This window comes from Notothenia rossii (genome assembly GCF_949606895.1).
Source record: "Notothenia rossii genome assembly, chromosome: 1".
In the NCBI taxonomy this organism is placed as follows: domain Eukaryota; kingdom Metazoa; phylum Chordata; class Actinopteri; order Perciformes; family Nototheniidae; genus Notothenia; species Notothenia rossii.
In genome coordinates this window covers 57,957,342-58,101,520 of record NC_136912.1, presented here as the reverse complement: position 1 = coordinate 58,101,520, position 144,179 = coordinate 57,957,342, and the positions used below count along the sequence as shown (strand labels likewise).

At 42.5% G+C, this 144,179-nt stretch overlaps 4 protein-coding genes and 2 long non-coding RNA genes across 8 annotated transcripts; 2 read left to right on the top strand and 4 right to left on the bottom strand.

The window, feature by feature from the left end:
* Positions 1 to 26,390: 26,390 nt before the first annotated feature.
* LOC307019269 (uncharacterized protein) lies at positions 26,391 to 42,326 on the bottom strand (the record flags this gene model as incomplete). Its single annotated transcript, XM_079650024.1, has 2 exons — positions 42,311 to 42,326; positions 26,391 to 26,902 (listed from the first exon to the last, which is right to left on the bottom strand). Exons 1-2 carry the CDS (start codon positions 42,312 to 42,314, stop codon positions 26,391 to 26,393), a joined length of 516 nt encoding a protein of 171 aa, XP_079506150.1. The 5' UTR covers positions 42,315 to 42,326.
* Positions 42,327 to 57,922: 15,596 nt separating this feature from the next.
* On the top strand, positions 57,923 to 59,109 carry LOC307031445. Its single transcript, XR_013805967.1, has 3 exons — positions 57,923 to 58,624; positions 58,707 to 58,767; positions 58,856 to 59,109. It is a non-coding gene; the product is annotated as an uncharacterized lncRNA (long non-coding RNA).
* A 151-nt stretch (positions 59,110 to 59,260) lies between these two features.
* Positions 59,261 to 85,693, bottom strand: lrrc8db (leucine rich repeat containing 8 VRAC subunit Db). 2 transcript variants are annotated; one of them, XM_079668536.1, is made up of 2 exons: positions 85,557 to 85,693; positions 59,261 to 65,111 (listed from the first exon to the last, which is right to left on the bottom strand). In XM_079668536.1, exons 1-2 carry the CDS (start codon positions 85,567 to 85,569, stop codon positions 62,554 to 62,556), a joined length of 2,571 nt encoding a protein of 856 aa, XP_079524662.1. In that variant the 5' UTR covers positions 85,570 to 85,693; the 3' UTR covers positions 59,261 to 62,553. The 2 variants fall into 2 exon arrangements, with proteins under 2 accessions (XP_079524662.1, XP_079524663.1); XM_079668537.1 differs by lacking the exon at positions 85,557 to 85,693 and adding an exon at positions 72,198 to 72,583.
* On the bottom strand, positions 80,570 to 85,694 carry lrrc8c (leucine rich repeat containing 8 VRAC subunit C; the record flags this gene model as incomplete). Its single annotated transcript, XM_079668555.1, has 2 exons — positions 80,570 to 83,951; positions 85,557 to 85,694. 2 exons carry the CDS (start codon positions 85,692 to 85,694, stop codon positions 81,705 to 81,707), a joined length of 2,385 nt encoding a protein of 794 aa, XP_079524681.1. The 3' UTR covers positions 80,570 to 81,704.
* Positions 85,695 to 111,728: 26,034 nt separating this feature from the next.
* Positions 111,729 to 115,998, top strand: LOC307015870 (zinc finger MYM-type protein 1-like). Of its 2 annotated transcripts, XM_079644801.1 has the most exons (4): positions 111,729 to 112,546; positions 112,645 to 112,746; positions 112,872 to 112,958; positions 113,321 to 115,998. In XM_079644801.1, exons 2-4 carry the CDS (start codon positions 112,698 to 112,700, stop codon positions 115,531 to 115,533), a joined length of 2,349 nt encoding a protein of 782 aa, XP_079500927.1. In that variant the 5' UTR covers positions 111,729 to 112,546; positions 112,645 to 112,697; the 3' UTR covers positions 115,534 to 115,998. The 2 variants fall into 2 exon arrangements, with proteins under 2 accessions (XP_079500927.1, XP_079500926.1); XM_079644800.1 differs by having other exon boundaries at positions 112,645 to 112,958.
* A 19,085-nt stretch (positions 115,999 to 135,083) lies between these two features.
* LOC307015412 lies at positions 135,084 to 137,915 on the bottom strand. Its single transcript, XR_013801516.1, has 2 exons — positions 136,849 to 137,915; positions 135,084 to 136,072 (listed from the first exon to the last, which is right to left on the bottom strand). It is a non-coding gene; the product is annotated as an uncharacterized lncRNA (long non-coding RNA).
* Between the last annotated feature and the right edge of the window lie 6,264 nt (positions 137,916 to 144,179).

Genomic DNA, 144,179 nt, shown 5'->3' with positions numbered 1-144,179 from the left:
AACAGAAATAAAATCTGAGCTGTTTCATAAACACAGTTCAGCTCACACACACTATTTTATGCTGAAGTAAAAACAGAACAAAAGAACCAAAGAAAGTGAAAACCATAAATCAGATTCAGGCAGTAGGCGTATAGATTCACACTTATATTATCCTCCAGAACAGAACAGCTTACAGAGAAGAGATAACATCTGGTCCTTTACAACAAACACTGTATGATCTTTTTATAGACCCTCCAGAAAAACGCGTGCAAAAATCCTTGATTATGCGGGCTAAAATCCTTGATTATGCGATTAAACATGCGGGGGTTTTATGTGATTTTATGCAGTGAAATTGCGGGAAGTTGCAAAATATGCGGAAAGTTGCGAAAAAGAATAGATTTTTTTTTAAATATTGGGCTGTCTTATTTATTCTCTCTCACACACAACCTGCCACTAGCGTTAAACCCCTTTACTATTCAATTAAACACATTCAATGTTTATTTATTGTAAAAGCAATTGGGCTATTTTAATCATACTCTCTCTCTCTCAAAGACACACACACTTCTCCGCCTCATTCTGTTTTCATTTACTCGTTCGTTATCTGACCAGCTTCAATCTTGTAGGCTACTCACTTAGTTTCTTGTAGCCCTCGAAAGGGTTTTAGAGGTTGAAGCCTCGGTGAACGTGAGTTGTTTGGCTTTCTTGTCCGCAGCAGCAGAAAGCATTTTCCAATGTTTGAATGAATCAAAGTGGGTCGTCACCGTCGACTTTCTCTTATGCTCCAACACACAGTTGCACTGGGTGCAGAATAGTTTCCCCCTACTTTCGTGAAAGACATCGGGGTACTGCTTTGCCCGGTCTTTAGCAGAAATGTTCGTCGGTAAATGAGATGGATCAGATTTTTTCATCTTGGTGTTTTCTCTCTCGTGTGAGTTCCACACGTTCACTCTACGGTGTTGTTTACCTTCTGTGATGCGCGAGTTGATGACGTCACGTCATCATCATCACTACTTCACGTCAAGACGAGTTAACTTTTTTTTTTCTCAAGTTTGTGTGGAAAAATGCGGGGATTATGCGGCCTTTTGATAAATATGCGGCCTTTTAAAAATCTGTGCCATTTTGTTGATTATGCGGTAAATTCTGCGATCGCAGAATCGTGTTTTCTGGAGGGTTTATTTTTAGGTTTTACTAACATCGTAATCCTGATAGTAATCTCCAATTTTGAGAAATATTACAATAATTACGTATTTTTTTGTATGTATATGTAAGGGAATACAGTTAGGCTACCTTGTTTTGTATCCTTATAGAGAACCGCAGTGACGCGTCCTAAAACCCGGAAGTAAACTTCTTCCGGTTCCTAGGCTATATATATAGCATATTGTCCGGCTGAACAAAACGTGATCCATCTCTTAAATGTGTGTCAACCACAGACCTTATTTCGAGCTATTTTCCAAAATCCTATGGAGAAATTGCTTTGGTTTTTTGTCTAAGGAACCGGAAGGAGTTTACTTCCGGGTTTTAGGACGCGTCACTGCGGTTATCTATTACATAATCACATAACATGTAATCTATTACTACCCAAGCCTACTTATCTTTAAATGAGCAACAATTGGAAACAATGAAAGGAAGAACCTCACATCAATGTGTTATTACTTTAATAAAGCTCGGGAGTTTTATTTATTTTTCTAACACTAAAAATGTTCAGACTAAAAAGTGTTTTCACAGCTACTGTTTTGAAAATTTGCTTTTCATAAAACAAATCTCCTGGTTTCTAATTTACACGTACTTTAGAGGAAGTCAAATCACATTCCCGCCTGGTGCGTCTGATGACCCCACACTACTGAGATTTGCACTCGCGCCTCGCACGCGGTATGTTTACATTTATCTAAAAGCGGTGTAAATTGAATTCTGCTGTATGCTCCTGACAGTGACTACAAGTGTAAAGTGCCGTGTACAGAGTTGTACATACCACTCCTCTGGGGCCCAACCCTCCCTCATTGTTCCATCAAGGCTCCGGATGATGGCTCTGAGAGCGGGAGAAAAATAATCAATAACTCACATGGCACGCCGCATCCAGGAGCCTGTGCTGTAAATTAACTTGACAATGGGGATGAAAAAGGAGGGAAAGCTCCTCTGGATATCTGTTTGTCTGCTCCCTGCCTCTGATGTGGCGGGGAAAGAAGTACCAAACGGGGAGCAATTGAATGCAAAGTGCTCGTTTTCTCGCCGACTTTTCTGCAAGCGCAGCCTCCCCCCCGACCCCTTGAGGCGAGACCAGCAGAAACCCGCATCACATCAGAAGGTGACATATCAAAAACCGTGTCACAAAAAAAAGGCAGTAATGGTTGCCAAAGATGTGGCAGCAGTTCTAGTTTTCTACTGGGCTGGTTCTATCGCTCCCTGTCTGTAGGGTGTGTGCTATCAGAGGGAAACGCTCACTCAGGCCTGCCATGTACGAGCGGGATTTGATCTTGATGGCTCTGTGACAGTTTGGGCGAGGGATAGCGGTTAGTGCTGAACAAGAGACTCGTAGCTGATCAATGGGACTCCTCAGACAGGCCTATGTGCAGAGAAGTTATGGGATGGTACCTCTGCTGCTCGAAAGCTCCCCTTTCCACTTTCTCACTTGTTAATAACCACTCATCTCTTTTTCCTTTGTCTCCGAAAACACAAGATACAGCAACACACTCATGCAGCTGTGAGATGACCTGATGCAGTTGTTTTGTTCAGAAAGTGATTCAGTATATAGAAAAAAGACATGTAACTGCTCTGGTGGGGGGGGGGGGGGGTAATAATACGGCTGAATGATTTATCTTTTAAATTAAAATTGTATCGGATACTAATTTATTATTATTATTATTACAATATCCAAACAAACTGTTCAGTAAAAGACACTTGTCACCAGACAAATTCAGCTAGCTTATAGTTAATAATTTTGTGATCTAGTTACACTACAAAATCAAGTTCTTCAGTGCTGCCTGGTTATTGGTGTCTACACTCCGTCCTTGAAAAGAAGCATCACAATGTAATAGTTGAAAAGACTGTTTTTATAATAAATACATATTTTACAAGATCAACCTTTTATTTACGAAACCACGTCATGTTATTTTCAGACAGTCAGCTAGCAACTAGCCCTAGGTACTGTAGTTGTGAGGTGTAATGACTGTCTTGCTTTAGTTGACATCTTCCAGCTATAATATGTATCATATCATATTTTCTCCTTTTTTCGAGTTAGAATCCTCAAAGTTCCGTACCATCAGGGCCTTAAGCTACAATTGTAATACAATAATAATAATAATAATAATAATAATAATAATAATAATAATAATACACACAGAAAAATGAATAAATACATATTTTTTATTTATCAATAAATAAGAAAAATAATACATTTTGAAATAAATGTACTTTAATAAGTCATTTGATTCTTTCTATCATATATACCTGTAATATAAATGAGCTTACTGCACTAAAAACATGCTGCGTAATTTGAAGTTGTATCTCTAGATTTAAGAAATGTGTTGTCATTATGCTTCTCCAACATATTTGTATTCATACGAGTACAGATCTGGAATGGCATCTATAAATAATATAATTGCAATATTGTTCAAACAAATTAAAACTGCTATATATAGATATTATTTTGAAAAAGATTTATCTCAGGTGACACATCCAGCACCAAGTGACATTTCTACAGTGAGAGAAAAGGCTCTTTGAGTTATAGTGAGGTTAGTTTCACACATTAGGGTCACAGGCCAGGCCTAAGTCCTAAGACATGAGGTCATCCCAAAGGTTCCCCCAATCTGTTCAAAGGGAGAAATCAGAGGCTGCAAAAGGGCTGCAGATGCATGAAGACACAAGACCACAACTACTGTGCCATGATGGCAGGTCCCAGGTCACCAAAAGAGGAAACACGTTAAGGATCAAATGCCAGCAACCACGTGATATCAAAGGCAAAGACATACAGCGAGGAACCTTTTACCATTTAGAGGCAGCTGTAGAGGAAGTGCAGCTTTCCTTATTGATGTAATGGAGAGTCGGCCAAGGTCAGAAAGCAATCATCGTGCTGACACCTCGCCCAGCAGGCGGCGGCGGCGGCGCCACAGAGCTGTCTTACACATAACAACAAAAGGTGATAAAGGCCAAAGGCAAAGTCACAGGCCACCCCTCCATTGATAACAGTGCAAAGGACCTGTAAGAGAGCTTTCTCATAGCGGAAAATAGGGCCTGTCAGCGTGCAAAATTCTAGGGCTTCATGTCAGAGAGCGCAGTCCAGCAAGCAATCTTGGGTGTGGACATGTGTTGACTTGAAATGTGTCTAAACTGGCTGGAGAAGCACTGAGTCAAGAATAACTGCCTCTTTAGAGCCAATCTCCCACCGGGAAAAAAATTCTCTTACACCATAATGTCTGAAATTTGTCTTCAGTAGGAATAGAACAATCTGCGTACATTCCAGGGACAAATGACTCGGCATTATTCATAAGTATTTATCAGATTGGCAGTGATAGAAACTTGGCACCTGGGTTGGACACACTTATTTTCACTCCTTTTTAAATCAAGGGAAAAGGGATTAAGACACCTATTGTCATTTTTTCATGTACAAAACATACAACTAATATGTTCTCGCGAAGTCGCCAAATAATCGTCATAACCCTAAACCTAACCCTCACTTGGCTGATAATACACCTTGTTTCATCTTGAAACTACAAGATAAAACTATAGTGGCGGCTGACAATGATTTGATATTTCTTTTTTTTCTGGTCACTTTCTGGTTTTTGAAAAGAAAATACTTTGAAATAGAAAACAAGTTTTGTTGCAACAATTACCAACTCTGGTTTATAAGTTGGATAGACAGAATAAGAGTATATTAAGTATTGTAAGAGATACAAAAAACACCAAAGCGTTTTCAATGTTTTCTCAGCCTGCGTCTGATATACAATTAGGTGAATGAATATGCTTCATTAAATAAAATAATTTCTGATCCTAAATATCTTGGCTTCTTTTTTTCTAAGGTCACATTGTCTGTTGTCTAAAATAATACACTTGAGTAAAAAACGTCTCAGTGATATTTATTTTCTCTTTTACTTATTTGCATTGCATTTTAAAGTGAGTATCCAAAAGTAACTGAAAGTAATCAGGTTATATTACTTTTGGATACTAAGATAAGATTACTGTTCGAACATGTTTAGAGTTAACTTGTAATTGTAAAGCAATACATTCTTAAAGTGACGGGACACACCAGAGAAAACCCAGATACAGTGTAGAGAGTACAGTATACTTGGTATGCAGGGAAAGAGAGAAAGAGAAAACCCAAGCTCAGTATAGGGCCCATGGAGGCTCAGAGTAAAGACAGCAGGCAGAAGAACACGAGGTGTGAGCTGCCATCCCCGTAGAGGAGCCCGGTAATTAACAAGGCTAATGAAGAACCGGGCTGAGACAAATGTCCCCGCCGACCTCTGAGGCCTCTTGGAAGGGTGAGAGGGTGGGTTTCAACAGAGCAGAACATGATACCATGCTACAGCCATTAACCCTGACCCAGCACGCCCCTCAGGCTCACATCTGGTGCAGCACTGGACCGGTACCAAGTCTCAGTGGGCAGCAAGACTGAATACCAGGGTAATGAATTGTCTGATAGGCCCTATTATCTCTCTTCTACTCTGTAGATCCAACCTTTAGGAGACAGTTTGTTATTTCCAGGGTTGTGCTTCTCATACCGCCGCCATTGACTTAAAAATGCGGTTCAAAAGTACATCTGAGGCGTCCTCGAGATTCCTCGTTTTAAGTGTGCACACTGTAGATATTCCATCATTATAGAAAGCGTTGTTGTCTGTTTTGCACAGCATGGTTCCTCACACTGTGATTACATAGCGGAGGGAGACACCTGTCACATGGAGCTGTTACTAGCTGTCAGGGCTTCCGACAGATTGGTTGCTGCTGATATGAATGCGTATAAAAAAATGTCAAACCCAATCTTCATGTGTATAATTTTGTCGTTTGTGTATGTCCAAATCCCATTTTCAGAAACAAAATGTTACATCCTAAAGAGACAAAAGAATGAGTCTCTGGCGATGATGCAGAATTGGTATGAGGAGCCACATGGTGAATACTTTGTATTCCAAGTTTAAAGATTGTGAAGCTGTTTTGTCGCTTTGGCTGCTGCAGATGAGAGAAGGAGTCTAACATAGCCAATGAAAGGATTGTCCTGCAGTATATTTCAGCATTAAATTACTTGTGATGACACATTTGAACGTTAACAGAGCAACATGACTGTCACCAGTCAGCATTATAAACAGCAGCCCCACTGATGTGTGTCAAGCTTTACATGTGAAAAAGGAAAAATACACATCAAACAATGCAAAATAATGGACATCCCAGAAGAAAGTAGCATAGTGCACTGATGGTCATTATCACAATTTATCTAACGGTCTGTCAAAAAATGTTTAGATCATAAATAACTACAGTAATGTTTCAATCACCTCATGAAAGGACTCCTTTATCTTGATAGAAGCAGCACTGGTTCGTCAGAGGGTCAGCTGGTCACTTCACAGCTTCTAGACTGAAATAACTCAACAACAGCAGTTTTAACATTAGCAAGAACTGCTGTGAAATTTTTAAGACTTAATGGTCCCTATACAATTATCAAACGTTTTATTTGTCTAATACTTTGGGGGATGAATAACTGCCTAACTCAACAACAACCATGCCCCCCCCCCTACCTCACAGACCTGCTGCACCACCACACCCCTTCCCACTGCCTCCGCTCATCAGAAGCCAACCTCCTATCCATCCCCACCCGCACCAATCACCGGACCTGGGGGGACAGAGCCTTCTCCATCGCTGCCCACTCCCTCTGGAACTCACTCCCACAACCCATCAGAGACTGCACCGACCTCACCACCTTCAAAAAACTCACAAAAACTCACCTCTTCAATCTGGCTTTTCACGTGTGATTGTTTTTGTATTATTTGACTTTAACTTTAACTATATATTTATTTGTTGTTCCTTTCTTCTCTTTTCTTTTTTCTTCACTATTATCTGTAAAGCTTCTTTGAGCACCTGTAAAAGCGCTAACAAATTAAATCTATTATTATTATTATTATTATTACTATTAACTGAGGCCTGATGTTTTGTTTGCATAGAACCATCTGAGAAGCCGACATTGTAAAACAGTTTGGAAAAGGAAAGACACTTTCAGAAAATACTCAACAGCTGATTGGATGAGCCATATGTCAATCAAACTATTTAGCAAATGAAAGCATATTAACAGGCTAAAGTCAGATGGTGAACATGGCAAACTATTATTAATGTATACCTACAGTTTGTTACCATTGTCATTCTGAAAGTTTTAACATGCTGACATTTAGAGATAGTCAGCATTAAACAAGTGAACAACTTTGGATTTTTTGCGTTCAACATCTTGTTTTGTTTTTTAGCCAAGCTGACCTTATTTGGACTAGAGGGTGGAGCTTGTGAGGAGTGATACAGCTTGAAGTTTACTAGCTAACACTAACGCTAGCCAGCTAGCTTGGTAAGCAAGTAATCTGTAAGCATCTGTTATTCAAGTTAACTGTCATATACATTGGGATACTAATTTGACTAGCTAAATGATGTTCTTGCTATAAAGAACAGCCAACTCATTACCATTGCTTTTAGTTCTATTCACTAAAAAGCTCTTTGACAGTGAAGCTTTGAGAGCTTCAGTAACTTAGTCAGCGATGCCGTGGCAGCAACCTTCGAAGAACAAGGTAGCCACGCCCTAAGGCATTTCCTGCCTGCTTTTTTTTCTTTTTTACTTCAAATGGGACCATAGTTTAAAAAAATGGACACCATCACTCGAGAAGGGGATATTATCGAAGTTCTGATGATTATTATTATTTTATTTATTTGTGTTATATCGGGACAATAGACTTATAAGGTCTCCCTTGAAAAAGAGATCTATGATCTCAATGGGACCAATCTGGTTAAATAAAGGTTTGAAATGAAAAATGAAATGAAATGTAAGGTTCGATAGATTATTATAGAACTAAATCATAGCCAAGATAAATGTGATTAAAAATATCTCTTTTTAGTGACGTTTTGTGATCTTGATAAAATAGCTGAAGCTGTATTACAGTATATACATTCTTTATATCACCTCTACACTACAGGGTCTTCCAGACTGAGGCATTGTGCGAAAGAGAAAATACTGGCAGGATAACCAAATTAAAACAGAAATAAACACAGTGTGGGGGGGGAGTAATATAAAACACACTATTTTGTTTCTGTCTCTGTTTGATTAGACCAAGTTGAGGGAAAGGACAGATAAATATTGTATAAATGAATGTATTGTGTAATGTGAGCAATCAAATTAATTAAGGGGTCCACAGCTGGTGGAGGCGAATAACGCCATGAATCTTTCAGTGCTACCACTTCTCCCTAAGATTTTACAATAAATATTTCTGGAGGTCTTGGATGAATTTTTCATGGCTGAGTGGGGGAGATGAAAGGCGGATGAGGGATCCAGGGGACGGGAGCTCTCTGCTGCTGACACACCACAGAGAGGTGCATCAGCTCCAATCTTTATCAATGAGACCCAACCGGCACTATTGCTTTAATTACCCTGCTTTCTCAAGCATTCCTCTATCAATAAAGGAAGACTGAACCGTGTGGTCAGCTTAAAGAAGGGGGAGGAGGAGCTCCACTTGTTTTCATGCCTTCCCACTGTAAGAGAGGAAATGATGTAACCATGATCGAACGGAGAACCAGTCTAGACCACCTAGCCATGCCACTGCAATGGAACCGCAACCTGTGTTTTGTATCAGACTGGTCATGTAAATCCCAGCAGTGTGATGGTGTCAGATGCAGCACCACCTTTAATCCAAGGTTGCATCATTTATTTATCCATGATAATCTTGTAGGAGACAAATCAAAGAAGCATCAAGCTGCTATATGTACTGTATACTGTAAACTGTAAAATGGGGTTATATACCATTGAATTTATATGCTATTGTCCGAGCATGAGGCGTATACTGGATGAATACATCTGAATTGTGTGTTTCCCCTGATTTGATATTCAGGGAGGATCCGGAGGTAACTAATTCAGGAGAGACATCTGTTGGATGGGCAATGCATCAGTAATATCCCACCTGGAATAGCATCCATAAACAGCATCCTTTCTTTTCACCCAGTGCTAAAGCTTATGGAGCGGACAGAGGTGGTGGAGGTAGCATGCATTTTTGTAAAGGACGTGATTTAGCACCACTTATTTCAGGTTCTAAATAACAACTAAGATCTTGAACATCTGTATATGAAAGCAATGGGAAGTCTTGTTATAGGCGAGGAGAGCAATAAGGCACGACATGCATATGTTATCAAATAAATATGTTTCTTTCTTTAAATCTGGGCTTTTTTCATGGACTATGCTTAACCTCTTGGTCCAATCTAATGAAAATCTTGAACCTGCACAAATAGATTTTCTGTCAACTGGGGTCAGCAGAAACAAGCCAAATTCACAACATAAACATGGTATCAGCTTATAAAGTTGAAATGTGTTAGCAAACAGTTGCCTATCTTCACATCTAACAGACATGGAGCAACACTGGCATTGATTTGGAGATCCCAGGCCAATATTCACTCTGCTTTTAGCTCTGTTTTAGTCTCCACCCACTCCTAAAAGACATACAGTACATGCTATTTGACTGCTTAGTGCTCCAGTATGTTATCCAGCTAATGATAACTTGTCTAGAGTACAGTATGGGGTAACGTTTGGAGAAGCCATGACCAAATATACAAAAAATTGTTTGATTTAAGGGGAACAAAAGTAAATGAAAATGTAGTTTTTTCCCCTTAAAAATTACTTTTGTCGTGAACAATTCTACAACCCACAATTTGCAGCATTTGATTCAGATTATTGTTGACCTTTTTTAACCAAAATATTCCAATAACTATAACCAACCAAACTACAAAATGATGTTCCCATACAAACTAAACTGCATATTTGGTCTTCCAGATTATGGTCGAATTTTCAAACATGTGTTTAATTTTCCATATTAAAACAAGGCCAAACCCAAACACATTTAACCTGTTAAGCCCGGTTCCCCCGCTGTGTCTCAGGGCTTCTTAACATTTAACAACCTATTAATGTGTCATACCCACTTAACGGGAAGAAACTCAGCTATCAGACAATATAATCAGGTAATACCAAGCCTCTGAATTAGCACTAAGCTAAAAAATGCTAACGCACTTAGCACAGAACTCACGGTAGCGATCTTTTATACTTCATCGGATCTGCACAAACTAGATATCATATGAAAGCTGAGATTCCACAGATTCCAATGGTATAAGCAGGGCTGCACATAACTGGTGCGCAGGTGCGCATGCGCACCCCTCGCCAAAAAAAGAGCACCGGATCATTTGAAAAAAGGCGCATTTGCGCACCAACATTGAGAGAGAGAGAGAGAGAGAGAGAGAGAGGTATAGAGAGAGAGATGAGAGAAGAGAGAGAGATAAAAGAGAGATGAGAGAAGATAGAGAGAGATAGAAAAGAGAGAGAGAGATTATTTGCGAGTTCCATAAGAACTGGTAAGATAGCAGGGTTTCCCACACATAGACTTTAGTGGGGCGGCCCTCCCAGGTATATTAACGGCCGCCAAAGTATAAAATCAAGAGCCATTTAGGTTCAATTTTTTTAATCCGTCCGCGAGCATGACGGCATCTGCGATCCCTCGCTCTACCCCTCGCTATCGCGTGAAGGGTCTGCTTTATGCGCTCCGCACAACGAGGCTCAGGCGAACAGTTCGTGAGCGTGCTCACTGGCGCAGCCCCCCCCCCCACGTTCATAAAGTCAAGTACCCCTCAAAAGGTCCGGTTTATTTCACTTTAAGGATGCGCACCAAGCAACATGGTTTTGCCCAGGTGCTCCTTTGAGGACCAGGGCAAAAAAGTTATGTGCACCCCTGGGTATAAGTATCATCACTCTACGACCAAAACTCGCGCGAAGGCAAGCAAATATAACACACAACTTCACTTTGCGGGGCCAAAACGGCAAATATGTCTTACCTTTTGCTGTTTTCTGATCAAAAGTTGTGTTCAATGGCATTAAAACGCATAACAACGCTGCTGTAGGTTAATCCAATGTCTCTGTGTCACTTTGAAATTATCCCTGATAATCCATCATAACATTTATGGTATTAAACCTAGTTTTCATATGGAGTGTATGAGAGCTGTAACCCAGCTTCCGGTTTTGGGCATGCTGGCTGCGCATCACTCTCATTCACCAATGGTAATGTTAAGATGGATTTAGGAACCCCCCTCTCGATTATTTTGGCTCTACGGTTCAAAAGAGGTGTCAATCATCAAAATCGACCGATGGGTTCCAGAAATATGGTAAATCCACCCAAATGACCCCAGAGGTGGGTTTTTTTTTCTAAACCTCTCTAAAAAGTTCACATTTAAATTGTTTTGCATCAATCTTGATACAGGGTACTTATTACATGTTGTAGTTTGGATTCCTAAAGCTTTTGGTCTACTATCCCATCATTCAAGGGTGGTTTTCACTATAAGTAATGGTTTTGGACGGAAACTATAATTTACATTTTTTTACTAAGTTCAATCTGAATTAACTTTGAAATAAAAAGATCTATATTGATTTTGACTCTTCTACATCCAACTCAGAGGTGTATCATTGCTTTGAGAAAAAAGATTATTAATTTACCCCTTTTAGAACTGAAGATATAGTCATTTGTTCTGGGAATGTCATTTTCGAGCCTTTGACCTGAAAAACAGGCTCAGGGCTTAACAGGTTAATATACCATTTTTTGTAGGCAACCAACCTCAATGTTAATTTAGTTAAAAACATAAATCTAAATACATGTTGACCTGGGTAAAGCAGTCCACAGCCTCCGATTGGAAATGTATATTTGATACATCAATATAAACTGAATCCAATTGAAAAATAATTCCCCTTGAAACGATTTTGACAATGCTGTTGTTTTGTTGAATGGGAATGTAATTGCTTTGAAAGATTAGGCTGAACCAAGTGTTTTAATTCCAAACATTGACCGTGTAGCAAATCCACGGTTCTGGAATAACATGGGTGTGATGTTGGTGGTCTGAATGCTTCCAGCCTCTCAGTGTGTATTACAATACAATGTCAGCATGGTGATCTGTGTTCTACCAGCCATGTTGTTTCACAGTCTATTAATAGAAAGCAAAGCAGGCTTACTATATCTGAGCGCTCCACTCAGCACTTAGAAGGACCGATTGTTTAATTCTGTTATATTCTCACCAATCAATGCCTTCACTTCAAAGCGATGGGAACTGCTTGCATCCAATTGATCACTTCTAATACAAGTCATTAACATACAAGTTGTTAACAAGTGAGGCCTCTGTACTGTATCTCAGAATCAAGAGAGTCATCGATAAAGCCAATTCCAGACTTTTAGCGTCTTAAAACCTTGAGTACACACTCCTCCACTCCGTTATGGGATCAACCACCGCTAAACTGTTTCTTTCCTTCCCTGTGTTTTCCCGTCTATCTCTCTCCATCCCCTGTTCACTCACTCAACCTCAGCCACTTAGCTTGGAACCTGTTCTACAGCATGAGACCACTAGAGTACTTTACTGATGATACATTTATAAGCCAAACGGAGGGGAAAGTATTAGACAACCTTGTGAATAGCCGGGGTTCGCTTTAACTGAGGCGGCGTATCCTTTTCATCAACAAAAATAACTCTTCAAAGGCAGTAAAAGCATGCTTAGAAAGTAAAAGGCCATTTTAGCAGACGAGGCCGATGTTGGGAGGGGAGAAAACAGAAACAATCCAACCTCTGATAGCCCCCCCTCTCCCTCCCTCCCTGCTATCCCTAACCTCTGGCCACAACACTACCAACACAGCACATATCCCGCTCCTTAAAAGAGCTAAATCAAGGCTTTGAAAAACATACAGTGTCTTTAATAATTCAAGCATCGGTGGGTTTGAATCGCCTCTTTAGCGTAGGAATATACAGTCTCCTGATATAAGATCAGTCCCTCAGGGGCTCCCTCAACATCTTACTGCAGTGTGGCCTTTCCTAACTGCTGCTTAAGATGCAACTACCTGTCTGATTATATTAAACAGAAAAATTGAACCTATACAGGGTTGTACAAGCAGTTTCAAATATATGTATATTTATATTTTCAACAGCACAGTGAACTTGTAAAACACCCTGTGAATCCATGAATCAAGTGCAAAGTTTTGCAGTAAAGCAATTATTGCAGTTGACTAGCATCTTTACTGGGGTTGTGGACTAACACAGGATTGTAAATATTTAACTATCTTTGCACCCAATGCACATTCATATTTCATCAGGTTTTTCGCAGTTTATTCTCAAAGCAAAGTGTTGGGTCGCATAATTATTTCAGTTTAGCATTTTTTCGTCCAACCTATTACTTTCATAAATACAGGAATTTGAGTTATAGCTCCTCAGAGGGCTAATTTAAGAAAAGCAAGCATTAATTAATATAACCTAGATGGAGAGGAAGAAATCCCTAAGTAAGTAAGCTGTTGGCAGATATCAAGGATGATTTTCGCCTTCAAAGGAAATGGGGATGGATTTGAGAGGATGCGGCGGTTAAATCAATACTGTTGACTCTTGAGGTTGCCAGGTGTGGTTGGTGCTGAAGCATTTCCATAATTCAGGAGGGAAACCTCAGCGCGGCCAAACTGGAGACCGATTCCCAATTTCCAAGTCCCTCAGTTGTCGAAGTGTTAATCGTACTGTAGTTAATTTCCGATTTTACTATAGAAAGTATATTAAATATTCATCGGGGCATTTCTTTGTCTTTACTTCCAACACTCAGTCCAGCACAGCAGAGTGTGTGACTTCAAACATTTTGTTGTAAGCTTCCATTTGTGTGGATGTCCATTCTCACATCCGACATGTGGAATAATGAAATAAATATTGAACTCTTAAATATTTTAGTGCATTCTAGGAGTAAAGTGGAAGTGTTTTTCTGACAGACCTTGCCTCCCCCTCCACCCCTCTCTCTGTCTCTCTTTCACAAATGCATTGTGTGCACTGGCCGGCCCAATCCATCACTGGGCGTCTGGCGGGAGAAAAAGCACTTTCCCAGGATGGGTGTTTTTCAGTTCTGCCAGCGCTGCTGTTTCTGTGGTCACCCGTGAGACCTCGCTGATGGACACTCTGGTCATCTATGGCATTGAGCTTTGGGACCGTCTTCAACCTCCCACCCCCCCATCTCCACCTCACCTCGTGTTTTCACCATCACCTTCCTTTGTCCCAGCAGTGTTGTGCACTCCTTTCTGACAATGATGACTCCTGTACCTGCTCTCTCTCTCTGCAAAGTGGCTCGGCCCTCAGAGACCCTCTCCGGTCCAGGGAAAACAGAAACGTTGACACTAATTAAATGTATTGTGTCAACAGATTCCATATAACTGTATTAGGTTAGTTGAAAGCAATAATATTACATTTGAATACAAATATTTGGTTCAATTTATTATTTTTGCTTTCAACCAATTCGTTGGCATAATACCTTTTAATTAGCGTCAATGTTTCAGTTTTTTCAGTGCATACGATAAAAGTATGAAGCTCATTTGATTTCTGATTATAATTTAGCTAGTTTTGATTACTTAGTAGAGGATTGCGTAGGCCATTATGAAATCATTCTCAATGGTGCATCCCTCTCCTAAACGGTCATATTGTCCTCCTGATGTTGCAAATTGAGTTGCTATGATGCAATAAAAAAGAAAGACTTGATCTCAAAATAAAGGGCTGGAAGTATGGTAAAAAATAATGTCCCATACAACGAAACTGCATTGTCAACAACGTTTTGAGAGAGACATATTTTCTCCCGAAATTGCGCTTGTTTCTGACATATCGTGAATTTGTTTTTAATCCAAGCCTGGGAATTGAAAAATTCTGAGGTAAAATAGGTGGCTCAATCAAACTAACTTCCACCAAGGGGATTGGTATTTGTGTGACGTAAAGTAAACATTGACTTTTGCCATGAGCTTTGACCAAGTAGTTTTTTTGCGTTTTTGCTTTGTTGTGTTTCAATTAACCAATTTATTAAAACTGCAGCTGTATTAAAGATGAATGTATATTTACCTCAGAATATAATTAAGAATACAGTTAAGTTGTATATGAACACAGACAGGGTTCTGGAGGACACACACAGTGTTACAGCATTATTTTCCACAGCAGCTCCCATCCAGCCCCCTTTATTTGTATCACAGCCAGGCAAAGCGCAGAAGAAGAGGCTCTTGCGCATGTATGTGCTCGCAACAATTATGTAGCAATAAATCTATTCAAATTGAAGTCTGCTCCAGTTTTACTCCGACTAACTGAGATTTGATTTCCAAAATGCTCGCTCGTCTCTTCTACACAAAGAAGCCAGCGGGGAGAGGGTGCAACCGCTGGAGAGAAGTGGGCTGGAAGGCAAATCTAGGTGATGCGTATGTTCTTAGAGCGCCCCTGGGTCTTCCATGGGTAGGTAGGATCTGACAAAAGAGATCTGTACAACAAAAAAATCCTCCACTCTGCTTGAGCATGGGATATTAAGCCCAGATAAAGATTGTCTCTTAAACATACTCCCTTCTCTCTTTTCATCGCCCTTTCTTTTCCTCCCTCTGCAGTGGCAGAAGAAATTACCCATTGTAGCATTAGATAAACCCAAACAGCCCTCTCCGTAAGACCTCCGGTTCCTCATGCAGTCCCAGCTTGGCGTCCCTCGGGTGTTTGTTCAAAAGGAAAACTCTGCGCTGCCTCCGGGGGATGTTTAACTCATTGCAATGGCAAGTATTTAGAGAAAACTCAACAAGTTTGAGGCTGTCAAAGCTAGAATCCAACTGTCAGGCAGAATTATGTCTCAGAGGCGTCTGATGTGAGGTAATGACCAATTGCATCATTTTGACAAACCCACCATCGATGAGAACTAGGGCAGACGGCGATTGCTTTTGCACAAGTGTTTCATTTGAATTTGAAACACTGCTGCTAAGTGCATTAAATGATGCTGATTAACTAAGATTATGGCTGCAGCAGGGATGTGATTTCTGTTTTGATCCGGAGCATAAATTGAGGCAGAGCAAACAGTTTTTTTTGAGTGGCTGATGAATAATTGAACGTCAGCAGAGGGTACATCAATAAAGTGGTAATGAAGCATATTTGTGTGAAATGTCTAATTCTCATACTCTGTCGCTCGTCTCGCAGTCTGCAACATCTGGTGTTGTGAAGAAGCTTACTGTATGTTAATTTGATTCATATTCAACGGAACCTTTTCAAATGTGTGCACAAATAATAATTAGAAATAGGTTTGCTGGAATTAGAATTACAGCATCAATAATTGTATTGCAACAGCTGTTACAGACACATGAGTAATTATGAATATTGTTTTTTTATTAACTGCATTTAATTTGTATTATTAATAAGCATTTTCATTATCCACAATAAAAGGGAAAAAAACATTATTATTGTTCTTTTTATTTAGCTTTTCTTTCTGAGAGCAGCATGTAAACATGGCATTGCACATGAGCTAAACATAAATAAAAATATTAACAGTGCACATATACGCATATTGTAAAAAAATGTATGTGATCTGTTAGAGCTAGTTCATCCAAAAAATAAATATGTTTAACCCCAACACTAATCCTCTGTGGTTCAGGGTTAGAATAAAACAACAAAATAAAAACAACAGTAAATTCACAAAGCATCTTTGTGCTGATCTTTATTTAGACTGCAGTCGCTTCAAAACTGAGGCTCTGGTGCCCTCTATCTTTGAGTCCAGGCGGCAAAACAACAATATTGATTAAATGTAAACTGATCAACTTTCTTGGTAATATCATGCATCTGGAGTCTTTTTATGACACATAAATCCATAAATCCATGACGGACATGAGAGGAGAGAAGAGATTATTCTGACAGCATAGATTTGTGTCTAACCTGACGCTCATATTGTAAGAGTTGCTGAATAATTCAGTGTGCACTGCATCAGTTCGACTTTTTATTTCCAACAGTGTCTACAGGTCACTTTCTTTGGAGAAAAACTGTTCCTTTGTTCTGCCTTTTTCTAACAGAGTTGTGGCATGTTGTGTCCACCTGGAGTTCTGTTGACCTTCTGCGAGGCAGCTACCTGGTTAAAGAAGTCCATTTTCAAGGCTGTTCTTGCTCAAATCAAAACTCCATTATAGATTTTACCTCCAGGGGAACCCAGGGCTCACAAGGTCCTTGGCAATTTTACCTGAGGAAGAAGCTAAAAGGATTCGAATCTCCGAGGACGGCTGAGGAGAGGGAGGGTGTGAGGACCGGAGTGAGGGTGGGAGACGCACCCCAGGACCCCAGCCCCTAATCTTTCTCTGCCAAGCAGGGAGCAAAGCAGAGCAAACATGGAGAATCAGAGATGGTTCAGTGGCACTGAACCCCGAACATCAGGGCCTGCAGAAGAGGAGCAGGAGGAAACCTTGAAACAAGAGAGGAGCTGTGCAGGGATTACCAGCTGAGACAGCTCCAGCTCCAGAAACAACAGCTTCCAATACATTTAACATATACGAAGAACAACAGCTCTCACACCACCCTAACTACACCAGAAATATGGGTGCAGACACGTCCAGTTCTGTCCCCCAAGGTACAAGTTACACTAATGTTCTCCGTCGGGACAAGTATCGGACCTCAATGCGCACCGTTTTGAGGACGAATATTTGTTCCAAAGCAGAAAAAGGGCACACATACAGTATCCATTTCTCCTTAACAGAAGGTTTAGGAGGAGCGTATGTAATACATTTTGATCAAATTAATGACTTTAGAAAGATTGTGCTTTAAATGAAACATTTTCAAATTAAATGCACTCAGCCCATAGACAGTAAGACACGTGTTCCTCAAAATGAAAAAGTATATATCAATGTGAAAAAAAGAAAAAGTGTCTGGAAAAAAAAGTTAACAAATTATATTTTGTTTTCAAAATATAAAGTAAACTAAATTGTTATGAAAGGATTAAATACATTCTTAAAATTATAATGATTTGTTTTTCTTTTGTGTAAAATTATAAATAAATCATATACCCTATATGGGCAAATTCTGTACCCCTATAAATTGTAGGGTTAGGGTTAGACCAAGGGTACACAGCTGAACCTCTGAGACCCCAGTGACCCGCCATCGTACCCCTAAAGGTACAAACCCCAATTTCCAAGAAGTTGGGATGTTGTGTAAATTGTAAATAAAAACAGAATTCAATGATTTGCAAATTCTTTTTGACCTATATTCAATTGAATACCTTCCATTGGTGAACAGGTCAATTGGAAACAGGTGATTGTATGATTGGGTATAAAAGGAGCATCGCCAAAAGCCTCAGTCTTTCACAAGCATGAATGGGGCAGGCTTCACCACTTTGTGAACAACTGTGAAACAGTTCAAGAACAACGTTTAATCAACATACAATTGCAAAGACTTCAGGGATTTCATCATCTACAGCCCATAATGTCATCAAAAGATTCAGAGAATCCGGAGAAATCTCTGCACTTAAAGAGCCTGTGACACGAGTTTCCCCCATCATCCAAACCCATCAATTTGAGTAAATATTGTCCCCTTGAAAACCATTACTGAACTGATTTTGGATATTTGTACTTTGATAAGCATTCATCTGCCCTTCAATGTTGACCATTTCCTGGATCTTCTCGGGGATTCTTCAAGTCCCGCCAAATTATGTGTGACGTCATTGCGGGCACAGCGCTCCAGCTGCACCGTTCAGGATCCCAGCATCTGCATGTAAACGCACGATGGCGCACACAGCAGTAAGCTCAGACAGTGATGACAGTTTAATTTTGAACGTGTCTGAGAGCTCATATGAGGCTGAAGGATCGGTTTATGTTGTGTCTGTTAGAAGTTTAGGAATTAGGTGCGTCAATATGGGCGATCATACGGTCATATAGCCAGTGGTGGACTCGTACTAAAAATCATCCCGGGACTCTCGACCGTCCCACTTCAGTACCGCTAGTAAATTGTCAACGGGGGGAGTGGGGGATGTGCTAGTGACTTATCCGACCGGCCCACTTCGGTACCGGCGCATCCGGATTCGTCCCGATGGCCAGTCCGCCACTGCACCCTGCCCAGCCCACGTAAACTGTCAACGGGGGGAGCCTCGCTGCGGGGAAACGGTGGACCTAGTGTCCTGATCGGAGTGGGAATAATAATAATAATAATAATAATAATAATAATAATAATAATAATAATAATAATAATAATAATAATAATAATAATAATCCGTTTAACACACGTTTAATCCATGTTGGTGTACTACAACTACAAAAAGCATCGGTTTGTTTTCTCATCAGGAAATGCAGACCGGCTCAAACAAACAATTTTTAAATCATCATCCTCACGATCATTTAATGTATCATATGTTCGCCGAATTGACATGAAAGCACTAATAAATGTAGTTTCATCCGCTTGAGTTTACAACTACAAAAATAATCAATTTGTTTTTATATCACATTCGACGGGAAGAAATTCAGCAGCTCTCACTACCCATTTTTAATCCTAATTTAATCATCATCGTCACCACGATCATTTATGTTTATGTTTGCCGAATTGATATGAAAGCACTGAAAAATATGAATATACTGTAGTCAACTTCATTCAAACGTTATTAACGTGCCTAAACACAGTAATTCACAATTCACCATTTCTACACTTTGTCCGTGTTTGGCTCTCTCGCCGCACAGTGAAGCATTCCTGCATTGACGTCACTTCCGGCTTCCCCCAAAACTTCAAAATGAGTCGAAGGAATTTCCCCGCGATGTTCGAAATTATTGATATTTATCGGAACGGTATCGCACCTTCTTTTTTAAACTGACGGTTCGAGATAATTAGTAGCCCAAGAATTGAGACACGGCCATTGTGTTCACCTGCTGCCCTTGTGTTTCTGCCTCCCCTGCCCAGCTGTGTCTTGTCCTGTGATTACCCTTCTGTGTAATTAGTCTTGTCTTCCCCTGTGCTCCATGACGGTTCGTTGTCTTTCCTGTCACCCTCTATGTTTTGTCTATCGGGTTTTGTCTGGATGCTACCTCGTGCTACCTGTTTATAGATTCATGGTTTTTGTTTTGTTTTTCATTGTCAACAGCTTTTTGTAATTAAAGCTCACCTTTTGTTACACTCTGAATCCCGCTTCTCCTCAAACTGCATTTGGGTCCTACCTTACCTCAAAACCCTGACATAGAGACGTGCCCAAGAACACTAGTTCAAGTCCAGTTTTGGATAGTCTGCCGTGGTTTCATTCCATTTCAAAGAGCTGTTTGACGCTCTGCGTAATCTTGGCACACTGCCACTCCAACATCCAATCACAGAGCTTGAGGACTAACCACTGGGTATGTCAAGCAAAGCGGATGTTGTAGTCCCAAACGATAGCTGAGGATTATGGGTAGTGTAGTGTCTTCGGCCATCCTAAACTCCGAAAAAACTATTTGTTTCTCCGAATCGAAGGTTAAAAACACAAAAGCGTTGTACACAATTTAAACCAATCGATGTTGTGTAATTAACAAGGAGAAACTGATGTTTTTTAGTGGATGAGTACTGCAGATATCACTGTAAAATCATTTGACAGTGAGGGGAATACTTCCGGTTTTATCAAGGCAACTTCGAGACCGGAAATACTGTTTTCACCCCGTGAGGGTTGACGCCAACTTTACATGGACAACTGTGTGTGTGTGTGTGTGTGTGTGTGTGTGTGTGTGTGTGTGTGTGTGTGTGTGTGTGTGTGTGTGTGTGTGTGTGTGTGTGTGTGTGTGTGTGTGTGTGTGTGTGTGTGTGTGTGTGTGTGTGTGTGTGTGTGTGTCAGTCTGTTTGGTGCGGTGTGGTGATGAGGTTAAAATGCCACAGCATGCTAGTTGAAACAGTGAACGATCGCTATTGTGTACTTGTACGCTTAGGGTGTAATGCTGGTATTATACAAAAATATTGTAGGAGCACAGAAACAGTGTTCACATTCTGCTTTTACAAACTTATTTTGGTTGGGCTTACCTTGCAAAGTAATGTAATAAGTGTCAAAGGAATGTTTTAATGTAAATATTAATGATAATATTGTAGTGTGTCCAAGTTAATAGTTATTTCAATTATCAGATGATGTGCACAGTGCATTTGTAAAGTTATTTAGAAAATGTTGTTGGTGGGAGTTAGGGAGAGACCGCCCCTTCCAGGTGTGTGTGTGCGTTTTCCGATGTGTGTGGAGGGAGTACGACACGGTAGGAGTTGTCTTCGAGTGAGGGGAAAAGTCATAATGAGTGTTATACTATATATTGGTTCTTTAAGGCGTGGCTGTGGCCGTCAATACCAGAAAATAAAGAGAACGTTTTCGACATTGAAGGCTCGTGATCTGTGATTTTGAATAGCGGTGAACGCTACAATATGAACAGGCTCGTGCTTGGCCTACTGGTATTGTTTGTTTATTTATTTTGAAAATTAACTAGCAACGCTGTGCTATCATATAGCAACTGCTAAACTACTGCAGCAAAAAAATCCTGGCGCCGCCCATGATCGCTACATATACAAGTGCGAGTTAAAACTCTACCAAAGCCAAAGCCATACACATCAACAACACCCAGAAACTCCGCCGGCTCCTCCGGGCCGAGCTCATCTGAGATGGACTGACGCAGAGTGGAAAAGTGTGCTGTGGTCTGATGAGTCCATGTTTCAAATTGTTTTTGGAAATCATGGACGTCATGTCCTCCGGGCCAAAGAGGAAAAGGACCATCCAGATTGTTATCAGCGCAAAGTTTAAAAGCCAGCACAAGTGATGGTATGGGGGGATGTTAGTGCCCATAGTATACTGGGCAACTTGCACATCTGTGAAGGCACCAGTAATGCTGAAAGGTACAGACAGGTTTTGGAGCAACATATGCTGCCATCGAAGCAATGTATCTTTCAGGGAAGTCCCTGCTTATTTCAGCAAGAGAATGCCAAGCCACATTCTGCACGTGTTTCAACAGCGTGGCTTCGGAGTAAAAGAGTGAGGGTACTAGACCGTCCTGCCTACAGTCCAGAGCTGTCTCCATTGAAGATGTGGGGCGCAATATGAAGCGCAAAATACGACAACTGACAACTGAAATCCTACATCAAACAAGAAAGGGAAAGAATTCCACCTACAAAGCTGCAACAATTTGTGTCCTCAGTTCCCAAACACTTATTGAGTGTGGTTAAAAGGAAAGGTGATGTAACACAGTGATGACATGCCCCTGTATAGGAACGTGTTGCAGGCATTACATTCAAAATTAGTGAATATTTGCACAAACAAACTAAATGTTATCAGTTTGAACATATATCTTGTCTTTGCAGTGTATTCAATTAAATAAGGATCGAAGAGGATTTTCAAATAATTTTATTTATATTTACGTTTTGGACACTTTATTGGAATTGGGGTTTGAACAAACCTTTATTTTCCGAGAGAAGGGATTACCAGGGGAGCCAGCTCCAGCTCTAGAAACAACAGCTTCCAATACATTTAACATATACGAAAGAACAACAGCACTCACACCATCCCTAACTATTTGTACTAACAAGACAGATGGAGGCCAAAGATGCAGACAGATCACATCAGGACATCTGTCACTTCATGGCAACAGCCTCCTTAATAAGTGACAAGGCTTCCTCACCCGTGGGCACAGGATGGGGGGAGGGTGGCTGTGCGAAGCAGCCGTCAAAGCGAACATGCAAACCGTGCCCTTGATTATCATCCTGGGCAGAGGACATCAAAGCGTTCCTGACACTAGGCTGTGCGGTAATTAGTGGACTTCACGAGGAGGGTTTCATCACCAAATGTTTTCAAAATACCCAACGTCTTAATTTGCAAGAGGGGGGTTGGTGGTTCATGTCGGGAGAGAATGATGCCCTACAGAAATAATTAAAACATAATTACAGCTCATCAGCTGTGCAAGTGCTCACAAAGTGCTGTCGCTGAAGATCCGCCGCGTCCTCCGGGCATCCAAAACTCTCTCACACCAAATAAATGCTCATGTCTTGTTAGCAGGGATACAGTCGAGGAGAAAAACACCCCTTTCAAATCAAGAAGAAGTCGGACAGGTGCACTGAAAAAACAGTCAAGTTGACTTTAATGAAATGTATTACGTCAACAGATTTCACACAACTGTATTAGGTTAGTTGGAAGCATTAATAATATGTTTAAATAAAAGATAGGTTCAACTTCATATTTTTGTTTTCAACTAACCCAATACAGTTGAAACCAATTTTAAGTTAACGTTTCAGTTTTTTCATTTTGATTCAAAAGTTGCTCAACACCTTTGACATCTGATACTAATACACTGGTAGCTATTTTATTCTACTAAAATACCAACAGTCAAAATTCAAGTTAGTTTTTCTGGCTGTTAAATGCACTGAGAAAAAACTGAAACATTGAGTTTAAATAAATGTATTACATCAACACATTTCACATAAATATATTAGGTTACTTGAAAGCAATAATATTAAGTTGAACTTAATATGTTTTACTTAATAATATTGATTTTAACTTACCTAATACAGTTATGTCGACTCTTTTCAGAGTTTGGTCAGTGTGGTGGGCTTATTATGCTCCATAAACACCTGCATTTGTTAAAAATATGTTGTGTGCCAAGGACTGCCCATCATGCCCAGCGGGTCGTTAGAACAATGAGTCGTCTCCCGGCTGATGTGTCAGACTCTGTGACACGCAGCCAGTCAACCTCTGAAATTTACTTCCTGTTAGCCGTGTCCCCAGGTCGCTGCTTCCATGATGACCACTTCATGCAAACATGGCTGGCAGTGCTGTCCTGTGAGGGGGGGGGGGGGGGGGGGGGCTGCACGCTGAGTGTTTGTGACGAGTGCTAAGGCCATCGTTTGATTCCATGGGAGTAATGAAGGCCGGACGGTAGGCGCCGTGTTTGCTCGCTCAACCTGATGGCCCGGTGTCAGGCCGCATACAGTCACTCCTCTCTGTGTTTACTCCCCCCAGCACAGAGCCCAGGGGTTGGGATTCAGAAAACATGTGTGTATGCCAGGCAGAACACAGGCTAACAGCATGCTAGGCTAACATTGGATGCCCACTAGTGGAGGTATAAGTGGAGTATGTAAGGTTAGACAGTTTGCGTTGGTTCCATCCATGGATATAAAATACATTAATAACATACACAACAATATATATTATAAAGTGAGTTTTGATTCAATATAGTTATATATATATATATATATATATATATATATATATATATATATATGTATATTACTGTATATTATTATATATATATTACTGCAATGGTTTCAGACACTTCTCATTAACAAATATGTAAACCTTGTTTTAGTTGAATTCTACTCAAACCGTTACTTTAACGCTTTCAATTGTAGCCGTTCCAAACTGTTCCCAGAGCGCTTGAAGTTAGTTTATAAGTAAATTAAACATATTTTAAACTCTGTCTCATACAGCAAAGCTAAATGTGGTGGGGAAAGACACAACCAAACACAAATGTCATCAGCCACCATTTGTCCATGTTAATCCCGTCATGTCACCCTATGCACTGAGCTCTTTTTTTTTTTGTCTCATCTGTCATTTCCCACTTCACTATTTCAGCGGTCTCTCCTCAAGCTTTCTTAATGTGCCCAGAGGTGTTCCTCAAGGTTCGGTCTTGTGCTAGCACTGTTGCCCTTGCATTTGAACGTCTGCAGTCTGCTTCTGACACTTTTCAGTCACATCTGTTCCACCTTAGGTTGGTGTTAAATTCAGTTAAGACAAAAGTCATGTTGTTTTCCAATAAGAAAAAGTGACTGTTCTTCCCTGCATCATGTCTGAACAGCATAACCCCATTGAAACTGTTAACACCTACAGATACTTAGGCATCACTATAGATGAAAATCTCTGCTTCAGAGCACATAATGAAAATCTCTTAAGGAAATTGAAATTAAAACTGGGATTCTTTTTTAGAAATAAGGCCTGCTGCTCCACAAGTGCGAGGAAACGGCTTGTAGCTTCCACATTTTTGCTGCTCTTGGACTACGGGGATGTTGTGTACATGAACGCCTCATCTCACTCCCTTCATCTGATACCCCCATGGTAGACGCTGTCTACCATGGGGCTCTGAGGTTCATAACCAACTGTAAACCCCTCACACACCATTGCACGCTGTACTCTTTAGTCAACTGGACATCATTATCAATGTGTAGATCACTGCACTGGTACAAACTCATATATACCGCTATGCTTGGACTGCTGCCCCTCTACATTTCCACTTACATATCACACAATACTCATACTCTGCCCTCCCCACCTGGAACATACTTCAGCAGGAACTTAAGCTGACCAGTTTGATACTCATCACGGATTTTAAACACATTTTAAAAAAGCTGCAGAAATCATCTGTGGGTGTTTGCATCTGCTATATCTAACTAATGTATATGGATTTCAATTACTACTTTTTTTACGATGTTGTATTTTAGTGTTGCCTCTGTGTTTAGTGTCCTGTCTGTCTGTAACTGTTACGGTGGGTGAAAAAAGCAGGACCCAAATTCAGATTACACTGATATTGCCTTTATTTCAAGGATAAAATAATAACTTGAACAAAACAGAACACTCACCGGTGAACTCAGTCACAAACAAAAGACGAACCCACACTGAACACAGGAAGAGACAAGACTAAATACAGGGAGGGGTAATCACAAGACGAGAAACAGCCGGGCAGGGGTGGAGAAACACAAGGGCGACAGGTGAACACAATCAGACAATTAGACACACCAGGGAAATTAATGACAGGGGAAAAACACAGGAAGAAGGACCAGACAATATACAAGAGGAAAACATGACAGGGAGAACAGCAAAACAAGACATACAAAACGTAATATAACACAATAATCGTAACAGAACCCCCCCCTCAAGGGACGGATTCCAGACGTCCCTAAAACCCCCCCCACAAAAGTCCAACCTCAAGCAGGGTTGGTGGAGGGGGTCCGGAAGACGGGATTTTTGGCTGACAGCCCAGGAGCACAGCGGAAGACCCGGAAGGGATCTCGGGCGGACAGCCCGGGGGCAAGGCAGAAGCCGAGAAGGGGGACTCGGGTGGACGGCCCGGGAGCAAAGCAGAGTCCAAGGTGGGGGGCTCAGGCGGACGGCCCGGGGGCAAGGCAGAGTCCATGGTGGGGCGAAGGCCACAGCGGGCGAATTCAGGGGGCCGAGCATGAGGGCGAAGGCAGCGGCAGGAAGAGTCAGGGGGCCGGGCCCGAGGGCGAGGACCGCGGCAGCAAGAGTCAGGGGGCTGGGCCCGAGGGCAAAGACCGCGGCACTCAGGGGGCCGGGCTCAAGGGCGAAGACCGCGGCTCTCAGGGGGCCGGGCTCGAGGGCGAGGACCGTGGCAGGAAGAGTTAGGGGGCCGGGCCCGAGGGCGAAGACCGCGGCACTCAGGGGGCCGGGCTCAAGGGCAAACACCGTGGCTCTCAGGGGGCCGGGCTCGAGGGCGAAGACCAGACAGCTCCAGAGGCCGGGCAGGACCCGGTGTTGGCCGAACAGGAACCGGAGCCGGTGGGACAGGCTTCGGCAGGATCCCCCACGGAAGAGGACCAGGAGTTGGCAGGACCCCCGGCGAGACAGGTGATGGCGGGGCCTCCAACGGAACAGGACAAGGGGTTGGCAGGACCCCCGGCAGAAGAGTTGTCGGCGGGACCCACAGAGGGACAGGACATAGGATTGGCAGGACCCCCAGCAGAACCTCCAAAAGCACAGGACATAGGGTTGGCAGGACCCCTGGCAGAGGAGTAGTCGGCGGGACCCCCAACGGGACAGGAAATAGGGTTGGCAGGACCCCCGGCAGGAGAGTAGTCGGCGGGACCTCCAATGGCACAGGACATAGAGTTGGCAGGACCCCCTGCAGAAGAGTAGTCAGCGAGACCGCCAACGGGACAGGACATAGGATTGGTAGGACCCCCGGCAGGAGAGTAGTCGGCGGGACCTGTAGTGGCAATTTCTTATGTTACTTTATATGGTAAAACCAAATGATTATATTATGCTTAGAAATTGTATTGGAGCAACTCGATCTGTTGTACCACAACGTAGCATCCCGCCAAGGTCGTACCTGGAGGATGCGGCCCTCCCTATGAGAGCATTGTAAGATAACAGTTTTCTAAAGAAAGTCTTATCTTTATTACTTCCTGCACAGCAACAGTCCTCTATAAAACACACACACACATTATACCCTGTGTGCACTCCTGCAGACTACTCTATACTCTGTGAGACATGTACCTTTGAAGCGCTTCAAATAAAGAACCAACGAAAGACAACGCTGCCTGCTTTCACCAGTTTATTATTGATTACTCTCATTTGTACATCTTTACAGTATTGACGATTTAAAATATCCACAACAAATTGGTGTCAGAAGTGGGATCTCTGAAAGCTCCATCGGGGACACCCAGGGACGCTGGTGGTTGGCCGCCGGGATCCTCGGATTCTCCTCTACCTCGACAGAAAGTGTTACGGGACGAGAGGACCAGCGCCTGAGTGAAACTGATTGACTTCACGAGATCCAACGAACTAAATTCCTCTAAAATATCTGGTGAGATGTACAAATTCTAATTGTTTAAAAGTAAAAGTTAAATAACCTCCATGACATTTATTAAGCGGGTTGCTCAAAAGTAGGATATTTGGTATATCCGTAGGATATTTGGTATATCCGTCGTAAAAGGTTTTACGATCAGTTTTTACGATCAGTTTTTGTGTGATTTGTACTGAGGAACAAATATCACATCACCGACGGTTGAAAAATAGTGTTTTGGTAACACGGGGTGTTTTGGTAACACTTAAAGACTTTCTCCATGGAGACAAAGCAAAGTAAGGGGGCAGAGCCTCCTGAGGGCCCAATTGTAGATGTCATGCGAGCAAAATATGGTGAAAGCAGTCGGTCTAAATGAAATATATGGACGGAAATGTTCGGATTTCCAAAGGGAGGATCTTTGAGTAAATTAAGAATCAAAGACCTAAAGGACAAATTACAAGAGTGTGAAGATGGAATGAGAAAGAAGAGTACAATTAAAGTAAAAGAGTTGGAAAAGATAGAAAGTCACAGAAAGTGGTTAAAATACTGGGAGGGTGAAGCAGAATGCCGTGAAAGGAGGCAGTTGGCCTCGGCAATAAAGAAAATAAAGGTGGATGATGAAAGTGAAGGAAAAAGGGAAAATAAATGTTGTCCGAAATCAGACAATCCATTCCACCAGACATCAACTTCTCTGTATCCGTCTCTTACAGGTACGAGGGACCCTCTCCTCGACCACGGATTTCCGTTCCACCCTCAGGTCCATCCACCTCCCCTGGCGTATCGAGACCCAAACCATCTGGACGCCGGTGCCATGGGTGGGGATCCAGCAGAGGCAGAAAAACGACAAACGCCGCGACCGAAAAGACAAGGCCCAACTGACCATGGTCCAAGCCGTTACAACCGCCTGGTCACACCAACCCCAAGGAGACGGCCGTGGCAGGGGGGGCCAAAGAGGCAGGGGAGGTGTCCGAGGCCGTGGAGGTTTCAGAGGAAAAGGCAGAGGAAGAGGAGGCAACTACACTGGCAATAATGGTGCTTGTTTCCACTGCGGTGAAATGGATCACTTTATCGCTGAATGTCCGAAGAACACCCAAAAGAAAGAAACCCAATCTGCTCAAAACAATGACAATTCTTCAAACTTACATCGTCCGCGGGAGGAGGTGGAGGAAGAGGAGGGAATTCGGTCGAGTGAGACGGGACCTCTGCCTGCAGCATCAAAACAGGGAAGTGCCACACACTAGGGGTTTCACCAACTAATCGACTAGTCGACTAGTCGACTACCTTTACCACTAGTCGGCGCTGTAGGCCCTAGTCAACTAGTCGTGAAAAAAATTGAGGTAAACGAGGTGCTGCAAAATGCTCCAAAACACGTCCGACATTCTTATGTATGGCAGTACTTCAACGAAGATGTAACCAACTCCACAGTGAAGTGTCAGTTGTGTACAGCTGTAATGAAGTACAATACAAATGCATCTGCTATGCGCAACCATCTGAAGATGAGACACCCGCTGCCGACAGCTAGCACTAGCAGTAATGCTAGCACCAGTGAGCAACGGACCGGCGTCAGCACTGAACAGAGGCAAACGAACAGCAAGAAAACACGGGTCAACAGTGATGCGGATGATGAGCTACGGGATTACTGCCAGCGGACACCGCATATCCCCACAATGGATAATCCACTGGAGTGGTGGGCAGAAAACTTGCACCGCTTCCCCCGCTTTCGAGGAGCTACCTGGCTATTCCAGCCACAAGCACCCCGAGTGAGAGGGTTTTTTCCCTGGCAGGCAACACTGTCACCCGAAAGCGGTCAAGCCTCCTTCCCTCACATGTCGATGCGTTGGTGTTCAAACCAAACCAAAAATATGGAAAGGTGGACGTTATCGTGGAGGACAGCGAATAAAGTGTTGCGCACTGGATTTACGTGGCATTTATGTAAACAAGAGTTTTTTGCTGTCGATTTTGGTGAGTCCAGTTACTGTTTGTTATTTACTCAGCCATGTAACACAAATTAAAAGGCAGTGTTTAATGTTACTGTATGAGTTCCAATATAAAATACAGTTGTACACCTCTCTTTGTGTGTCTTTATTATGACGTAACAACTAGTCGACTAGTCGACTACTATTTTGAAAAATGTGTCGACTAGTAAATATTGGTAGTTGTGAAACCCCTACCACACACACACACACATCGTGCAAGCTATTGATACATTAGAAAAATTAGAAAACAGGCCTGTGGTTAAAGAGGGTAGATATTTGAAATATGACACTGAAACAGCATTTAAGAAATTTCCCACACTAACTCTGGCTATCATGGGTGTTGATGTTACATTTTTGGTTGATTCTGGGGCTACACATTCTGTAGTAAAACTGGCAGATTTGCCAAATTGTAAATTTAGTGGTAGATTTATCCACTCAATAGGAGCTGCTGGTGTGACTGTAAAGGAGAAGTTTTCTGTACGAATTCAGTGTAGAGATAACGGTGATGCCAGCCATCCATTTCCCACATCAGTAAAACACAGTTTTCTTCTGTCATCTGTCTGCCCTATACATTTATTGGGCAGAGATCTGATCCTCCGGTTTGGCCTTGATCTCATTTCTACAAATGAGGGTCTAAAAGTCAGACGACCATCTCCTATGATGGTCCAAAAGCTCTCATTTGACGAAGAATTATTGTATGTGTATCAATGGCTGGCAACATTTCCTGATTCTCAGAAACTGTTGCGTTTGGCCCGTCAGCGTGTCTCCTCACTGGCTGTGTTTATGGAAGCTCCTCATTTGAATTGCACTGCTAGTGTTTCTGATGATAAATGCAAATACTATGATGAACAGTTTCTGTTGGAATGTGTGAATGATGAAATCATGCTTAAAACGATGTATTGGAGCTCGCTGCGCAGCGCTATTTCTGTCACACTCACACCCGCACAACACCAGCTGTATCAAATCCCAGGGGAGGTCCCACACATTTCACTAGCAAGGGGGCCCACTGATAAATGGAGGGATTTGGGTCCATTCGTTAAAGATTGGGAATCTATTACTGATTGGACAGCCACACACACACCTCAGATCATGTACTCTATGTCACATGATGTGTTTAAGTACGATGTCAACTGTAATGTACACGCGCTGCGTACTCTGGCTCTGATTGGGGATGATTCTGTTAACCCTGTGCCAGGCCCAGGGGAGCCTGTGTTTTCAGGATACTCTCATATTTCTGAGCTTCCTGCCGCGCTAAAAGATGTGCCTCCGACACTCTGGGCAGCTCACAAATATGATGTTGGTCTAATCCGGGCAGCTCACAAATATGATGTTGGTCTAATCCGTTCTGCCGAACCTATTGTTATCTACCTACCGCCCAAACCAACCCCAGTACCCATTAAAGCGTGAAGCTGTTGATGGCATCCGGCCAGTTTTTACCTCTCTGCTTAAACAAGGGGTCATTGTTCCATGTAATGATTCTCCGGTACGCACTCCAGTGTTTCCTGTTAAAAGGATCCGGGACAAACCTCCTGACGAATGGAGATTTGTGCAGGATTTACGAGCTGTAAATGAAGCCGTACATGCACGTGCACCGCTCTTTCCAAATCCTTATCTCATTCTCTCTCAGGTTCCAGCCTCTGCAGCATTTTTCACTGTTGTAGACCTCTCAAATGCATCTTTCAGTGTCCCTGTACACAAAGACAGTCAATATTGGTTCGCATTTGAATATGAGGGTAAGCCATACACATTCACACATTTGTGTCAAGGCTACTGCGAATCTCCCACTGTGTACAACCAAGCATTGTGTACAAGTTTGGCCTCCCTACAAGTTTCCAAAAGCACCGCTCTCATACAATATGTTGATGACCTCATGATTTGCGCACCCACAGCAGAACAGTGTGAAGCTGATACCATTTCCTTGTTACAACACCTCGCAGCTGAGGGCCACAAGGCCAGTTTGTATAAACTTCAGTATGTGCAAAAGTTACATTTCTGGGTCACATCATTTCAGGAGAGGGAAAAACACTTTCAGATAAGCGTATTGCATCATTGGCTGCTCTGCCAAAACCTGTCACTAAGCGACAGATGATGTCATTTTTGGGTATGTGTTCATACTGCAGGTCATTCATTCCTAACTATTCTCCGCTCGAACAGCCACTCCGTACAATCACGCATGTCACCGGTTTGAAACCTGCGGATCGCCTTATATGGACGCCAGAAGCCGACGAAGCCTTCATTAACATGAAGCTGGCTCTCCAATCCCCTCCAACGCTAGGTCTGCCTGATCCTACCAAGCCTTTTACACAGGCAGTAGATGAACGCGATGGGTGTATGACCTCAGTTCCCCTTCAAGATCATGGGGGAAAACAGAGGCCTGTTGCCTATTTTTCCTCCAAGCTACACCCTGTAGCTGCTGGCCTGCCTAAATGTCTCCGTGCAGTTGCTACAGCTGAAAAAGCTCTCAACTCCTCACGTGACATTGTAGGTTATGCACCTTTAACACTGTTGGTTCCACATGCTGTTTCTCTCATTCTCTGTGAACAGAGAACATCACACCTCTCTGCTGCACGTTATCTTAGGTTTCACACATGCCTGTTAGACATGCCTAATGTTGAAGTCAAACGCTGTACCACTCTGAACCCAGCATCTCTTATGCCTCTCCCAGAAGACGGTGACGAACACGACTGTGCTGCCGAGCTTCTTATTGTATGTACTCCCAGACCTGACTTAAAAGATGTACCCCTGACCAACCCTGAGCTCTTTTTGTATGTTGATGGGTCCGCCTCACGCGACCCTGTGGGCACTAATCGGGTGGGTTTCTCTGTTGTTTCAGATTCTGCTGTCCTCTGTTCCGGACCACTCCCATGCCACCTCTCAGCACAAGCAGCAGAGCTCGTAGCACTCACTGAGGCCTGCACTTTTGCAAAAGGCAAATTTGTAAATATCTACACTGACTCACGTTATGCCTTCGGGGTAGTACACGATTTTGGGGCTATCTGGAAGTGTAGACAATTCCTGAAATCTGACGGTAAGCCAGTGCTTAACCATGTCCTAGTTGCAGGCTTATTGGACGCCATTCTGCTCCCGTCTGAGGTCGCAGTATGTAAATGTGCTGCACACACCAGCAACACCGACCCCGTTTCATTAGGAAATGCTGCTGCTGACTCAGCTGCAAAGGCAGCCGCCCTGATTCCTCTCACACCACACGCACACTCGTTTGTTAACATCCCTGTTTCCTCCATCACTGACAATATGTCGTCACTAACTGCCATGCAGCAGTTAGCTCCTCCAACAGAAAAAGCACAGTGAAAAACTGCTGGTGCTACCTTTGACCCCACCTCCAGCATCTGGGTTGGTCCAAATTCCAATCCATGTCTCCCGAGGCATTTTTTCTCACATTTTGCTAAATTGACACATGGGTTGGATCATGTGTCAAAAGGGGGGATGTTAGAGGCTATCAATCAACATTGGTTCACAAGGGGATTCACAGTAACAGCTCAAAAGCATTGTGAAGCATGCTTAATTTGCATTACGCAAAATTCTGGTAGACCGGTAAAGGTTACAGGAACAGGTGCACACCCACCCCCAACTAGACCATTTGAGCACCTAATGCTGGATTTCATCGAACTTAGTCCATCCGAGGGTAAGAAACACTGTCTTGTAATGGTTGACATGTGGTCCAAATGGGTTGAAGCATTTCCGGTAAACGCACAGACAGCAAATGCTGTGGCTAAACCTTTACTAAGGGAAATTATTCCTAGATGGGGGATACCAAGCAAGATCTCTAGCGACAATGGTTCACATTTTGCTAATGAGGCCATTGCACAGATAGGAGAATACCTTGGCATGGACATCAGAAAGCATTGTGCTTACCATCCACAGAGTGGTGGTGCGGTGGAAAGAGAGAACGGTACAATCAAAAACAAGCTAGCAAAATGCTGCGCAGACACAGGTTTATCCTGGACACAAGCCCTGCCCATTGTGCTGATGTACATGAGGATGCGGAAATGAACACGGAGTCAACTCAGCCCGTTTGAGATCCTTTTTGCAGCTCCTCCACATATTGGGATCAAGGCGCCAGGATGTTCTCTCCACTCCACAACTTTGTGTGAGGATGCTATGTTGTCATATTGTGTTAACCTGTCATCCAATTTAGCAGATATCAGACGCCAGGTAGCGGCAGCTCTACCTACCCCTGCTACTGGTCCACTCCACCGTATCCAACCAGGCGACTTTGTGCTGGTCAATGACTTCCGGAGAAAGAGCTGAACAGCCGTTGGCAAGGTCCCTACCAGGTGCTTCCCGTCACCCAGACAGCGGTCAAGGTCGCCGAGAGAGCCACGTGGGTCCACGCCAGCCACTGCAAAGCTGTCATCTCCGCCCCAGTCTAGCCGGTCCAGTAGAAACAGACGACGACAAGTGACGTGCCAAGTCACCACCAGCACCACACACGCAGCACATACACCCTAGTACCACACACAAGACTCATGGGCGACGGCCAGCTGTGCTTTTTCATATGCCTCTGGTTCCTCGTCTGTGCCGTCATGGTGTGGGGTTTAATTGACATGGTCATGAAGGCACGGGCTCAGTCAGACTAGACACATCCACGAAGCAGACGACGACACCAACATAAACTTTGTGCCTGATCGCTGGCGAGTGATTGAAGATGGAACCCCTTGTACAAGAATTGGCTAACGCCCACCTGGAAAGACGACAACGCAACCGTGAGCAATGCAGAAACTGTTGGAGGGTCTGGACACTAGTAGAGTGGATCCTTTGCATATTCCTTATGGGTTTGGTGTTTGCCATAATCCTATACTTCATGTATCCATGGTTAGTACACAACCCTCTAATCAAAGTCAAAGTAGCAAAAAGGTACGTTGGGGAATCCGGGAGAACCGTATGGTCAAAGGGGCTTATCAAAGCAGGGATTGGTAACATTACTCTGGGAGAAGGGGAAGATAGCACAGTGCAGTTAGACCCATGTAACTACTTCCCTTTCCCCGACCCTATGAAGCTGGGGCGGGCAGACGTTTACATCTGCTATGTAATAGATGGCACTTACACTAGTACCCACTGTTCCGGAGGATGGGCTTTGGTTTTATGGACCACCTCACGCAAGGACTGGGGTTATACCTTATGGGCCGACAAAACAAAAATCAAAAGGAGACTATCTATCTCTAAAGTCAACTCATCAAGTCCCGCCGTCCTACTACAACTACAGAAGGCCAAAATATCAGACAGGGGCTATTACGTTGTTTGCGCGTATGTATCTGGCAAAGACCCATGCGGCGCGTTTTATATAGACATCACCCCCAAAAACGACACCCCTAAAGCCAAACCTCTAACACAAGTTCTAACATCAATAGGCACATCAACCGTTCTGAAACATGACCCTTCCGTAGGTAACAGCATTGACGACTTAAAAGACAACGTTTGGAAAACTAGTAATAGACTAGACGGTTTACGTATGGTGGCACACTCTAAGGTCATTTCTGCAGGCTGCAGGGCAAAACGGTTCGTGTTATACATGCACCCTTTTCCCCCAGGACTCATCAATGGCATTACCTGTTCGCCCAGGACCCCTAAACAACACAGAACAGCTGTGTGCCTTTATGGCCCTGACCGGGTCCACCAGAGGGTTGAATAAATGGTATTTTGCAAACGCCTCTCTTCCAGCACCATGTGAGCACATGGCGAACGCCACACTGCGCGCAATAAACTCCACCGAGATGATGACTAACTCCTTCGAATTGTACGACCCGGTGGCACGCGTTCACCCCAGCCATCTAGAAAACCTTACCCATAGTCTCTGCATTAGTAGAAGGAAAAACCGCATAGGCTTACACCTTGGCACAACCACGGGTTGCACTCGTATCATAAAAAACACATGCGGCGCTGAAAAATTCAATCTCACAGACTGTCTAGTAAAAGGATTTTCCCGATAGAATCAATTCGTCCCAAGCATTCCCTAATGTCACGCATACCTCTCTTTTCCTAGCATGGCCTACCGATGCTGGGGCAGGGGCTCCGCAAGACTATGTGTGGCTGTGCGGAAACAAATTGTATCAAGTCTTAGCACCCTTTTGGACGGGCACGTGCACCTTAGTGGATTTGACTCCAGCAATCACCGTTCTCGACTCATTGATGCATACCACACACCACTATCCAGAATTCAGACATCCCGACCACCATAGGGCTAAGAGGGCCACAATGACATCTCAGGGCGAGAAGGGTTTCAGCGGGGCGTTCCCCTGGTGGGGCTCCGTGAATAACGCTCATAATATAGACAAAATACACACACGATTGGAAAACCTCACTTTCGAAGTGACTCAAGGTTTTCAGGCGCTGAATCCGTTTATGGTAGCAACTAGAAATATGCTAATGCAACATCAATTTAATCTAGATATCCTGTTTGCCTCAAGGGGGGGCCTATGTCACGTTATTGGAGACTCTTGTTGCACATACATTCCAGACATATCAGAGAACATGACTCGCACCATAAAACACCTTAACGCACTTCTGGCAGACATGAAGGCTGACGATGTGGACTACGACCCTGTAGGCTGGGACTGGTGGTCCTGGCTCACATCGGGAGGGTGGGAAGGTTGGCTGGCCAGAATAGTCACGCCATTCCTCACCATCATAGCCTTGCTCCTCTGTTGTACATGCTGTGTAGTTCCCCTCATGAAGAAATGTTTTTCTAGTATGATCTCCTCTGCATTCATACAATACACTGCTCTACCTCAAACCATTGACAATGTTACGACCAACCCAGATTCAGCCCCATCTGATTCCAACACTGAAGAGTCAGACACTGAACTGTAAAATTGTGTGTAAAATTGCAATTCCCTCTTTTCAGTATTCTTTTGCTTTCTACATACGGAGTCTGTCCTCCACAAAAACAGCCACTTTCCATGATATGTTTATGATGTGTTTACTTAAACCAGCGATGGAATGTATTCATTGATGTGTTATATCAGTCTATCCTGTCATTTGTTTTATTTTCTTGATTGATCAAATATGATCAAAAGGGGGGGAATGTAGTGGCAATTTCTTATGTTACTTTATATGGTAAAACCAAATGATTATATTATGCTTAGAAATTGTATTGGAGCAACTCGACCTGTTGTACCACAACGTAGCATCCCGCCAAGGTCGTACCTGGAGGATGCGGCCCTCCCTATGAGAGCATTGTAAGATAACAGTTTTCTAAAGAAAGTCTTATCTTTATTACTTCCTGCACAGCAACAGTCCTCTATAAAACACACACACACATTATACCCTGTGTGCACTCCTGCAGACTACTCTATACTCTGTGAGACATGTACCTTTGAAGCACTTCAAATAAAGAACCAACGAAAGACAACGCTGCCTGCTTTCACCAGTTTATTATTGATTACTCTCATTTGTACATCTTTACAGTATTGACGAGTTTAAAATATCCACAACAGACCTCCAACGGGACTGGACATTGAGCTGGCAGGACCCCCAGCGGAACCTCCAACGGAACAGGACATAGGATTGGCAGGACCCCCGGCAGAAGAGTAGTCGGCGGGACCCCCAACGGGACAGGACATGGAGTTGGCTGGACCCCCGACAGGAGAGTAGTCGGCAGGACCCCCAACGGGACAGGACATAGGGTTGGTAGGGACTAGAGAAGGGACTAGAGAAGGGACTAGAGAAGGGACTTGAGATGGGACTAGAGTTGGTACTTGAGTTAATGATTCAAACATGTACACACTACACACACTTTATATTAATAAACAGTATATCATGTATATCCTGCATGGGCGTTGCAGCCATTATGGTGGGACAAGTCCCCCCCACCTTTTAAAATGATTAGTTTAGACACCCCCACTTTTACTATGCGGAAAGTCCGTGAATCGGTCTATCGGCTCGCCTCTCTCTGTAAAGTGCTATGTCAGTGCTTCATTATCAAATCCATTCCACTTGCTTATTGTGAGAATGCCCAAATCAAGGAAATTCCGTACCATGTTTTCACTGCTACTTTGTACCAAGGCAGATTCTCAAAGCCTTACACATGAGCCGTACACATGCTGCGTGTTTTGCGTAGCTGTGTCTATAGTTGTAAAATGGTGCGCGCCACAGTTTCCCCGCTGCGAGGCTCCGGTGCTAACGGCCCGTCTACACTACAGGCATCAAAAAATCTTGAAGCTGGGCGTGTCTGAAGCTTGGCGATTTTTTGCGAGCAACGCGACCAACAACCAATCACATGAATCTCCCCGACATACAAAGCAATAGCAATGTTAAAACGAAGTAAACTGGATATAAACTCTCCAAACAGGCGAAAAACCTACCAGTTTCACCCACTGTCTCTGTCACCTCCCTCCATGCCTGGTTCCTCCGGTTTGTATCCCAGTAAATAGTTCAGGTCGTAAAGAACCGGGTGATTTGCTACCGTAATATCTCGTTTGGAATATGAGGAAATTAACTGCGGTCTGGCTCTCCCAGCTTGCACGCGGTTTGATTGGCTGCGCTTGCACTGGCGGGATTTGCATAAACGGGATTTGATTGGCTGATGCCAAGCATCGAGCCTCAAAAGTTGAACATTGTTCAACTCAAAAGTTGAACATTGTTCAACTTTTGATGCCGATAGATGCTCGTGATGCTTGCAAAGCCATGCCATGCTCCCCACAATGCAGTTCGGCGAAGATTAAAAATCTTCTACGTCACCCTATTCAAGTGAATGGGCGAAGTGTTGAAAGCATTTTTCAATGCCTGTAGTGTAGACGGGCCGTAACAGTTCACGAGCGTGCTCCACTAGCATATAAGGCGCTGTTATTAAAGAGGTGGAGGGAGAGTCCTCTCCTGTCAGACTGAGAGGCTGATAACTACAGCTCAGTGAGGTAAAGGACTCTCTGAGTGTTTGAGAGGGGTCTGCCTGCAGGCCTGCACTCTCAGGACAGTTCCGGTGTAGGCTGCACTATCAGGACACCTGCACTGTCAGTACAGGAAGTGACGAACACGTTTTTTCCCCGCCCCCCGAAAGACTCGTTTGATGGAAGTTTTCAAATCACAATGGAGACTCATCACGGATGTGGTGAGTCCGCCCACCATGCACTTTGGGTCGGCCTTGGTCAAGCCCTTTTGACCCCCCCCAGCCTGGTTCTCGTAAAAGTTGACTTAGCCATTTTTCGCTCAAATGACACCATGGAGGAATTAACGGGAGTTGACAGGGGAATCTGCCCGCCTCACGAGTGCCTATTTTCGGACACTTTTTTTCACTTTTCCCCCTATTTTCCCCGGTTTTATTATTTATTTATTTTTTGGCTATTTCACCCGGTTTCTACTGGGGACACTGCCCGGTCTCGGGTGTCCCCCCACGGCCTGTGTCCATTTTTATATATAGGCTATATCTATATATACAGTACATATGTATATAATAAGTGTCAGTACGATTTTATTTTGTATTTGCGTGCATTTCCTGTTCGGAAAGTGGAGCTGCGGTATGGGCTCAGAACATTCTCATAATACACACATGCAAACAGAAGGATTCACACTTGTATTTCATGATCCGCAAAAGGATTCACACTTGTATTTCCGGATCCACACTTGTGTTTTTCAATGCACACACAAATGTGTTCCGTTTCATATACATGTAAATAAAATCCAAACACAGAAAAAAGTTTTACATGTGTATTTTTGATCCACACATATTTGTTTTCCGTTTAAATCCTCTGAGCCTGCAAACACAAACCGCTTTCTGTGCATGGATCGCTGTGCATTCGTGTGTGGGTTTTTTGAGACTCCCCTGACGCTCACCCGATTCGTACTTGTAATTTCTCTCATCTATAGCCAATCAGATGTCTCCTCCAGTCTAATCCAATCACATGAGCGCGCCCCCATGAGGGTAGGATTTATTGCGTTCATGACGTATCGCTTCATATACGCATTTTGCGCAGTCCGGTCAGCTCGCTAAACAGAGGGCGGAGCTTCAGGTGATCATGCAGAGCTGCTTCTCTCCGTCATACTCAGCAGCTGATCTGGGGGGTATACTACGAAGCAGGATTTTCGCTTAGCCGGCTAACTTCAGGGAAAACTCTGGATTTCCGGTCCTACGAAGCTGGTTCTTTTTTTAGCAGGCTAGATCTCCATGGTAACTTATGCTTCGCGGCTAACCTGCCCCGGAGCAGTTTAGGTTGCAGGCTAAGAGCTCAACTCAGTGAAAGCACTGCCTGCTGATCAATCAGAGCTCAGTGTACAGAGTTTAAAGCGATCAAGTCATATTACAGGAAAAAAGGAAATACAGAGAAGCTGCCGTTGCAGGAAAGATAGCCGGCAAAAATCACCGACTGTGTGAACGTGAACATTAATAGAATATCACCTCCCATCTTCAGAGCAATCTGACTATTATAACATTAGCGTTAAGAAAGCTTACTTACATATCTGCCACAACATAAGTAACCGGATCAGAGTAACATTAAGTACAGTACAGTCCGCGGCATATCACATCATCATAATGTATCATATATTTCCTTATCTGAGCAGCTGAGCCGTATCTGGCCGTGCAACACTTACAGTGTCACATACTGTATGCAGAAGTATTATTTTAAGCAACACATTAAGTTGACGAAACACTCGAGTCAAATGTAATTAAAGTCAGATCGTGTCTTAGATGGGGCAGTGATATCATAAACCTGTTAATGTACGTATTCAAACACGTTTTCTTTTACCAGCTGTATTCACCTTGTAGACCTGTGCAGCTATGTGGCTTTTATCCTGGATAAAGTGTTTAAGTCATGGATGTTTAAAGTTTAACTTCTTCATATTTTACTAATATTAAAGTTCACTTTTCATTCAGGAAGTATGACGCTGCACTGTCAGTACGCTTCTCCATGTTTGTGATTGGTCGAATGCTCCAAATACCACCCCTTTCATGTGAACGCGCACCTACTAGACAGGGCACGGCTGGCTTGAGCGATCCACTTGATAACCTGCGTCGTAGTACCGTTTAGCGAGAGCGCGTATGTTTTGGATTAGGCCAACCGGCTAACTCAAATATACCCAGGTTAGGTTGAACCAGCTTCGTAGTACAGGCCTCTGATCTCTCTCTCGCGTCCGGTTATACTTCACTCGCGTTTATGTCCATATCGATCAGATCCAGCTCTCCTGATCGGCCATAGAGAGTACCGATCAAAGTATTTAGGGAATATCGGCCAATAATGACCGGCGGGGCTCCCCCCCGTTGACAGTTCACTGTCTAGCACTGGCTTCGTAGTGCACTGATCGATACAAGCTAACCTGTAGCTGCTCCCTCCACACTCACAACAACTTCATACAGACATAAATAAAGCACCTGTATTCCAACCCAGTCTCATGGCATTTCTGGTAATGTGTTTCGTGCCTGCAGCACGTCTTTTTCTCCGGTCGGGTCGTGGAAGACCGGAAGCTGTATGGTTCATAAAAACATGTTCTTACTCAATATCAAGCCACAATTATTGCTTTTATTTTAAATCGTATAATTTCTGACTTTTGTTTCCTTTTCTCTGAGGAAAATAAATGGGGCTCAGAGCCTCAGAACACTGAAATCTGTATTTTTTAAATCTTTTTTTCCTTCTAATTTGTTATTCTTTTCAAAATAACACACTGTTATTTACTCACCAATAACACACAATTATCCTTGCTTTTATTTATTGGTTTAATTCCATAATCTCGGGCTTTGTTGGCGTCCTTCAGGAACTGAATTTCAAAATAAAAATAATCGGAAACAGACGTAGGCATTTCGAGCGCTTACCCAAGATCCTCAGCTGTGGTTTAAGCTCGCTGATTGGATGTTTTAGCCGCAATGCATGCTGGGATTTGGTGTTTATATGATATGAAATCCGGAAAACATTTTAAAAGAATAAAATAATACTTAATTCCGAGTGTTCTTGCTTTTCTCTTTGAAAGTCATCACATAACGGCATTGTAATATACGTTCCGGCTGCATTACATATTACAGATCTGCCGTAGTTCTGTATTTATAGAGCCCTGATGAGAAGACCTTTGGAAAAACTGGAAGAAATGCCGCCGAAACTGAATACTTAACGTGGATCATAAATATATCAACAATTAAACAACATCTTCAATTTCTCTTCACACAATACGTCTCCTTGCAGTATCAACCTTAATTCGGCTCACTTTTATATTTGATCTAATTCGTAGATAGGTTATATTTACACCATAACGGTGCACAGCTGATATAAAAGGACTTTGATTTTCTTTGAATATAAGAATGTAAATACTGAGTCTGAAATAGTATAGCAATATGCTATAACATTATGTGAAAACATGTATAAAACTACACATCTTCAGATGTTGTACATACATAAGTGTCCTACACTGGTAATACAAAGTTATTATAGCTGTGTGTACCTTGTGTGCACCGCCTAGTGGTTAAAGCACGTTATTGAATTATTGTTTTTATGTGTTATATTTGATTTAAAAAATATTAAGAGTACATACTTTCATAGGGGGAAAGTAGAAGGTCTGTGATTGAAATATAGAATATAAAAAATCAAGAAGATATTGTAAGTGATCTCTACAATAAAACAGTTTAGTGCCAGATGTACAAAGATATTAATAGGAGGATGTGCAAAACATTAAACATTTAAACATTAAATAATACTTTAGATTAAGGTCCTCTTTTAAATAAGAATTTTTTTTTGGGTGTATCTACAGATAAATATTAAACCTGACAAAGTACTTAACGTCTAATATATTGCTTTCCTGCAATGTTAACTATGTTGAAGCACTTATTTTAACTGATATTATACATATGAATTATACTCTTATGTATGTAGATAGTATAATGTGCAGAATATGACAGTTTAATGGTGGAGGTACAAACCCATGTTGATAGATGTCTTGTCTTTTGTTCCATTTCAAACAGCTGTTTGACGCTCGGCGTAACCTTGGCGCACTGCCACTCCAACATCCAATCCCAGCGCTTGAAGATTAATCACGGGGACTGTAGTCCTAAACGATAGCTGGGGATTATGGGTAGTGTAGTGTCTTCGGCCATCCTAAACTCCTAGAGGCCTACGTCTGTTTCCGGTTATTTTTATTTTGAAATTCAGTTCCTGAAGGACACCAAAAAAGCCAGAGATTATGGAATTAAACCAATAAATAAGAGCAAGGATAATTGTGTGTTATTGGTGAGTAAATAACAGTGTGTTATTTTGAAAAGAATAACAAATTAGAAGGAAAAAAAGATTTAAAAATACAGATTTCAGTATTCTGAGGCTCTGAGCCCCATTTATTTTCCTCACAGACGGAAACAAAAGTCAGAAATTATAAGATTTAAAATAAAAGCAATAATTGTGGCTTGATATTGAGTAAGAACATGTTTTTATGAACCACACAGCTTCCGGTCTTCCAGGACCCGACCGGAGAAAAAGACGTGCTGCAGGTACGAAACACATTACCAGTAGAAATACATTGCTTTTAAAATCGTGCTGTGCAACACGAAAAAAAGGAGAAAATCGTGTTGGTGAACACGAATCAATAGATTAAAAATCGTGTTGGTGAACACGAAATGCCATGAGACTGGGTTGTGTATTCGCCATACAGGAAACACACATTTAAAACGGTTTTGCCTGCCGTTTTTGTCTACACAAATATATTATATTTATATTCATCAATGGTTTGGAAAGTGGCGCTGCACCTTAATAATATAAAGGCTTGTATTTGCATGCATTTCCTGTTCGGAAAGTGGCAATGTACTGAGTGGAGGGTTGCGTTCGGATAGTTTAAAAATCAGCTCCTAAGTTCTAACCCTATCTCCTATTCCTTGACCTCTGAGTGAAACGTTGTTTAAAATGCTTAATAAGCACCGTAACTTTCATGATATAATTTCTCCATCATAATCGTTTGTGTCCGTGAACGACCGACTGTTGTGTGACGTCAAATGCTGCGGCTGCAAGGCATTGTGGGGCAGCATTTTCTCCTCTCCTTTCGGTAAGGGAGGTCCAGTGGTTCCTAAGCTAAAGGAGGTTATAAAGGAAGTTTGAAACCTCCTTTCCTACCATTCTAGACTCTAGAGAATTCGAACGGCACTTATCATGGCTGCCACTGAGGGACTTCCGGGTCATTTCACTCGGTTAGGAAGGTTCCTAAACTAAATGGACTATTCGAACGCAACCAAGGTGTCCTGAGATTAGCGCCTGCAGGCAGGCTCCATGGGCCTGTCAGCTCTGGACAGTGCAAAATGCGTACATGAAGAAATACCCTTGTGGGGGCGCGCTCATGTGATTGGCTTAGAATTGAGGAGACATCTGATATGCTATAGATAGGAAAAATTACAAGTACGAATCGGGTGAGCGTCAGGGGAGTCTCAAAAAACCCACACACGAATGCACAGCGATCCGTGCACAGAAAGCGGTTTGTGTTTGCAGGTTCAGGGGATTTAAATGGAAAACAAATATGTTAGGATCAAAAATACATATGTAAAACCTTTTTCAGTATTTTTTGTTCCGTTTCATGTATATGAAACGGAACACATTTGTGTGGGCATTGAAAAACACAAGTGTGGATCCGGAAATACAAGTGTGAATCCTTTTGCAGATCATGAAATACAAGTGTGAATCCTTCTGTGTGCGTGTGTGTATTATGAGACTGTTCTGAGCCCATACTGCGGCTGTACTGATAGTAACTACAAAACAAGGTGTCCGTATATATCTATATATATATATCTATATATATATATCTATATATATATATATATATATATATATATATATATATATATATATATACATACATACATATGTATATAATAAGTGTCACAATACGATTTTATTTTGTATTTGCGTCCTTTCCTGTTTGGAAAGTGGCGCTGTACTGATAGTGGCGATTTTATTTTGGAATTCTTAGCATGCACTTCCTGTCCTGAGAGTGGAGGTGTCCTCAGAGTGCAGGTGTCCTGAGACTGCTGCCTGCAGGCAGGCTCCCATGGAGTGTTTAGATAGTTAACTTCAGTCTAAGTAGTAGGTCTCAAAAGGTTTGGTAATCATTTATGTATTTCCAAGGCACACCGATCATTATAGTTATAAAAAAATAAGAAAATAACAGGTATGAAATAATTCCAACTCATACTATAGGACAGTAACACGAAATTCAGTTTAAAAGGGGAGTGATTTGTCAAATATCCATAAAGAAAAAGTAGATCTGTTCTGTTTCATATGGGTGTTGAGAGATTTATCCATAATGTAGATCTTCTAATGTTGCTCTCAAAGTGCAGCAGATTGATGCTTTTAACTTCAATATTTAAAAAAAATCTTCCCGGGGGAGCATGCCCCTGGACCCCTCTAGAGGAGGTGGGGTGGCGGGCCATGGAATGGGCCATCGTAACATCTGCCAGCCGCAGAAAGCTGGGTCGCCGTGGTGCGACGTGGGGAAGGGCATGCATATCCCGGTGGTCCCCAGCAGGGAGGAGCGCTGCCCGGCCGCAGGCGAGGGCACAGCGACGGCGGGCAGGAAGTCCTCGGGAGGAAGGAGCGGTATCCCCGGAAGCCAGGAGCGGTCTCCCCGGGAGGAAGGAGCCGTGGACAGAGGAGAGGCCAGGCAGGGTCCAGAAGTGCGCCACCCACGGGCCGATGAAGGCGTGGGCAATGTCCGAAGCTGTTGCCGAGGCGAGGGAAGAGGCCAGACAGGGTCCCGAAGCGCACCACCCATGGGCCGATGAAAGCATGGGCGACGTCCGAAACTGTTGAGGCGAGACGGGGTCCAGAAGTGAGCCACCCAGGCGCCGATGAAAGCATGGGCGATGTCCGAAACCGCCGTCGAGGTGGTGAAAACGCGAGTGTCCACACAAGGTCGACCGTCTGATCGAACCTCCTCTCAGGCACCGGAAAAAGCTCAAAAGGGTCGTCCTGTCCACGATCAAAAACAGGTGGGCAAAATTGTGAGAGGATCCACACGAGGTTAACCAGGCTTGGTCGAATCTCCTCTCCGGCACCACCAAAAAGGGTTAACAGTCAGATGTTAGCATATGGAAGCAGTCAGCCGTTAGCCGTTGGCCGTTAGCTTTTAGTCGTCGGTAGTTGCTAGCCGTTAGCTGTTGTTAGCTGTTAGCCGTTGTTAGCCATCGTTGTTAGCCGTCGTTGTTAGCCGTTAGCTGTTAGCCGTTGTTAGCCAGTAGCTGTCGTTGTTAGCCGATAGTCGCAGTTGTTAGCCGTTAGCTGTTAGCCGTTGATAGCCGTTAGTCAATGTCATCAGCCCCGGAGCCTCTGCTAGGCGGCGTGCCTCTACTAGGGAAGGTGCCGCTGCGTGTAGGGGCCAGCACCTCAGGGGTAAATCGCTGGGCGGCCAGGAAGAACCGGTCAGCTTCTTCGGCTAAAGCGCGGGGCTCCACACTAGCCGTGTTAGCGAGTGAAGTCCGGACGCAGATGACAATACATGGTAGTGTATACATACAGCCGCATGTCCCGAAGAAACAGTTCCATGAAAAAGAAATCAGGCTCTTCCGTACCTAGCAGGTCGTGTATCGTCTCCATGTGGTCGGAAGGCTTGCTGTCTCCCAGTGCCGAAATGATGTGGGAATGGCGAGCGACGTCCTCGGCCATTCCGTGGAGGGCGCACCGAGCCTCAGTCCGTGTGCACGGCCAGTCACGGAAACTTCTGCGAGACTTATGTCAGGGTCATCAGTGTAGTGCCGAGAGAAAGGAGTCAGAGGTGGTGCATCGAAGGTGCAAAGTTGGCTTCATTAACCTGTTAGGCCCCAAGCCTGTTTTTCAGGTTTCAGGCTCGAAAATGACATTCCCAGAAATCACTGATGTTAAAAAAAAAAGGTGGCATTTCTCTGCGCATGCTAGCTTGCAGCAGAAGGGAGAAATATCCTGCAAGCAATATCAAGCAACGGAAAAGCAGTTTTATTGCTTATGGATTATCAGAACATTTCAAAGGGGACACAGACAAATTGGATTAACCTATGGATTAATTACAGCATCGTTTTTATCGTTTTAATGCCATTGAAGACCGGTTTAGACCAGACAAAGACCAAGGTAAGCCATGTTAGCGTTGTGGGTTAGCTAGTGCCACTTGTTTTGATGTACGTTTTTGTTGATAACATCGCAAGTTTGTATCTTTCAGTGTTGAGGTGGGCACCGTTAGATTCTGTGTCTCCTTGCGATCATAAACGATGTGTTGGATGTGCACCTAGGATAAGTAATAAGGGAGATAGGAGTGATTATTGGTGCAGTAATAGGTTAGCATTTTTCGCTCAGGGGTCATTTAGATGCTTCTTATGAGATTTGTGTTTTGTTTTGGTAAAAATGGTTTGTATCGCTAGCTAGTTAGCTGATATTATTCCCGTTAATCTGGTATAACACATTAATAGGTTCTTGAATATTAAGATCCCCTGAGACACAGTGTCGTGAATAAAAAAAAAAAAGTACCCGCCGGCGCAGACCTTGGGGCTTAACAGGTTAAGCAAAGGAAAAAAAGGAAAAGCACATGTTGCCGGCTTGAGGCCCGTTAACGCGTTAATAACGTAAAACATTTTGGACGCCACTCATTATTTTGGTGTATTTTTCGAGTTTAAAATACTAATATATGTTTTCAGTGAAAACAGAGGAGCGACATTTCGACAAAAACTGTTCCGAGCACTTGACTTTATGCAGGTAGCCAGACAGTGGGACATTGTACGAAAAGTCAGCACACTCAGCACGGATAGTGTGCGCAACATGATTGCAGCGTCCAGGCAGCTCCCGTTCGAGCATATGCCTTGAGTTGCACATAGCTCCAATGATCCATCACAGTCTCTCCACACACACACACACACACACACACACACACACACACACACACACACACACACACACACACACACACACACACACACACACACACACACACACACACACACACACACACACACACACACACACACACACACACACACACACACACACACACACACACACAGTTACATTCCCTATTGGGCTAGGGGTACCAAAGGGAACAACACGACCAGAGTGGAATTTGTAATAATTATAAGTGGCTGTATTACAGCAGGAGAGAACTTCAAAAGGAAGTTTACAAGGAAACAAACCCTCCCGTTACACGGGGTACAAAATATGAATGAGGAAAGCTGTTGGTCTACAGGTGCTAATCACCTGGGTCTAAGCTAACACGTTTTGCACAGATAACAGCTGATCAACAGGTGCTAATCACCTGGGTCTAAGCTAACACGTTTTGCACAGATAACAGCTGATCAACAGGTGCTAATCACCTGAGTCTAAGCTAACACGTTTTGCACAGATAACAACGTTACACAATAAGAGAGGCACAACACACTACTTGCATTCTGCTAAGTATCTACGGATTACTTGGGAGCTAACAGTATAAACACACACAGTAGAGTATCACGAGGCTAGAGGCGTCTGTCTCCCAACACAGAGCCTCCAGAATGATCTCCGTTCCCAGCCTTTGTACTCCTTCCCCGGGAGATGTGCCGGAAGGGGCGGGGATTGGATGACGTCTCATCCAATCACCTCTTCGGATGCAGCGAGGGCGGGACGTCGGGGGAACTGCGCCACTCACGTGTACACCCACACACACACACAAACAGGTTTAACAGCCTTAACAGCCCCAGGAAGGCAGCGGCTGTAACACACACACACACACACACACACATCCTTGTGCAACTGAATTGTGGGGCCCGAACTGATTTTACCCAATTGTGGGGTCCACCCTTTCCAGAAAGTCAGGGGGCCGGGTTCGAGGGCAAAGACCACGGCACTCAGGGGGCCAGGCTCGAGGACGAAGACCGCGGCTGGAGAATTCAGGGGGCCGGGCACAAGGACGGGCAGGAGCAGGTGGAACCCCTGGCAGGTAAGACGTAGATGAGACCCTGGGCGGAACCTGGGCTGGTGCCAGTGGGACCCACGACGGAGCAAGGGCTGGTGTCGATGGGACCCGAAACAGGACAGGACACGGTGTTGGCAGGAAACCCGGCGGAGCAGGCGTTAAAGGAACCCCCAACGGGACAGGACATGGAGTTGGCAGGACCCCCAACAGAAGAGCAGTCGGCAGGACCCCAAACGGGACAGGACATAGGGTTGGCAGGACCCCCGGCAGAAGAGTAGTCGGCGGGGCCCCCAATGGGACAGGACATGGAGTTGGCAGGACACCCGGCAGAAGAGTCGTCGGCGGAACCCCCAACGGCACAGGACACGGAGTTGGCAGGACCCCCGGCAGAAGAGTAGTCGGCGGGGCCTCCAACGGCACAGGACACAGGGTTGGCAGGACCCCGGGCAGAAGAGCAGTCGGCGGGACCCCCAACAGGACAGGACATAGGGTTGGCAGGACCCCCGGCAGAAGAGTAGTCGGCGGGACCCCCAATGGGACAGGACACAGGGTTGGCAGGACCCCCGGCAGAAGAGTAGTCGGCGGGACCCCCAACGGGCCAGGACATGGAGTTGGCAGGACCCTCAGTGGAACCTCCAACGGCACTTGAGTAGGGACTTGAGTAGGGACTAGAGAAGGGACTTGAGTAGGGACTGGAGAGGGGAAATGAGATGGAACTCGAGAGGTGACTTGAAAGGGGACTCAAGAGGGAACTTGAAAGGGGACTCGAGAGGGAACTCGAGAGGGAACTCGAGAGGGAACTCGAGAGGTGACTCCAGGGCTCGAGCTTAAGGACGTCCCGTCGTCCCGGGGCCGAAAAAAATAGTGTCGGGGAGGATAAAAAATAATTTTGGGACGAATTTGGGACGAGAGTTAAAATAAAAATACCCTGCTAACTCTACTACAAACGGCGATGAAAATGAAACCGACTGCACGTTTTGTGTAGCATACAGTTATTAAACCTCCTTGTCAACATAAACACACACGCACAAAACATTTAGCAACCTGACACACACACACACACACACACACACACACACACACACACGCACACACGCACACACGCACGGCTGTCAGCCAGCCGCACAGCTGGCTGTGCCCGCGAATACCTGGCACGCAAATTCGCGGGTCTAGCTACAGTAGGCTATGTACTGAGTGTGTGTATTTCGCGGGTTGAGTGATGTAAAATGACAACGGTATCCCGTGGAGGAATTCTGAAATGTTTTACCGTTACATCACAAAAACGCACAGCAGAACCAGACCCTGGAGCGCCGGCCTCTTTATTTACTTACTCCTCTTCATCCCCTATGGGTAATAAGGCTGAGATGAGAACCCCCATCATATTTAGTCCTTAGCAATATGCTGCGCTTCTCCCCATGTATGGATGGGTATCGAGCCCCGGTCCTAAACGGGCTCCGCCCGGGCCGGAATTATTAAAGACAGTGGTAACGTTAAGCTCCGACGTTATCTGACTTTTTATCGGTACTGGAGACATTTAAAAAAATATATGTCATATATGTCATATTGCTACATAAACCTTATATCGCAGTTTTAGTTTATCCAACTCCGTTTCTAATATGCAATAAGACTACAACATGCGTCTATGATGTATTTTCGAGCTTTCCAATCCAGACGAGATCTCTCTCTCCCGTCTGTGTGCGAGGGGGCGAGGCAGTTTGTAAAGGTCTCCTGAGTGTTGGATTTTTTTGTTAATTGGATGGGACTTGATTTGATTCAATATTAAAGTAATTTTCTCGTTTGTGTGTTTGTTTAAATATATTTGGCCTTTGTTCATGTGATTGACTGATTTACTCAAATAAAAAGGTTGATGAATTATCATCTAATGATTTTTATGATGTTTTATTTATGTTAAAGGTCACTTTGAATGATTTTAACTAATGATAATGTAGAAAAACTCATATTTTAAATTCGGGACGTTCCACATTAATTTCGGGACGGCTTAGATTGTATTTCGGGACGGTTCCGGGAGGATGGTGAAAAAAGTTAGTCGAGAGCCCTGGGTGACTCGAGAGGGAATTCGAGAGGTGACCTGAGAGGGGACTCGAGAGGGAACTTGAGCGGGGACTCGAGAGGGAACTTGAGAGGTGGCTTGAGAGGGGACTCGAGAAGAGACTCGAGAGGAGACCTGAGAGGGAACACGAGAGGAGACTTGGGAGGTGACTGGAGAGGGGACTCGAGAAGAGACTCGAGAGGGGACTTGAGAAGGAACTTGAGAGGAGACTTGAGACGGTCGGTTCGCCGACAGAACACGGGGGGCTGGAGTCGGCCGGAATGCCGATAGGACACGGGGAGCTGGCGTCGGCCGATACGCCGACAGGACACAGGGAGCTGGCGTCGGCCGGAGAGCCAGTATTGGAGCCGAAACCATGGCTGCTGGGCACGGAACAGAAGCCTGGACCCTGGCTGTGTGAGCCAGATAATGGAGCATGGAAGCATGGCTGTGTGGGCATGTACTGGTGCACAGATCCATGGCTTTGTGGGCCGGTTCTGAAGCCGGAACCATGGCTGCTGGGGCCGGAACTAGGGCTGGAACCATGGCTGCTGGGGCCAGGACTAAGGCTGGAACCATGGCTGCTGGGGCCAGAACTGGGGCTGGAACCATGGCTGCTGGGGCCGGTTCTGGAGCCGGAACCATGGCTGTGTGGGCCGGTACTGGAGCAGGAACCATGGCTGCGGGGCACGGAACCGGAACACGGAACCATGGCTGTGTGGGATGGTACTGGAGCACGGTACCATGGCTGTGTGGGCAGGCACTGGAGCATGGAACCATGGCTGCTGGGGCCTGTACCGGAGCCCAAAGCATGGCTTCTGGGACTCGGGCTGCTAGCCTGGACTTGCGTCTCCTTCTCTTAGGAGCCTTTTGGAGGCTCAGTGGACCTCCAAAAGCCAGACGAGTACCCGAGAACGACTCCTGGAGCAGGAAATGGGGAAGAAGCAGGGGTTGACTCCAGACGGAACACACCGAGACGTATGGTGTCATGCTGGGAATTGGGAGGCAGGGGGCTAGCATGCCTTTGTAGTCTCTCAACCTCTAGGTTCAAATCTATCTTGAAGTAAAAAGGGAGCAGCCTCTGGAGATGACACGTGTTGCTGTGCTTTAGCCGGACAGCTCTAAGGGGTCCGACTAGAATGCTTACATTAGTTTTGTTTATTGCACCAGAACTTTAAGTTATAACCAATCAATCCTAATATTATAAACTTTTTTTTAGGAAGGGGGCCACAGGGGGGGTCCTAGGTCAGCATTACGGAGGCACTGGCCCCTGTTTGCCCCCCCTAGAACCGCCCCTGCAAATAATTCATATAATTAATCTCATTTATTATTAAACAGTAGGAATTCAATTAAATCAAAGGATTCATTAATTATGAGCTTCCACAAAATGACTGTCTGTTTAGCAGCTTGAAACTATCATTTAGCCCTCATCCCAGGCAATACATTTCATTCAGTGCTGTTTGATATGATTAAAAGTAACATCAGACATGATGCTGTTATACAATGTAGTAGCTATGTACTACCAGCAGAAGGCAGCACTGTTTCAGAGATGTGATCATATTCACATGAAGCCCTCTGCCACATCCACAGGTTTTATATTGAGTGGTGTAGTGACGCGTCCTAAAACAGGAATCCATATTGATATGGCTGTGTGTCAGTGGGAACACTTTAGTGTCATGACATACAATATAGTTTGGATCTTGTTTATAGATTATGGAGGGGCACTAAATATTGGTAAATTAGAGGTGAGCTCTGTAACATGCATTCCCTTTCATAAAACCCGTTTGGAATACACTAATTATATTGTAGGGTTGATAAATACAATGTTTCAGTGATATTAAACAAATCTAATACAGATCAGGAATTACCATTTTTTATATATTTATTCCAGTGAAATGTTGTTAACTGCCTGGCATGATCAGTAAAAAAGGGAATTTAATACATGTTTGTGATATATAACATAGTTCATTTTGCGTAGTCTTCCTACACCTATGTTCTATAAAAGATAGGTCATTATGGTACTTATGAACGAGCTGGCCTTGAGATGATATTTAGTACACACTGAAAGAAACGACTTGTAGGATTTACTTGATTAAATCCTAAGTATTTGCACTTACATTTTTTAAGTATATTTTACTCCTGTAATATCAAGTAGAACTTACTTTCCAGTATCAAGTAAAATGTACTTATTGTAAAAAAAACAACAACAATATAATTATAAGACATTTTAAGTATGACGAAAATATTTTAGCAATGGTAATAAAAAAGTATTTTTTTGACATGAGAATACCAGCAGTGGCCCCAAGCCATTTTGTGTTGCATCAATAATGTTGCAGCTAGTAAACGTAGACATTATTTTTGACTCCTTTATATACTGCAGGGTAGCTTAATCCATAATAATTAGGGCCGGGACTTTAACGCGTTAATTAAGATTAATTAATTACACAAAAATTAACGCGTTAAAAAAATTAACGCATTTTAATCGCACTTATTTTTGCACCGCGGAACGTTTCTCACTGGATGAGTTTCAGGGGTACCGATTATACTGGAGCACCAACTAACGTTCATGACCTCAAACAACAACAAACCGCAGTGAACAATAGTCAAACGTGAACGAAGAAGCTGATGAGACCGCTTTGGTTGGCCCCGTGGATGGGACATTTTGTTTTAAAAAACGGACGGATGGAAGCATCGATAAGAGCACGGTTGTTTGCAAATTATGCAAAAAGGAATTTGCATATCACCGCAGCACATCAAGCCTCAAGTATCACCTCAATGCAAAACATATAGCAGCTAGCGTGGAAGCTAGCGTGGACGTTAGCCCGACTCGGAGTACAAGGACCCACACCCAATTCGCGTTGATCAAACAGTGGCCTATTCAACAGAGAGATTTTATTTTTCATCAGGATATTGGAAGAATAGGAGGGATTGAGGTCAATCACTGGCACTTTTTTATTTGATTTTAAATGGTACACTTTATGTTGAACTATTTATTACGTTGTTGGTGCAACTGGCACTTTATGTTGAACTGTTTATTGTTTTGGCCAAGGTTATTGAGAGAGTTGGACTGAAATTGATTAGATTTTTTAAATCAACTGTTGGTAAATCAACAAAGTCTGTTATGGCCTCTGAAGCAACAGAGAGATGTTTTCTAATAGTCAGGGTTTCCAATGTTCTGAATGTACTTGAAAGTATTGTGTTTTACTTAAAAAACTAAGTGTTATAGTTTACAGAAGGTCTACCTACCTATAGGCTACCTGAATCTCTGAAATGTACTATATTCCTAAATATGCTATTGCTACACTTTATGGCAAAAATTGAACTTTTCTGTTGGTCTTTAAGTACCACCTTGAAAAAAATAAACAATGTTTTGTTGCTTAAGCTTATGTATTCAGTCATTATTCAATGGTATACTAAAATCCATGTGAAAAAAATTGCTTCTCACTCTTCTCAGGTCAAATATTTATATGTGATTAAAAATGCGATTAATTAATTACAAAGCCTGTAATTAATTAGATTAATTTTTTTAATCGAGTCCCGGCCCTAATAATAATACATCATCATTTAGAATTGGATTTTGTATTTTTGAACTAATCTCATGGTTCAAAGTAACTAATGCTGTCAAATAAATGTAGTGGAGTAAAAAGTACAACAATGTCTTCCAAAGTGTAGCGGAGTAGAAGTATAAGAAGCATAACATGGAAATACTCAAGTAAAGTAGCCTACAAGTATCTCAAAATTATACTTGAGTACAGTAATTGAGTAAATGCACTTAGTTACATTCCAGCTTTATACTGTGACTGGTTGAGCTCCAGGTCGCATTTTCAGGTTACGAAGTTGACTTTATATTGGCTAATTGGGGGGGAACACATCCTACATTTTCTAAATTACTGACAGACATACGTTATTCAGTTATTGGAGGAAAAAAAAGCTTACTACTAACCAACATGATAGACCATCACTGTTCAAACTCTGAGAGCTGTTCAAACAAAAATAACACTGCCATCTTTTAATCTTCACTTGTGGCCTCGGTTTAATTTATGTTAGTCGTGTGTGTGTGTGTGTGTGTGTGTGTGTGTGTGTGTGTGTGTGTGTGTGTGTGTGTGTGTGTGTGTGTGTGTGTGTGTGTGTGTGTGTGTGTGTGTGTGTGTGTGTGTGTGTGTGTTTACTGTGAATTAGCTTCATTTTGGATTGCATGGTCCATTTATTGATGGCAGAAACGAGAAAACAGCGGTAGTGCTGGGTCTAACCTGTGTAACGGCAGCAACATGTGTGTGCTGGTCCGGACGGTACACCTTTTTTGTACAGCAATGGCGGATCGTGGAGCCTCTCAATAGTTCCCCGGAAGTTAGCTTGCTGCTAACTTCCTTTATAGTTATAGTTCAAGTTAAATTATAGTTAACGTTACACAATAATAAGGAAGAGAGCTATGTTTATGATACATCGCTATTGATATGGATTTAGAGTGCATATGTGAGACTTCCAAACAGTAAACAAAAACGTAATACCCCTTTCAAACCAACGCGTTTTCAGCTCCGGCTCGGAGCTGGAGCCTGAAAAGTACAGTTTTTTCCTGTTCACACCGCAGCGGCGCCGCCTCTTATGCTGCATTCAGATCGGACGCGATGCGATGTTTGGGGGCAGCGCGATTACATGTAAAGTCAATGCAGAGACGCGATCAGACGCGAATTCGCTCTGACGGCGCGCATGAAGCGGTGGACGCGGTGCGAATCATGCGATTGAAGGGGGCCGCGTCAAACGCGAGAGTTCAATTTTTTCAACTCGGGCGTCAAATTCACATGACGCGTTCTCGCGGAAGCCAATCAGCGTTGGGATTCCCTCTGACGTGCCTCTGACGTCCTGCTTTTGATCCTTACTTACCGGAGACATATTGACAGGCGCTCCGCAGCTGAGAGGGAACGCCTGTAGTTTGTGTCCATCCGGGAAATCCTGACACCAACCCGAGCTAGAAGATCATCAAACTGGACACAGGTCCTCCTAAAATACCGCTGGAAATGGCAGTCATCCAGGCACAGTTCCTTGATTAAACAATGATATTCACCAAACTGTGTGCGACGCTTGATTACATTGTGAACCCCGACAGAGCGGCGTTTTTTTCTACGTTTGTAGGACTTCCACAGAAGGTACAAAGCAGCAGTTATATCCAACGACAGAAATAACCAAAACGATCTTGCATGGAAGTGTAAACAACCTCAACTGTCCGTCAACGGTGCGGTGCGGCGCGTCAACGGTATGTCTGTTTTGAATGACGCGATAAAACAAACTGCAGGCCGCGGTGAAACTTGAGCGATTAGAGCGAAGCGAATATTCGCATCGCGTCCGGTGTGAACGTAGCATTAGCTCTGGAATCCGGTTCACTTCCAGCTCCAAAAAATTGTCGGTCTAGAGCAGGGGTGGCCAACCCGCGGCTCTCGAGCCACATGCGGCTCTTCAGTTCATATCGAATTGTATATGTGAGTTTGGGGGAGAGACACTGACTCCTGACTAGTGTTGCACGGTGTACCGATACTTGAAAGGTATACCGCGATACCCTGCCGTTAAAAACGTTACGATTCCTCCATTTCATTAGTATCGGTACTTTAAGAATGACGGGGGAAAGTACTCTGGTGAGAAAGCGCAGTTTTAATAAGAGCCGTGTGTGTTCAGCGCTCTGCTTCCAATCCCTGCACTGCAGCCGTGCCTGCAGTCCCGCCCCTCTCAAGCACGCTCAAGTGCCTCCCCTCTCTCGTGCACGCGCTAGCTGCCAGAGCATGTGAGAAAACGAGAAGCATGGCTGCAAGTGGGAGTGCAACTGCCGCTGCGCCTCGGCTTGTTGACAAAAAAGACGCCAGAAGCGAAATGTTGATGTATTTTAGCTATATCTCTGACAGTGAGGGCAAGCCTACGGACACCACAAGGCCTGTCTGTAAGAAATGTATTAATTTTATTTAATACAAATTATTGTCATTTATTTTATTTATTGTTCTCATTGTTTAAAAGTTTGTGTTATGGTTATGGTTCTGGTGTGAAATAAAGCACAATAATTACATTTAAGACTGTTTCCCTTTTTTAAAGAAAAGTATCGAAAAATAATTGGAATCGCAATTCTTGACTTGGTATCGAAACCAAAATGTTGGTATCGTGACAACACTACTCCTGACAGTTAAACCTGATATTTAGTAAGTCTGTTAAGTATTGAATGCTGATCATTCTGACGTCATTTGGCCGGTCAAAGTTGTTTGGGCTCGGATAAAATCGCTCCGTTAATTTCGTCCCGTGTTACTTTCATCCCAGCTCTCCCTACGTGTGTACAGTATGTCAGGTGTCAGTATGAGAGGATGACAGCGCATCTAATTTTGATGTGGCCCAAGAGCCAATCACAATAATACATGCGATGCAGTGAATCAACCACCTTTGAGGGGGGGGGAACCTATCGTTGATTAAACACTATCCAGTGTTTCCCCTACCATTGTCTTGGAGGGGCGCTGCGCCCCGCCAACGGAGCCCCGCCAACGGAGCCCCGCCACGCCAACGGAGCCCCGCGCCTCCCCTGAAATTCAAGGTGTTTAAAAAATATATATACATTTTTTTTTAAATATATATATTTTGCACCAAATTGCAAATAATCTATAACTACTGTCACTTTTCACATTGAACATGTGCTCTTTTATTAAATAAACTAAACGCTTTCATTTTAAATGGACTGTACTTATATAGCGCTTTATCCAGTCTTTAAGACCCCTCAAAGCGCTTTACATACTACATGTCATTCACCCATTCACACCCATTCATACAGAGCAGTGTACCTTACTCTAGGACCTAACATTCACACACATTCACACACCGTTGGCCATGCCATCGGGAGCAACTCAGGGTTAAGTATCTTGCCCAAGGATACATCGACATGCTGACTGCATGGGCTGGGATCGAACCCACAACCTTCTGGTTGAAAGACGACCACACTCCCTCACAGCCACAGTCGCCCTTTTAAGTTGTGAGTTTAGTGTTTTTGACCCGAAGAAACACTGATGCATTAATCAATAACAATAATCCAGAGCTCCTCTCTCTGTTCCAGAGGATTTAAAAAATATATGTCCCAATGCCACAAAAATGCATAAGTGACGTGGTTGAAATCTTGTCTCCAGAAAACAAAAAACTGAAACAAGCGGTATCAGTGACTGTGTGTTTGATGTGGCTCTTTGCAGTAACATAGAAAAAGTGTGGCTCTTAACCTCTGACTGGTTGGCCACCCCTGAGGCAAGAGCTTCGGAGCTAAGAGGCGGCGTCGCTTACGTCGAGGCGTGCAGGAAACTAAACCCACCTCCCCTGAACATGGGTCGACTAAAGAGTCTCGTCATGCCTGCCTACAAGCAGTAGTTCTGAGCAAAGTGACTAGAAGGCAACCACACATTTATAAAAAGAAACACACTTTATAAAGTCAGGCAACACTAACCAGGCTTCGTGTGATTCTGTTTATTTGCACCTTACTTTGACCATCCGTTTACTGCTATTGATCATTGTGGGGAGCAGGCAGACGTTTTGTTTTGTATTATAGCAGCTATCGGATGGAATCAATACATGGGCTGCACAGGTTGTCGTGTCCGACTATCACAAGTAGAATCATAATAAAAAATACGCCGGTAAAATGTGCCTGTAGAAAACGGCTTATGCCACAATAGGATAGCAATAGCAAGTACCGTAGTCAGTTTACCTTCGGTTGCTATGCTAACATCACCCATTTTATACCAGATACACTTTAATAACAGCGTTGTGATGCCAAACAGCGTCAATTCAGACTGACACACATTCACTTAAGGGGAATTGGGGATATGTATCAGCTGCTTGTGTGACAGTCAGACAGTGAATACTTTAGAGAGGCCGCTCTAAAGTATTAGCTAACCCGGAACAAACGGGAGAATAAACTGCAGTGGAAGAGCAGCCAGCACTGCAGCGGTCGGTATGCCGCTGAAACACATTGAACCACGGCCCTCTGGAGAAAAGTATAAGCTTGGAGAAGCCGTTATTTTTATTTAATCTGACTTCGTATGATTAAAAGCAACACGATCATCGACCCGACGCAGTCCCCCGTTGTTGTTGTTGTTGTTGTTGTTGTTGTTGTGAACGCCGTTGGGGAGTAAATCAGCTATGTAAACGGTGACGTCATGACCCAGCAGCGGCTGCACCAGTCGGGCTCTGGGCGGTGTGAACAGAGCGGGAGCAGAAAAGGGAAACCGGAGCTGAACCAGTAAAGCTTTAGCTCGGAGCTAGAAAGGGAAAAGCGCTGGTGTGAAAGCCGCATTATAGGTGAGTGTTTTTAGCAGTCATATATATTAGGCCTATGTCCTTGCGATTCTGTTGATTATTAACTGTCTGTATTATGTTGCAGCTCAGCTGATTTTGGATTGATGGCAAAGGGAGAGGGACTTAAGGGAGAGTGAAAACACAAGGTAAGTTTAAAATAGGTCAGCAATTTCCCATCCTATAGGTTGCTAGATGTATCTAACCCTTTCTCCTGTCTTTGTCTCCCTCTTTCAGCACAAAAACCCCAGGGGGATTCAATGGAGCCTGAAGACCTGCACTGAGACCCTCACCCTGCACCTGAGTCTCAACTCCCAGAGTTTTGCAAGCCTCTCCCTGTTCCTTATTTTTATTAAACCAGCTTCCCAATGGTGTGGTCTTCGTTTTGTGAAAAATATGAAAACCTCACTTATTTTGTTGCTGTTGTCTTTTGCGATAGTTAAATTGCGCCTCCTTCTGACTTGAGCCAGCCATTCTTTCCTCCTCTCTGTGTCAGTGGGGACACTTTACATTTGTACTCCTTTCTCTGAGCGATTGGAACATCCCCCAGCAGCACAGCAAACCGTGGGGAAGACTATAGGACAACACCATAGACTGTATATATAAAGGACAACACGGAGGAAAAGGCACAGACAAACTGCATGACATGCTATTCAATGTTTATTGAATTCCATTTATTTACAATGGATGTTCCTATAACAACACATTTAACCTCATCATGCTGCAGCTGCTAGTCCTTTGACTCATTGTGCTGTCAGTTGACAATCATTGATAGGCACCTGTCGGTCTCCTGTCCTTTCTGAAAGTCATAAAGATTACATTAGTCATTTAGATTACTTATGTCCTCAATTACCATGGGATCACTGAAACCACCATGAATTAAAGAAATGGTAGAAATTAATCTAATCAGAATTCTGAAACCTTCCTTCCCATCCCCTCCCTCTAAATATATCAATAAACATTAGGAAGTGATGCTCCTGACTACCATACAAGTTTAAGAAGATAATATTTGTTTTAAAGAATTCAAAGCAATAAACAACAGCAACAGGCTCTTTAACCAAGGCATCGTTAGCCTAACATGTACTGTATATTTTAACAAGGCAGGTAAGATAGCTATTCATACTATCTATGTATATTTTTGTAATGCTATTTTATTTCTATTTAAGATGTTTACATTTTTGATTGTTTAATTCTAGTCTTTTAACTCTCTAATGTACAATGCCTTGTCTTTTGCTGCTGCAGCGTAAACATTATCCCAATTGGTATCAATAAAGTAGGCTACTTCTTATTTTAGCGTTAATCCTCAAATATTAGCGAATTTTAAGAGGCATGTTGAGTTGTTATAGCAGATAACAGACGGGGTAAAGAGGAAAAGGTCGGTAACATCCCAATGTTGTATCCTCAACTTTAAAAATGGAAATACAAATCAGTTTTTAGATGGTTAATTATTTGCTAATTACAATTTTGATGAGAAATTGAGATAAATACATATGGCCATACCTCCAACATTATCACTGTCACAAAAACCCTTTAGTACAGTATTGTCAGAATGTTGAGCGTTGCAGGGCAGATTTCACTTCATTTCTAGCTTTGAATAATAGTAAAGATAAGTGTAATAAGTCATGTAATATTGTTTTTATTCATGTAGCACATTTGAAAACCAGAGGCCTGTACTACGAAACCGGATTTTCGCTTAGTGAGCTAACTTCAGGGAAAACTCTGGGTTTCCGGTCCTACGACGCTGGTTCACTTCTTAGCAGGCTAGATCTCCTGAGATCAACTCAGTGAAAGCACTGCCTGCTGACCAATCAGAGCTCAGTGTGAGGAGTTTAAAGCTATCAAGTCATATTACAGGTGAAAAGAAATACAGAAAAACTGCCGTTGCAGGAAAGACAGCCGGCAAAAATCAACTGACTGTGAACGTGAAAATTAATAGAATATCACCTCCCATCTTCAGAGCAATCTGACTATTATAACATTAGCGTTAAGAAAGCTTACTTAAATATCTGCCACAACATAAGTAACCGGATCAAAGTAACATTACGTACAGTCCGCGGCACTAGTGCAGACGTCGATGTGTGTCCCATTATCATTCATATTACATCATAATGTATCATATATTTCCTTATCTGAGTCAGATTCTTGAGCCGTATCTGGCCGTGCAACACTAAACTGTATGCAGAAGTATTATTTTAAGCAACACATTAAGTTGACGAAACACTCGAGTCAAATGTAATTAAAGTCAGATCCACTCGGGTCGGGCGGTGATATCATAAACCTGTTAATGTACGCATTCAAACACTTTTTTTTTTTACCAGCTGTATTCACCTTGCAGGTTGAAGTCATGGATGTTTAAAGTCTTAATATTTGTCTAATATTATAGTTCACTTTTCATACAGGAAGTATGACGCTGCGCTATCAGTACGCCTCTCCATGTTTGTGATTGTTCAAATGTTGCTAAACCCGCCACTTTTATGTGAACGCGCACATAACTAGATAGGGCAAAGCTGGCTTGAGTTACCGAGTTGATAACCAGCGTCGTAGGACCGTTTAGCGAGAGCGCGTTTGTTTTGGATTAGGTAAACTGGGTAACTCAAACATATCCAGGTCATGTTGAACCGGCTTCGTAGTACAGGCCTCTGGTTTACAAATTGGCCTTAAAATGGAACAGATAAATGACAATGAGATAATAAATACATACAAAAAACTCAAAAAATGCATGGTACACACAGTTTACGAAAAATAAATCAAACATGTGAGCAAAAGTACAGCTAATAAAAACATCAGTGTGGGTTGGCTGTACGGTAACGGAAATACAATGCCTACTCCTTTGGAGGAACAATAATCCAGTGTATCAAAAATAACCACTTCTTACTGATCAACCATCAATCATTTGGTGTGCAACATGTAAATATATTCAAACTGGAATGCATAGGTTTCATAATAATACAAGGTTATTCCTGCACAGTTCTTTCACGTGAGAGGTAAAGTAAAATAACTCCTTGGAAGCAATAGTAGCAGTAATAGTATTTACACTAGCTCCACTGATTATCTTTTTCTGGAGCTTTTTAACACTTTGTGAGACTTCCTCATGGGAGGGAGTTTGTCCAGTTGTAATTCACCGATACAAACACATGAGCAATGCTGTAAATTGGACCTTACGTTTTTCTTCCAACCATAAAACATAAAAGAGTATTCCCTAAATTAGTATTGTCTATAAATTAAGATGGTTTTAGTTTTATTAGCTCAGGTTTCGAAATATCTATACCTGAGATTTTTGATTCCATCTCAATACCATTGAGCGGAATATCATTTTGTCAATGCTGCTGGCAGCTTCTCCCGGAAGAAATGTCTGGATAATCATCACACTTTCTGTAAACAGGTCGTATCCAGGGAAGCTTGTTCTGGAAAGAAATGTAGCTGTTTTACTTTTTTAAATGTCATATTTTATTGATGTAAAGACGAGTCCCTCTGACCAATTTCTATTCTATTTGCATCCATTTCAATCGAGTGGAGGCAGAAAGTTGAAAACTACCTGAAAACTTGAGGGTGAGTTATTTTATTTTGAGTGAACTGCCCCTTAAAGATGAGACCAATCAAGAGTATCTAGTTAGGTACGTGATGAAATAAAATCGCAACAATAAAAAGCTGTATTGTTTCAAAATTAACAAATGTCCATAGATCTAATAGTTTTGCATACAAAAGGTACAAAGTGGGAGTGTTTTGATGCTATGCACATATATTAACCAAAAATAAGGACATTTATAGACACTAAACAAGATAGTTTCTAGATGTCAACAAACATTTGTTTCCTACTTTAGTTTCTCAAACATCATGAAGATTACAATAACGTTTCTAAAGGCATACTTTGAAAAAGAAACCCTGTCATACACCTACGATGAAATGCTGGACATTTGATGCCACGTAGGATGTTACTAACGGCCATCACTTAGACACTTACAGCCATTTGGAAAAGAAATACTAGCTTCCTGATTAACGCTCTCTTTGACCTCGATGGGGAGCAGGTCAAACAGATGATCCTCCACTATCAGGCAGCTCTTGCGCAGCTGGCCGCACTGACCGAGCTGGACCGGAAGACGGTCCAGACAGTTCCCCTTCAGCTCCAGGTGGGTCAGCTGCGAGAGTTGGCCAATCTTCTCTGGAATGGTGGAGATACAGTTGTGGCCGAGACATAAGGTTCTCAGTTTGCTGCACTTGAAGAGTTGCTTGGGAACTACTTCCAATTTGTTGCCAGTAATGGCAAAATGTTGGAGGTTCTGCAGAAAGCCAACCTCCAGTGGTATTGTCACTACGGAGTTGTGGCTAACATCGAGGTACCTCAACTTGAGGAGCGTGAATAACGATGAGGGGAGAGACTCTAGCTTGTTATGTGACAGATAAAGGGATTCAAGGTTTTTTACATGGCTAATTGACAATGGAATGGTGATGATCTTATTGTGCCAAAGTTTGAGGCAGGTCAGTCTCTTGAGGTGCTGAAAGCTGATGATCTCCTCGATGGTCCGGATGTTGTTGGACTTTAGATCCAGTTCCTGAAGGTTGTTCAAACTAAAAATAGCGTGAGGTATTCTCTCCAGCTCACAGTTGAGAAGCTCCAGCTCGGCAAGATTCATTATTTTCTTCAAACTATTAAGAACTAAGAGCTTCGTACCATCATTATGAATGACCAACTTTATCAGATGCGGGGACAGATCCGTTATGTTGGTCGGGATCTTTGTGAGGTTGCTTTTGAGATGCAGAATCTTTAAGTGCCTGAGGTCTCGCAGAGACTCCAGTCCGATCATTTTGTTGTTTTCAGAGTTCAGATTACCAACAAGGTAGAGTTCCCTTAAAGTTTTCAACAAGTATACCCAGCTAGGAATCTCAGCGACATCTGTGAATTTGACATGAAGGCACCGGAGGTGATCACGGAGAAAAATGAAAGCAGTCTGCTCAACTTTGGCCGGACAGTGATAGAAGTGCAGCTCCTGGAGGTTTGTCATTTGTGAGATCTTAGCTGTTATCTTGGCCTCTGGGATTAATTCTAGTTTGAGAATTTCCAAATCTGTGAGATCAAACACAGCATCTGGCACTCCAGAGAGCATAAAAAGATGGAGTTCCAACTTTTCTTGAGGGTTGCGTATCACATGCTGCCGCAACTTCTCAAAGGTCCACTCGTGGTTCAGGCTGATCTCCCGAAGTTTGTTCTCACTCACCTCAGAGAGAAAAACACCAAAGCGCTTTGAGTACAGCTGGTCGTACTGATCGACCATGTGGAGGAGGAACGCAAAATCATTCTTCACATCTGGAATGTCACTGAAGCTGCTCTCCTCTCTGACTTTCTCAAAGGAATACTCCTTAAGTGGTCGCCGAAAAAGCCAGAACAGTGTGTAGATACAGATTATGCCATAGGCGCATATGAGAGCAATGTAACTAACAAGGAGTTTCTTTAACATGAAGGCCATGTTGTGTGTACAATGGAACCTTTTGTATCCAGTCAAATGCTTAATGTCAGGCTCACACACATGGTTGAAATCTATAGAGGCAACAAAAGTCATGGTGTAGCACAGGATCAAAATGAACTTGACTGTTTTGATGACGGTCTGAATAGCATACAGCCTGTAAATCAGGTCACTGTCTTCCACATGGGCACGGAATTTGCGAACTTTTTCAAACAGGGCTTTGGCTTGCTCTCCGTCTTTTTTGTCCAGTATGGTCATGGCAGGAACTTCACTCACAAGCTTTTCAGCAGAAAATGTGACCCCAGATTTGGTCAGCATTGGGGCAGACTGGTTGGGACTCCCCTCCTCGCTGCTGGTGGACAGATGCTTCAGGAGGGTGGAGGCTCCTGCCAGTCTCTGTTTGTTCTCCTCCGAGTCCTCGCAGGCTGTCTCGGACAGCGCTTTGGTCGTCCAAGGCGATTCAAAACATTTTCCAAGTATGGAAACAAAATGTTCTATTTTGGAACTTGTCTTTGGGTACTTGAACCAGAAGTTGCTACTGACCATTAATACGATAGTGTGGATCAGAGCGAGGTAGGGGAAATATTTGGAATACCAAGGAAGGGCAACATGGTAGCACATCTGATTGACAAAGACATACTGCTGAAAATCCAGTTTGGTCCTGACACCTGTAGGTAGAGGCTGTCCCAAAGAACCCGACTGTGTGAAGGGAACTGTGGGGGGGATTTTATCAGGAGGCCTTTTAGCCATTAGAGGAGCAGCTTGCTCACCAATGGCACTTTCTTTGTTCCATAAGCTATCAGCTGTCTCCGGGGGTTGGGGTTGTATGAAGCCCCCAGACCCCTCTGGAGATGGTTCCAGAATGGGAAGACAAACCACTTGGTCCCTTGTTAACTGCATCGTTCCAGAAAATATGGCCAACATCAACATGACGATCCCCAGATAATCCATGAAGACATCCCACCATGGTTTCAGTATGCGATACGTTGGCTGGATGTCATTTAGGGAGGCTACTTCTGTGAGGGTGAACATTCCTGCAACAGAGAATATTAATGAACATTATTATCATTATTTCTCTCATTACAAAAACAACACAATATTAAATTATTCATGTTATTTTGGGATCCCTAATAACATCAGGTAAATGAAATGCTAACGTAAACTAGCCCTTAAGCTAACTTTGGCACATGCACATCTTTTTGAAAGTAGATTGATGTACATTGTCACTTCTCCAAAAAACATTTCATGAAATAAAATAACATAAAATACTTATACCATCTTTTTTTGCAACCATTTTTTTTTATATCACTTACTGAATGTACTGTGATACTATACATAACCTTACATAATGAGCTTAATGAATCCAGGGAAATCAGGTTTGTGTGTAATGGAATCCTTGCTGTCACACTTTTCCTCTTACAGTAAAGTATGTACTTTTCAACTGAATTTCCAGATGTATGCACCACCTGACATCCGTAGATTAAAGGTCCCATGCCATTTCTACTGATCATAATTCCATTGTTGTGGTATACTAGAATAGATTTATATTGTGCAATGTTCCAAACTCACATTGGTTTCTCATACAGCATCTCTGTATAGTATGTGTATTCACTCTCTGTCCTACACGGCTTGTTGGAGCTCCTGCCCCCCCCTCCCTGTGAGCCCACTGTGCTCTGATTGGTCAGCTCGCCAGCTCTGTTCTGATGAGTCCACCACCGTTACAGCGGAACATCAGTGATTATGTGTTACTATGGCGTTAGCAACCAGAAAATGACACCAGTAAGGACAAACAGATGAGAATGCTGCGTGGGGTCTGGGTGCCGTGTTGGCGGGACGTTGCACGGCTCGCTGCTGCGAGGAGCGGACAGTGTGAGCTGGGTTCATTTCCTGCTTGCTGCGTGGGGTCTGAGAGACGGCGACACAGCGCGAATGGACGCGGGAAAGGGAGGGTGATGAGGGGGCTGCAGCACCCCCATTTGCGAGGCTCCACTAGCCACTTTGAGGGTTTGTGAATCTGCAGACCGTTTACATGCATAAAAACCTTCATAACACACAAGGGGACAGGTAATAACCGGAAATGCATGACATGGGACCTTTAAAGCTTAATATAACCGCTACCTCCGTCTTAGCAATTATATATTCAACAAAGTTTTTAGCTGTGACCAGCAAGGTATAAAATACATTTTAAAGAACATGTAATTCATTTAAAATAATACTGTGTGATTGCAGGACAAATGTTTACTTTACAAATAGTATTAGATAGTTGTACAGGTAGTACTTCCCTCATAGAAGGTAAACCTAATGAGGTGTTGTGGAAGTCCTACCCTATTTTAATCTAAAAACTCAATGAATAACACCTGACATTGGCCCTCGGAGGGTGATAAAAATCGCGAAACATTATAACTCTTTGGTAAGTCCCATAATACCCAAGTTGACAAACCTGTCATTGTACCAATTTTTAAATACATATCTAAAATAACCTAGTTGTCTGTCATAGTACTGTATTTTTAAATAATTTTGACAGGCAATGTAATGCTAAAAATATCATGGATGCTAACAAAACAAAGAATATGAGTGGCCATAGTCCTGTTTAAATGACTTACTTTTGTAATTAATGACTAGAATGAATTAATTCAGAAAGATAAATACACATGGCCCTGTAATCCTTAGAGGTGGGAGAAGTAATCAGAAATTGTACTTAAGTGAAAGCAGAAATACAAAAGTGCAAGAATACTCTGTTACAAGTAAAAGTCCTGCATTCAAAATGTTACTCGAGTATTAACATCAAAATATACTTTGAAAATCAAAAGTAAAAGTATTCATTGTCCAGATTGGTCAATTTCAGAAAAAATATAATATTTTTTATAATGATTGATCATTAAAGTGTTCTCAAAACTGGTAAAGGTGCAGCTAGTTTGAATGACTTTGTATACTGCAGGGTAGCTTCTGAATTTACTCCAGGTGGAACTAAAGTCTGATTTAAAGGTCCCATGTCATGCTTTTCCAGTTATTACCCGTCCCCTTGTGTCTTATGAAGGTTTTTGCTGTATGCATGTAAACGGTCTGCATAGTCACAAACACTGAAAGTACACCCTGTAGGCAGTGGCGGCTGGTGGAAAATATTTTTGGTGGGGCTGTTGATATAGTGAGTAAAAGCTTTTTTTTTGGGAGAAATGACCCCTTAAATTGGGACTTCTGGTGATGTAATGGCCCCATAAAATCGTAGTTCTAGGGCCAGGAACAACCAGGCTGAGTCGGGCTGAGTATGCTAAACTAACTGCAGTCAAGCCAGCCTCCGCTCGGGAAAACCTAGTCAAGCCAGCCCTCACATGATATTGCGGTGCGCGAATATCCTATGCATTACGGTAGAGTAAAAAAAAATCATCCCTCTGTGTTTAGATGAGAATAAAACTAAAACTGTCCAGTATCAGAGACTCATTTCACTTCAGGGTGATAGCAGGACATCCCATCTAGTCACTCAGAAAAAATCAGGACATTCTGATGTAGAGTTTCAAAATAAAAGACCTTTGAAATCTCTATTGTATGAGCCATAGGATATTCGCGCACCGCAATATGACGTGAGGGCTGGCTTGACTAGGTTTTTCCGAGTGGAGGCTGGCTTGACCGCAGTCTAAACTAGAGAGAGAATCGCTGTCAAGGGGGCTACAACTACAACAAGATGAACATATTTGCCCGTGATTTAATTGTAATACACGTTTCAAAATGTTGCCGAAGTAACAACATACTGATACCGGATAGTAAAAACCATGAATTAAGGCATTGACAAGTCTGCAGACAGACGGCAGGCGAAAAACCTTTTAAAATGCGTGTTTTCTAATGGAGATTTGGCTAAGCTAACGTTGTAAATGCTCCGACCTTCCACACTCACAACAACGGCCTATACACAGGGGTGCACACAACTTTCTCAGTGAGGTACTCAGATGAGTACCTGGAGTCAGTGTTTGGTACTCCAACTTCCGGCTCCCCTCAAAGTTCCCATGAAGCCCTCTGTATCGCGAATGTCAGCGGGTGGGGGTGCTAGTGGAGTATGATGAAGTGCAGAGCTTCGTGACCACAGAGCGTGTGAACGTTGTGATCAGCTGTTTTAGCGCAGTGCTGCTGTACAGGCCGACGTTAACAGCAGCCCTGTCTGTGCACACGGAGACCAACTCCGTCGTCCGATGATCTAACCGCCTTCTGGAAAAGCTTCACATATACATCGGTACGCAAATGCGCTTTGTGACACAAGTGACGGTACGCATTTCAGATTGTTGCCGCGCATGCGTACCTGCGTACCACTTATGTGCACCCCTGCCTATACAGACATAAATAAACCAGCGACTGTATTCGCCATGACACAGACAGTATGTGGTTTGTACTTGTTTAACTTTTGTCTAGTTTCTGAACAGATATGAAGAGCTGTGAGCTCTGAGTGCTAAGAGCTAACAGCTGTGTTGTTTTTCTGGGGAGCTCATTGAAGATGACGTCACGGCTCCCCCTAAACTGCGTTACTATAGATACTACCCCAGTTCCTCGGTTATGGCTAGAAAGGATCCGTCTAATGTAAATATGACGTCACGTTCTCGTTCTAACTCTCGTTGTAATCGGAGCGGCTCGGCTGTAATCGGAAAGGGTCGGGGTGGGCGGGACGCGGGAAGATCGCGGGAACATCGAGAAGAGACGTCGTTCTAACTCTCGTTGTAATCAGAGCAGTGGTAACCACTCAAAGTCCTCAAGAGATAGGAAACGACAGCAGTGTGGGACCTTATTGCAGGAAATTACTGAGCACACATACCACCTACAGGATGAGACGTTCATGTGTACAGTGATATCAAGACTAAATGATCTTTTGGAGGACGTAAAGCAACACACCCCACATGACAGTAGTCTTCCTCTCACCTTCACGCCCCCCCAAACACAAAAGGCAGAAGAGGACCATAACACCTCTCAGTACCAGCCATCGTAGACACCCTTTTTCAGGCCGGGTGGGTCATAAAGCTGAGGTCATGAGATCCAACTACAGAGTGGACAGCTTGAACAAGATTTTAAAAGCTAAGTCCCCAGAGTCTAATGCGGGAGGAGCAGGCAGGGGTACGAAGAGGAGGATAGATGCTTTAGGTAAGAACAAAGTATATTTACTTTTGCCATCTCCTCTATATTCACAAAACACAGCCAATCATCCATTCCAATCCTATGTGACATGGCACAGTTCATTTCACTCCAATAGAAATTGGTATAAAAGAGACCATTAGTCTTCTCATTGTGCTTATTGCTGTGGATAGGTGTTAACTAGTGTTGTTGTATTGTATCATATCAAAAGTTGTTTTCATCCAAGGCACCACCGCCAGGTGAATGTTGGAAGCTTGGAGATGAATGGAGCTGTAAAGAGGTGCTAAGTAAAACAACGTTTTTAATCCATTGCATGTGATTGATGTAGTTATAAAAAGTATATCATAAGCTGTCATTACAGTCTAAATATCTAACAGCAAAAGGAGGAGAGGAGATGAGGAGAACAGAGGAGAGGAGACAGCAAAAGGAGGAGAGTATAAGGAGAGGAGAGGATACAGCAAAACGAGGATAGTCTGAGGAGAAGATGAGGAGAGGAGAACAGAGGAAACAGGGAAAGCAGAGTAAAGAGCAGAGTTGAAAGAGAAGTTGAAAGCAGAGCAAACAGTAGCAGGAGAAGTAGAGCAAATGTAAAAGTAACTTTGAAAAGTATCGGCAAGAAGATCAGAGTTGCATAATGTTATTTTGTTTTATTCGTTACTGTTATATTAATGTTGTATGTTCATTTTTGTACATAGGATAATAAAGATGATCTTAACCTTGAACTCGATTCATGACCTCATTTCATTATTAAAATCTTAATATCAAATTACAGACTGGATTCAAATTAGGATCTCCAAATGTGTTGATGTAATGTTTGTGATAAACTGAAGGATAAAGTGTTCCTTTATGTGTTGAGAAAATTCCCCTCCCTCTTAAGCCAAGTAAGGTGTTTAAAAAGCCTCTTGGATCAGCTGGAAAATACATCATCACAAAGCTGAAAACAGCTGTTTTACTTTACTTTTGAAAGATACGACAGAGACAAAGCTACACATATATGAATATATGTATATATAACAGAATATGGTGCATTGCTGCAGATTAAACTACCCAACGGGATATAAAAGAGGTAAACACATCTACAGCAGTAACATGCAACATACATTTTATTGCACCAGGAGCTATCTTGGGACTTTTACTGCAACAACGTTGACTTGCCTGTGAATACAAAATAAACCATAGTGTTGCTGATCTACAGTGTTGTCATTCTTCTTTCAACAGCAAGACCGCTAACAAGTATTTACATACTTAATATAGTTTAGTTTCTCGCCATCCCAAACGTAAACATTCAGCCACGTGACTGCGCTTCCGAGCCGCTCCGATTACAACCGAGCCGCTCCGATTACAACGAGAGTTAGAACGAGAACGTGACGTCATATTTACATTAGACGGATCCTTTCTAGCCATAACCCAGTTCCTCACCAGTCTAAAAAACAACTCACGTCAACGCACGTAAGCAACGTGGGCGCCGAGTGAGCGCCCTCGTGACCAAAATATTTTACGGCGCTGATTGGCTGAAATTGTGTTTCGGCGGCACAGTTTACTATTGAGACTTTTGCTACGTGCTGGTTGCTGCTGTTTGGCTCGGGGGCAGCGCCCCGTAATGATAAACTAATGCCAAGGGCAAGGCCAGGCAGGAAACATGTGACTTATCAGTAACTTTAGACATCGTAACACAATTTTAAACAAGATTTTATTGTAGATTATACATTTTACTGATACCAATTGTATGATATTTACCTTGTTCATTAAAAATAAAAAATATATATATTTTAGAAATATACTTTTTTGAAATATTTTTTTTTTATTTAATATTTTTTTAATATATTTTTTTGTATGTGGGAAGAGGTGGGGCGGCGCCCCTAGCGCACACACACACACAGCGGCGAAACTGTGACGTAACTGTTAACGTCTGTAAAATAACTAAAGATATTAAATAAATGTAGGGGAGTAAATGTACAATATGTACCTCTAAATTGTAGTGTGGTAGAAGTACAACGTTGGAAATACTCAAGTGAAGTACATGTCTCTCATAATTGTACTCAAATACAGTAGTTGAGTACACCTACGTAGTTACTTTACACCACTTCTAATCTTATACAATCTAATAAAACAGTGTTGACTACTTAAAGCAAGATGTTGTAGTATTCTATTGTATTGCATTTTGAACATTGTTTCTGATTTTTCGTTACTGAACATGTAGGATATTATTATTTCCTCTACTAGTTAACAATGTGACCAATAGATACTCAGCATAGATATTAGGACACTGAGTTCTGGTAGGATTCACTGTCCTCCAATTTAGACAAGGCCTCGTTCTGAAGAGGCTCAGACTGATCAGCCTTGTCATGTTGATTTATTATGGATTTATTTATAGAGGACACTGCCCTTGAACTAGGGCACACACACCAAGGCCGTAACCATGATGAGTCAACATTGGCGGGGACCACAAATAAAAAAGTCATAGAATAGCAATTTTAATTGTTTATATCAGTTAGGCTATTGGGGGGGAGGGACATTTTTGAGCGTATCTAAATATGCCCCCCCCCCCAATGTAGGCTATATGGTAAATTCGGCCTTGATACACACCATTGTCTGCAGATAGTGCAACACAAGCTCTGCAAAACCAACCTCACATATCCATCAGATTGCGTAGCATTGATAACTGTACATTAACATAGCGTTTTTTTGGTATGGTTCATACAAATAAATTAAATAATAAAAATATCAGTGACACCACTGTGTCTCAATTCTTTTGTGTATGTTGAAAACACGAAGGCGACTATTTTAACGAGGCTTTGGAGCAGGTTGTGACCGCGGCTCCAGCAGCTAGACGCAGCACTGATGGCTGCTCTCCGTTAGAAAATCACTACGCGTTCAGATTACATCAATGCGCTAAATGCACTGCTGGTTACTGTTGTTAGCCAAACATGCTAACACATTTGGGCCACAGCATAGCGGTTCTATTTAACACATTGAACAACATAAACGAGCACCATCATACAGATACACACCTTCAGGAGGTTATGTCTTTGGTGGCACTGCCGAACAACGCCTCTGTTTACACGCCACGTTCCGCTGCAGTAATGAAGCCGTCCATTCTTCGTATCAGTTGAACCGTGGGTCTGCTGGCCGGGTGTAAGCAGCTTAGCTCAGTCTCTCTCCCCCCACTCCGCGTCAGATGGTCGGGTCCTCTCCGCCTGTGACAGCCGTGCGCCAGCAGCTGCTGGAGGTGTCCCCGGGTTGAGGCTATTCTCAATATTGTTCTCAATATATGGTTTTAGCATGACCATCAAATGGTAACATTCTACAAAAATGGTAGAAGTAGCCTACTGTCACTTACTTTTGCAGACACCAAATACATGACGTTGACCTAATACTCACATTCATTATGTTGAATAAATAGAGATTGTCTTTGCAATGGTACTAAATAAATACATTTAAAAAATGGTTTTATTAATAAAATTGCAATTTATTTAAAATCCCAAATTCAAGGACCTGCCTTGTCACTTTGATCATACATGGAAGTGGAGGAGCCTATAGTTTTCATTTAAAAATATTTCTTTTTCAATAAATAAATCTCAGTCACATTTACATAACATTACATACATCAAATATAACACTAAAATGGTCAAACATTTTTTAATTATTATTAATAATATCAAATAAATGAATAAAAGTCACCCAAAATGACATCATTGGTGTTACTGCTACACAAAACGCTTTTATGTTTGAAATAATGTAGTGTCTCCGAAGAGCTTCCTGTAAGAGATCCTTTGAGGCAGTGCCTTGGAAAAAGACATAGGGTAAGTCAGATACTTCTTACTTTGTTTGTTAAAGATGTCATTTTATCTTCGAATTTTACGTGCAGCTTTTAAGTCTGTCATTAGTGTTACTAATTTCATAGCCCTAGGGGTGAACATTTGAACGGAAAAATGTATTGCATTGAAGAGTAAAACAATTTTGATATTGACTGAAGTCATATGTGGTGGCAGCCATTTTGTTAAAATGGTAGTGTTTTCTCCAAATTGTCACTGGTTTTACTGTCACTGGTGTTACTCTTCTTCCTGGAAACAGGTAACACCAGTGACGTTCCTATATAAATAAGCTTTGTATAATGTATACAAATAATAAAAAATATATAAATACTATAAGCTCTACTTGTTGTGGATTCATCAAGTTAAGAGTTGGTTATTGCTATTTAACAGATTTGTAGATGTGTAAGAAGGAATATATTTCAGCAGATTTGTATCTCCCAGATTCCACCTTTTCTGTAGAATGACCTAACAGCTCTGTTGTAATGTTCAGGATAAATCTCTCCTGAGGCCTGTAGGCCTACTACGAAGCTGGTTCAACCTAACCTGGATATGTTTGAGTTAGCTGGTTGGTCTAATCCAAAACATAGGCGCTCTCGCTAAACTGTACTACGACGCGGGTTATCAAGTGGATCTGTAGTTACCTACTGTAACTCCAGCTTCTATGAGTAAATGGCGTAGCCCTCTAAGGTTATCGCTATTGGGTAATCCCCCTGCGCCCCCTCGCAGCACTGAAACACTTGTAGTCCAAGCCAACCCGCAAGGTGGGCCCCACCCTCGGGCTTCCTTCCGGTATAAATAGGAAGGAGGCCCGACAATCTGCTCCCATACAAAATAACTTTTCTTCAGCTATTCGTGGAGCCAGTGGGGCCCAGCACTTAGAGGGCTTCGCCAATACTCATAGAAGCTGGAGTTACAGTAGGTAACTTCAGTTCAATTTTGTATATGGCTTCGCCCTCTAAGGCTATCGCTATTGGGTTAAGGGCGAAGCATGATGTAGTCTGTGCCCCACTGGGTCCGCCCGGCACTGGAAGCACAGACAAACCTGCTCAATAACACCCCATGCCTGTTGTGCCATGCGTAATGGCGCATCACCGTCCCTGGAATATAGCATAACATGAATATTTTCCATGAGGGGACGAAGGCTGGGAACAATACATACCTGCCGCTGTGAAAAGTAGAGACGAAGGTCATACTTTGCCCAGTGACAAAAAGAGGGGGAACAGCAGCTCTCTGCGTGCAGACAGGCAGGAGAGCGCACGGCTGGATCCCTGACGTCACTCACTCTGACACTCCGTACAGGGTGTGTCAGAGAGGAATGGGAGACATCCCTCAAATACAATTGAAAAATGAACAGGGGGAAGACCAAGATGCAGCACTGCAAATGTCTTTTACTGACATTCCTCCGTGCAAAGCCGTCGAGGAGGACATTCCTCTGGTGGAGTGCGCATTGATGTTCTCCGGGGGATCCACCCCATGAGGAGACATATGCCTGTGACACAGCTTCACACAGCCAGTGTGACAGCCGTTGTGCAGACAGAGGCTGCCCGATCGAGCGCTCTCTATAATGCACAAACAGGCGCTGAGAATGGCGCAAGGCAGCCGTGCGCGCCACTAGCAGGACAGCGCGCGCACAGGAAAGAGGAGATGACACGCGGCTTCTTCCTCCGACCTGTGAGGAGGGGGAAAGAAGCCATCCAAGGTGATCACTCTCGACTCTAAAAGAGCTTGTGATGATACACACGGTCTGGCATAAAAGCTGGGTTAGGGCATAAAACAGCTGAACAGCATCTCCTTGGATCCGGAGGCATGACGGAGCAACAGAGAGAGCAGACAAATCACTCACCCTTTTCGCTGATAGAGCCAAAAGTAATACTACTTTGGCTGACAACAGTTTAAGGGGAACCTGGTCTAAAGGTTCAAATGGGGCTTTGCTTAGTGCGCGTAACACCAAAGCCAAATCCCACTGAGCGCCAGTGCGCGTGACACAGGTCTGAGTCTCCGTACTCCTCGCATAACACGGCTGCTGCGCTCTGCGAGCCCCTCTGTTCAATTCGCCGGGAATATACATTGCTCTGATGAGAGCAACGTGTGTGCGCGCCCAGAACAGCAGCCGCCTGGCTGCGTTCAGAAGCTGCGCAGATCGTACTCCTCCCTGGCGATTGAGGCTTCTTCCATAGCCGTGGCCTGTTGTCTGTGCGAATCAACACATTGATTGGACAGCAACGGGGCGACTCCCCCGGTTTTTTTTCAGAGATTTAGAAAAATAGCAGAGTAAAAACCGCACAAGGCACTGTTCCTGGGATGACAGGAGTGTTTCTTGTATCCCATGGAACTGCTGGGGGGGAGAGGCTTCTCTGTGATGTGCCGTAATGGTCGTCATGGTGAAGAGCCACGCCATCACCGCCGCTGCCCGTGAGGCAAAAGGGCTGCGAGGGAGTTTCCACACGCTGCATTTCACTCCGTCTCTCATCATGAGGCACGTACACGCCCAGGGGATGAGAGGTGTGTGCATGCTGTCCACACGAGGCGTTATAACGGTGCTCGTGGGTTATTATGACCGTGTGTAGGAGGCATATCTGGGACAGAGGAATTCCGCGAGCTCTGCATTTTATAAACCAATAGGTTAAAAACAGCAGGCTTCTGCAGCGAATGAATCACCTCTGGAGTCCCCCTGTTGGAAGAGACCCAGGGGTATCATCACGTGACCAGCTGACGCCAACGCAGAGCAGCTGCGTCACGGAGAGGGTTGTGTGGGTTGTGACACGCCGGAGGGGAGCTGTCAGTTACTCCACTCGCTGCCGCGAGAGCTGCGCTCTCATGCTGGCTGAGTTTAATTCCACTCCCAGATAAACGATTGTCTGAGAGGGAAGAGGACAGCTCTTCTTCCAATTTATTATGAAACCCAGGCTTTGACAGATACGATGCGAGATGTACCTTCTGTAAAGCGACTTCCTCTCTGGAGCGAGCCAGCAAATAGCAGGTCGTCCCGAGAAAACCACACTCTCATCCCTCCTCTGTGTAGTGGCTCCAGCCTTCTCTACACAAAAATGCGAGGAGCCAGGAAATATCCGAACGGCAGACTATTGTCTGGTCTGATATTCCCTGAAATGAGAAAACGCAGGAATTGCCTGTGTTTCGGGATGATGGGTACGTGGAATTATGCATCCTTCAGGTGGAAGTGAACCAGTCGTCCTGGTGAAAACATTCCAGCACCTGTTTGATCGTCAGCATGTGGAATACTGACAGATCAAGGATGTCTCATTCCCCCAGTCTTTTTCGGGATTAGAAAAATAACGGGAGTGAAAACCCCTAATTTTCCTCCCTTTGAGGAACCCTGGGAAAAATCCTCTTTCAACATGAGTTCCAGCAGCTCGGATTGGAGAGCAAGACATAGATTCTGGGATAACAGGAGTGTTTCCTGCATCCCATTGAACTGTGGGGGGGGGGGGGGAGAGGCGAACTGCAGGACGTATCCTCTGCTGATCAGCCTGCTCATCCATCTGTCCATCAGACACACGCGCTGCCACTCTGAGAAAAACTCTGAGAGCGGGCGCACGTGCTCGAGATGTGTTTTTGGTCGTCATGGTGACGAGCCACGCCGCAGCCCCTGCCGCCGCTGCCCGTGAGGCAACCCAAGGTGTGCTTGGACCAAAAGGGCTGCGCGGGGGCCTCCACACGCTGCTTCTCACTCCGACTCTCATCATGAGGCGCGTACACGCTCAGGGGATGGATGGAGGTGTGTGCAGTGCTGCCCACATGAGGCATTAAAGGCGCTCATGGGTTTATTAAGGCCGTGTGTACGAGGCGTATCTCGGACAGAGGAATGCCGCAAGCTCTAAAAATAGCCTGCATGTGTTCTACAACATACCGTGCAATGACGTTATCAACTTTTCCCTGGCTAGCAGTCCCTCGGTTAAAATCCAGCCGCTGTTGCTTAGGTGGAGGTGGAGTGGCGTCGGATGAGTCTGGGTCTGTGGTCTTAGCTAGACTACTAGCTTCGTCCCAGCATGTTGTTTCTGCAGATGTTTCAACAGATTTGAATTGCTGTTTTGGGCAGTAGATCGGATCTTTGACCCGCCAAGACACAACTTACATTCAACTAAAACTTTCTTTTCTTTGTGCTCGACAAAAGTGAAATAGTGAGTATATAAGACTATGGACTACGACATTTAGGTTGACCGTTTATTGAACACGTTGTTGCATACACTCCCATGACAACACCACAACAACACAACTGTATCCGGTTCACACATCCCAAAACTCCCGGTGCCATCTTAAAGGCACAGTCACACCTGATGTGACACATACAGTACATAACAATCTCCAGGCGGAGAAACTCGACTTGAGCTTCGCTGCCGCCAAGATAGTCTTGTGAGTAAACACAAACACGGCCACAGCGCGTCTCCGCATGTGACACAGGAAGTATCTAAGTACATTTACTCAAGTACTGTACTTAAGTACAGTTCTCATCTCTGTTCGCTGCGCTGTTGGCGCCGCTCACCAACGTCTGGGAGCCGTGACTATATACAAAAAATAACGGAGTAACACACCATGTAGTAACGGTAACTGAGTTACTGAATCTAAAAAATAACGCGTTAGAGTACTAGTTACTGCCAAAAATAACGGTGTTACAGTAACGTTACTTTGTAACGCGTTAGTCCCAACACTGGTGACGAGCCACGCCATTGCCCTCGCCGCCCTTGCCCGTGAGGCGGAAGGGCTGCGAGGAAGCCTCCACACACTGCGTTTCACTCTGGCTGTCATCATGAGGCGTGTAGACGCTCAGGGGATGAGTGGAGGTGTGTGCAGTGCTGTCCACATGAGGCGTTATAACGGCGCTCATGGGTTATTATGACCGTGTGTAGGAGGCGTATCTCGGACGGAGGAATGCCGCGAGCTCTGTTATTAACCGATAGGTTAAAACCAGCAGGCTTTCGCAGGGAGCCCTGCTGTCTACTTAATCAACAGATTAGTGGCAGCCGGCTTAATTACCGGCTCTGCTTTCTCGGAGGCTCTCGCGGAGCAGACCAGGAGCGGGGGAGACTCACTCCCCTTTGACTCGCCGCCGGAAGACCCTGTCTCTGGGATGGCGGGGGAGCGGAGACGTGGGACGGAGCCCCTGCAGCCGCCGAAGGGCGAGTCTGACGCTGAGGCGGTTGCTGTGGGCGTCTCTCCGATTGCGGCCTCCTTTGGCCGGCGTGGACGCCGCGGCTGCTGCGGGCGTTGGTGCCGCGGTGGGCGCTCAGCAGGCTGGAGCCAGCTGAGATGCTGGTGAATGCCGTCCGCCTGTTCCGCGGCCGTCTTCATGGACTCCACCATGGCATGGAACTGGCCTGTACGGGCTGATTGGAGCGTCCAGTCGCACTTTTCTGGCCGTCCCCGTAACAGACGCCTGCTGCAGCCAGAGGTGGCGCTGGATCTGAAATCCACGCGGAAATCCTCGCCTGGGAGACAGCGACGGACGCGCACGGACTGAGCGCTGTGCTGGCCGCCTTGCTGATTTCTTCTGCCTCGGTGGTGGACCGCTCTACCAGTGTCACCACCGAGTTGGAGAGCAGCGCGATGATATTCGCCGCCGCCTGAAAGGCACACTGGTGCACCCGGTCGGCCTGGCGGGCGACATACTCTCTGGGGGAGCTCAACGTAGGGCGCCGTCCTGTGGCGACGGAGAAGGGGACCGCATGCTCGGCCGCCAAACCAGCCCCCTGCTCCGACTCTGTCTCCCCCGTCCGGGGGAGAGGAGGGAGGGGAGAACCGCACGGTGAACCATGGAGGGAGACGGGGTAGGAATCGTCCGACTCTTGCCCGGCACTCGGCTCCAGGGACATGCTGCCGTCCACGTGCTCCGGGACGGGCCAATCGTCCTTGTCGGCCGCAGCAGCTAGAGCGTCTGCTCTTCGCTTCCTGTCGGCTGATGGGAGACGGGCACAATGTGAGCAAGCGACCTGCTGGCTGAGAGCTGCGTCCGCGTGCTCTGGCCCCAGGCAGGATTCGCAGATTGCCTGCTGGTCATAGCTCATGATCCTGAGCCATATGAGGGACAATTTCGGACGCAGTTGTTGCTCATGATGTTTAATGGTTCTGTGCTTCAGTAACTGCCGTGGTTTGCTGAAGAAAAGAGGGAGCAGATTGTCGGGCCTCCTTCCTATTTATACCGGAAGGAAGCCCGAGGGTGGGGCCCACCTTGCAGGTGGGCGTGGACTACAAGTGTTTCAGTGCTGCGCGGCGGCGCAGGGGGATTACCCAATAGCGATAGCCTTAGAGGGCGAAGCCATATACGAAATAGAACGCTAAAGCCAGCCGTGCCGTATCTAGTTAGGAGCGCGTTCACATGAAAGGGGTGGTATTTGGAGCATTCGACCAATCACAAACATGGAGAAGCATACTGACAGCGCAGCGTCATACTTCCTGAATGAAAAGTGAACTTTAATATTAGTCAAATATGAAGAAGTTAAACTTTAAAAATCCATGACTTAAACACTTTATCCAGGATAAAAGCCACATAGTTGCACCTGCAAGGTGAATACAGCTGTTAAAAGAAAAAGTGTTTGAATGTGTACATTAACAGGTTTATGATATGCCCCGTCTAAGACACGAGTGGATCTGACTTTAATTACATTTGACTCGAGTGTTTCGTCAACTTAATGTGTTGCTTAAAATAATACTTCTGCATACAGTATGTGACACTGTGAGTGTTGCACGGCCAGATACGGCTCAGCTGACTCAGATAAGGAAATATATGATACATTATGATGTGATATGCCGCGGACTGTACTTGATGTTACTCTGATCCGGTTAATTATGTTGTGGCAGATATTTAAGTAAGCTTTCTTAACGCTAATGTTATAATAGTCAGATTGCCCTGAAGATGGGAGGTGATATTCTATTAATGTTCACGTTCACACAGTCGGTGATTTTTGCCGGCCGTCTTTCCTGCAACGGCAGCTTTTCTGTATTTCCTTTCTCCTGTAATAAGACTTGATCGCTTAAACTCCGCACACTGAGCTCTGATTGGTCTGATTTTCCCTGAAGTTAGCCGGCTAAGCGAAAATCCTGCTTCGTAGTATACCCCCCTGGTGTGGAACAGGTGTTGTTTCACATCAGAACCTGATATGATGTACAGCATAGCGCTCTTAGCAAACCTTGCACTGGTTGACACTGTTAAAGAGGAGATAACCCACTGAAATTAGGGACCGTCGTGAAAGTGCAAAGGGGTGCAATTTCAGTTCACTTGATGATACATTCAAGAGACTCTCATAATAGATTCCTATTTTTATATTTCTTCTTTAATTGAAAGCTACTTTTTTGAGGGAAAAGGCTATTTTTGTTATGTGTGCATCTTCTCTGTGCATCGTCTCTGGAAAAAATAAATAAATACAAATGTACAAAAATCAACATATACACTTTTGCAATTCTATAAAATAATATTCACCAAATTTCACCTTCCTTTTGTTTAAATTTTTTGAAAATAATATTAACATCTTATTGGTTCTGCCAAAGAACATTGTCCAAATTAAATAGTGGATTTGTGTTCTGTTAAGACCAAGAAAACAATCCATCCTAGCATATGATGTTTCCAAATGATTGTTTATTTTTAATGGTCAACAACATAAAAAACTGTTTAAGAAAATACATTTTTGAAATAGGTTGCATATTTCTTGTGCACATTTCAAGAGTGGAAAAAAAACACCGGTATTACAATCCTTTAAATTTAAATGAACTTTAAATACGTATTCTTATATGATACAGAATTGTTTAGCCAAGGCATTATATGTTCTTATATTCCTTGTTTTTTGCATCTTGCCTGCTGTGATCCTCTTCAACAAACAGTCTCTTGAATAATAAAAAAGGACTTATAAGGGCAAAACACATATACAATACAGAATACCCAAGTGTACTGGCCTTAACCTAAGTGATATTTTTGGTAATCAAATTATTTCATGTAGCACTGACAGGAAATGTACATTAAAAATAGTTTGTAAAAAAAAGAAGACTTAATTAGCTTTCTTGCCAAGAGTTAGATAATAAGATGGATATATACAGTATCTCGTGCCTGGTTGCTAAATCTGAAACTCATGCCAGAACACAGTTACCTTAGCATTAAGACTGTAATGGGGGGAGGTATGAACCTAGCATGGTTCTGTCCAATGATTTAAACAAATCTGCCGACCATCACCTCTAAAGCTTTCTAATTAGGAGACTCCAAAACTAAACCAGGCCCTAAAATAGTCTAGCATGTAATCCCCAATTCACACTACTTCAGTTTTAATGCAGCTACAAGCAAGCAATATAACATGTATTAAGTTAGCTTTGTGCTGGTAGGTATGTTTTCACTGTTGGACAGAAGCAGACTGTGGTAAGCAAAGCGAATAGCCTGCTAACTGTGCCTTCATGTTTAATTTGCAAATAATGAGATTGATGTTCATCTTCTCATCTGACTCTTAGCAAGAACTCCTAGTTGAGGAATGATTTGTGGTTTGATAGTATGTGAAAGATGAATAACAGCAGAACAATCAACCCTGTTGCAGCCACACTCCATGTGACAACATGAGTAAGTGCAATCAAATTTTTCAAAGAAACTTGAAAAAATAACTTTTTTAACAGCTGTGTAATACTTAACTTTGGTAATGAGTTCATACAAAACAAATGCTCTGATCTGGTAGACAGAACACGCAGCAGGCACTGTGGCTACTATAAGGCATCTCACTCAGCCTTCATTTGGTCCCTGACATCGGAAGGCAGAGTTTCAAACAGTGTCTCTTCCACTATAAGGCCGCTGCGCTTCAAAGCATGACAGCAACCGAGCTCTTGTGGCAGAACCTCAAAGTGGTTGCACTTTAGGTCCAAGTATGTCAGTAGAGCCAGGTAGGAAACCTTTGGCGAGAGTATGGACAGTGAGTTTTTGCCAAGCTTTAGTATTTTGAGCTTTTTGCAAAAGAAGAGCTCATCTGGTAGATTTTCGATTTTGTTACAGACCACAGAGAAATACTGTAGACTCTGAAGGACTCCAATTTCTGGAGGGATGAATCGGATGTCATTGTTGGACAGGTCCAGGTAGCGCAGCTTGTTGCACAAAAACAGGTGCGAAGGCAATACCTCGATCTTGTTGTGGCAGAAGTAGAGGCGCTCTAGGCTACCAAGCTTCTTGATATGCTCTGGGATATACATGATACTGTTGTACCACAGTTTGAGGCAAGTGAGCTTTCGAAGATGTTGGAAGCTGATTATCTCTTCTATTGATCGCAGGTTATTCTCTTTCAGGTCGAGCTCTTGTAGGTTCGTTAGGCTGAAGATTGCATGTGGGATGCGTTCCAGATCACAACGTACTAGCTCCAGCTCAATCAGGTTGGTCATCTTTTTCAAGTTGTTGAGCATTACTAGCTTAGTGCCATCATTGTGAAAGTATAGCCGAAGCAGATGGCTGGAAACATCAACTATAGACTGGGGTATCTTGGTCAAATTACTCTTGAGGGAGAGCGTTTTCAAACACTTCATGTCCCGCAGCGACTCAAGAACTATGTTTTTGGAGGCGTCAGGGCTCAGAGACCCGGTGAGATAGAGCTCCTCTAAGTTACGCAGACCGTACATCCAGTTTGGAAGTTCCCTGTTATCATCGAATTTAACACGAAGCACTTTCAGGTTCTCTTTGAGGAAGGAGGTAGCTGTTGTGTGCAACTTTAAAGAGCATTGGTAAAGAGACAGCTCCTGAAGGTTCTCCAGCTGAGAGATTGAGGCAAGGATGGTGACATTGTTGATAATCTCTAGCTTGAGTGACTGCAGCTCTGTCAACTCAAAGACAGTGTCAGGTAACCCCGGGAGCATGAACAGCTGGAGTTCAAGTCTGTTGTTGCTGTTAGTCTGCAGTCTCTGACGCAGTTTCTCCGCGGTCCACTCATGATTGAGGTTGAGCTGTTTTAGTTTGTTCTCACTGACCTCGGATAGAAAAACTGCAAATCGCTTAGAATACAGAGGGTCATATTGATCAATCATGTGTAGCATGAAGGCAAAGTCGTTCTTGACGTCTGGGATGTCATTGATGCCCGTTTCCTGACGCACATACTCAAAAGAGTATTCTTTCAGTGAGCGGTAAAACAGCCAGTAAGACGTGTAAAGGCTTGTTAATCCATAGACAGCCACTAAACACAGGTAACAGTAGGAAAGCTTAGAAAACAGATGAGCCATTGTGTGATTACATTCAAAGTTTTTGTAGCCTGTCATGTCCTGGATCTCAACTACACAATGCACTCTATTTCGCACTTTATTCACTAGAGAACTATTGTAGGCAATGATCAGGAGGAATTTGAATACCTTGAACACTGTCTGCCGTACGTACATAAGATAAAGGATATCTCCTTCCTCGACATGCAAACGGAACTTCTTCACCTTTTCAAAAAGAGCTTTTGCTTGTTCACCCTCTTTTTTATCAAGAGCACTCGCTGATGGCTTGTCAACCACAATCTTTTCGGGGATCGACCTGAGGGACTGTGTCTTCTCCAAGCTTCCTTCACCAGGAGACACGGCGATGTTGGACCTAAGAGTAATGCTCTTTTTATCCTTTTCTTCAGGATTTTCTCCGGACACCTCCGACAAAGCTCTCGTGGTCCAGGGAGAATCAAAGCACTTGCCAAGCATGGAGATAAAATGCTCTATTTTAGAGCTGGAGCCAGGGAATTTGAACCAGAAGTTGCTACACACCATGAAAATGAGTGTGTGTATGAGAACCAGATAAGGAAAGTACTTGGCATACCAATGCAGAGCCTTTTCGTAACACATCTGATTGATGAAACTGTACTGTTGAAGATCCAGATCGGTCTTCAGGCCGGTCATTTCTCTTGGTGCGGCAGAAATATTGGATTGCAGGTGTAACAGTGACTTTACTTCCACTTCACTTGTGTTCTCTGGAGGCGGCAAAACTCTGTGAGGAAGGCATATGATTTTATCTTGCATTACCTGAAACAAAATGTAGGAAAAAGTTCAAGATTAGGGTGAAGGTATCATAACGTTAGAATGATCAATCAATTATGATGCTGAGCAGGTGCAAATTTCTTTTTTATCTTCCTTTCATATTTGCCAAAGCAGTTTCATCTGAGACAGCTGATGAAAGAAATAGTAAATACTTGCCTAATCTGACACAGAGACCACTGTAATAGAAACCTTATGTGTAAACTGAACCTGGCATTAGACACATGATTTTTGAAGCTGGATTTCCCCTTGAGAATGGCAATTTCTTAACCATGTATAACGCAAGCAAAGAAGTCTGACAACACTCCACAGCTGGCTCAGTAGAAGCGTGTTCCCATCTACAATCATGCACTGACTCACTGCCAAGGAATAGCTCTGTAACTGTGCTAACGGTAAACAGAGTAATAGAAACTGTTGAATAAATAAAAGAATTTGAAGTGACCAGGCTTCGGGGCAGATCAAATGTTACTGGTTTCCTCTCTAACCTGATTTAGATAAATAGCATTTTTACTGAGTGCAAGTTATCATACTAAATATTGGCCAAAAGCTTGCAACAGTAAACAACATGAAAAACAGATGCTTTACTCTGCAATGTAATAACAGGAAATGGGCACTTTGATTCAATAGTGGCAGGGCTGTAGGGGAGGCATATTGTGCACTCTTTACATTACAGCGGCAAATAATCTGAAACTATTATGTTTCGGCAAGCAAACTACTCTGGACATTATTACTATGGTAAGGCTATGCTGTTGTGCTGCAGGACATCACAGACTGAAATGAAAAGTCTGCCGTGGTCTGTGTACAGAGGATTATACAGGCTCAGTCTCTTTCTGTTTTTCTCCTTCTCACGTTTAACGCAGGGAATATCGTGTGAGCAAATGAAGTAATAACACAAAATGGCATGTTGATAAAGTTCTGACTTGGGAAGTAAGCTTGGCTACATAAATAATTATCCGCTCCATTTACAAACTATTAGATTATGTCCAAACAGTGTTATAGTGAGACTGGGAAACAATAGCTGCTCCCAGCCTGATGAATATCCTGTTAACAGTTGTTTTGAAGAATGTTTTGGTATACTTTCCAGTATTTGCACAACATAGTATTGCAGCAGCCAAACAAAATTCTCCTATTTTCCCCACTGAGAGAGAAGTTAAGTGCCAGGCCACAAGAGTTTGGAATCTCATGTTTACTAAAAGGGGCTGGGTGGGAAAATGTTTCCACTGGTAAACTCCTGTTGGGCTGAATGATTCCTTTGCTGCACACAGGCCAGGTTGTAAAATAAGATAATTAGTGTCTTTGAGCTGGTGCCAGTGCATGAGGCACAGCAGTAATGTTCTATAATGGTCTTTTAGAGTGCCTAAACATGAATACAATAACTGTTGATGTAATGAAAATTAGAACAATTCAGTTTTTCTCATACACATGTTGCAGTTTGAACTAGATAAGCGTGCATTAGCTTCATTTCTCCCACGCTTTTAAAGAGATGATTACTGTTGAAAAGAGTAAACACAAGCAGCACAAGTCATTACAAAACAGCATGCTTACAGTGTGTTCTCTTAAGAAGAGACATCATGGTGAGGCAGTGTTACTGACCTGAAGAGTGCATCCAAACACGCCAATCATGAGCATGACTACGGACAGGTAGTCAGTGAACACATCCCACCACGGCTTCAGGACTCTGAACGCTGGCTGCTGTTCAGAGAACTGCCGGAATTCCATCACAGGAATCATGATGCCTGTTAATAAAAGAGGGGAACGTTAGAGCCACCTCACAAATAGTTTTGGCGATAGGGAGGTGAAACATTACAATATTTAGTAGGCACTAGAAACTATTTTTATTCAGTTCCAGTCACAACAATATACGTATCTATCTTAAATTCATGTCTCTCTTAAGATGAATTGTAAATAATTTGTTCAAACCTAAACTGTCAATATATCGCTACTTTTATTTTGGCTCAAATCGTTTGTTTGTCTTTAGTGCTAATTAGCTAACCTTAGCATGATAGCAAGATAAACTTTGACCCTGGTAAACATTACACCGTCTAAGCATTAGCATTTTAGCACTGTCATTGTGAGCATTTTAGCATACTATTAGCATTTGGATAAAGCTTTTTTATAAAAGTCACCCATATAAATTATATTAATACATAAATGTATGCATCAATAAGTGTGTGGCAACTTTAAATGACGATTGCTAGCTATTTCTTCCCCTTTTTGGATAAAGATTAGATTATTTATTGTCCTTTCACATAGTAAAACCAAATGAGGTTAGGTGGAGTCCCAACTGCCAAAGCCAGCCTTTAGATTGGCTCTTCAGAAAGCCACAGGGGACATTACGGAGACCAACAGTAGTCCTATGGGAAATATTATCCTTAACCTGCAATGAAAGGAGCCATTGCATAGACATAGCATAGTGGGTGAAGCAGGGGCCTTTCTCAGCTTCAATGTGAACACTGTTTCAAATTGTTAGCACAACAACATAATTGACCTTTCGCAAAGCCACGCCCCTAAATGCCCGTTGTCCAATCATATTCGATCACGTGCGCGGCTCCCTGTGGAAGTCCGACAAGCTTAGCGTTCAAATTCATTGCGAAAATGGTGAAGCATTGTGCTTATGGTCTTTGCAAATCGGATAGCAGATATCCCATAAGCTTAGAGGGGGGGGTGATATTTTACCCGTTTCCTAAACCCAAAACCCGAGAGGAGAGATGCCGCCAGTGGATAAAGAAATGCGGAAGGCCCCATGCCCAGCTGAATATGGCGAATATCAACAAACACAAATACGTTTGCTCCAAGGTAAATACGTGCTAACGTAGCAAGCTAGCTAGCAAAGATTACATTCAAAAATTAACTAATTTAATTAACTAATTTCACTAACTAACGTTAGCTAAAGTCACACGATTACAGCTGTAAGCTGTGTGTTTCTAGGTCGTTTTGACCATGTACATCACTTGATGCATAATAATGTCTGAACAGCTGAGCTCCGTTATTAGTCTACCTGTTTTCAAAGTACAAACAAGAAAGCCAACAGGCAATCATTCATTTATATTTTTGCTTTAATCTTTGTAGCATTTTGTTAATGGAAAGCCTACTGCCGACTTCCCTAATCCTGCTGCACAAGTGGGCACCCCGACCCCCACAAAGGAACAACAAGGTGGATGCAGAAAGCCACCAAGGAAACGGTAGTTAACTTTAGACAAACTACAACATTTAATGCCTCTTGTGATTGTATTGTTTTATTCCAAAATAATAATAATAATTCCGTCGAATTTGACATACAGCTCATGTGGTTTTTCACTCTTGCACTGCGACCTGTATGCAAGTGCCTCTATTGATGTTGTGCCTCCCTCTTTTCTAATGTTTATACTGTGGATATAACCCTCCATAGCGTATTGTACCCCCTTTGGTCGGGACCTGGAGGATATTGCTGCGTTATTGCTCCAAAATGAGTCTGTTAAGGCGACTCCGACGTTACGGAGACCCTCCATTATGGCTTTGTTTAACGCATCTGGCTCTCAGCTTGTCGGACTAGCAACAGTAACCAAGGGGGGGCGTGGCTTTGCGAAAGGTCAATTAACTAACAAGGTGACCAGGGTTAACATACCTGAGAAACATTAAGCAGCTAGGTTGCAGCCTTTTCTTGAAGCTCAACTCAAAACCCAAATAGTCCTCCTTTCCCAGAGCGGCCATGAACCTTGAGGTTTCACACCTTGTCTAATTTGGCATTTTGGCAAATACAGACCACGAAATACATGTTTTAATTAATCTGATTAGTCCCTCTCTAATGGAGCTCCAACATTATACAGAAATACATTAAAAAGTCATTATTTAAAAGTGAGTGCACACAGAATAGTAAACTATGATTAATTTGGTAAAACTTGTGTTTTTAGAGATTAACTTCATAGTCCAAGAAGCCCACGTGTTTGTTAAGTGGCTTTAATGAACACAACGGCAAAACTGAATTACACCGGATCTCCTTTTACTCCCAGCATGCTCTTCAAGCTTTTAATCACTCAAGAGTATTGAAACACTTGTCTTTGTTAACAGAGCAGGATAGAGAGTGGTTATCCCTGCTGCAGCCTCCTGCTCACACGACTGTGCTCACCTTCTGTAAAGTGCTTACTACAGCAGCCAGTGTCCTATTTAGTAGGTTGGCTGCAGTGTCATTCAAACTTTAAAGGTGTAGGCAATGACAAGTCCGTATAAGCACTGATGTTTGTAGTCAGCAAAGTGCATTAAACGGCCTGCTGGAAAAAATGTAAACAAACGTGTCCCGTATGTGTCTAAAAGTTTAAGCAGGTATTATGAATAAGCTACAATGAGCCAGAGAATAAATAACAGTGTTTTATCATCTGCAGCTCCAAGGAGCCACAGAGTCAGGTGCTGTCAATGCACTCAAACTGTGGTTCCTTATTCATTCAGCTGGAAAGTAATTTAGAATATGTTGCAGTGTTTCCCACAGATCTGAAATATACTTGGGGGGGTTGAGGTGCCTTTGTGACGTGCAACAACATTAACATTAACCTTTCTGTTGGTCGTGTGTTAGCAGACCCTTCACGCGATGGCAGAGCGAACAGGTACATGGATTACTATATAAAAATATATTTAGGAAACTATCCGTGTGATTTTAAGTGGGGGTGGGCCTCAAATCCTCTAGGGGGGTCTGAGGGCATGCTCCCCCGGTAAGATTTTTTATTTTATTTTGGAGTTAAATGCATCAATCTGGTGCACTTTGAGGGGAAAATAAAGAGACTAGAACTATGGAAACACCTATATGAAACAGAACTGTATACATTTCAATCATCATTAAATCATGGCCATAACCAATAACATCCCATATCAATATGAAAAAAACACATTTTTGGTTCATTTATAGTTGTGAGTGTGTCTGGGCTCCTGAATCAGCCTATCCTGTCTCCCTCCCTCCTCTCCCCCCTGCTCCTGTCTCCCTCCTCTCCCCCTGCTCCTCTTTGAGGTAGCAGCAAGGACTAGTTTTAGCTCTCTCTTTTTATTCATGCATATTTTACTAATCACTCCCCCCTCAAATGGAAATATGTGTTTACATAAATGGTGACCAAACCGTTTGAGACCCACTGAGAACTTAGACTAAGTTAACTATCTAAACACTCAGAGTCCTTAACCTCACCTGAGCTGAGGTTATCCCGAGCTTGAATGACGCATAGAGACCAATCAAGGGCTTTGATTTATGATCTGTATGACAGTGGCCATGTCGGCAGGTCACATCATAGACAGCCAGTCACCCTGTGTGAGGCAGGCCACTTAACAGGCCAGGCCATCGGGAAACCCCCCGGTCCTCCCGATGGCCAGTCCGGGACTGGGTACAGGAGGCGTAGATCGAGGGATCATTGTCCACAAGTTAATCGATCGCAGATGGTGTTGTGGTCGCGGACGAATAAAAAATAAAAATAAAATAACAATAACAAAACAAAAAAACCTAAATGGGTCGCGAAATATACTTACCTGCCGTTAATATACCTGGGCGGCCCGCCAAAGTAAAGTCTATGTGTGGGAAACCCTGTGTTGCTGAAAGCATTGGGGCTTTTAGAGAGTTTATATAATTGATACTTCAATAAAGTTTTTCACACAAAATATTTGATTGATTCTTCCATCTCACCGTCATGAACAACAGGAAGGCTGGAGAGTGGATGTTGTTTACACTGAACTGTCTGCTGATAGTTATGGGTGGGTTCAGGCATAATACAAGAACCATTTATCTCACTTATGGTATGCCGCTGTGCTGATGTTATGAGCCAATGTTTGAGATATCTATCATAATGGAATTTAGTTTTTTTAACTTGTTAACTTTTTTTAAATGTGTATTCAATAAAACAAACATCCAACAGCAGCACTGACATTCAGTCACAATGATGTCTTGTTGCTTGTGTTATACACAGAGCTCGCTGTGAACAGATTTCAATGGAACTACTTTTGGTCCCTGTGAATCTGAATCTATGTTAACCCAGTTTGTAAAGTCTAAACAAGTGCAATTACTAGTATTTTACTTGAGATCAAGGTTGAGGCACTTTCATTTGAGTATTTTTACTTTTTATGAACCTCGTGCTCCACAACATTGCAAAAATGTGATTTTAGATCCATTAAATGTTTTTGGCAGCTTTAGTTGCGAGTTACTTGAACACATTTTTTTAAATTTACAGAATAATAATATCAGGGGTTCCCAACCTTTTTCAGTGTGGACTATTTTTCTTTTTACAATTGCCTGACCTCCTAGTCACACTGAATAATGAAAGGTTGTGATGACGGACTGACTATCGTAAAGACTAATGACCTACATTATTTCAAAATCTGTATATTTATGTTAGGGGAGTGACCGATTAATAAGGGTAAACTGCAGCAAAGAATGAGATGTGAACTTTATAAAAGCCAATCATAACCTACAGAGTTAAATTAATAACGCTCAGCTCTTTTTTAGCAGGAATCACAGATTTCCTTTTGGCATTCAAGCAAATGGTCTGATTCTAGGTCAGTACCAGTCTGCAGGTCAGGGACAGAGAACCTCTGGATTATAATTCTGGTAGAGAGAAATTAGTCAAAAAGAGCTCCACCTGAACCAGCTAGAACATTGACATGCAGTTTATGGGTTAATGCTTCAGTAACAACAATCCGACAGCATCATATTGAGTATTCTAGCAATCTTGAAGTATATTTCGGAGGATTTTTCAGAGCAGGACTTTCACTTGTATGCAATTATTTTATCTTGTGGTACAACTTTTACCTATTGTAAGAAAAGGATCTGAAAAATCCTTCCGCCAGCTGTTTCTTTTTCAGGATTATCCAGAGATGCAGGCTAGTGATAGTGATCATGATAAAAGTGTATGCGCCACAAAGAAATTCCACCATTATTTTTAAAGGAGTGCTCCAACAATTTAACATTGCACCTTTATAACGATGAGGTTCTCTCAGGACACAGATTATAAAAAGATTGGTTAAAATTGGATCAGCAGAGGTAAAGATATTCCTACTTGTAGTTACACTCCAAAAACTCAACATTTCATTAGATCCTCTATGCCTCCAACTCCACATCAAAACGTTGTAATGCAGGCTTTAAAACCCACACAGATACATCCCTAGTGACATTATCCATATCAAATAGGTGAAGTCCTCCTTTAGGGGTCAGATACAAATTCCAAAGACTTAATAAAGATGCAGGAATGAGTCATAAAAGCGGAAATGAGTCAGCATCTTAACACAACACGACGGGTTCCGTCGTCTTGTAGTGAATGGTTTTTTGAACGGGTTAATGGGTTAGATACCTGAAAAAAAGTTGCCGGGGAACACAAGCTAAAGATAATTTTACGTTTTGTTTTACGACATAAACTATGTCAGTAAACAATCTATTGAGAATGACTGGTTTCACAGGGACTAGAAAGGGTGTCCTAACAAGCATCTAAATGAGACTACTAAACGTCATCATGTCAAACATTAGCCGCCTTTAGCTTAGAGATGATGCGAAGTCATGTGAACACGATGTAGTTTGTTTATAAACTAATGTTAGCTTTTTTATTCGGGCTATTGCATTTACGCTTCAACGACTATAAAAGTGGCATAAATATGTAGAGATATGTGCTGTTCAAAACGTGTTAGTATCGTAAACTTGTGTTAGCCACAGATCTAATTTCCGCAAGGTTCCCACATCCAATGGAACATTCCCTAGCTTTTTGTCTAACTCCCAGGTCAGCTTACAAAAACACGTCATTACTGCAACACTCTATTCCTAAAACGTAGGCTAAATCAAATACGTGTCTATGAGTGGAAAGTGTGGAAAACAGATGACTGTATGATACTTTTAAAGTTGTAATAACTGGGTGGAGTCATGGAAAAAGAAAAAAAGGGCAGAGAGAATAGATGCTTTGGATCAGTGTGTGAAGCCTGTGTTTAGCATTAGTCCTCAGGAGAGTTCCTGTCTTTCCCCTGGATGAGTCAGCCATTGAGTGAGCTGACCAGACCCTCCTATCCTTGTCCCTTCCTGACAGGAAATGTGTCTGAATCCCAGATCTCCAAAAACAGACATGTTTAGAAACACACCCAGCCCCAGGCAAACAAAAAGTCCTGTCTCGTTAAGGATGTGGAAAAAAATAAACATCTTGGCAGTTATTAATGAGGCACACTTTTTCTAAGTTAAAACGGAAGCTCCTGAAAAAGTGCAACTACAGACAGAGGAGCTGTGGTCAGCACTAACCAGCTATAACCGTTAGAATATGAAGGAAATGTTAAAGAGAGAGTTGATCTCGCCTTTAAGGCTATGAACTAATGCGCAGTCATACCGTCCGTGTACCCCAGGTAAACTAACGGAATGCGGGTCGCAGTGTAAATAAGTGACGCTCCGCAGATAGTCCACACACCGGAACGTGTCATGGCTACATCGCAGCAATGTCGGTGCTTTACCTGGCTGTAGAGGAGAGCTGGAGCTGAGGATGTGAGCGGTGTTTCAGGCGGTGGTGATGTGTCGGATCATGGTGTGCGCGGTGCGGTCCCCTCTCTCTGCCCGCAGACCTTCCTGGATCCTCGGCAGCCCGACAGGCATATGCTGTCAGACCGAGAGGGGCGGAGAGGGGTGGGGCCTCAGGAGGACCGGCTGAGACTCTGGGGGTGTTTCTCAATGTCGAGGAAGGCTGCTCAAGAGCCACTAGGCCAGTTTGAGATGAGCTGCGGCTCGCCTCAAAAGTAGACGAGAATAGCCGATTGCAGCCGGGGGAGGTATCAAAAAGCTTGCATGAAGTCGGACAGCTCGGAGTTGGCTTGACTTGGTTTGCATTTATAAAGAATCCACAAATGTGTTTAATCGTGTCAGATATGTAGGCTACTAGAAAATACATTTGTTCCTGCTCAAGATTAGATTCAACTTTATTGTTATTGCACAGGTACTGAGACAACGAAATGCAGTTTAGCTTCTAACCAGGAGTGCAATAAGCAGTAAAGTGAAAAGTAATGTACACAATCTACAGAATAAAATATAGAATTAATTGAATCATGAATAAACAGTGAGGGATATTCTACACTAGATATACACAGTAGCCTGTGAGCAGTATTAACATTGTGTATGAATATGCTAAGATATATAAAGTATGACAACGGTAAGCAGTGCAAGCAAGGGTGTAACTTTGGTTTGAGAAGTGGGGGGGGGACACAAAACAGGGGGTCCTCCGCAATGAAACATTGTTCTCTATTTAATACAATTTCCTGCCTTTCTACAAATATATATTAGGGACTATGGTGTTAACTAATCCAAGAAAAATGTGTAGTGTATATAATGAGCAGTGTTGGGACTAACGCGTTACTGTAACGCCGTTATTTTTGGCAGTAACTAGTACTCTAACGCGTTATTTTTAAAATTCAGTAACTCAGTTACCGTTACTACATGGTGCGTTACTCCGTTTTTTTTTTTTATATAGTCTCGGCTCCCAGACGTTGGTGAGCGGCGCCAACAGCGAGGCGAACAGAGATGAGAACTGTACTTAAGTACAGTACTTGAGTAAATGTACTTAGATACTTCCTGTGTCACATGCGGAGACGCTTTGTGGGCGTGTTTGTGTTTAGTTAGCCTACTAACAATACTATCATGGCGACGGCGGAGCACAAGTCGAGTTTCTCCGCATGGAGATAGAGAGACAGCAAGCGCATTTCGTGGCATCTGCGGGCAGTGGCAAGTACTTCCGGCATCTGCCACAGAGGTCGCTACTCCGTGGTATCTGTGGCAAGTATATGCCACAGATGTGGTATCTGTGGCAAGTATATGCCACAGCCACAACTTGCCGTGGCAAGTAAATGCCACAACCATGCCACAACTTGCCGTGGCAAGTATATGCCACAACTTATATATGCCACAACTTGCCGTGGCATGTAGGCTATATGCCACAACTTGCCGTGGCAAGTAAATGCCACAAGTTAAGAGTTAAGAGAAGGTTTACGGTAGCTGCCACTCGCCTTCCGTGGCAAATGCTGATATTTAAACCCGTATTTATCGCGTAAAATGTCGCTGTTTTAGCATGACTTTATCGGACTGATCTGTACACAAGACTGATGATCTGTTACTGATGGTCCGATCATATTTTTCAAAAAGATTAAACGTATGTTCTATAGATTTTACTTGGAGAACGTGGTTTGTTAAAATAAATAAACGTGCTATTTTTATGATAATAGTCGGTACTCGAGTTGAGGGGGGATGGCATCCCCCCTGAAATAAAAACGGTTAAAATCATCCCCCTTCTAAAACGCATGGCGGGACCAATACGATTTTCATTGCCATAAGCAATAGCTGTGCACATGATATAACCTTTCACCCTTGATGGATTTCCATCATACATAATACACATAAGGATTATCTTATGTTAATGTTGGTATAGGCTACTTGACAGTAAGTGTGCTTCTATTGTTTGTTTTATATATAAATATATACATTCACTTGAAAAGACTGTAATTTCCTATTGTTACTGTTTTACTTTATGACAACTAGTGGTCATTTTCTGTGTTTTTGTTATGTCAGTGTTCATTTACTGAGTTTGTGATTTGTGACTTAGTAATAAGGAAAACATCATCCTTAAAATTATTTTTTTAAATGTATTTTTAAATGTTCTAAATTTGAAAAAAACAGATAAAAATAAACTAAAGTTAAAATCTTGTTTTTCATGCCCCAAGAGCAATAAAAACAATTGGTAAAAAAATCCTGAGTGAGGCTTTCATAATTCATGGATGAAAGGGTTAAGAAAGACAAATATATGTTTCTATTGGTTTTAGTGAGATGGTTTATTGTAGTGTATTCTTACATATTCAGTAGGCTATATTGTTTATTCTTTAGATACTCTGTAGATAAATATCTACTAATAATGTGTAAATTATTTCCTGTTTCTTTTTATTATTATTATTTGCTGTAACGCAAAGATTTCAACATTTTAGATAAATAAATTAAATACAACGTATCATATCAAAATCTGTTTATGTTAATTAGCAACACAATGATTTGATATTTGCATGCATGACATATAACCTTTTTACTGATGCACACAAAAAGTTTTAACAAGGGTGTAATTATATTACATTGTAACCCTCTTTCCTCAACATATTAAATCAACTTTATACGGTTAAATGAGGATTGCTTGGAGTATCATGCTTAAGAGAACATTCTTCATGTTAATTGTTCACCACTTTCAAAACGCAATAAAAGGATGGATAAAAAAGCATGCATTGTGTCTTGATTTTTAATATACTGTCATGATTGTCTTAACGGAATAACATGGTTTGTTTGGATTCACCGATATCAATATCTAATAAGAATAATCTGAAGCATTTAAATAAAAATGTTCAACCAGAATTAAAATATTAAACAACAAAACAGATACAATGACATTAATCTGTTTATTAACAACGCAAATAATACAAATTAAGTACATATGCCTGGATTTAAAATAACACATTTATACATGTGTACAATCAAATATAACTGTCCTTTGCCTCATTTATAAAATATAAATCTTAGCATCTCACTAGCAGTGGCAACTGCAATCAGTTACAGCTGCCCTAAGTCTGTAGCCAAGTCTAATAACACCATTGTACACGTTGCTGTGTCAATACAGATATTTATTTTTAATTATTTGTCTTTACTAGTAAAAATACACCTGGTTATCGTAGCAAGCAGTGGAAACTCCCCTCAAGAAGCGACAATTGCCAAGGGCTTGCGTTGCAACGCTCACTTGCCAATATTTTTTTTTTTATTACAATATAGGCCTATGTTTAGCATACTATCATAGATATAGCACGTTTGTTTATTTTAGCAAACCACGTAGGCTATTCCAAGTAAAATTTAATATAAATGATAATTTATTATCTTTTTGAAAAATAGAGATCGCACATCAGTCCTGTGTACAGATCAGTCCGATAAAGTCATGCCTAAACAGCGACATTTTACACGATAAATACGAGTTTAAATATCAGCATTTGCCACGGAAGGCGAGTGGCAGCTACCGTAAAACTTGTCTTAACTCTGGCATCTTGTGGCAACTCCCGTTCAGCATGCGCAAATGCCACGGCAAGTTGTGGCATATGCTTGCCACGGCAAGTTGTGGCATATGCTTGCCACGGCAAGTTGTGGCATCTGTGGCATTTACTTGCCACGGCAAGTTGTGGCATATACTTGCCAAGGCAAGTTGTGGCATATGCTTGCCACGGCAAGTTGTGGCATCTGTGGCATTTACTTGCCACGGCAAGTTGTGGCATATACTTGCCACGGCAAGTTGTGGCATATAGCCTACTTGCCACGGCAAGTTGTGGCTGTGGCATATACTTGCCACAGATGCCACAGAGTAGTGGCCTCTGTGGGAGATGCCACAAATGCCAAGGCACATGCCACGGCAATGTAGTGGCAACACTCATTGTGTTCTAGTATGATAAATAAAATAACATTGTACCTTGAAAATCAATGCATTCGTTCATTTGACACGTTGGTGGTTTTAGGTAGGCTATACAGCGACCCCTTGTGGTTCTAGTGTGAAGTAAAAGTAGAAGTAGCCAACCTAAATATTGGAATACTCTGTTACAAGTAAAAGTCATGCATTAAAATGTTACTCAAGTAAAAGCGCAAAATGATTAGCATAACAATATACTTAAAGTGCATATTACATGTTTTCATTATAATGATTGATCATGAAAGTGTTCTCAAAGCTGGTAAAGGTGCAGCTAGTTTTAATGACTTTGTATACTGTAGTAGGGTATCTTGTGAATTTACTCCAGGAGTAACTATAAAGTCTGCTTTAAGACTTGATTATATGTATCATCATTAATCAGAATCTGTAGTAAGTAACTAAAGGTAGCGTATTAAATAAATGTAGGGGAGTAGGCTACAATTACACAATTTACCTCTGAGTTGTAGTGGGGTAAGTAGCCTACTACGTAACATACCATTTACATACTCAACTAAAGTACAACTAGGCTATTTCTAAATCACAAGTACAGTACTTGAGTATACAAGTTAGCCTATTTCCCACCTCTGGTCAACAATGTTAGATCTTTATGTCAACTTACTAATAATATATCTTGAGTATTATCATAAAAATAGCACGTTTATTTATTTTAACAAACCACGTTCTCCAAGTAAAATCTGAACATATGTTTAATCTTTTTTAAAAATATGATCGGACCATCAGTAACAGATCATCAGTCTTGTGTACAGATCAGTCCGATAAAGTCATGCCAAAACAGCGACATTTTACGCGATAAATACGGGTTTAAATATCAGCATTTGCCACGGAAGGCGGGTGGCAGCTACGGTAAACCTTCTCTTAACTCTTAACTTGTGGCATTTACTTGCCACGGCAAGTTGTGGCATATACTTGTCACGGCAAGTTGTGGCATATATAAGTTGTGGCATATACTGGCATGGTTGTGGCATTTACTTGCCACGGCAAGTTGTGGCTGTGGCATATACTTGCCACAGATACCACATCTGTGGCATATACTTGCCACAGATACCACGGAGTAGCGGCCTCTGTGGCAGATGCCGGAAGTACTTGCCACTGCCTGCAGATGCCACGAAATGAGCCAGGCCCTACTGTGGAGATATGCTCACTATTTTACTTTTCTCGAGCATAAAGAAAAGAATGTGTTAGTTAAGTGTAAGTTGTGTCTTGGCGGGTCAAAGATCCTATCTACTGCTCAAAACAGCAATTCCAATCTGTTAAAACATCTGCAAAAACAACATTCTGGGACGAAGCTATTAGTTAAGACCACAGACCCAGAGCCATCCGACGCCACCCCACCTCCACCTCCACCCAAGCAACAGCGGCTGGATTTCAACCGAGGGACTGCTAGTCAGGTGAAAGTGGATAAAGCCATTGCACGGTATGTTGTTGAACACGTGCAGGCTATTTCTACAGTTGAGTCACCCGCTTTCAGGGAGCTAGTAAGCATGATACCATGTCCGGGCGGCACACGGCATATGGGACGCAAAACGTTTTCCAACTACCTGGAGAAAGAATATACCAAAATGGATAGCGAGCTAAAGAAAACATTTGAGGGGCTGGAATACATCTCGACCACCGCAGACATTTGGTCTGTCCACAACAGAAGCTTCCTCGGGATAACATCTCACTGGATAAACCCAAACACTTTACAACGCCAGAAAGCTGCGTTGGCCTGTAAAAGGATAAAGGGTAGGCACAAGTACGATCTTATTGCTAGTGAGATTGACCACATTCACTCTTTGTATGGAGTGTCAACAAAAGTTACCTCCACGGTTACTGATAACGGCTCTAACTTTGTGAAAGCCTTTGCCATGTATCAACCGGAATCGCTCTCTGACGACGATAAATTGGCACTTTGAAACATATCTTTGTTTTTGTATAGACCACATTGCTTAGCAGAGTTCAGTGATGCAAATGCATGTCAAGTTGATCAACAGATTGTATTATTCTCCAATGCAATAACAGTACTTAAATGAAGGCTATAAGGGCATTAATGGGAGCTTTTTTTTTTTGGGATCCCTTTTTTCAAGTAACTAAAACGTTACTTTTCACAGTAACGCATTACTTTTTGGTGCAAGTAATCAGTAAAGTAACTGAGTTACTTTTGAAATGAAGTAACTAGTAATGTAACTAGTTACTGGTTTTCACTAACTAGCACAACACTGATAATGAGTGTGCAAACTTATCTATCCATGAACCTGTTTTATTTGTGATGACCTCACATCCTATAGGGGGGTCCGGGGGCATGCACGTTTTTTCTTTAAAATTGAAGTTAAAGCATCAATCTGGTTCACAAATTAAGAGATTTATGGATACAACTCTCAACACTCATATGAAACAGAACTGTATATATTTCAATACTCCAAAAACCATTAGAATATGCTCGCAACCAATAACACATCTTTGATCAACTCCTCTCTCCTATCTTTATCTTACCTAGTCTGCATTCTTTCTTTTTATTAAAGCATATTTTAATCACTTCCCTTTCACACTTTGTTTTTAATTTTTTACTGACATTGGAATTATTTATTATTTATTTTGAACAACTATATTAAATAGATGGAAATATTTGTTTAGCCTCTCAGTCCGACAGGAGAGGACTCTCCCTCTCCTTATTGTTGAAAAAGCTTCTAATCTCCGTTAGCTCCGAGCTAGCACCAGATACAACAACCCCTGTAACTCTCTCTGTCTCTCTCTGTCTCTCACACAAACTGCGCTCCTGCCACACACACAAACAGACGCTCCTCCGTGACGATGACCACTTGCGTAAAAAAAAAAAAAAACATTTGAAAAGTGGGGGGGGACACAAACGAGATTTTGAAAAGTGGGGCGGACAAGTCCCCCCTGTCCCCAGTGGAAATTACGCCCATGAATGCAAGTATAGTATAAAATATATAGATACTGTATGAATTTCATGATGATAAACATTGTGGAACAATGATGAAAAATGTGAATGGATCAAGCACCGAGGAGGCTTTCTGGAGGAGCTATAACTGAGGATACACTGATGTACTGACTTACCTCAACCAATGGCAGCTCTGCAGACTGCATCCACTGGATATGAATGGAAGTGGCGACGTAAAATTGACACAAAAAAACAACAAACTTTTGCCGAGACAATTGGACAGTTTCATCACCAGCACAGGGTTAACACCACCAATGAGCGCTCAGCTCGAGATACCGGCGAGTCGTTTCCCATCAAGCATTTCGCTTCTGCAGCCCGTGGAGAGAAACTGCTCCGCCTCGCTCTCAAGACTGCCGGCGTCTTTGTCCCGCGAAATTTCAACGTCTCATGTAGTCGAGCCTCCAGAGCAAGTCGGACAAAATTACTAACCCTCATGCAACGCACTAACAAAACAGCGGTCGCAATTGCGCAGGTCTGCGTCGGTCTCGATCATCTCAAACGAGCCTACTATTTCAAGCATGCTGCGTCATCGAGTGCCGCCGAAGGACTGTTCCAATGTCCAGCATAGGCTACTTGGAATTCTAACGAGGCCTGCATACTTCGTAGCGAGAGATTTCGAGAATGCACATGTGTATGTATTTACATGTGTGTAAATGGTTCCACCCCCTTCAAGGATCAAAACTTGAAACCACCAGAGTAAATCCAGACGACAGTAGATCAGAAAGGTCTCTATTAGAAAAAGTAGAAATAGTTTTAGTAGTTTTTAGTAGAAATATCCCTAACAATAAAGGCAGTATGCCCGTGTGTCATCTCCAATAAATGGCTTCAACCATCCTTTAAACTCAGGTTTTGATTCCCACTCCTTTCTGTACTTTTGGGAATTCAGTTTAGACCAGGGGCCGGCAACCCCTGGCACGCGTGTCAGCCTTGGCACGCGGCACCGTAACCAGTGGCACACTAGGAATAAGTGGAATAAGTGTGCAAAAATATTTAAATTGTATTTTCGGATCCTGAAAGAGACCGCCGCCAGAGCGCGTCTCCCCGTTACCTGCAGAAGGAAGCCATGCAGGCAACGCAGCCCCGCTCTCTTTATCTCCAGGTAACATTCTGCCGCTTTCCTCTGTGGTGCAGTGCTGATCGTTTCACCACGGAGGAAAGCACTTCACTAATTTCAGTACCCATAAGGAGCTGTACAAATGCCGCAGTTTTTGCGTGGCTGTGTATTTAGTTGAAAGCCCAGTGGCGATCTGCTCATCTCTCATCGACATAATATGCTACAAAGAGGCGGACTGGCCATCTGTGTGTTGAACTTTCCTGTCGGCTCCCAGGACCCAGACCATAGTCGAGGAGGGCAGAAGCAACAAGCTTCAGGTTCAATAACCCACTTTAGAGAGAGGCGAGCTCTTCTTGGGAGGCCGTTGCATTTATTTAGCTGTTCTTCTGTTTCACAAAATACATCACAGACCTCTGTTTTTCTGCTTCCTCGCTTCACTTCCAGAAACATATACACGTTCTCTCCATAGGTTCTCTCACTGTCGCTCTACCATCCACAAACACACATGCACAAGCCACACCCCTCTCTCTCTCTCTCTTAAAGGGACAGCGATCTCATCTCACTCTGCATGACCCTAATATCATAGCATGTGTGCTCTGGAGAATCACAGAACGGACGATCGTCCTTATTATTATGCCGTTTAAACCAATTATTTAAATGTGCTTGTTAAGTTCGGCATCATGTGAGTTGCGCTGACAGGTCCACACACACTGCTTCCCCGCAGCGAGGCTCCCCCGCTCTCCTGCTGATAGTTGACGAGCGTCAAGCTCCTCAACCCCCCCCCCGTTGATAATTATCGGTCGTTGGCACGCTGATAACAATTATTTTTTTAAATGGCACTTCATATCAAAAAGGTTGCCGACCCCTGGTTTAGACTGTGACATGATGACCTACGTGGATGTTTAGCTTGTCACAGAGAGGCACACACACAGTGGACGAGGTGATTAAGTGACTGAAGCTATGTCCTCTCTGCTCTGACTGCAGCTGAGCTGCTGCGGGAGGCAACTGTGAGTCTGCGCGCCTGCGAGTACTATGGGAGGGCTGAGGGTCTCACGGCAGCTCGTTAACTGCAGAACAATACGTGACTCTCCAAACACCAGAAAAGTCCCTAATAACATCATTACAAGTCGTTAGATTAGTCGTTAGTCGCTTTTGACCAAAATAAGTAGCCGGAGGGTTTGGAAAGCCGCCGAATTTAACGACAAAGTCGCCAAGTTGGCAACACTGCGTGGGAGGCGGGGTCTCGTTCTTTCCTATGAGAGCTGCTCATTGGAGCTTGAAGTCAAAAAGGCCCAACTTTTGAGAGAGCGAAACGTCACAGATTACCCATCATGCCTGGCTGCCAGAGCAGAAGAACCCGTATGTGCACTCACAGAGCATGCGCCCCTTAAGCTCCGCCCCCCAAGCTCCCACTCTCTGCTCACTAGAATGAATGGAGAGAGAAAATAAATCTAGATTCTGCTTTTAGTGCATTTTACAACTTTAACCTGTTAAACCCCGAGCCTGTTTTTCAGGTTTCAGGCTCGAAAATGACATTCCCAGAATAAATGACCATATCTTCCCTTCTAAAAGGGTTAAATTAATAATCTTTTTTCTCAAAGTAATGATAAACCTGTGAGTTGGATGTAGAAAAGTCAGATTCAATATAGATGTTTTTTATTTTAAAGAAAATTCAGATTGAACATGGTAAATAACTGTAAATTATAGTGTCCGTCCAAAAGATATTTTGTACTTATAGTGAAAACTAACCTTGGATGATGGGTTAGTAGACTAAAAGCTTTAGGAATCCAAAGTACAACATATAATAAGTACCCTGTATCAAGATTGATGCAAAACAAGTGATATTTGACATTTTAGACAGATTTAGCAAAAAAAAACCTCTTCTGGGGCCATTTGGGTGGATTTTACATATCTCTGGACCCCCTTGCTGGTATAACGTTAATCTGGTATAACACATTAATAGGTTCTTAAATATTAAGATCCCCTGAGACACAGTGTCGTGAAAAAAAAAACAGGGTCCTTTTTTACCTCCGAGTCACTTTACCTCCGAGTCACTTGCTTCAGAAGCGAGGCAAGAATCCTTCCTAGCCTCGGAAAACGAAGAATTGTGGAACAGGCTAACAGGTGTGCGTCATATGCAGTGTTGGGACTAACGCATTACAAAGTAACGCAACTACTTTTTGCGTTAACTAATAGCGTTACTAGTTACCTATTCCCTTTAAGTAATACCGTTATAGTTACTGTGATTTCAATGAGTGCGTTACTGCGTACATACAGAGATGTCCTCTCACAGCACCATGGAAAAGTGAAAGTAACCAGAGAGGAGTGATGATTGGTTAACGCGGGGTAACATTTCAGGGTAAGCCAATCAGAGACAGAGTTGGGCGGGTCTTGCCTTATGGGGAAAATACACATACACGAACACTTGCTAATGCTAACACACACACACACGGCAAGGCTCACCACCAGCACACACACACACAATGGCAGATGCAAGTATCAGCGAGAGCAGCAGCGCATTTGCAACTTGGAAATATAACCACTATTTTCAATTTGTGGGGATAAAGGACGCAAAAAATATTACGGTAAAATGTAAACTGCGTGCAGGACAGAGAGCATTGTCCACATCGAATAACAGCAATGCCAATCTCCTGAAGCACCTAAGTAATGTACATGGGGCTATAAAACTAGTCGCCAAAGACCCCACCGTCTCAACCACCGGCAGTGACCCAGATGGAGCAACACCATCTAAACAGCCAAAAAACGATTTCTTTTAAATCGCCACATGTCACCCAGAGTCAACTACAGATTTATTGCCAGGTATGTTGTTGAGGACATGCTGCCCATCGCAATGGTCGAGTCTGTTGCCTTCAGAGAACTAGTCAGCAAAAAACAACACAAAAACTTGTATTTTTATTGCTATTATTTTTAAAGTAAAGTAACTTGTTACTAGTTACTTTTATAATTTAGTAACTAATAAAGTAACTAGTTACTTTTTTGAGAGCAGTAACTATAACTATTACTAGTTATTTTTTAAAAGGAACTTGCCCAACACTGGTCATATGCGAGGCCCCGCCTTAAATGGAGCGCGATTTCCACCAAAGATTTGGAAATTGGTCCGTGCGCAAAGCATTGTGGGGATTTTAAGACGGCAGAATCTACACATGTGCAGCCTCAAAATGTCTCACTATGAAGTACGCCGGTATGCTGGACATTGGAACAGTCCTTCGGTGGCACCCGATGCTTGAAATAGTGGCTCTGGAGCAGCCTTCCTCGACATTGAGAGAATGTTGGGCACAGAGTCCGGTGCACTTCCTGGGGGCTTGGCGTAGACTCCGCGGTGTCACTACCCGATCTGCATCCCTGCCCTATCTGCAGTGTGCATGTGCGAGATGGTCCGCCATATTTGACAACTACATACGTCAACTAGGACACTTGACGTCTAGTCGGCTGCCCGATTTGCATCGTGCATGCGCGAGTCATAAACGTCTCAAATATCTATACAAAAATATTTTGTTATTTTATTTTATTTGAAATAAAATGAAGGACATTCACGGTTAATGTAATTAGATATAAATTATGAATGCCATACATATTGCATACATTCACAGTCAATATTTCTTCAGTATGTATGTCTAACAGAAGTTAAATCCATTTCTTACTTATTCTGACAATGTACTTAACCCAATAAAAGGACCCAATAAAAGGAGTTGTTAAATAATAGTGAAGTCACGTTGTAATGACAATACCTCATCTCTCTCGTTCAGATTAATATTGTCGGGTTTTTTTAGTGTTCTTTTTCTGCTTTGCCAAACGCCACTGTGTCAAGTGTCCTATTAGAGTTGCCGTATGTAGTTGTCAAATATGGCAGACCATCTCGCACATGCGCACTGCAGATAGGGCGGGGCGGCAGATCGGGTAGTGACACGTGTCGCGGTCCTAAAATCCCCACAATGCTTTGTGCACGGACCAATTTCCAAAAATCGCGCTCCATTTAAGGCGGTGCCTCGCATCTGACGCACACCTGCCTGTTCCACAATTCTTCGTTTTCCGAGGCTAGGAAGTATTCTTGCCTGGCTTCTGAAGCAAGTGGCTCTGAAGACATGTGCTACCAAGCAAGCGTCCTCGACATTGAGAAACACCCACACTGTCAGATCAGGGTTGTTTATGAGACAGCTGCAGAGGGGAAAGGCCAAAACTCCGAAAATCCTCTGCTAATTATAATCTCAACAACACCAGCTATATCCTTAGGTTATTCTTATTCAACAGCTTTGTATCTATTGTTGCCACACAGTGGCTGAAGAAGTAGCCTTCTCATATCCTGTATTTAAGTAAAAGTAAACTACCAATACAACATTGTAATAGTAACAGTAACGAAGCAAAAGTTCTAAAGATATACCTTTTCTAAATGCACAGTAGCTAATCATCAGCTAGATGTAGCGTAATTAAATCTAAAGTTAAATTATCTTTTAATATCTTCCATGTTAGCAGTCCTGGATAGTCACTAAGTACATTTACTTAAGCAACCTACTGTAGCCTATTCAAGTATAATTCCAGGTACTTGAGAGTTCCATGTTATAATACTTAATACTTTACTCCACTAATTCCAACTACACGAAAATATCGTACTCACTCATCCGCATGTATTAGTGTAGTGTCTATGGTGTTAAGTAACTAAGTTAATTTACTCAAGTACTGTACTTTCTTCAACTTTGCATTGGTTGAAGAAGTAGCCTATTAAGTAAAAGTAGACTACTAAATAGGTCTTAACTTAAAGAGCCTGTGACACGAGTTTCTCCCATCATCCAAGTAGAAAAAAAGTAGTAAAGTAGAAGTACCAGAGTGCAGGAATACTCTGTTACAAGTAAGAGTCTGCCTTCAGAATGTTACTCAAGTTAAAGGACAAAGCATCAAAATTAAAGTAGCGACAGTAAAAGTAGTCATTGTGCAGATTGGTCCATTTCAGAATAATAGATATGATATGTTTTATAATGATTGATCATGAAAGTGTTCTCAAAGCTGGTAAAGGTGCAGCTAGTTTGAATGACTTTGTATACTGCAGGGTAGCTTGTGGATTTACTCCAGGTGGAACTAAAGTCTGATTTAACACTTGATTATATTTCACATCATTCATCCACATCTGTGAAGTAACTAAAGGGATTAAATACATGTAGTGGAGTAAAAGTACACCATTTACCTCTGAATTGTAGTGAAGTAGAAGTACAAAGTAGCAACAAAATGTTAATACTTCAGTACTGGGAAGTTACTGAATACATATACCCTAGTACTGTACTGCAATTATAGGTGCCTGTGTTGCTTTAATTTTCAAAAAATTATATTTTATAATACTTTTTATTATAAAATCCACTATACTTCGGAGGGAAACATTATACTTTTTACTAATTTGCCTTTATTCGTCAACATTGGTTACTTGTTGCTTTGCAGGTTCATATCATTTATACAAAATGTAAATAATGTTTTTATTATTATAGACTAAGATACCTAGCATTATCAAAAGTCGTTAAAATTAGCTTCACCTTTCCAGCTTTAAAACGTAAAGGATGTACACAAAACTGAAATTAATTTGTATTAATTAAAATCAAGTAATACAAATGATTGCAGTACTTTTTCTTGTAACATAGTATTTCTTTATTAATATTTTTTACTATATATATATTTTATTTATCTATAAATGCACTCTTTTCCAATAAAAAGAAGCAGCGCTATAGCTCTAAAAGCTGTTAAATATAGAGAGAACATCGCAAAGCTGCAAACAGTGCCCGTCCCTTCAGGCCTCGCTTTAAGTCAATCACCCCAAAATGATCATTATGAACAGATCGTAATGAACATCAACTATTGTAAGGCTGTTGTAGCTCACAGCTGTCAAGCTAGTTTCTTGTTGAAATGGAAAACAAGTAAGCCGGCAGGTCAGGCATCAAATCGTTTATTTCAAGCCAAATATATTACAGTCAGATAACAGACACTTGTTTGTCCTTTTTATGTCAGATATTTCCACATATGTTGTTGCATACTGTTTCTTTGAACTCTTTTAAACAAATGTATGTTTCTCATGACCACACAAATACACACTCACATAAACATATAAAACACACACACAAGCAATACATTGTACTTGTAAATTTATCTTGTGGTCTTTAAATGTCAAATCTAAATCTTGAAGGTAACTATTGTATCTGTGTTTAATAAAATGTAGTAACCTAGATTACAATATAAGAAAATACAAATACAGTTTTCTTTGTGCAATGTTATGAAGTAAAACTACAGCTGGAAAAAAAGAAAATACTCATGCAAAGTTCTGTAGAATAAGTAAATATACATAAATGGTATAGTACACCACTTGAGTAAATAGTAGTGTTTTTCTCCCCCAAATTGTTCTGTTTATAAGGCTGATGCTTCCATCCCCTAATCATTTTAAGTTTGGAAATGACTGTTTCCTTCACACTCTGCCCTCCTGTTCCCTCTGTGGGGGGGCTGGAGCTGAAGCACTCAGCTTTACAGATGTTTGGGACTACCAGACTACAATGACCTAATACTTCCTTCTGCTGCTGGACATAAGGAAACTGCTGGTCGATTGTATCACATTCATAATGTAAAGAAATAGCTGATTGCTTAAAGAGCAACTTCCAGGTTAAAGACACTTGTGAATAAATGTGTAGGAAAATGATGTATACACTAGATTTTCCAAAAAAAGATACATAAATATACACTACAGTGACATCTGGCGTCGTTTTTGTAAGACATTTTTACTTCCGCATAAAAAAAGCCTCCCCATGTGACCTCCCGCGTGTGACGTAACAAAGGGGAAACAAGGGGGAGAGCGGCCGGTGTAACGTATTAATAAACATGGATCCCAATGCTAGTTTCGACACAGAAGACACAGAAGAAGTTGAACATGTATATTCGAATGCACATGACGGACCACAACCTTATAATTATGAGCCTGCTAGGCGTCCAAGAGACCAGGAGCAGCCAAGGATTAGAAGAAATAACGGCCATCGGAGAGAAATTGAGCTGTGGTGTGAGGAGAACCAGTGGAGAACTGGGCAGCTATCTTGGTGAGTGATCGGCGTTAGCTACAGAATGTTAGCTAACGTCACATCACAACATTGTAAAGTTAGCTATCATATATCAGGCTATAACTAAAGTAGCATTGATAATATAGTAATGTTACTGGCAGGACTGTTGATACTGATCCATAACAGAAACTAATGCGCAAGTATCAGCCGTATCTCGCGTTACCTAATGCAAATCCACACTACGTCTGTACCGGAGGGGAGAGAGAGAGCTAGCTAGCTTTCTTTTCCTGTTAGGGAAATAGTGGACTCGATGTCCTGACAGGCTGGTATTTGTGCAACCTGCACAAACACAATACTGCACCATGATTATAAATGGTGAAATACAATGTAAAACTACCGAAAAATACCAGCTCACTAAAACACAACCGCTCAACGCAACAACTAACTATTCCCGCGGTCAGAGAGCGGAGATGTGTCCCCTTTGTGATGTAATATGACGCGTTTGACCTTGAAAAAAAGCAGTTTTTAAGAGCAGAGCTCAAAATTGCTCCTTTCCCTCTCAATTCCTGCCCTTATGTCTTGTAAAACATATAAAATCCTGTATTCAATTTTTTAATTGTAATTTTCAAGCAAGTTTAAGCATAAATGTAAAAGAATAAAAACGGCAAGTTGCTCTTTAAGGGGAATCATCTTTTACTTTCCATCTCCATTCCATCACAGAATATATTTAACTATAAGATCAAACATGCTGTATCTACATGTGTCAAATGTTTATAGTCTTCCTAAGTTGCAGAGAAAATACTACTGTTTTCGTCACATACTGACCCAAAGTTCGGAGTGTTATCAGAGAACGTAAGTGGTTTATGTACTGCTGTAGCTGAACACTTGATTGGCATTTTCATAGATATTATAGTTGTATCCTTCACAAGGAAACAGCTGGACACCGTCATAGAACTTGGATTTGACACTGATGTAAAACAAAGAAGGTGCTCCTCATGCACAAACGTGTTAGAGAATGGATTCCAAGGAAAGCTGGAAACCTTCATCAGAAATACTGCAGGCCGCTGCCTGGTGACGTACAGGCCCAAACACTTTCAAACAAATCAAGTACTCCAGTACAGTTCTGTAAAACACTTTGTCATGGCCTGACTCAGGAACAGTCTTGTAAAAAATATATTCATTATTATAATTTGTTTTATTTACTCACTATTATTATTATTATTATTATTATTATAATATAACATTATTTTATTATATAAAATATTACAAATACAAGCAGAAATTACAGAACTTACAAAGTACACAACACACATCCAGTATATACCGTTTTGAGATAGCAGCCAGCTAAAGGTATTAAAGGTCCCATGTCATGCTTTTCTGGTTATTACCTGTCAACCAATGTGAGTTTGGAAAATTGCACAATATAAATGTATTTTAGTATATTTCAACAATGGAATTATGATCAGTAGAAATGGCCATGACATGGGACCGGTGGAAGTATATATTGCAGAGCTATTTACTGTTTATAAAATGTATTGCACATTAGAAGTATTGCACAGCAGGGGTGTTATAGTCTTTTATGTTGTGTGTGTGGGAGTCTACCACGGGCTGTGGTGGATACAGCCTGACCGCTGCAGGAAGGAAGGACCTGCAATTTGACATTAGAACTGGAATATTGGTCTTAAGTAATTGATAGAAAACATGACTTAAGTAAGTCATCAGAAAGACTACTTATCTAATTTATGATTTGTAAAACCAGAGTTTTCTCGAGGGACCGTGAAGCTAACATCAACTGCGCCGCATTTGCTGTGGCCTCCATCACTCCCATCCCTGTCCAACCACTGAACATACTCAGCAACTGTGAACAGGCACGGGTCATTCCTAGCATTCGGTTCCGTTTGGGTTCATTAGGGTCTGAGACCATTGTAATCAACCCTGCCAAACACACACAAAACAGGGAAAACGACCGGCAAAGCACAGAAAAAGGTTCCGAAGTCATGACGGCAGATAGTCCGCGCAAGCCTAGTGACGTGGGCGCACAGGTCACTACAACTTGCATGATTAATATCCATCCGATCAATTTAATCAAAGCGAGCGAAAACACAAAGCAGGGAAAATGTCGGGCAAAAGCACAGACAAAGGGGCCGAAATCTACGACTACAGTGACGTGGGTGAAGCGCGTCAGGACCATACATCAGGACTGGTGAAAATTGCGATGTATAATTGGTTCCGGAATTTTGTGTAAAAAGTTGCGTAAGCCACGCCCACTGCCGTTTTTAAGGTAAACTCCCCCCACTTTCACTTTCACGTCAACGAATCGCTACAAATATCTAGGGCGCGGAGATTAACCAAAAAGCTTCTTGGAGGTGTATAAGAAACGTACAGGAAGTTGGCCATTTAGAATTTGCCGTTGGATTTTATCGGATCGACTCCAAATTCGGCGGGTAGCGTCTCGAGAAAAGGAGGGAATAAAAGTTATCACGCAACGTAACTTTTCACTGTGATTTTGCGCCCAATTTCACATTTGATTGATGCTAGGCGATCCCTCGCCATGGAACACGATGATGTCATAACTCCAACTGACACGCTCAGAACATCAGAACATCAACACCAAACATCAGACTATCATTAACACTGCAGCCCTGAACAGCTCTAGGTCAAACTGAGGTTATATAATGTGGTGTTACCATGGCAACGCATCCCTCGCCATAAAACACGATGTCGTCGTAACTCCATGGAAAATAGTCGATACAACACCAGACTTCAGATGATGGTTAATGATCCGGCCCTCAACATTTCTATGTGCAAATTGTGAGTTTTCCTCCAAAGCCGCTGCCATGACAATGCCTCCCTCGCCGTAAAACACGAAATCGCTATAACTCAGCGTTTCTCAAAGTGTGGGGCAGAGATGTGGTAGGTGGGTCGCAGAGATGTGATAGGTGGGTCGCGTATGGACGCGATGCACGGGAGATTATTATTATTTATTTTTTTTAATAAATATTTTGGACCTCAGGCCGGAATCGAACCTGGGTCCTCGCGGAGGTAGTGGATTGTTACAGCCGGAGCCTCGCAACGGCGGTGGAATTTCACAGCGCCGCCGCGCCGGAGACGCTGGAGCCTTGCAACGGCGGATGCGGTACCAGCGCAGCATCGCTGTGAAAGTCCACGGCCCACCTATGCCAGATCCAGCGGCCCACCGAAGGCAGCAGCCCACCAACGGCATCGGGCCACCGGGAAAAGTCCCGAATATCCCGATGGCCAATCCGAGCCTGCTCACACACACACAACTGAAACCAAAATCATTTACAGACATATGTAAAAATCTCTCATACACACATGTGAAACGCTAACACACACACACACACACACACACACACACACACACACACACACACACACACACACACACACACACACACACACACACACACACACACACACACACACACACACACACACACACACACACACACACACAGGGGCGGAGCTTCCTACAGGCAATATAGGCAGTTGCCTAGAGCGCCACCCAGAGGGGGGCGCCAAAAATTGCAACAAATTTTTTTTTTTTTTTTTTTTTTTTTTTGCTTGGCGCAGTTTTGGTGCCCCCCCTCTATATCCGCAACCATTATTCTTACATAAAAAAAAAAATTCTAACATAAGGGGAAATGAGCTAAAAATCTAAAACGGTCGGTCGGTCTAACGGCCCGTCTACACTACAGGCATGAAAAAATCTTGAAGCTGGGCGTGTCTGAAGCTTGGCGATTTTTTGCGAGCAACCAATCACATGAATCTCCCGCCCCCGACATACAAAGCAATAGCAATGTTAAAACGAAGTAAACTGGATATAAACTCTCCAAACAGGCGAAAAAACTATCAGTTTCACCCACTGTCTCTGCCACCTCCCTCCATGCCTGGCTCCTCCGGTTTGTATCCCGGTAAATAGTTCCGGTCGTAAAGAACCGGGTGATTTGCTACCGTAATATCTCGTTTGGAATATGAGGAAATGAACTGCGGTCTGGCTCTCCCAGCTTGCACGCGGTTTGATTGGCTGCGCTTGCACTGGCGGGATTTGCATAAACGGGATTTGATTGGCTGATGCCAAGCATCGAGCCTCAAAAGTTGCCGATAGATGCTCGTGATGCTTGCAAAGCCATGCCATGCTCCCCACAATGCAGTTCGGCGAAAATTAAAAATCTTCTACGTCACCCCATTCAAGTGAATGGGCGAAGCGTTGAAAGCATTTTTTGATGCCTGTAGTGTAGACGTACCGTAAGAGCCTCGGCTTTAGGTGTTCACAGTCAGAACATGCTAGAGCGCTGTGCATTGATGGGTATCGGTCAAGTGTTTATAAAATTGAGCGTTGAGGAAAGAAAGACTAACGTTAGAGAACTATGAAGAGGCAAAAGCCATCTGGGGCGCAGTATAAAAACAGAAGAAAAGAAGAAGAAGAGAAACGTGCCAAGGTGAAAGGTATGCAATTTTGATTGTATTGTCAACATTAGCGAATGGATCATGTAATCTTGCTAGTTAGCCAAGCCAACGTTAGCTAGCCAGCGTTTGTTATTGCCATTCAGTCGAAACTGTCATAAGGCTATTTTCTTTGTGTCATGAAATAGAAATATTAGTAATAATAACAATGTTAGTTTTGGTGTAGCGAGCTAGCCAGTGTGGTGGGATGTTAGTTAGTTGGTAACGTTAGCTAACGTTAAGTTTACCTCAGAAAGCACATTGACTATCCGAGTCAAACATTTGCCAAATTCAACCCTGTCATAATGTGCGCTAACGTTAGCTAACTAGCTCAGTGGTTCTCAACTCCAGTCCTGTTGAATGTTTTCGTTCCAACCCAGAACTAACACACCTGATTCAACTGTTCTAATAAGATAGGCATAGCTCTTGATTAGTTGAATCAGACCTGTCAGGCTGTCCTAATGCTTACTAACTAAATAATAGCTACATTTAACAAATGGAAATTATTCAATGTTGATAATACACATTTTGTTATATCATTTTAGATTCACTTTTAAAATATCTGGGACCATCTGCTGCATCAGTTGACAAGGAACCGCCATGCACCTCAGCTGTGCCGGCTTCCTCAGGTGAGTGCAATGTGTCAATAGATGTTCCTGATGATAAATAATTGAATGTGAAATCCAGTCAATATATTTGCTCTTGTGTGTTCTTTCTATATTTATAGACCTAGAACCACATGAAGGAACGTCAGAACAGCAAGCTGCTCATCCTGATGAGATGACCACTGATTCCACCCTGCCACTGACCACTGTGTCTGTTTGTTCTGGTGAGTACAATATGTCAATAGATGTTCCTGATGTGATGATAAATAATTGAATGTAAAAATGACTGTCGTGCCATTTCTAATCCAGCCAATATATTTGCTCTTGTGTGTTCTCTATATATGTATAGGCCCAGAACCACTGCAAGGAACGTCAGAACAGCCTGCTGCATCTCATCCTGATTGCACCACAGATTCCACCCATACACTCTTCTCAGGTGTGTGCCTGATGAATGTAAAGATGTTTAGCTATAAACCTAATTGTCCTCATGCTTTCAAATAATTGCTTTCTGTTTTTATTTACATTTTACACACTGTCCCAACCTTTTTGGAATTGGGGTTGTGTGTGTGTGTGTGTGTGTGTGTGTGTGTGTGTGTGTGTGTGTGTGTGTGTGTGTGTGTGTGTGTGTGTGTGTGTGTGTGTGTGTGTGTGTGTGTGTGTGTGTGTGTGTGTGTGTGTGTGTGTGTGTGTGTGTGTGTGTGTGTGTGTGTGTGTGTGTGTGTGTGTGTGTGTGTGTGTGTGTGTGTGTGAAGATATTGTGAATATGAGGTGAGAAAATGTGCTTCACATGCCCTCCAGATGCAGCAAAGACAGACGATCCACTACCAACCGATCCTGCTGACTGCCCTTCACATCTCACAGACACAATGAGGACAGAGTTTGTTCGGAGAGGACCATATCAGATAACACCTGATTTCATTTTCCCAAGGAGAGATGATGGGAGAAGTTGCCACCACCAGTACTTCAGCAGGACCTTAGTAAATGGAGAAAGGATCAAAAGAAGTTGGGTGACATATTCAAAAAAGAAGAACAGTCTTTTTTGTTTTTGTTGTCAACTTTTATCTCCAAAACAAATTCATTTAACAAATGCAGGACTGTCGGATTGGAAAAATGCAAGTGCTGCTTTGACCAGCCATGAAAATAGTCCGGAACACCTGAACAATTTGGCGTCATGGAAAGAATTGGCAGTTCGATTAAAACAAGGTACAACAATAGACAAACAAGAGCAGGCCCTCCTTGAGGCAGAGAAGAGTCGGTGGAGAGCAGTGCTGACACGACTGGTTGCTATTGTACAGTCTCTGGCAGGGCGAAATATGGCATTGAGAGGAAAGACAGAAATACTCCACTCTCCTTCAAATGGAAACTTTTTGAAAGAGGTTGAGCTTTTGGCGCAGTTTGACCCAGTGATGAAAGACCACATCCACAAGATTAAAAGTCAAACATCCCACCACAGCTACTTGGGCAAAACCATTCAGAATGAGTTGATTGAATGCATCAGTGGAAAGATTCTATCAACAATAGTGCAAGAAATAAAGAAATGCAAGTACTTTTCCCTCATTTTAGATTGCACCCCGGATGTTAGCCACACTGAACAGCTGTCAGTAGTCATCAGAATTGTGACACTGGAAGAAGACCCCCAGATTAAAGAGCACTTCATGGGATTCCTAGTAGCAGAGGAGTCCACTGGTGAAAGTTTGTCCGCCCTGATTTTGAAGAGGCTGGAGGAGTTGCAGATTGCCTTTGATGACTGCAGAGGACAGTCATATGACAACGGCGCAAATATGAGAGGGAAGAAAAAGGGAGTACAGGCCAGGCTACTGCAGTTGAACCCAAGAGCTTTGTTTGTGCCTTGTGGGGCACATACACTCAATTTGGTCATTGCTGATGCTGCCAAAAGCTCCAAAGATGCCATATCATTTTTTGGCATTGTGCAGAAGCTATACTGCCTGTTTTCTGCCTCTACACAGAGATGGGCCATCCTCAAGAAACACGTCAACCTTTCACTCAAAATGTGGTCAGAAACCAGATGGGAGAGCAGAGTGAAAGCTGTGGAGCCTCTGCGATATGAAGCCGCAGCTGTGAGAGAGGCACTGCTTGAGGTGAGAAACCAGGCCAAAGACCCAATCATCAGGATTGAAGCCCAGTCTCTGGCAGAAGAAGTGGGGTCATTCCGCTTTTCACTGTGCACAGTGGTCTGGTATGACATGTTAAGTCAAATTCAGCAGGTGAGCAAAGTCCTGCAGTCCCAAACAATGCAAGTGGATGTAGCAGTAAGTCTACTGAAAAAGACTGAAAAAGCTCTCAAATCCTACAGAGCCACAGGCTTTGTGGCTGCACAAACATCAGCCAAGGACATGTGTGAAGACATGAATGTGGATGCAGTCCTTGTGCAAAAGCGGCTGAAGTCAACAAAGAGGCACTTCTCATATGAGTCTCCTGATGAGCCATTGAGGAATGCCTTGCAAAATCTGGAGGTAACGTTCTTTAACGTGGTGGTAGATGCTGCAGTGTCAGCACAAAAGGAGAGGTTTACCACTCTTGAACATGTGCAAGACAAGTTTGGCATTCTGTACAACTTCCCAGACCTGCCACACCAAGAGCTGATGAAGCAAGCAGAGGCACTTGCACACACCTTAAGCCATGGAGGGCAATCTGATTTGGATGGGAAGGAGCTGGCTCAGGAGTTGGAAAATGTACCTGACTTGCCATCAAAGAGCATGACAACTCTTGAGTTGTTGAAATTCATACACACAAAGCAGCTCACCGAAATATATCCCAACTTGTGTATTGCTCTGCGGATCAGTGCAACGCTACCAGTAACAGTAGCTTCAGCCGAGAGGAGTTTTTCCAAATTAAAACTCTTGAAAACATACCTGAGGTCCACCATGGCTCAAGAACGCCTCAGTGGTCTGGCTGTAATCAGTATTAACCATGAGGTTGGTGGTCAGATTTCATATGATGATGTGATTGATGACTTTGCAGCGAGGAAGGCCAGAAGGATTGCACTGTAAATGGAAACCAGTAGGAGCTAATATGTAGGCCAACCTTGTGTGATGATAGGGAGTGGAATGTAAATAGTTCTTGAGACAAAGTGAATTTGTAATTTTTATGTATTTGTTTGTTTATTTAGCATATTATATTTTGATTATTTGACATGTGTAACATATTTTACAATACATAATTTTCTTTTAAAGCAAATGTGCACGTTATTTTATTGTTTGTTATTGTTATTATTATTATTGTTTGTTAGCTAAGTTGTTTGTTTTAATTCTTTAGTGTGCACTTTACATTTCTTCTTAATTTTCTTTGAAAGCAAATTTGCACATTCTTTTATTGTTTGTCATTGATATTATTATTGTTTGTTAGCTAAGTTGTTTATTTGTTTTAATTCTTTAGTGTGCACTTTACATTTATTCTTAGCTCTTGTTCTTGCTTGTAATAAATAAAGCTGCAGTACTTTACTGTATAACTGTTAAGATGTTTTGATATTTTTTTTGGGGGGGGCGCAGTGGTGAAGCTCGCCTAGGGCACCAAATGTGCTAGGTCCGCCCCTGCACACACACACAACAGCAGTTGGGAAGAAAAGCGATGTGGAGCGGCACCTAACCACTTCAGTGGAGTTTAACTGTGACACTTTTCGGAATCCCGTTTGGTATGGGAGGTGTATGGCGCTAGCTGGCGCAGGACCGTCTGTTAAAAATCCAATCTATCACCCAATCATGATACTCGCTGTCCATTGTGAGATTGGACCTAAACCAATCACGACGCGAGTTCACAATGGACGGAGCCAATCACGTCACGGCATCACAATGGACAGAGCCACTCACGGCACGGCTTCTCTCCGAACCCGCCCCCTCACGCTTTTGATTGACAGTGGACTTGTCGCAGTCCTGTGAAGCACATCTGAGATATCCAGAGTAAGTAACAACAGAATACTAAATGTTACTTTTTCCCTGTTTGACAGTCATAAAACCCAATTTTACAACCGTCACTCGATGTCATTTTACTATTTTGCCGTCAACTTTTACATGACGGTATACGCGGACCCGGCGCCACGAGGGGGCAAAAGGGGGCATTGCCCCCTCAGTTGTATTCTTTGCCCCCTCACTTTGAGCATCATTCATCCATCAAAAAGTACGATAAATGTCACAATTATTAAATAACTTTAAATAATTATTTTCTCCAATACACGTTACTATGTTTGGATCAGATATGTGGGGCAGGCAGTCAAGCAACGTGTAAAAAAACCTCAACCCCAAGTGAGCTTGTAGTCTTAATTCATGTTAGCGTGTGTGCTTAGTTGTAAACACAGTCCACAGTCCAAAGACCAAAACGTCCCCGTTTTCTGGGCAAAGTCCCCGTTTTCGGTGGCCGGTACCCGGTTGAAACTCCGGAAAATGCTCCCGTTTTTGAATGTGTATTAAAAAACATAAAGCAAGGTGAAATAAAATGTTAGATGTCAGTAAAAACCAGTCTATGGTAAAAACAGAGTAACAGAGTTGTGCCTGTTTGTAGCGTTAGCGTATTTCTCCTTCCACTACTTTTTCATCTACTTCTTCTTCTTCTACTTGTAATTCAATGTAGGCTACCTGCCCGCGAAATATATTATAAATATTGACATAGTACTACAACAAAGCTTAAGGTAAGTTACGAATTTAGGTTCTCAATCGTCAAGTGTGGGATTCAATATTACATTAGTTTAGATTCGATTTTTACTACAATAATAATAATAATAATAATAATAATAATAATAATAATAATAATAATAATAATAATAATAATAATAATAATATGCTGTGTATGATATAAACCGTATTGGTACAATGAGTGACATCTAGTGACGGATTGTGGAACATTGATTCGATTTTTCGGTACCACTTTACAATAAGACTACCCTTATAAAATATTCATAAATAATTAGGTTATTAATTGAGTTGTAAACACTTTAATAATCATTAATAACCATTTATAAACCAGTTCTAACATAGTTTTCATACGTCAACACAGGCTCACTATTTGGCAAGAGGACTAAGCCTTATATTGGCTAGCTTACTTTGTCTTCTTCATCAGCCAGCATCCTTGGTATCTGTTGTTCAGTGAGTTTATTCCCCCCCTTCAATCAATCAATCAATGTTTATTTATATAGCCCAATATCACAAATGTTACATTTGTCTGAGTGGACTTCACAGTTTGGACAGAATATCAGTATGACAATACAACACCCTCTGTCCTTAGACCCCTTCCATCTTGATTTTTCTTGGCATCTCTTTATGACCATTTATTTATGAGTTACTAACATTTATAACTACCAAAAGGGAGCCTTATTGTAAAGTGTAAAACACATTCCCATTTATTAATGAGTTACTAACATTTCTAATAAGGCTTAGCAGTACAGATAAATGTGGGCTCACTATTTGGCAAGGAACCGGTCACAGTTGCCCTGTTTATCTAAAATCTTATAAAAGCTTATTAATGATTTAACTCAATTAATAAATGAATTACAAACTATTCGTAAACCCTTTATAAGGGTAGTCTTATTGTAAAGTGGTACCGATTTTTCTCATGGCAGTTTGACTCTAGAGACAAACCAGGGGACTTTGCTTTGAAATCTGTGTCTGTCCATTTGGTGAAGTATTTTATCCAATATTACATTTGGTTTATATATTAGTCACTTTATTATGAAATGCCAGGTTTTAGGCCTTGGTTTGAACATTCAATTCTGAAAATAAAAAATCAACCATTTAATGATGATTAATGATTCATTTTTCTTTAATCCTGACGTGACTAGAGTAGATAGTAATTAAGTAAGTCAATCTGTATAGGAAGACGAGTTAAGGGATAGAGGAGAAAAGGTTATGGTATAATTACAGAGCCTGTCAATTTATGAATTGAGGAAATCAAAGTTAGTCTGTTAACCAAGGTGCAGCCATCTAATAATGTACTATCTGTTATTAAAGATCAGAGGAAAAGAACAGAATGAGAGTTGTAAATCCGGAATAAAAAAGCAAAGAGATTGTTGAGCAGTGAGAAGCAAAGGAAGAAAGAGAAGACACGTTTAGGTCAGGATGGTTATCCGAAAGTGGTTGTCCAACAAGAAGGCTGGTAGTTCTGGCAGCAGCAAACATATTGTGGAGGCCGAGCTTCCACAGAGGGATTTAGTTCAGAGTGAGTTAACTCCACCAGCCAGAGAAGATGTCCCGGCGGCGGCCAGAGCATCTTTTTCCACAATAAGCACTAGAATGGCTCAACAGCCGCCTCCAACTCCACCTTTTAATGCCACTGCGCCTGACGATCTTGGGACAGAGGGGCCAGCCCAGGTTATCCTGCAGTCCTACCCTGTCCAAATAATTAATGGCCAAAAACGCACCTTTACCAATAATTGGTTTAATGGAAGAAAGTGGCTGGAATATTCAGTTGTGGCTGATGCTGCATTTTGCTTTCCATGTAGAAAGTTTAACATAGGGTGTGGTGCTAATGCAGACAAAGCCTTCACACAAACCGGCTTCTGTAATTGGAAATGTGCAACTGATAGCACCAAAGGTTTTTCAAGACATGCATCCAGCAAGGAACATTTGAAATGCAATGCTCTCTGGATCGAATATGGTGCTCGTAGTGCTACAGGATCTGAGGTCTCCACGCTTGTTAATGAGGGGCAACTGGCAAGAAATCGCCGATATCTTTTTTTTTTATACTTATGTTTTTATTGAGTTTTCACAACAATAATAACACATCCAAACATAATAAACACAAATCAGTTGTAAAATAAAGCACAATAAATACTAGTTGTCTGAAGAGCTTCAATATTCACACATACCGTACAGGCCTATTCAACTGGCGGCCCGCGGGCCAGATGCGGCCCAGAACCAACTCCCGAGTGGCCCAGCCTCCCGTAGCCAAATTCCTACACTAGTACAGACCTTGAACGCAACACTCCGCGTTGCATAGAAACCACCAAACCACAACGCAGCATGTTTTTTGAAAGTGCATCTAGTGGTGCTAGTAACGGTGGTCCTATGATAGCAACTCTAAAACATGTCTCTCTCAACTCTGAAGCGTAAACAGAGGCAAAACGGTCATTGGTCTTGTGGAGCAGATCCAAGTCAAGCTGGACCTTTTCGCGACCGACTTGAGCACGGGCCGGATGCTGCATTTTTCCGACGCTCCCCAAACACACTCAAATCTATTCAACAAGAAATCGTGCTGAAATATATGTGATTTTCAGCATACATTATTATAAGTGAAGTACAGTGCATATATCCCTCATATCCCTTCATGGGCGGCGCAAGGATTTTTTTGCTGCAGTAGCTTAGCAGTTGCTATATGACAGCACGGCGTTGCTAGTTAATTTTAAAAATAAATAAACAAACAATACCAGTGGGCCAAGCACGAGCCTGTTCATATTGTAGCGTTCAGCGCTATTCAAGATCACAGATCACTCGAGCCTTCAACGTCGAAAACATTGCTCCTCATGTAGTTTTTGACACGCTGTAAAAAAGAAAATATGCGTTCGCAGGTTGCAGACGTGACAGGCAGTGTGACCGATATACACAAAAGTCTGTGCAAATCAATAAATGCGTCCTTGTATGGCCAGAGAAGGGAGAGAAACTCGTGCATGGTTTTCACAGTTTGTCCCTGCTGCTGCTTTTTTCGGTCAAGGAGCCATCAAACTTGGTGCATTTCTGCAGACAGGTTGTCAGTGTTTACCCCATAATACTGGGCCATGGGTGATAGGTGTTCCATCTCAAGGAATGACTTATGTGTTGGATTTAAGGCAGACGTGCCCTGTAGAACACCACAAGATTCAGACGAAAACCGCCTTTTCATTTCATTGACGAGTCTATCAATGACAGGGTAGTAGCAGTGCTTTCAGATGTCATCAGAGGAGGTTAGTGGTGGAAGTTTTCCTGTTGGAGCATCAACTACAAACTCCTGTAGGTGGCATGCAGGCTGAGACTGACGTCGCTCTTGTCTCAACTGGAGGAGGATGCCGGTCTTGGTGGAGAGGGCTTGTGCTTTGTCCAAAATGTCATTCCATGATTTTTCATTTCTCTTTTCGGATAGGGATGTAATTACCGACTCAAAAAGATCCGTAGCAGATGCCAGTTGCAGACCTGGGGACTGGAAATGGTCGGACAAGAATTTGGTGGCCCGAAACATATCCTCAAATAGAGTGAGTTGCACAGCAAATTGAGCATCTATCAGTGCCTTCACTGCTCTAGCTTCTGTCTTCCTGCGAGCGTTTGACTGCGTGATAACCTCATCGAGTGTGGCATAGATTGCTGGCAGTGTTTTCTGAATGGCCCACAGTGCTGAATATTGACAAGCCCATCTAGTGTCTGACAGCATTTTTAGTTCAACCGGCTTTTCTGTTGGTTCAAGTTCCTTTTGTTTTTTATGGAAAATGTTGTGCACGACAGAGCCAGAAAAGAAATTATACAGCATCTGCACAACTTCAAAAAAATCCCCTGCTGGTCTTACATTCTTGACAAAGTCAACTAAAACGAAATGTAGCCGGTGGGCATGGCAATGTACATAAAGGGCCTGTGGCACCTCCTTCCGAAATTTCTCCTGCACACCGTTATGACACCCCAACATGACCGCTGCACCGTCGTAGCATTGGCCAATGCACAATGTTACATTTACTGAGCGTCTGTTTGATCGTTGTCAAAAGTGAATCGGCGTCTAGTCCATCAGCTGGGGTGAAGTGAAGGAACTCCTCCTGTATGCCATCGTTATGTATATACCGCACTGCCACAGACACCTGCTCATTTTTACTCACGTCTTTGCTCTCATCCACCAGCAGTGCAAACACTCCAGCTTCCTGTACTTCCCCAATGATTTGATCCCTGACCACATTTTTTTTTGCCACAGTTTTGTCAAACTTGCCAATCAGGTCTAAAAGTTCGATGAAGTTTCCCCTGTTGGATGCTTCACTCTCCCTATGCCCTCGTTGTGCAATGGTTTGACGTGCAGTGTAACGCAATGCTTCCACAACTGCCCGCATATATTCCCTGTTTTCACATACAGTTTTTGAATGTCACTCGCTGAGTGCGTTGCTGATTTTTGAGCCACTCTCTTTCCTTAATTTAAATTAAGACCATGCATCCATGGCACATTTATGTCCACTGCTCACATCATGAGTAAGGAATGACTGCGTAGCTTTAACCCAGGTGCTAAATCCGTCATGGGTAAAGGCGGTTTCTTTATGGAACCGGCGTCCTTCGTGAGCAAAATGCCTGCAGGCAAAACAAAATACACTGTCCATAGTCACTGAGTACTCGAGCCAAGTATATTGCTCGTACCATCGGCGATTGAATGACCGCATTTGCAGTCCGTACTTCTTGGTCGGGTATTTTCTCAGAATAGGACGTCTTGGTCCATCACAGGCTGACTGGCTGATGTCAATTACGGTGCGGAGAGGAGCAGCGCTAGTTCCACTAGTTCCACTGCAGCTCGTGGTAGCAGCTAGCTGGTCCTGCTGCTGCAGGTGCAGCGGGTCAGTTGGCGGGGGCACCTGTTCTTCGTGGTCCCAATCCTCCCGGTTTTCATTAGAGTGAACATCGGGATCCTTCTGGATAGAAGGGTTGTCCGGCTGGACCGGCTCCTGCTATAGCAACTCCAAGCTACCCCCTGGCGCCGCCCCTGTATCCCTTCACAGAACTAAAGTATGGTTTTAAAAAAGGTTTGATGAGATGATGGAATGAAAGCTGAACTGTATAACATAAAAAGGCACACAAGCTGAAAACCCAACCCCAGAAGGGGGGTCTTGGGGGATTCTCCCCCAGGACTAACATATAAACTACACATTCTGGTACACTCTGATCTATTACTACCCGACATATTAATAATATTTTATGCCATTGTTTGTTTTTCACTTTGTTCTGACAGCTGAACCTGCTGCTCCACACAGAGAGAAGAGCAAAGAGGAGATAGTCTGTGTGACTTACTTTAAATTGTGGGTAAGGGTAGATAGCTCCCATTGTTCTGTGACCTGTCAATCATCAAACCGGGGGTCATATGTCATTATGTGTTTGTATCTGAAGTTGTATGTTGTTATATGGACCCACTTTTGGGTCGCGAACCACCAGCTGAGAACCACTGCACTAGCTTACCCTGATAGGAAGAAGCTTAACTACAGATACTTTGCCCCCTTTAATTTCTTTCTTGAATTCTTCAACGCTGATTTCTAGCGGAACTCCACTGATCACTCCACATATTTTCCGATTTGCTCCGGGAACATGGCATTTAAGCCCCGGCCACACGAAGACGATAACGGTCGTATCTGCTACAGTTAACTATCAGATAGACGGTTCAGCCACACGAGGCCGACAGGGAAACGCAGAAAACGATAACGATAACGGGTCCAAGGTGGGTAGATCTGCAAACGAAACGCTCTGGGGGGGCAAACGGCCCCTTGTTTACGCCTATAGAGTGGCGAAGTCCCTCCCCTTCTGGTGGACCTCCATGGGGCCTTATTTAGAAAAGAATAAGTATTGAAGTCAATGGATAGAGAAAGATTATCTTTCGATCCCATTTGAACTGTGCCACAAATTACACATATGATGTTTGTCAATTTAAAAGCTAATTTTGCAAGTCAAAAAAAAAAAATGTGTCGTAAAACTTTGAAGTAACACATTTGTTTGTGTGAAACGCTCAATGAACTACATCTCTGGTCTCGCAGAACAACACATGTCACCAAGATGGCCGTCACTACTGTCTTGTCAACAAAACGATTCACTAAACCTCACTATCACCACAATGAAACACGTCCAGAATAATGTCATGCAAAGCTGCCTGCCTGCCTTCCTCTGATTCTCTCTGAACTGCCTGGTCTTTTTAATGTTTAATGTCAACCATTTGTGCAGATAGCATGAAGTAGAAAAGATCGGCGATCGCCGATGCTAGTGTTAGCATTAGCATTCCTCCCCCGGGCTTAAATTGTGTATTATAGAATGATCACACCGGTGACAGTACTCTTCAAAGGGTTCACGAAATATGACTACTACTCTTACTGTTTAACATTTTGGGTTACTTAATGTTACTTCATTTTAAGGCTAATAAAAATGACAAGGCTGTAATGCTAACTAACGTGCTAGCTACTAGCTAGGTAGCTAAATCGATCCAGCCACTCCTGGTCCTTTCATCAGACGGGAAGCGAAGAACGAGCAAGACCCATTGCTGGTATGATAACAACCTGGTACTAAGCACACAGGCATCTTGTTAAAGTGATCTTATCTTAACCAGCGCCATATAGATAGATTATATCTATATGGCGCTGATCTTAGCTATCTCTTAGTGGAGAAAAACAATTATGACATCACTTACGCGACTCTGGGATTTGTAGTCTTTCTAGTTGCGTATTTTTCATAGTCTTATATTTCAACAGTTTTACATCAAACTGTGACTTTTTTGACATGGAAATTATTTTGTTAAGATTGACAAAACATCATGTGTAATTCATGGCACAATTCAAACTGGATCGAAAGATAAGTTTTCTCTCTCCATTGACTTCAATACACTACTTTTCAGAAATAAGGTTTAATAACGAAACATTGTTCGTAGACAGAGAGGGTGGGTATAATTTGAGAGGAAATCTACATTTTAAACAACTCAAGGTCAGAACAACTCTGAGAAGTATGAGTATAACAATCTGTGGGGTGATTTTATGGAATGGTTTGGAGCAGGAGTTAAAACAAAGCACAAGCATAATTCAGTTTAAAAGGATATACAGAAACACTTTTTTGGAAAAATATGAGAATGAAGAAAGGTAATTGAAGATGAGAAATTATTGTATATGTATGTATAGGCCTAAATGTTAAAGAGCCTGTGACACGATTTTCCCCCATCATCCAAACCCATCAATTTGAGTAAATATTGTCCCCTTGAAAACCGTTACTGAACTGATTTTGGATATTTGTACTTTGATAACCATTAATCTGCCCTTCAATGTTGACCATTTCCTGGATCTTCTCGGGGATTCTTCAAGTCCCGCCAAATTATGGGTGACGTCATTGCGGGCACAGCGCTCCACCTGCACCGTTCAGGATCCCAGCATCTGCATGTAAACGCACGATGGCGCACACAGCAGCAAGCTCAGACAGTGATGACAGTTTAATTTTGAACGTGTCTGAGAGCTCATATGAGGCTGAAGGATCGGTTTATGTTGTATCTGTTAGAAGTTTAGGTGCGTCAATATGGGCGGTCATACGGTCATGTAGCCAGTGGTGGACAGGGACTAAAAACCTGCCCGGGACTCTCGACCGGCCCACTTCGGTACAACTAGTAAATTGTCAATGGGGGGAGTGGGGGATGTGCTAGTGACTTATCCGACCGACCCACTTCGGTACCGGCCCATCGGGAGGAATTCCTCCCCCGGGCTTAAATTGTGTATTATAGAATGATCACACCGGTGACAGTACTCTTCAAAGGGTTCACGAAATATGACTACTACTCTTACTGTTTAACATTTTGGGTTACTTAATGTTACTTCATTTTAAGGCTAATAAAAATGACAAGGCTGTAATGCTAACTAACGTGCTAGCTACTAGCTAGGTAGCTAAATCGATCCAGCCACTCCTGGTCCTTTCATCAGACGGGAAGCGAAGAACGAGCAAGACCCATTGCTGGTATGATAACAACCTGGTACTAAGCACACAGGCATCTTGTTAAAGTGATCTTATCTTAACCAGCGCCATATAGATAGATTATATCTATATGGCGCTGATCTTAGCTATCTCTTAGTGGAGAAAAACAATTATGACATCACTTACGCGACTCTGGGATTTGTAGTCTTTCTAGTTGCGTATTTTTCATAGTCTTATATTTCAACAGTTTTACATCAAACTGTGACTTTTTTGACATGGAAATTATTTTGTTAAGATTGACAAAACATCATGTGTAATTCATGGCACAATTCAAACTGGATCGAAAGATAAGTTTTCTCTCTCCATTGACTTCAATACACTACTTTTCAGAAATAAGGTTTAATAACGAAACATTGTTCGTAGACAGAGAGGGTGGGTATAATTTGAGAGGAAATCTACATTTTAAACAACTCAAGGTCAGAACAACTCTGAGAAGTATGAGTATAACAATCTGTGGGGTGATTTTATGGAATGGTTTGGAGCAGGAGTTAAAACAAAGCACAAGCATAATTCAGTTTAAAAGGATGTACAGAAACACTTTTTTGGAAAAATATGAGAATGAAGAAAGGTAATTGAAGATGAGAAATTATTGTATATGTATGTATAAATGTTAAAGAGCCTGTGACACGATTTTCCCCCATCATCCAAACCCATCAATTTGAGTAAATATTGTCCCCTTGAAAACCGTTACTGAACTGATTTTGGATATTTGTACTTTGATAACCATTAATCTGCCCTTCAATGTTGACCATTTCCTGGATCTTCTCGGGGATTCTTCAAGTCCCGCCAAATTATGGGTGACGTCATTGCGGGCACAGCGCTCCACCTGCACCGTTCAGGATCCCAGCATCTGCATGTAAACGCACGATGGCGCACACAGCAGCAAGCTCAGACAGCGATGACAGTTTAATTTTGAACGTGTCTGAGAGCTCATATGAGGCTGAAGGATCGGTTTATGTTGTATCTGTTAGAAGTTTAGGTGCGTCAATATGGGCGGTCATACGGTCATGTAGCCAGTGGTGGACAGGGACTAAAAACCTGCCCGGGACTCTCGACCGGCCCACTTCGGTACAACTAGTAAATTGTCAACGGGGGGAGTGGGGGATGTGCTAGTGACTTATCCGACCGACCCACTTCGGTACCGGCCCATCGGGATTCCTCCCGATGGCCAGTCCGCCACTGCACCCAGCCCAGCCCACGTAAACTGTCAACGGGGGGAGCCTCGCTGCGGGGAAACGGTGGACCTAGTGTCCCGATCGGAGTGGGAATAATAATAATAATCCGTGCATTTTATCCATTAATTTCCCCAACATTGTGGGGAAAAAAACACACGTTTAATCCATGTTGGTGTACTACTACAACCAGTGGTGTAGTGGGGATGTTTTTACTGGGTGGACGGGGTGGTGGGTGGACGGGAGACACTATGGACGCGCTCATGAACTGTCAACGGGGGGGGGGGGGGGGGGGGGGGGGGGGGGGCTTGGGGACCTCTGTGTCGCCTGTCAGCGCAACTTACATGATGCCGTTTAGACAATATAATAATAAAGGGCGGTGCCGGCTGTCAGCGAACCGATCCGGCCTTTCTGCGCGACTATCACTCAAATGCGGGACATAGTCTCAATGTGTGGGACGCGGGACAAATAATAAAAATGCTGTGTGTGCAGTCCCGCACAGTGCGGGACACCCAGTCACCGTACACACACAGTTCTGCCCCTCACACACACACGCTTCAAATCAAGTTGCATAAATGCTTGAGCTACGTTTTTATTATAATTATTGTGAAATCTGCGTATTATGTTTTCGTCATTATTACAACAAACACACACTTGCAACTGATAACACTGGCAATGATTTTAGATGTATTAGACTATTAAAAAAAGAAATCATGCTTCAAATAAGTGGGAGTACGGCGTACCCCCGCGTCCAACGCCATCAGGAAATGCAGACCGGCTCAAACAAAAGATTTTTAAATCATCATCCTCACGATCATTTAATGTATCATATGTTCGCCGAATTGACATGAAAGCACTAATAAATGTAGTTTCATCCACTTGAGTTTACAAAAATAATCGATTTGTTTTTATATCACATCCGACGGGAGGAAATTCAGCAGCTCTCACTACCGATTTTTAATCCTAATTTAAATCATCATCTTCACCACGAGCATTTATGTTTATGTTCGCCGAATTGACATGAAAGCACTGACAAATATGAATATACTGTAGTCAAATTCATTAAAACGTTATTAACGTGCCTAAACTCAGTAATTCACCATTTCTACGCATGACAACACATTTGGCCGTGTTTGGCTCTCTCGCCGCACAGTGAAGCGTTCCCGCATTGACGTCACTTCCGGCTTCCCCCAAAACCTCAAAATGAGTCGAAGGAATTTTCCCGCGATGTTCGAAATTATTTATATTTATCGGAACGGTATCGCTTTTTCTTTTTTAAACTGACGGTTCGAGATTACTAGTAGCCCACTATTTCATTGCACAACAGTTGTTGGGTTCGTGTCACAGGCTCTTTAATGTATGTAGGAATAACTGTTTACATGCGACGTCACGACACGCATTGTCCCCAGCTGGTTGAAAATTCCCGGAACGGATTTATATGGGATTGACCCTGATTTTGTTCTGCACTAACTTGTCCTGGCGTGGAGCTCAAGAGTCTGCTGTTTTGGTCGGGTTCTCTACGTTTCGCGGGATTTTAATTATCTCACTGCTTTTGGCAGTCCTATCCCTTTTAATTTGGAGCAGCACTGGTCGAAGTCCCCACGGGATCGCAATATCCCGTCCATTTCTCCCAAACCCGGTTTTAACAGGCCGGGGAACGTGCTCCTCTTGCAGTCCGCTGGGCACGATGTTGAACCCCCTCTCTCTCTCTCCCGCATCTGTCAAGTGCGGATCTTTGGTCTTGGCCCGTCTGATTAGCCTTATGGCTCTACAAGACAACTTTATTATTTCTTCAAGCCATGTTCATGATTTTGTGTTAGGTTTAAACACTAAGAGAGAGCTGTCAAAAAGTCCACCTAGGCCTGTCTATAGGTGTCTAATTGTACTCTTATTGTTGATTTCAGGAAATGTGCAACCTAACCCTGGACCAGATTCTTGTGTTAATTTTAGGTTCTGGTCCTGATGGAGAGAGGTTTTGGTCCTGATGGAGAGAGGTTCTGGTCCTGATGGAGAGAGGTTTTGGTCCTGATGGAGAGAGGTTCTGGTCCTGATGGAGAGAGGTTTTGGTCTTGATAGAGCGCGGCGTCCTGCCAGGGGGGAGGAGGGTGAACAGTTTGTGTCCAGGGTGGGAGGGGTCGGCCACTATCTTCCCTGCCCGCCTCAGGGTCCTGGAGGCGTGCAGGTGGTGGAGGGATGGCAGATTGCAGCCGATCACCTTCTCTGCAGAGCGGATGACACGCTGCAACCTGCCCTTTTCCTTGGCTGTGGCTGCAGCGTACCAGATGGTGATGGAGGAGGTGAGGATGGACTCGATGAAGGAGGTTCAGAAGTTCACCATCATCGTCTTTGGCAGGTTGAATTTCTTCAGCTGCTTCAGGAAGAACATCGTCTGCTGTGCTTTTTTGATGAGGGAGCCGATGTTCTGCTCCCATTTGAGCTCCTGGGCAATGATGGTGCCCAGGAAGCGGAAAGACTTCACAGAAGTGACTGGGGAGTCACACAGATTGAAGGGGGCGGGTGGGGCTGGGTTCTTCCTAAAGTCCACAACAGTCTCCACTGTCTTGAGAGCATTAAGCTCCAAGTGGTTGTCCCTGTAAAAGGTCTATAGCAGAATACATTAATTTGTGTACTCAGGACAGGAGTTTAAACGAATATTACTTAAAAAGTACAAAGTAAAAGTACTTGATTGTACTTTTGGTAGTAGTCCAAGTAGTACTGAATCCAACAGTACCAATTTCATGTATTACTAACTGATTGCAAAAAATCATTTTATCTTTCATAAAAGAGGGCAGAAAACATGCATTATTGTACTCAGGGGTGGAGTTTGACAAAGGATTACTCAAAGAGTACACAGTAAAAGTACTTGATTGTACTTGTGCTACTAGTCCTAGTAGTACTGAGTTCAAGAGTATCAATTTCACGACGAACGTATTGCAAAAAATAATTTTATCTCTCATCAAAGATGGCAGAAAACATGCATTATTGTACTCTTTACATTGGCGTTGTTTGCATGGTGCAGACAACTAAATGTAGCCAAGTTCGTGACTCCACCACGCAATACGGTGTTAAGGAGTGTTGAGGCAGAATCTCTGCTTCGCGCGTTCCTCTATGAGTTTGTTTTATAGAAGGAAAAGTCAAAGCACCAGGATAAGGGTTAAACAATAATCTGCTTTAATGGTGGAACATACAATACATCACAAAACAATTCAAAAGGGGCCCCCCTTCGGGTGCCCCTGCTCTGGTCCTCTCGCTGGGAGAGGTCTTACCCCTTGGCCGTATGAAGAAAAGAAGAGAGCGAACCAAAGGAAAACACAGGCTTTCATACTAAAAACACAAGAGGAGGTGTGTGGATGCTTCCCCCAGAGGTCATCTCATTGGGCGAGACCAACACATGGCCTGTCGTACCCAATCAGCAGAAGAAACCCGGAAACAAAAAGTCTCTTTCAGTTTGACGAAAACCAGATACCTTTTGGTGTCTGGAACGAACGTGCTCTAAATAACAAGTTTCCTTATCTTATTTCACATCTTGCAGCCAGCACACACACATCCCTTTATGGCTTTTTGTCTCTGTGGCCATCTTCCCCCCCTCAGTTGTTAAAGCACCTTTCGTTTCACCTACTCTTGGCATCTTTTAAGATATAGTTGGATTATACAAATATCACATGTGAGTGACGTTAATATCCACAATACCGAGGAAAACATTACTGCTATTCTTGATACAAAGTAATTAAACACACACATATATTTATCATGTAGACTTCCCTAATATTTGACATGCTGGAGATCTTAAGAAGAATGTCCCCTCCCCCAGCTCTCTCGTCCCTGTCATAAAAGCTGCTTCCATTTCATATAGAGTAATAAAACATGTTTAAGCTAATTTCTCCACAATGTTTGTAGCCATTTAGTACCCACACATGAAAGAACAAAACAAAGAAATCAAACAAAACACACACCCTTATCGTTTCTTAACTAATGCATGCTGGACATGATTCACTAATTAACAGGACTTTAACTGCATTATCTGAAAATGTATCTGGGAATTCCCCTGTTAATTGCAAGGACTATTGATAATTAACAGAGAGACCCTAGGGGCCTCTTCTTGGTATCTGCTAGGCAGAAGTCACTCAATGCAGAAATCACAAGTTTAACACACATTCTATATAAGGTGACATTAAAATGAATATACCAGATTGAACTTTCCTTCCATAACACGTTACTTTAATCCTTCAAATAATTCAAATAATACTTCAGGAGTCGTGGTGGAGTCACGCATTCTGGTGAGATCAGGTTGTCCAAGTAGTACGGGGTTCAACAGTATCAACTTCACTAAGAACTTATTGCACAAAATCATTTTATCTCTCATCAAAGATAGCAGAATACATTAATTTGTGTACTCAGGACAGGAGTTTAAACGAGTATTACTCAAAAAGTACACAGTAAAAGTACATGATTGTACTTTTGGTAGTAGTCCAAGTAGTACTGAATCCAACAGTACCAATTTTATTAAGAACTTATAGCAAAAAATCATTTTATCTCTCATCAAAGATGGCAGAAAACATGCATTGTTGTACCCTGGAGGGGAGTGTGACAGGGGATTAAGCAAAAAGTTCACAGTAAAAGTACTTGATTGCACTCGTGGTAGTAGTCCAACTAGTACAGAATTCAACATAACCGATTTTATTAAGAACTTATTGCAAAAAAATCATTTGATCTCTCATCAAAGAGGGCAGAAATGCATTATTGTACTCTGGAGGGGAGTATTGCTCAAATAGTACACAGTAAAAGTACTTCATTGTATTTGTGGTAGTAATCTAACAAGTACTGAGTCCAACAGTACCAATTTTATTAAGAACTTATGGCTAAAAATCATTGTATCCCTCATCAAATATCATTGATTGATTGATCAAATATAGCATAAGCTCTTGTACTACCGTCAGCGCCGCTTCTCGGTGATTACCGTAAAGACGCTATTAATCTCGCACTCAAAAATGAAGCGCTGCTCATTTGACCAAGCAAATGCGAGAGACGGCTGAGTTGACCGCAGTCAATCCGAGGCTATAGTCCATTTAGCTTAGGAACCTTCCTAACGGAGTGAAATGACCCGGAAGTCCCTCAGTGGCAGCCATGATAAGTGCCGTTCGAATTCTCTAGAATGATAGGAAAGGAGGTTTCAAACTTCCTTTATAACCAGGGGTGCACATAACTTTTTTGGCCTGGAACTCAAAGGAGCACCTGGAGATGTGACTTGGTGCTCACCAAATATCGCGACCCGTCTCGCAGAATGAATAAAACAGGGATACATGGATAACTTATTGCGATATAAAATGTATTCATAAATAAATATGAATTAACACATTATGGTGTGTGTGTTAGTCTGTATAATCAGTAGTGTAGGTGAGTGGATGTGTGCAAAGTATGGTGTGTGAAGGTGTTGGATGGAAAACAAAATAAAATAAATCAAATTACTGCTCTTGTAATTAACACTGTTCTAAAACACACTGAAATCAACTGACATCCTCACATCAATCATCTCTTTAAGCATTGAATGTCTGTTCTTTTAACACTGAAATCAACTGTCATCTTTTTAAGCACTGATGAAGAATGTGACTCTCTATTCTGTTAACACTGAAACACTGAACAATAACTCAAACTGACTGCCCTTTAACCACTGCAATTAAATGTTGGTTCTGTAAACACTAGAACAAACACTGAAACACTGAAACATAACTTAACTGACTGCCCTTTAACCACTGCAATTAAATGTTGGTTCTGTAAACACTAGAACAAACACTGAAACACTGAAAAATAACTTAACTGACTGCCTTTTAACCACTGCAATTAAATGTTGGTTCTGTAAACACTAGAACAAACACTGAAACACTGAAACATAACTTAACTGACTGCCCTTTAACCACTGCAATTAAATGTTGGTTCTGTAAACTCAGGATAAAACACTGAAACACTGAAAAATAACTCAACTGACTGCCCTTTAACCACTGCAATTAAATGTTGGTTCTGTAAACACTGGAACAACTGACTGGCTCTTCTTTCAGCTCAGTTTAAAGCTACAATCTCTCCATTTATCTTTTTATTCTACAAGCTGGACATCATCATCCTCACTGCTCTCTTGACTGCTGCTATCACTGTCCTCAATTTCAACCATGGCAGCTGCTGATGTAGGCCTACTCCTCTCCCTCTGGTTGAGCCTACGATCAGCTGTTTGCATCCACAAGTCAATAGCCTGCTTTGGGTCAAAGGTCTCTGTTGTCAACTTAGACAGGTGGATGTGCATCAGGGATGACAGGCGACAGTCTGACAGGCGGGATCTGTACTTGGTTTTAATAATGTTAAGGTGTGAAAATCCTCTCTCACATGCAGCACTGCTTAAAGGCAGTGTAAGGGACAACACAAGGACTTTCTTAATGTTAGAGTAATTCTCTGGATTGCCTGTCTTCACAATGTTGACCAAGTCATACACAGAGGAGGCTGCTAAACGTTTTCCTGCTTGCTTTAAACGCATCCATTCACTTAGAATGGAGTCTCTGTCAACAGACATGCTGGCCTCATAATTCTGGAGGATGCTTTTAAGTGTTGTGTTGCCAAAACTGTGGAGGTCTTTCCTTTCCTGAGGCCAAGTTGAAGGATCAAAAATTAGAAATTGGTCACATGACTTGAGGGATTCATATCTGGTTTCAAACTCTTGAATTAAACCCCTCAGTACATTATTCTTGTCCCTGTCAGCATCAGCATTTGCAACACTTTGTTTCCTGTACTTCCCATCATCACTGTCAAGCAGAAGTGTCAGCTGGCCAACAGCTACCATGAGCTCATCTTTGCATTCACCGATACTCAGCTGATCTCGCTGGAACTTGAGAGAGAGCCCCTGTAATATCTTCCCAATATCAAGCATGTTGGCTAGGAAACAGTGAAAACGCTCTGTGCAGACATGCTTTAGGTCACTGTCATCACTTTTAGCCAGTTGTATTTTAATGGCAGGTAATAGCCTCCATATTTTTAACAGAGTCTCATGTCTCCAAGCAGACCATCTAATGTTGTGAAACTTTCCCAGTTTTACAAAGTCAATGCCAGTCTCATCACAGTGTTTCTTTAGTTGTGCTGTGTTAGCGGCACCCCTCTTTTGCAAATAAAAGCGTAACAAACTGACAACGGAGCGATTAAAAGACTCACAGTATGGCACCATGCGATCGGCTGATTTGGCGCAGTTCTCCAGGGTGTGGGCTGTACACAGAATATGAACCAGGGAATCCCCGACGTCCACTATCCGGCGTAGTTTAGGGATGACGCCGTTGTATACTCCCACGTTGACAGCTGCTCCGTCTGTACACACCGAGACCAACTTTGTCTTCCACTCATCCGCTAATCCACATGCATTAAATAGTTGCACAAGTCCGTCAACAATGTCCTGTGCTGATCGTGCTGCCCCCAGATTAATTAATCCAAGGAAATTCGAGTTTAACTCTCCGTCGCTTGACACAGACACAATGTACACGATTTCCTGCTCAGTTTTGTTGATGTCTTCTGATCCGTCAAAGAGCAGACCCCAGAATTCTGCTGCTTTTAATTTTTCAAACAGTTCCGTGCTGATTGTCTGTGCAATAGTCTGCATGATGCGGGATCCTCCTTCTCTTGAATGATACGCAGTCCCGACATCAACTCCAAGCCTCTTAAACAGAGGAATGTCCTCTTCATACGAGCGCATCGGCCGTGCGTGTTTAGCTTTATGAAAGGCCAACAGAAATATATTACTGAGTGCCTGACGCTGTTCTTCGTTAATTTTGTCTTGCCACCTATCAAGAGGGCGACTCCGACCCTGTCTGCTGCTGTTTTCAATTGTTTTAATGATGTTCACGTGCTCTTTGCTTTTCTCATGTTTTTCGAAAGGTGGGTGACTGAAATTATTTGTCCCAGTATAAAACGCGCTGTTTTTATCTGCCAGATTAGGATGCTCACGGCATAATTTGCACCACATGTCGGTGCGTTCATCATTGGATTTAAGCCAGCCCACCTGCTGAAGCCACTTTTCAGAAAAAACACGTTTTCTTTGCGAGTCAGGTGGTGGTTCAGTGTGTTGTCTCTTTGGTGGTGGCGGTCCTGGAAAACCAAAAAAGTTACTCAGCGTTGCTTGCTTTTTGGACATTTTAACAAGTGCCTGCAGATAGTGTCACGATTTTCCAAGTGCCGCTCGCTGCAGAGCCGAGATCCAGGGGCGGGGCTGAAGCGCTAGGTCCAGGGGTGGGATTTTCAGGAAGAAATTTCCTCTCAGTGGCCCCAGCAGTTGGTGCGCAAAAGCGTTTCCCGGGGTTCATCTGGCAGCGCATCATTCAATTTCGGTGCGCATGCGCACTGGCGCACCAGTTATGTGCACCCCTGATGATGATGTTAACTGTGTTGTTTTAGGAACATCCATTGCACATACATGGAATTCAATGAACATTGAATAGCATATCATGCAGTTTGTCTGTGCCTTTTCCTCCGTGTTGTCCTGGTTTGCTGTGCTGCCTCCTAGTCGCCACCATGGTTTGCTGTGCTGCCTGGGGATGCTCAAATCGCTCTGAGAAAGGAGTACGAATGTACGGCTTCCCCACTGACACAGAGCGGAGGAAAAAATGGCTGGCTCAAGTCAGCAGGAGCAATTTCACGACCAACAGCAAAAACATATGTGAGATAATTATATACAAACACTGCATTTGCACTTTTTCACAAAACGAAAACCACACCATTGGGAAAGCTTAATGTTTTGTTTAATACAAAAAAACAGGGAAAGGCTTGAAAAACACTGAGAGTTGAGACTCAGGGTGCAGGGTGAGGGTCTCAATGCAGGTATTCAGGCTCCATTGAATCCCCCTCTGGTTCTTGTGCTGAAAGAGGGAGTAACAGACAGGAGAAAGGGTTATACACACCTATATAGCACACCTATTGGATGGGAAATTGCCTTGGGGAGATAAGGTGTGGTCTTTGTTCCCAACTGAAGTTATGGAACTTTATTATTTGTGAGTTTAACAAAGTATGACAAATGGCATCAGAAACAGATGTGATATGAATTTCTATAAAGTTGTCATTCTTGGTCATATTTTATATACAGTATGTAATGAGTATAACATGTCCAGTAAGTATAAAGTGTTTCCTAATACTGTGTATTCAACCACTATGGAATATGTATGTGGGCAGACAAAACTGAGCTTTCTGTGTGTGAAGTAACCTCAAGTCACTCCGCAGGCACATTTTGATGAAGACCAGTTTGTCAAGACAAAAAAGGGCAAGACTAGGCTGAGAGCAGAGGCTATACCCACCATCTTCGTGCATCGCCCTGTGGTCAAAAAGAGAAGGGCCCCTGCACCACGATTCACCCCGGGACCTGTATCTATAAAGCCCATAGCTCATGATCACAGCTATAGTGTGAAAGGTGACACAGGTATAATAAGTATGAACTCTTAGTAACAAAAGTAATATTTCTTATTTTTAAGTGGTATAATATTTTAAATGTTCGAAAATGTACAGTGCCATGTCTTCTACTTACATTAGTCTCAAAGATTGAGGGAAGAAGGGATGAGGAGACTGAGAGAAAGGAAAGTGAGGGTGAAGAAAGAGAGGACATGGCTAGTGAGGAGAGACAGGGAGGGCGGACACCACCCACTCAGCCAGCAGCCAGTCAGCATACAAGGGAACCGGCAGCCAGTCAGCATACGAGGGAACCAGCTACCAGTCAAACAGATCTATTAAAAAAATTAAAGAGAAAATTAAAGAGCCAAGAAGGAATCACCAAAAAAGCAAAGGCTGCACTAAGAAAAATCAGGAAGGAAAATGCAGCTCTCAAGAAAACAATGAAAATTAGGGACAAGAAATATAAGAAAACGTTTTCAAAAGACCAACTTAAGGCATTAGGCAGACTCGCCACAAAGGGGATGAAATGGAGCAATGAGACAATTAAGAAGGCTTTAAAAATGTGCTTTGCGTGCGGATCAACGGGTTACAAAACTCCCAAACAGATCCACACCTGCAATCATTTCCATTAGTCGTTGCAATGGAAATATTTGGACTAAACATTGCTCTTCCACCTGCCAGCACCCAGCTAACATCACTGCCCCTCCACCCGTAACATCACTGCCCCTCCACCTGCCAACATCACTGCCCTCCATCTGCCAGCACCCAGCCAGAGGAGCGCAAACAACAAAAACAAGCAAGGTGTCCCGTCATGTACCTAGTGAATTAATTTCAGTTTTCCGCACTCGCCTCGTTGCGGGGAAATTATACAGATGACTAGTCCGCCCATGAAAATGTCTATGCAAACGTTATTATTAATAATATATATATTTTTTTAATTATTAAAAAATATATATATATATTTCTAAAATCTTCCATTTTTTTTTGTTTTGTTTTTTAAATCACTCGCGACCCCCACTTTGGGAACCCCTGCTTTAATACACATGTTAATTTGAATCAGATGTACTGATAATATCCGCAAAATATAAATCTTTAAACTTCTTCTTACCTTCAAAAGTCCGTCACGAACAGTCTATTATGCTGCAACTCTACAGCTCTGCTAGCCTTGGCGCTAACTTCCGGTGTTAAATATGTTCTTTATTCTCGCGTCCAGGAGAGAAGCTTTCAAATGAGACTAAATGGAGTCTCTGAGAAGATTCAAATGGGATACTTTAATTTAAAAAAGGCGCGGTAGTGTTACAGACAGAATATTTTTCAGGCAGAAAACAGCTGTGATCTGGCTCTCATGAGCAAGAGAAGAGGGGGAATCCCCCGTCCGGTGCTGTTATATATATCCTCTGCTGGCTCCTCCCCGCCAGCCGGCTCGCCTCGTCTCTAATGTCCGTTGTTGCATTTAAACAGAGGATTGGTACTTTTCACATTCAATATATGCTTAACACGCCTTTTTTCCTCATATTCTCTTTCCTCACTTTTCATGTAACACATTCTAAACGCTGTAATCAATACTCTAAAATATACAGAAAATACTTCAAGGCTGGTTTGGTTTCCGGTCATTCCGGAAGTTGTCACATGCTACTGTCGTCTGTCAACAATATTGTATTCAAATAAACTGTAACTTCATTTAATATTCAGCATGGTAGTATCTCGACATCTATAGTTGTAGTGTTAAATCAGTAGGTTTCAGTTTGCACCACTCCATGTCATTTCGCTACTAAATTCACCTCTTTAGGAAATCGTATATTAGCCACATGCTAAATGCTAACCGGAGATGAAGGATTTTCAGAATAAAAGCTTAACTGGTTGTGCACGATAATTTCAGTATAAAACAGCGTTTAAACTGACGGTATGTTTAAGCTACATTATACCATCAAAACATTGATTTTAATTTCTAACACCGGGGAACGATTGAGAGGCTCCACGATCCGCCATTGCTGTAAAAAAGTGGTCCATTGGAGTGAACGGAGATGACGTAACTCTCAGTCTATATGGCGCTGCCTTGCACCAGCGCCATATATATATCAGTCTATATGGCGCTGCCTTTCACTACCTGTGGCCTCTACCTTATCCGTTCAGATGTTGTTTGGATCGAATACAGAGCGGCAGCAAAACCGCATCTCTCCTACCACGATATAATTAAATATGCCTAATGAAGGCTAAAGAAAGCTGTCTACTACTGAGTTCAGGGGCGGATCTAGACAAATAGTCATGGGGTGGCAAGAGGGTGGCAGGAGACTTTCAGGGGTGGCATCCCCTGGCAGAAGTATATGCTGATTTAATCGCAGTCATATCAATTACTGTAATGTTAACTTGGAAAGCCACAATATTTATTTTAACTCAATAACATTTGGTGACATTATTGTGGCACATCAGTAAAGCTTTAAATATAAATACTGTATATAAGGTGGCAGAATTAATTTAACCCTCTGGTATTATGTTGCCTCCAGGCAACATAGCCATTTTTGCCTTTTGCATTCACACAATACATCCCAGATTATGATGCAATACTTTAAAAAAGAGGCAGGGCCATAAGGAACCAATAGTAGTGTTTGAATTTGTCCCATGACTCTCTGGCGGACAATTTGAAGACCCTGTATGCTGCCTTTCCCACAAGGATTAGCTCAGCCATTTCTCTCCAAGAAATGTGTCTCAAAACGTAATTTCCTGCGCATTTCTTGTCTGGAAAAAAATGTATTCACAATAATAGGTGAGTAAACCTTAATTTCTAATAGTTTAATATACTTAATTTGCTAATTAGGTAATGGAAACTTGTTAAAATGCAAATGTTGCCTGGAGGCAACATCGTACCATTATGGTCAATTGTAAATGTTGCCTTGAGGCAACACCGTACCATTATGGATTCACCATGATATTGTGGTATTGTGTGTTTCGGAATAAACTGTTCAAAAGCGTACCATTCATCATAGATCTCTACAATTGAACCAAGATACATTTGATGTTAAAGCCAACCCAACGATCTGTGCAAAGATGGGATAAGAAAAAGAAAGAAACATTGCAGGTTACCTGCCCAAGTGTTGTGCATGCATATAATAAAAGTATGGGAGGAGTGTATCTTCTAGACTCACTGATTGCTCTACAGAACAAAGATCAGGTCAAGGAAGTGGCATCACAAGATCGTGTTGCACATGATGGATTTCACTCTAGTGAATGCGTGGCTCTTGTACCCCAGGGACTGCAAGGACTGCGGCATCCCCAAGAAAGAAGTGTACAGCCTGCTTAAATTCAAAGCTGAAGTTGCAAGTTGCCTTTGCAACGAGAAGAAAGTTTTGAAGAAGAGGGGGAGACCATCTCATAATGTTGACACTACAGGCATCGAAAAATGCTTTCAACGCTTCGCCCATTCACTTGAATGGGGTGACGTAGAAGATTTTTAATCTTCGCCGAACTGCATTGTGGGGAGCATGGCATGGCTTTGCAAGCATCAAGAGCATCTATCGGCATCAAAAGTTGAACAATGTTCAACTTTTGAGGCTCGATGCTTGGCATCAGCCAATCAAATCCCGTTTATGCAATTCCCGCCAGTACAAGCGCTAGCCAATCAAACCGCGTGTATGCTGATACCGCAGGTCTTGACTATTTTCCATATGTCATAAAATGGAGGATAAATTAATCATTGCCGTGGCAAGTGTCCCAGTCCTGTATGACTTTACTCTGTTCACCTACCGGGACCTAAACCGGAGGAACCAGGCATGGCGGGAGGTGGCAGAGACAGTTGGTGAAACTGGTAGGTTTTCAACTGTTTGGGGAGTTTATATCCAGTTTACTTCGTTGAAGAAGCGGGCTTTTTTTGCTTTGTATGCCGGGCGGGAGATTCCTGATTGGTTGTTGGGCGACTTGGGCGCGAGAAATCGCCAAGCCTCAGACAAGCCCAGCTTCAAGATTTTTTTATGCCTGTAGTGTAGACGGGCCGTAAGGGTGAAAGTGCAGTGATCAAAGTGTGTCACATACCTGTGCTTCACTGCTGACAATAACTCTTTCATGAACTTCCACAATAGTGAGTCTATTTTGTCAAATGGCTCAATAAAGTTTGATGAAAGATGCCTAGGCTCTTTGCGTATTTATTCCTAAAAGTTGTTTCACAATGGTACAATGTTGCCTGCAGGCAATATAAAAAATAACGATTTTCACATTTTAATTGGCATGCAATTTAACCTGTTGAGGCTATTTAGTATTTTCCATGTGTTTTTAAATACATTTTTTTCAAATTTGAAACAATAACTCTCTTTCCAATCCCAATCCATCAGAGATTCTTCCTCCCTCACAGCATTCAAAACATCACTCAAAACTCACCTGTTCAACACTGCATTCAACCAATGACCATCCCCCTCCACCCCTATTTTCTGTTTTGTTTATCTCTTTTTGTATTTCTTTGTTTGTTTTTTTTGTCTTTTCTTAATTCTCTGTCAAAGCGTCTTTGAGTTTCATGAAAAGCGCTATAAAAGTCCCATGTATTATTTATTTTTTTCATAACTTACCATTATGGTACAGTGTTGCCTCAAGGCAACACACCCCAAAAAGTACCCCCAAATAATTATTTATTTAAAATGTCTTTAGATTATGTTCATTTGGTCTATTATATGACAAAAGAAACACTCCAAACATTTTTTTCCCAAATGGCATCATAGTGCGTACCAAAGAGAGTTTTAATGAATTTTAACTGAACAATAACTGAATGAGTTTGTCTCACTCTTAGACTGGCAGGGGTACCAAATCTATGCAGACTGCTGCAATAAGTATATTAATTAACTGTCTCGTCGATGTTTGTCTAAATTAATATGATATTAGCTGTCAATCACTGTTATGATTCACATATTCAGTGTTATTATTAAAAAACTATATTTTTTGGAGGAGTTAATGATGAATGTTCCACAAGATGCTTGCTCACCCTCCTTCAAATTTGAAAGACAAGTAATTACTATCATATATCAAAATAATCAAAAGAACAGTTCAGCGCAGCACAACTTCATTGCAAACAGTTACAACCTTGACTTTACATCAGAAAGAACAAACATTAAAGAAGTGACTAACTGCATCAGTTAGGGTTAAAAAAACGTGTATTCAGCTAAAACATATACAGTACATCACTGCAGTTATTATCCAGTGGAAAGTCCTTACCTACTGGCCTAGTTAAATCAAAGTGGTTACTTTTTTTTGGCTGGGCAGTGAAGTTTTACACACCTTCTTATTTGACTTTCTCAGGACTTAAAACTGAAAAAATATATATTTACACACGTAAGGTCATCATCTTAACAGTTTATTATGCTCATCGAGTCTACCGTGAGCAGAGCATCAAGTTGGCATGCCTATAACAGCTGAATGTGGCGATTACCATCTTGCTCAGCAAAACGCCTCATAAACTTATTAAGATTTAAAGCTATGGTGCATTTTGATTCAATGCTGACTACAGCCTGAAGAACATATCGAGGATTAAAAAACTAATGTCACAACAGGACTTAGAAAAGCTTGTCCATGCTTTTATCTTTAGTAGACTCGACTACTGCAATAGTGTATTCACAGGGCTGACAAAAAAATCCATCAGAAAACTGCAGCTGATTCAGAACGCTGCTGCACGTGTCCTCACTAACATTAAAAGAGTGGATCACATCAGTCCCTTTCTCAAATCTCTACATTGGCTTCCAGTCGGCCAAATAATTGATTTTAAAGTAGGCTACTATTGCTAGTTTTTAAATCATTACATGGTTTAGGACCAAAGTATATTGTTGAACTCCTACATAATTACGAGCCATCAAGGTGCCTCAGGTCTTCTGGGAGGGGTCTGCTATCGATTCCGAGAGTAAAAACAAAACATGGAGAGGCAGCATTTAGCTATTATGCCGCGACAATCTGGAACAAACTACCCAAATCGTGCACGTCCGCAGAAACGCTTACTATTTTTAAATCAAGACTAAAAACATATCTCTTTGGCTGCTTTTAATTGAGCTGCTCATATTCGCACTACAGTATGCCTTTTAAACATGTATTGTATACCTGTGGTGTTTATTTTAATTATTTTATCATATTTGCTTTGTAATACCTGTTGTAAAATGCCATTATATATATGTTTTTACTGTATGTATTCCTAAAAAGTATTTTAATTTGTTTTGTAAAGCACTTTGAATGGTCAAGTACAGAAAATAACTATATAAATAAACTTGCCTTGCTTTGCCTTACAGCCAAACTTAACAGTCTCTTCTCTGTCATTGTCGACCGCAAATACCTCATTCCTTCCGTCTACTTGGATCCGAAATGCTTCTCGTTTTGCGCTGTCCCCCCGTTCAAAGGAAATCACCGCCAATCATATTTCCAGGCTCGCGCCAGGGACGGGGGAGGGGTTACAAAGCGCGTCTTGTGCTGCATTCACTTGCACTCGGACATTAGAGATTTTCTATCATAAATGCCCGATGAGCCACAACTTTTCTTTCAAAACAAAGCTGCCAACTGGGTTGGCAGCTGGGGTGGCAAGGCATTTTTCTGAGGTGGCAGCTGCCACCCCATGCCACCCTGTAGAACCGCCACTGACTGAGTTCTATTAAATCTCCACCGCAACGCACTCCGCCTAACAATATGAACGTTAGTTTTTACTGAAATGATCAAATAAAGTCAACCTTTCACTGAGCTGTGTGGGGTTTGTTCAACTTTTAAAATATGTTTGAATGGCGATATAGGTGTTAAAGACTAACGTTTATAATAAATACATTTGTATTGATTTTAAGATCTTTTCATACAATCATACGTATTGGGATCATTTGTATTAATGTGGACTGGAGGGAGAGGGTGATGAGCATAAATTTCACTTTTTTATTTCAATTCCAACTTTGGTCATGAAGAATATGTTTCTCTGTTGTTCATAAAGCATAAAGCAACAGCATCAGAGCACGGTGCAGTCTCTAGATGAGTCCGTCGTTCTTATTATACATCCATGTTGTAGTCCACTGTATAGAAAACTGTAGTTTCCATAGTTTCCCCACAGCAGCATGTAACGATCAACTATCTAAAATAGTTGTGTTAATTAAACGCACAAGGGGTTCTTGAATGAAACAATCTTATGAAAAGGTAAACAGATATAATAAACGGATAATCTGCTTTTTCCTCAAAATAGTCCCCACGGAAATGTATCAACTACAGGCTATATCAGGGGTCTCCAACCTTTTTCTAACCGGGAGCTACTTTTGAAAAAAGAAAGTGGCCAAGAGCTACTCATGTTATTTTATATAGATTTCAGTGCACATATCACATTCGTGACTCAAGAGCAGAAACATTAACATTAACATGAATAAACTTGACTTTCTCATGAAGAGAAAAAAAGACAAATAATCACCATGCAATACTGAGTTCTGCTTTAACATCAATAACTACAGTAAACAGTTTTACAGATAAGAGTGCAAAGTTCCTAATTGTAATAATAACATTTCTAGCTCTATAATTTAAATTATTTCAAGCATTTCACAAATTTGTTTCACATGTAAAAGGGGAATATGGCTTGTGCTTTTCTCAACTTGCATCAAGCAAACATATGTCTTCAAACATTCAGTCTGTCACTGCATTGTTGTCTTTCTCCTGACTCAGCTAATGTGACACCTGGCACTGCATAGCATCCACCAGAGCACTGTACTGGGGTGTGTATCCTGACAAATTCACTCTGATTGAGTCATTGAGGTGTTCATCAGTAAGTCTTGTCCTGAATTTGGATTTGATAAAGTTCATATCAGAGAATGCTGATTCACAGCGATATGTTGACCCAAATAAGCAGGACAGTTTCAGTGCAGCAGTTTGAATGTTTTTGAATTTCTCTGGGTCCAATAGCTTCCAGAAATCTTTGTCCATCTGATGTGCTTTCAGCTGAATGTCATTCTGGAGATTGATTATCTCCAGCTCCAACTCTGAAGCACTGAGACTGAAAAGGCTGGCCAGTTGCTCAGACATGTCAGTAACATCCACGATGTTGAATGGGTTAGCAAGGAAACTTGCACAGGGCTCAAGCTGTTTAAAGTCAAGAAACCTGTCCTCAAATTCCTGCCCAAGCTTAGTTAAGCAGTCACAGTACTTTGATAAGTCAAGAAAGCCAGCAGCAGCTTTATTCTCCTGCAGTACTTTTTGAACAGAGGGGAAATGATGCAATTTATTTCCCTTTACTTGCTGGAGATATAGACACAGATTTGCTTTAAAGGCCTTTACAGCACTAATCATGTCACATACTGTTTTGCCATTGCCTTGTAGCTGGAGGTTAAGCTGGTTTAATTTTCCTGTCAGATCAGTCAAAAAGGCCAGGTCAAGTACCCAACCAGCATCAGATAAGATGGAGGTCTCCTCCCCCCTCTCTTCCATGAAGAGCTTTACCTCATTCAGCAAGGAGAGGAAGCG

Bases quoted from the DNA above. Each gene is read 5' to 3' on its own strand.
- LOC307015870 (XM_079644800.1), top strand. From the start codon at position 112,805: ATGACTGTCGTGCCATTTCTAATCCAGCCAATATATTTGCTCTTGTGT. The intron at 112,959-113,320 runs GTGTGTGCCTGA...CATGCCCTCCAG, and splicing joins CACCCATACACTCTTCTCAG to ATGCAGCAAAGACAGACGAT.